Source organism: Lynx canadensis, chromosome D4 (assembly GCF_007474595.2).
Source record: "Lynx canadensis isolate LIC74 chromosome D4, mLynCan4.pri.v2, whole genome shotgun sequence".
Lineage (NCBI taxonomy): Eukaryota > Metazoa > Chordata > Mammalia > Carnivora > Felidae > Lynx > Lynx canadensis.
Genome location: NC_044315.2, coordinates 65,279,328 through 65,423,506, shown reverse-complemented (window position 1 = coordinate 65,423,506; position 144,179 = coordinate 65,279,328). Strand labels below are relative to the sequence as shown.

Here is a 144,179-nt window from a genome sequence, read left to right as displayed (position 1 = left end):
ATGGCAGGCATGAAGTCATTGGGGCACAGAGAAAATGGACAGAAGGTTATATTACTGGATACTGGCTGTAAAAGAAGACATAGCATGTCAAATGAGCAGTTTTAGAGTCAGAGTTCGGGGTTCATAGTCCAGCTCTGCACTTACTGAGAAAACTGTACCTCTATAAATGTTACATTTCTGCCACTATTATGGATGTTATGAAGCCATACAGAAGGTATATGATGAAAATGAAATAACATCATATAAAATACGTGGTTAATAGTCACTGTAACATAAGAGATGCTCACCATTTTTGAAACTTATCCCTTTCTCTTCACACGTAGGGAAGTAAGATGAGGTGGGAAACAGGTAACTAAGATCAGAGCAGAATCAACAGCAAGCAGTCTCAACTGAGACCTGCAAGCTTTAGGCCAACATCTCCATCTTCCCTTTTCATTTCCCTGAGGTCTACAGCTGATAATGCATTTAGTCAAGGAGAGGAGATGATTCTGGGATAATCTGGGAATTTAAAATTTCTTACTGTTTATGAAATTCATTGGATCACGTTTTGAGCTTGTAAGTATGAAGGTAAATTCCATATGTCTCACAGCCAGGAGGTTCCAGGTCATTATTCAGCACATGCTGTGCAATTCTATAATTCTTGTAATATCATCATCATATCATCACAGGTGGTGAGCTAGGTTCCTAACAACCTGACTAAAGGGCTCATTTCATTGATGAACACCATTTGGGTCATTTATGGGTTATCTGCAAGAGTTAATTCCTTGAACCTGTGCCCCAGCCTGGCCATATGGTTCCAGACTTTCTGAAAGGATGCTTTCAGGGCAAATGTACAGTGTCAGTTAAAAAAACAACAACAACAGTATCTTTAGCACCTGGAGATATAAAGTGTAGCTGATTCATTAGACCATTGGTGTCAGGTACAAAAAGAAAACTCCAGCAAATCAGTGATGATGAAGTGACTTTGACACTTTGATGGAGGCATTTTATAGACATTTAGGATATTTTCAAAAAACCAGATGGATAGGAAATGAAGGACTCTTTGTCTCCCCACCCCTCAAAATCTTAACCAATTCCCAAAAAGGACATGTAACTATTTTCACAAAAGAAGCCAATAGCCAATCAAAAAAGTCATAGGACAAGTAAAGTGTTACTGTACTATTGCAAATTAACAGAGGAAGCACAAGTATTGTGAAACGGTAAAGAAAAAGATTTTTTTGTAAATGAACTAACCTAGCAAGAATATAATTCACGAAACTGTGTGTGAAGACCTTGCTGCTTTTTTTTGCCAGACATACAAGAAGGTACTTTCTTCTTTGGTTTTAGGAGACGTTTTTTAAAATATTAGGGGGAAATGAACAATTATCCTCTCTCAATAATCTATTTGTCATGTTTTACCATCTAGTATTTGTCTTCATATATCATATTTTACAGTTGTAATCAGTGTAAATACCATTTTATACTGACAATGCAATTACTATGCTAACAGAAAATTTTCCATATGTCTAAATAGAGTTTAAAGTTATTATTTTTTCTCAGCACTTTTTTTTTCTTATTTTATAGCTCTCCAAAGAATAGGAGGTAAATACTGCAAATATTTATGGCTTGCCACATCTGTCAAATTTTTAGGGCAACTATTAGGGGCACAGTAGGGCCTCCCTTCAAAAAGTAAAATCAAATTGTGGCACAGTGCATCTTATGCCACAGAGGAGGAAGCCCAATGTGTGGCAAGCACTCTGGGTTCTGGAAGTAGCATATTTCACACTGTGAATACTACTCAGACCTCTCTACTATAATCGTAAAAACAAAAGCAAGCAAACAAACAAAACTTACCAGTTTGGGGACCAGAATAGGAAAGTCTACAACTGGCCCAGATTATGGTTCAAGAAGTCCTTCCATGAGTGCAATAAAATATGGCAGATTCTATGGCAGAATACATAGGTTATGAATTATATGAATGATGACTCCCCTTTTAGATAGCTTTTAATGTGAAATTTCATCATAAGATTTTGTAGTTCTCATAGTTGCCTTATTAGAATCCCAATCTGCATGTCTACCTATTCATTGGACTCCTACTTATTTCTCAGATCTAACCTGAAATGTCATTTTGTGATAGAAGAATTTGTGGACTCAGTTGAACTTATTCCATCCCCAACTCATCCAGAGTTATTCTGTCTTTCATAGACCCTGTTATTTTCCTTTGTAATAATGGTCACACTTGGTAATTATATTTGTGTGTCTATTTGTTTTATATATGTATCTTTCTATATCTATTTCAATGCATTATGAGAACTGTGATCAACAAGTCTCTTTTGTTCACCACCATATACTCAGTACCTAGCACAGTGCCTGGCAATAGATAAATGTTGAATGAATGAATGAATGAATGAATGTGTAAAGGTTTTTTTTCTATTCTCCTTTGTATGAAGCTTTCTTGTAAATAAATGTGATAAAATTTACCAGTTTAATAGAAATAGAAGATGAACTTGTTAGAATTCTGGCTTTCATGGGGCTTCTATTCTGGTCATGGAGCATCTTTAAGAATGTAACATCTGAGCTAACTCTAATTATTGATAGAGGCCTATCCTGAAAAGGGAAATGGGGGAGCCTGTTATATACAGAGATGGTAGCAAGTGAAGAGATTTCATGGTGGAATTAGGTTTGGCAAATATGATGAGCAGAGAGGTACTCAGTGGGTCTATTGAGCATGGTAAGAAGATAATTACAGAAGCTGAGGCTGGGAAGGTAGGCAGAAACAAAATCATATATGACCTTGTGAGCTTTGGTATGAATATTTACCTTATTGTAAGTGAAGTAGAAGATCATGGAAAGTTTTAAGCAGAGCAACAATATCTAATTCATACCCAAAAATGCCATTCCTTATGGAAAATAGATTGGAGATAAAAGTAGATGTAAAGAGTGGAAACAAAGTTACCAGTTAGGAGACAACTGCTTAAGTAATTGAGAAATGTGGTGGCTTAAACAAAAGTGATAATTTGGAGGCAGAGAAACAAGAAAGGACTTTGTACACATTTTCAATTCAAGCATGAGTTGAGGGTGGGTGGGTTGTGAGACCATGAAGGAAGGAAAGGAATCAAATATGAGGCCTATATTTTTGGCCCAAGACAGGGAGTGGAAGGTGAGATCATTTATTGGCAGTAAGGGCAGTTTTGATTGGAGGAAGAATCCAAAATCAAAATTTCTCTTTGGGGCATGTTAATTTTGAAATGCTTACTAGAAATCTAGCTGGAGATGTCCAGTAGACAGTTGGATAGCTGAGTTTAGGATACAGGGAAGAGATCAGCACTGTGAGGATATATAAGTGAGAAATCAGTATGTAATTGAGATCAAGGGGGTGTGAGAAGAGAATAAAGAAAAAAGGGAAAAGTGTTGGTTTCCAAGCCCATTAACATTTACAGATTAATTGGAAGAGGAGAAGCCAATAAAGGAGCCTGAGAGTGAACATGATAATGTTTTGTCGTAGAAGCAAAGAAAATAATTTCAGGAAAGAGCAATCTAGTCTACCAAAAACTGTAAAACAGAGTATAATAAGGACCACTGGATCTGGCAAGCTGGAGACCATTGGTGATCATGGCAAAAGTAGTGTTGGTGGGATAGAAAGAATGGAAACTTAATTAGAGTAGGTTGATGAAAGAACACCTTAATACTATTGGTAATATCGCTATTCCACTGTAATGCCTATTCAGCAGATTAGATATTTAATCAATAAATTCCCAATTTATTTATTCAGTCATTTAACAGTTCTGCCTAGGTAAAAGCTAAGATTTCAGAGTAATTAAGGGATGATTTCTCTCCTTAAAGGTATTTTTTAAATATCTCAAAAACCTTCAGAAATATATCATTCAGTTCTGGAAATTTTCCTAATGTAATTGTTCAATTTTGTATCTGCCAAAATATGACTTAAAATTATACACCTCCCTGGGTGGCTCGGTCGTTAAACATCAACTTCAGCTCAAGTCATGATGATTTGTGAGTTTGAGTCCCACATTGGGTGAGCTCGAGCCCCACTTTGGGTGAGCATGAGCCCCGCTCCTCTCTCTCTCTTTCTCCCTCCCTCCCTCTCTCTCTATCCTGAGATTCTCTTTCTCTCTCTCTCTCTGCCCCTCACTCACTTGCACCCTCTCTCTCTCAGAAAAATAATAAAATAAAATAAAATAAAGTAAAGTAAAATAAAATAAAATAAAATAAAATTATATACCTCCCTGATGCTTTACTCAGTAAGGAATGAAGCTAAGGCCTGATTTAGTCATACACCTTTTTAAATTCTTCACCCTGGCAGAGTGTTTTCATTCATTTCATAATGTCTTTTCCATGTTTTATATACTAAAAAATCTTTTTATGGGCTTAAATGAAGGAGAGGGTGGCTATTTGTACTTGTAACTTCTTTATTTGGCCTATATTCTTGTCCTAAATGACTTGGCAGTTTGGGGTCAATAACTGACTATGAATAGATACTCTTATTAAATTTCTAGTTCTTCAGTAACAGCAGAGAATTCATTACAATGAATGAGTTTCTTAGTGCAATAATTAGGGAGTTTGATATTGATTTCCCATGCTATGACAATTGCTGGCATTTCTGTGACAAAAATAACCATTATATTTAGAGAATCCTTTAAGTACTGGATAGAAATAGAAGTTTGAGGTATAAATACATCCATTATCATACCAGAAGTAGTTTAAAAAATGTTTTTCCCTTTACCACAATCCAAAGATACAGAACTGTTCTTTTACCTTATTGACTGGAAATACAGGTTAGAATGTCTCTTCACACTATTCTACTTTCAAACTGGAAGGTATTTACTATTATCCCTGATGCAGGGTTAGGGCTTAAAAAAATGATCATACAGAAATCTTAAAAGTAAAATAAGTCCATGATCCCAATATCCAAAAATAAGTATTGTTAATATTTTTATATATAATCCCTTGCAAATATTTTCAATGCTTATATGTTTAAAGTTAATGTGTAGCTGAGAGCAGATCTGGCTGGTGCAGCAGCACTTTCTTCATGCTTTTCAAGGACTATTTTCCTTGTTGTTGAATCTATCTGCTTTTGAAGAAAATACGTTTGTAGAAAATAAAAAGAACCCCCTTATCATCACTACCACCAGTCTCATTACCCAAATATGAAAAGAGCCACTATCAACATTGGGGTGGTCCTCCTTCTAGAAGGCATCTGTGATTAGTTTATATTAGTAGAGAATTTGCTGTGGATAATTTTATATAAGTTAAATCATGTCACCCGTACTTTTTCAGCTTGCTTTTTTAAGACATGTTATCTTTCAATGGCAATGAACACAGAATATGTACTTACATGGTTTTAATTTATTATTTAATCAACCACTAATTGATGAGTGCTTAAGTTCTCAATCATTTTTTCTCTTTCAAGTTGCAATGAACCTTCCGGAACCTTCACATTTGCACTCTTGTTGTTTTCTCTCCTTTCTACCCTTAATCTCAGAGTAGTATTCTCTTAGAATTGCATTCAGGTGTTTTTGCAGTTTAAATGATATGGCTGTAAATACCTATGATGTTAATGATCTCTCTCTCTCTCTCTCTCTCTCTCTCTCAGGGTGTTCTGGGCCCCTATTTCTGTCCTGGTTTTCTTTTATGAGGAAGTCAACAGGTTCATATGGGGCCATAAAACATCATTTAACAGGTGAGAAGGAAACTACGGCATTGCAACTCCATCCTATGAGACCAGTAACTACACACTGAATAATTTTTTTTGAGAGAGAGAGAAAGAGAGGGGTGGGAGGGGCAGAGAGAGAGAAAAAGAGAAAGAGAGAGAGAGATTGATTCCTAAGCAGGCTCCATGCTAGCATGGAGCCTGATGTGGCGCTCAGTCTCACAACCTGAGCCAAAATCAAGAGTTGGATGCTTAACCAACTGAGCCACCCAGGTACCCCTGAATAATTCCATTTATATAAAGTTCTAGAAAATGCAAATAAATCTATGAAACAGAAAGCCTATCATCATTTGCTGGTAATGGTAGTGGAGAAGGGGGGAACAGAGCAGAGAGATTATGAGGGCGATGAAGCTTTTGGAGGTTATTAGATATGCTCATCATCTTGATTTAATAATGATTTCATAGGAGTATACATATGCCAAAACTTACTAAATTGTACACATTAAACATGTTCAGTTATTATATGAAGATTGTATTGACAAATTATTGGTAAATCTGTTAAAAGCAAGACAAAAACAAGTATTAATAATGAACACTAGAGAGTTTTTGAATACACGTGGTTGCTGACCTATCACCTAATATTACATATTTGTGTTTTGCTTTTCCAATTTTTAAAGTATTTTAATTACATTTTCCCATTTGATTCTCATAGTAGTTTTGTGGTGCATTGGATAGGCATTTTTTAAGTTTATTTATTTATTTTGAGAATGTGTGAGAGTGCACAGGAAGGTCAGAGAGAGAAGGAGAAAGAGAGAATCCCAAGTAGGTTCTGCACTCAGTGCAGAGCCTGATGCAGGGCTTGAACTGATGAACTGTGAGATCACGACCTGAGCCAAAATCAAGAGTTGGACACTTAGCCAACTGAGCCACCCAGGCGCCTCTGGGTAGGCATTTTTATCCCATTTTACATGTGAAAAAAAGGAGACTCAGAAAAGTTAACTTGCCCTAGATCAAAAAGCTACAAAGAGTGAATTTAGACTTTCACCTATTTTATGCTGAATTTATATTCTATACAGTTTTCTGTGATGTCTCATTGTCTCTCAGATCCCTCATTTTCATGATCTCTAATTTGATACCATTCATTAGGCAGCACAAGAATTTGGAGCTCTTACTATGGAAAAATCAGTATCAAAACATATGAGGTTTTTACCCAAAAGAATTAAAAGCAGGAATTCAAAGAGATATTTTACACCCATGTTCATAGCAGCATTATTCACAATGGCCAAAAGATAGAAGCAACTCAAGTTGTCCATTGATGGATGAATGGATAAACAAATTACTGTATATATACACAATGGAATATTATTCAAACTTAAAATGGAAGGATATCCTGACACCTGCATATCATGGATGAACCTTGAGGACATTATGCTAAGTGAAATAAACCAGTGACAAAGGGAAAAGCATTGTGATTCCACTTATGTGAAGTACCTAGACTAGTCAAATTTATAAAGATAGAAAGTAAATGGTGTTTTCCAGGAACTTGGGGGAGAAGAGAATAGAGACATTATTTAACGGGTACAGATTTTCACCTCTACATGAGGAAGAGTTCTGGAGATGGATGTTGGTGATGGTTGCACAAAAATGTGAATATACTTGGGGCGCCTGGGTGGCGCAGTCGGTTAAGCGTCCGACTTCAGCCAGGTCACGATCTCGCGGTCCGTGAGTTCGAGCCCCGCGTCAGGCTCTGGGCTGATGGCTCAGAGCCTGGAGCCTGTTTCCGATTCTGTGTCTCCCTCTCTCTCTGCCCCTCCCCCGTTCATGCTCTGTCTCTCTTGTCCCAAAAATAAATAAAAACGTTGAAAAAAAAAATTTTAAAAATGTGAATATACTTAATGCCACCAAACTATATACTTAAAAATAGATAAGATTAATGTTATGTATATTTTACTACAATTTAAACAGAAGTTTAAAATGAGGTTTTTAATGTACTGTTTATATTTATTTGGAAACTTGGAAACCTAGGAAGCATGTGGGGGTTTATTACAAAAAAAACCCCAAAGTGTCAAGTATTTACTTTGTCACCATTCTCAAATGTGCTTCTGAGACACAATATAACCTCTAGCAAACTCAGGCTAAGTGAGCCTATATAAAAAGAGGTGGAATGAAATAAAGCACATGAGATGTTCTCTGCTGAGGCTTGCACTCTGACTGAGAATCTCATAATTTGGAGCCTTGCTGACTTGGAAAAGTCAACTACTGGATTTGGTCAATTCCACCATAATTTTTAACTGCAATCACCCTTCCTGGTTTTCTCTCTTGACTCTTAGTTCATTCTCTACATAGCAGCTAAATATCTTCTTTAAAAATATGTCATTCTTCACTCATATGAGGACTTTAAGAGACAAAACAGATGAACATAAGGAAAAGGAGACAAAAATAATATAAAAACAGGGAGGGGGACAAAACAGAAGAGACTCATAAATATGGAGAACAAACTGAGGGTTACTGGAGGGGTTGTGTGAGGGGGGATGGGCTAAATGGGTAAGGGGCACTAAGGAATCTACTCCTGAAATCATTGTTTCACTATATGCTAACTAATTTGGATGTAAATTTTAAAAAATAAAAAAATTTAAAATGTATATATATATATATATATATATATATATATATAATGTCATTGTGCTAAGTGAAATGAGGCAGAGAAAGACAAAATACAGTATGATCTCACTTATATGTGGAATCTAAAAAAGCTGACTTACAGAAGCAGTGAGCAGAATGATGGTTGCAAGGGGCTGAGGGTTGGGGGAAACGAAAGATGTTAATCAAATGGGAAAAAATTCCAGTTATGAGATGAATAAGTTTTGGGGATATAATGGATAACATAGTGACTACAGTTAACAGTACTATATTGTGTATCACTTGAAAGTTGCTAAGAGCGTAGATTTTAAATGTTCTCACCAAAAGCAAGAAAGGTAATTATGTAAGGTGATGGAGGTATGAACCTTATTGTGGTGACCATTTTGCAATAAGTTCATGTATCAAATTATCATGTTGTACACCTTAATTTACATAATATGACAGTTATATATCTGTAAAGCTAGAAAAAAAGACTTTATGTCAATCCACTACTTAATGGCTTCCCATTTCATTAAGGATAAGATCTAAACACCTTGTGTGGCATATGAGGTGCTGTGCCATCTGGTGCCTTTGTGATAGCTTGTAGCACTCTGCCTCTCTCAGCACTCCCTAGACCACTGGCATTCTTAAACTTTTTGAACATGCCAAGTTTCTGCCACAGGGCCTTTGTACAGGCTGCCCCTATGCTTGAAATGCTCTTTTCTCCACTTTTCAAATGGATGTTTCTTTGTCCTTAGGATGTCAAATATCCATTCTCCACAGAAACCTCTCATGAATACTTTATTTCACATAGGTCTTCCTCTTATTATTCTCTACCTCTTTTTCATCTTTGTTGACTTCGTGGCATTTGAACACAATTTGTACTTATATAATGTAATTGTTGGTTCACTTTTTGTTCCCCTCATTTGGATCTAGGTTCTTGAAGGGCTGGGACTGTATTTGATTTGTTCACTGTTAGCTGAGCACCTAATGGAAATATGGCATATAATATGAAATCCATAAAAATTTGTTTGAGTAAATAAAAACGAGGATTAAATATAACCTACATGTCCATCAATAGAAAAAATTATTTTCCTATAAAATACCATTCAATTGTTTAAAAGAGTGACAAAGATTTTTATGTAGTACTGTTAAATGAAAAAAACACGTTGCATGATGGCATTAATTATAGTCATATTTGTATAAAATGTGTATATTTATATGTGAGTATAAACACACCTACATGTATATACACAGGTGTCTGTGTCCAGTTCTGAGCACCTAGAGAGGAAACTATTAACAATGATTACAGCCAGGTAAGGAAATAATAAATACTATGAAAGTTGGGAATTGGATGATTGGAGGTTTTAGCTTTTATTTTATCAACTTCTGTTAGAGATCAGATTTTTACTTCTGTGGGCATATTCAGGTTTTTGGTGTAATTTAAAAATAAACATTTTGTTGTTTGCTGATGCCTTTATTTGCTATGTTGCAAATTAATTTAGAAAATTGAATGATCAAATAGGTGTGGTTTACCAGAATCAATAAATGGTCCAAATAGGGATGTTATATATAGAGATAAAGAAATTTACAGCCCTTAAACTGAAATTGTTAGACAAGAATAAATTTTTGATGTTGGAAGCACTAGGGGGAAAACACACATTTTTCACTCTTTTAAGAAAATAAGTGGTTTGCGGGGCACCTGGGTAGCTCAATTTGTTAAGTATCTGACTTCAGCTCAGGTCATGATCTCATGGTTCCTGGGTTCGAGCCCAGCATCAGGCTCTGTACTGACACATCAGAGCCTGAAGCCTGCTTTGGATTCTTTCTCCCTCTTTCTCTGCCCCTCCCCTGACCCTGCCCTGCTTGTTCTTTCTCTCTCTCTCTCTCTCTCTCTCTCTCTCTCTCTCTCTCTCTCTCTCTTTCAAAAACATTAAAAAAATTTTTAAAGATAAGAAAATAAGTGGTTTGCTATTGTCATGAGTTTTAAGGCCTGAAATATTGATTTTTTATCCTAATAAAGATATGTGAGGGTTTTACATTTTATTCAGCAGTGTTGCAGTTGATAATGAACAGAGACAAGACATCAGAAGATTTTACAACCAAGCACAGTTGTATACATTACATTTATACATTTCACCAGCTCTGTCATATTGTATCAATGTCCAAAAAACAAGCAAGCAAACAAAGAAGAGTTTTGTCTATTTACAGGCTGTTGGATCAGTGTGGTAAGGTATAGTGTCCTTTATGTAACTGCAAATTTGAATTGAAAAGACCATTACAGAAATGCAATTAAAGGTTTCCTGAAAGAATTATTATAAAATGTAGACCAAAGGACACCTCAAGAATTCTATCTGACAATTTGACAGCTTGCACTTTCTCACCTGGAGTAGGCACAGGTGCAAGACAGCTTTGGGTCCTCGAGGATGAGCATCTGATCAGACAGCCTTAAGGACTTTCACAGTGTTGAGCTTCAGGCCTCTTCTTCTTCTTCTTCTTCTTCTTCCAAGTTCTGCTTTGATCTTTTGCCTCAGGTGTTAGAGTCTCTTCCTGCATCACTATCATCTTGAACATTGTTGTTACCAACACACCTGCCTCTTTTCCCTGCCTCGCTGCAGAGTAGAACACAGTCTCCCAAGAACCTACTCTCCTTGGTATTCCGAAGAGAGTGTGTAGCCTTTGTGCCCTTGGGCATGAAGTAGCTCAGCAAAAATGCTTCAGAGTCTCAGGCAGAGCAGGAGTGATTGGGGAAAACATCCTAATGGTATAGAAGGATTGTGGTATAAAACCATGGTATAAAATTGTAAGTCTCTGTCAGTACCAAATGGGGAATTTCCAAGATAGTTTGGATGGCTGCCATTTCTCTGGTATATAGTTTCATGAACACTATTTCCAAAGCATTTTCTTCATTGAGACAGTATGCATTCTAAAAGTATTTTTTCTTGCAGTTTGTTTTTTAAACTTTTTGTTTATTTATTATTGAGAGAGAGAGAGAGAAAGAGTGCACGAGTGAGGGAGGGGGCAGAGAGAATCCTAAGCAGGCTTTATGCTGTCAGCATAAACTCATGAACCATGAGATCATGACCTGACCTGAAGTCAGATGCTTAACCATCTAAGCCACCCAGGTGCCCCTCTTGCAATTCTTGATTGTAGGGAGGACAATCTTCTCCCTCACCCCAAGGTCCCTGCATCTAATTGTAAAATAGGAACTACTATCTTCTTGAAAGTATTAGCAGAACATGTTCTGTCCTCTCCTTGCCACTCATGCTAGCCAGCGAAGGAAGACCTTAACTGAATGGAAGGGGATGACCAGGGGGAAGGCCACTGACTTTCTCTAAGGATCCACTTGCCCTACGGGTTACAGACATTCATTGCCATTTCCTCTCCTGGCTCCTCCCTGTAGTAAGCCTAGTAGCAGATTATTTACCAAAAATAATGCTGAAAAATTAAAAGCTTTGTTTCAAAGTTTATTTCTCAATTGTTTCAGAAATGTAAGGGAGAAAGTGCTCATAGAAGTGTTCACTGCCTTCTTGGGTTAAGTTTCAGATAGATGATTATATGTCTCTGATCGACAAATCACCAAGGAATGTGGATATTTGAGAAAGAAGGAGGTAACATTTTATAAATGTAAGTAACATTTATTGAACTTAGCACAGGAAAGAGACATTTACCAAACAAGCCTGACAAAAGAATGAATGAAGATAAAAATGGCTGATATTTGATGAGTAACAACTATGTGCCAGATGTACACCCATCTGGTATCATGCCCCATCAGTCAAGGTCCTGCAAGAAACAAAATTCCCCCAAGATAATTTCAATTCAGGGGCCTTTAAAGAAGGAACTCTTTACAGAGGACTGGGCAAAGAGAACCAACAACAGATGCTGAAGGGCCCAGGAGGTAGAAACAGGTGAAAGCCATTAATTATGACACTTAAGCCAGAAGGACAAGTAAGAGCCGGTGCTGTGGAAGAGGGACCATAGGACAGAAGGAGGGCCCAATCTCTCACCATAATATGCCAGAACCAGGACACCTAAGGAGTGTCCTGTCTCCTGTCTCTGTCCGTGCTTTGCATTAGCCATGGGACGCCTGGGTGGCTCAGTCGGTGAGCAGCCAACTCTCAATTTCAGCTCGGGTCACCATCCCAGGTGGGATGGAGCCCCACATCAGACTCTGTGCTGAGCATGGAGCCTGCTTGAGATGCTTTCTCTCTCAAATAAAAAGAAGAAGAAGATGATGAAGAGGATGAAGAAGCAGCAGCAGTAGCAGCAGCAGCAACCAGAAATCAGCCAGCCCAGGGGGTCTGGGCAATGCAGTGTGTAGGGATCAGCCTTGGGGCACAGAAGAAGGTGGAGAACAGCAGAGAAGATGTACAGAACAGGGAGGGAGAAAGCAACCAACATAAATGCATTATAAGAGTTTTCTTTTGGGACGCCCAGGTGGCTCATTCAGTCGAGCCTCCGACTCTTGATTTCAGCTAAGGTCATGGTCCCAGGGTCATAGGATCAAGCCCCGAGCTAGCCTCTGCACTGAGCGTGGAGCCTGCTTAAGATTCTCTCTCTCCCTCTGCCCCTCTCCCCACTTCATGCTTTCTCTCTCTAAAATAAAAAAATTGTCTTTTAATTTTCAAAACTATCTTATAAGATAGATATAGTAACTCTCATTTTAAAAGTAAAAAAAAAAAGATTGAGATTTAGAGATGGTAAAAATAAGTTACTCAATTCCTTGAGTTGAAGGGCTGAATGATGAAACTACTCTAGATGCAGAGTATGTGCCCCCAAACATTTGCTTCAATAATTAATTGGTTGAATGGGGGCTATATTTGATGTAATTAGGCATGCATTGTCTTTATAAATGTAAGCTAATTAACTATGGTAATTATTGGTCCGTAAAAAAGAGATGACTTTTCTCCCCTGAGTTACCAAATGCCACTTAATTAGGATTAGGAACAACTGAAGGAACATTCAGGATTAGAGTTAAAAGGCAGAGGGAGCAGAGATTCACTAGAAATGAAGACCTCTATAAGGCAGGTTTTTCTCAGACAGCCAACAGAGCATAAACTAGCTGAGTTCCCAAAAACATTTCTCCTCAAGCCTCCCATGTGGTTCAAGCAAACCGTGTCAATCTAGTGTCTGGGCATGTAGTCCATGCTCTGATTCTGAGCTGTTCCCGCGGCCTGAAGTAGCTTTCCTCCCTTTTCCGGATCTAATTATCCAACTTATTCTTCAGAGCCAAGTTCAAAGCCATTTCCTCTGTGAAACCCTCTTGAAGGCAAGCAAAGTGTCCTACACTTCTGTGTATTCCTCATACCTTACAAACAGCCCGAAACATAACATACTCAGTACATGTGTTTAAATTAATTAAACTGAGGAGAAATGCAAATTGGGTTCTAAAGACTGCAGACTTTAGGGGAAGCAATGAAGACGGACCTAGGATTGAAATAAAGTAGATGTTAGAGGGTAGATCAAAGAAATATAAAATAAAGAGCCAGAAATACCGTTTATGTACAGCTGGATCTGAACCCTATTCCCCTGCAATTGCCCACAACACCGTGTAGACGTCTGTACGGAGTCTACCACCTAAAGTCTCCCTGTGCCTCTCTTCCTTTCTCTTTGGAGAATTAAACACTTGTGTTTCATTACCTTTTTCACTTTTACATTTTATCCTCTCTTTTATGATATACAGTTAAAATGGACTTGAATCATTTTGCTCACAAGTAAACATACTCTCTTCCCTAACAGAAGGACTACATTTTAGTGTCACATTAGTCATTATTCATCTCAATCTGATTAGTCTTAACATCCATTATTAAAAGCTTCTCTTGCTCCAAAGTCCATCTGCCCTCCTCCCCTCCCAGATTTAGATTGAGTTGATTGCTGTGATGTTAGTTAAAGCATCATACAAGACATGGAAGAGGCTCTGAAGATGAATAAGATTATGGTTTCTGATGCTAGGAAGTTTAAAGTGTAGCAGAAAGGGTAAGAAAAATACAGAGTAACCTCAAGAGTTAAAAAATTTTGTGGTGCAAAAATAATTTCTAGGAGGTAAAGAAATGAGAGAACTCATTTCTTTTTTAAAAAAAATTTTTTTTAGCGTTTATTTATTTATTTTTGAGACAGAGAGAGACACAGCATGAATGGGGGAGGGGCAGAGAGAGAGAGAGAAACACAGAACCGGAAGCAGGCTCCAGGCTCTGAGCCATCAGCCCAGAGCCCGACGCGGGGCTCGAACTCACGGACCGCGAGATCGTGACCTGAGCCGAAGTCGGACGCTTAACCGACTGAGCCACCCAGGCGCCCCGAGAACTCATTTCTTATAAACAAAACAGGAAGGGCTTCATGAAAATGTATAAATATATAAAAAACATATTTTATTTTTATCCAGTTTTCAAAGTGCCATAGACCTTATGTTTATGAACCAAGGAATGGATGGGAGAATGATCAAGGTTTTTTCCTATGTCTTTTAAAGAGATAAGAAAGGGAATGGCACTCCGTAACAAGAGTGACATTGCAAGAAAGAGGGACAGCATGCATAAAATGGAGGAATGATTTATAAAATTATCCAATTCAAGGGAAGCAGAAGCTCAGAACCTTCCACGACTCGGGAGAGTCACAAATTCCTTCCCTTCCCACCCAGGACCACCATGCTGGACAATATGAGATGGCATGTATATCATAGTCAGTGTAAAACCGTAGGGAGTCTTAAGGAGTCTTTTTAGATATTTTTTTCCTTATTGCTTTCTCTTGAAATTTTAATACCACAGATATACTGTATGTCCATTTATGTACTGTATGTATATTTGTACTTCATACATTAAAGAGTAACAGTTTTTTTATTCCTTCCCTTCCCCACTCCCACCAATAAGAACAAACGCTCACCGTTTGGGAAGTGAAATCATCTGTGGTGAGAATGTATGGTGGGTAAGAGGTACCCATTTGTGTTGCAACGGACATCTTTACTACAGACCACACTGTGAATGTTCTCTAGTTTCCCCATGGCACTTGGAATCTCTTGAGAAAGTAGGCAGTAAGCAATCCTATGGCAGGCAGATTTCACTTTGAGTCATTTTAATTTCAGTCTCAAATATTAGGTTATCTCAGTTGACATCTATGTCACATCATGAATAACAACAAAAGCCATTGCCAGATACAAAGGAGAATTCCCACATTTTTACAAAGCTGATGGACTGTTTTTGAAAAGCTCCAAATTATCAGCCACACAGGCATGTGAGTGGGCAGCAGACTTTAATGAGAGATTAGGACTGCTCATCCTCAGACTTTCCCACTCAACCCAGTCCCCCAGACTTTATTACGTGGGCCGACTGGCCCTCCTGATTCTGCATCTCTAGCACCTTTGTATCATAATTAGCGTTATCTTCATTAGGGTTGTTACTCTGAACTGGCAGAGACTTTGAAATATCATTTGTTCATTCTCACTCCTCCCATTAAACTTTTCTGTAGAAGAGGATGGTGTAGAGACTTGTTTTCATTCTGATATGAATTATCTCCCCAGTACACAAAGATATTAAAAGGTTGAAGTGGTTATTGTTCATTATAGTTTTAAATAACTTCTTTTTTCCATTAAGATGAATCATGTATCATTATAGGGACTTTAGTTTAAAATTGAAAAAACTCTATTTGAGGTTGTTAGCCAAACTCATTTTTCTTCCCATTTTTCAAGTATTGTTCTTTGTAATGGCAAACAACAGCAAAACACTTTCACTGTTCTTTAATGGAATGATCTGTCTTGAGAATAAATTAGATCCTCAAGGGCCTATTCAAGCCTAAGACTCAATGGCTACTTTCAAGTTCATTAAATATAAGGAAAATTCTTAAATAGAAAACAAGTGTAGACCTTGAAACCACTTAAGGTCCCATCTAACTCTTAGGATTCCAAAAACAGTATTTTTTTTTTTAATATAGCAGGAACCTTGGAGGATGTCAGTGTACAAGATTCAGGTTATAAGCCAGAACCATGATAAGTATTTCACCAGCCATTTTCCTCCCCAATATTAGCCAGAGACCTGGTCTATACCATACCCATCAATCTCCATTCTTGTCTAAATTTTTGTGATATTTTATTACTCTAAGTTTAGGAGATTTTATTGTATAGTTTAAAGGATGTGTGTGTCCACGCTGAAAAGAAACACAAAAGTGGGGCGCCTGGGTGGCGCAGTCGGTTAAGCGTCCGACTTCAGCCAGGTCACGATCTCGCGGTCCGTGAGTTCGAGCCCCGCGTCAGGCTCCGGGCTGATGGCTCGGAGCCTGGAGCCTGCTTCCGATTCTGTGTCTCCCTCTCACTCTGCCCCTCCCCCGTTCATGCTCTGTCTCTCTCTGTCCCAAAAATAAATAAACATTGAAAAAAAAATTTAAAAAAAAAAAAAAAAAAAGAAACACAAAAGTACCTAAGAAACTCTTCTTTAAAACATCCAGTCTTCCTACAGTGTGATTCCTTCCTTATCCCCTAAAGACAGATCTGATCCCATCACACCAGGCCGTCAGTAACTTCAAATTGCCATCAGCAAAAAGTGGCAATTGCTTAGTATGACACACAAAATCATCTCTAGCCTGATCCCATCTATATTTATGACCTCGTTTCAAGCTAGCCTTTCTCTTGACTTTTTTTTTCTGTTACAGGGCTTTTCTAAACAAAACTCCCCCCACCTCATTTTTATGCTTCTTTGCATGTCATTCCTTTTGACTAGAAGTTACTTTCTCCTTGTAATGACCATCAACAATTAACAAGTGACACCTTCCTTAACAAGCTCTTAGATGACTAGTCATGCTTTCTTCCCTATTGCCATGACATTTTACATGTCTCTGGCACAGTTCTTCTCTGAATGAAATGCAGTTATTTGTATGCAGACATGCTCCTGCTGATAGGCAGTCTCTTTTTTGAGGGCAAGGACAGTGTTAACTCAGAAAAATGCTGTGACATTATGCATTCATTTATTAAGCTGAACTATATAAAACTGCTGATATTTAACCATTTTTGACCTACAAAAATGACAACACTTATATTATTTATAATCTACTTAATTCTAAAACTACTTCTCAAAACCTTGTCAAAAATACATTGAGACAGAGGCAGTCTGCTCACCAAGTGTTCTAATCGAACCATTACTTTTCTGGACCCCCCTGTCACTGGGTCGGGCCTTGCAGCCAAGTATGGTCAATAAAGCAACAAAAAGATGAACAGAAGTGAATTCTGTGAAAATAGCACATGCATCTTTCCAGACTCTTCTCTAGCTACAACAACCAGAGACTGCATATTCCAGATGGTGCAGCTACACTTGGTAAAACTTCAGCAGGGGCTGCTGAGTGACATATGGAGCAGACCCCTACACCAACCTATGATGTGCATAAACAAGAAATAAGCCACTGTTGTGGTAAGCCACTGCGGTTTCAGCTTTAAATGTGGCTAATCTTATGCATAACCAAGTTAAATAAAATAGGCAAGGAAATGAAGGAAAGGGACATAGAGAAATACGGCAGGATAAGCCTAAACCCGAATACAAGCCATTAATTATGTCTTCTATGTACTAAAGGTATGATACACACTTGATTTGAGCCTCCCTGTGATCAAGAAAATAGGAGAAAAACCATCTCTTACAAAGTTCAAAGTCTCCAAAAAATGAAAACTAACTTATAACAATGCTTTAAATTCTTTACATATTTTGAAGGAATAAACAATATCATTTTTATGTGTATACTATATATCAGGAAAATAGAGATAGCAACATTAGCTCTAGAAAGATTAAAGATTCTTCCTGAGAGTAGGTCAGAGAAACCTCACAACTATGTGGAATCTAGTCTAACATTAGGTCAATTATCTTTCTATCTCTAGAGGTATTAACCTCAAATTTCCAGTTAGCAAATGATTCTAAACAAAATAAGGCTGTTATGGAGGTAAACCACTCAATTTGTGCCTAAATGTTTAATAAGCTCTTTTTTAAAATATTATTTTAGGTAATGTTCAAATGCATATTAACAAATTCACAACAAAAGATTTTATATTAATAAACTCTTAGCTCAGAGGTGAGAATAACACCTCCAATAATTTTGTGAAAATCATAGGGCATAGAGACTGATAATAAGATATCAATAACTTTATCCTCTAAACTTCTTTTTTTTTTTTTTTTTTAATTTTTTTTTTCCAACGTTTATTTATTTTTGGGACAGAGAGATACAGAGCATGAACGGGGGAGGGGCAGAGAGAGAGGGAGACACAGCATCGGAAACAGGCTCCAGGCTCTGAGCCATCAGCCCAGAGCCCGACGCGGGGCTCGAACTCACGGACCGCGAGATCGTGACCTGACTGAAGTCGGACGCTTAACCGACTGCGCCACCCAGGCGGCCCCTATCCTCTAAACTTCTGGTGAAACTAAGACAGTAATTATTTGAGTTGTTTATCTCTTCTGTACATATTTCCAAATTAAGATATAAAGATAAACTTTTTATGCATATACAGTATATACGTATATAGCCATTTAAATCAAAAGGCTTGTGAGATTATGGGTAATCTCTATTATCTTCTTAATCCTTTGCTTTTTTTTCAAAATATTTAATAACAAATTGGATTATTTTTATAATCAGAGAAATGCATTTTTCAAAATATATGAATTCAAACATTTTGGTATTTTGATCCAGCTTTTTCTCAAGACTACCCACCCACCCACACTTCCTCATTCACATCCTTCAACTGAAGTTTCTTTAAAGATGGGGATCATATCATACTTACCATTTATTACCCTGTTACTACCTCTATCATTGAAAGCTTCTTTGAGGACAGAAATTCTTATTATAAATAAGCCTGATAGGTGTATGAACTACAAAAGCCTCTGCATTCCCGCTGGCAAAATTCATAGAGAAGCCCACTCCTAGTTTACTTTAGATACCCCTGCTTCAGCTAATGTGCACCAGGGTCTCATCCTCAATAATGCAATGTTCTTGTTTATTTAATATGATCTTGGGTTGTTATGTTGTCTCTTTTCTCAAAGCCAAAATCATTCAAACACTTTCTTTTTATGCACGTTTTATCCATTATTGTAAGCACACTACTCATTTCCAGAAATGCACATCCAGTTTTTATTATTCTATCCAAAGCAGATGTCATCTCTGCACAGCAGTTCACTTCTCATACAAAGCTTTAATAAAGTGGAAAGAAGGAAAAATAGGAGTGGGTTTTTTTTTTTTTTCACATTAATCTAAAATCTGGAACACCAATCTTTTCACTTGGTGTTCAATAAACAATTATAAAATCAGTCAATAAATTATACCATATTGCAATAATATCTTGCTTTATCTAAAATTTAGTAAAGGAAGGGGGGCCTGGGTGGCTCAGTCGGTTAAGCATCCGACTTTGGCTCAGGTCATGATCTCGCGTTTCTAGCTGGCGATGGCTGGGAGCCTGGAGCCTGCTTCAGATTCCGTGTCGCCCTCTCTCTCTGCTCCATCCCTGCTTTTGCTGTCTCTCTCTTTCAAAAACGAATAAACATTAAAACAAAATTTTAATTTATGAAAAGAAACTTAGGAAAATGAAAGGAATACTTCTCTGTTCAAACCATTGAACCCTCCATGTTTTGAGTACGCAGCATTTTGTGCACACACACACACACACACACACACACACACAAACACATACATGTTCACACAACTCTCCAGGTAGGGCTGAGTGGCTCACCAAAGTCCTCATTTTGTTCTCCCAAATCTTAAGATTCAGGTCCTCCTTAAGTATAGTTCTCACAAATAATCCAAAATAATGTCATTATATTCCCCAAATTCAGGTGCTTTTGTTTCTATTACTCCTGGGACCAAGTTTATCTCCACCACAAAGGAGCTACCTGGTTTTTTCCTGAAGAAATGCAAAAAAAATACATCATTAATACTTTGACAGACAGAGCTGGTAGGAATATTTAGTTCACACAGTCTTTTGGAGGGCAGTCTTGCAATATATCCAAAATGTTAAATGTCTACCTAAACTGTGACCCCAAATTTTTACTTCTAATCATTTATCCGAAGGAAATAATAATGGATGTATGCAAAGTTTAAAAGAATATTTATCATAGGGCGCCTCAGGGACTCAGTTGTTAAGCATCTGACTTCGGCTCAGGTAATGATCTCACAGTTGGTGAGTTTGAGTCCCACATTGGTGAGCAGAGCCTCGCTTTGTGTAAAAACATGAGCCCTGGGTGAGCCCTGCTTCTCTCTCTCTCTCTCTCTCTCTCTCTCTCTCTCTTTCTCTCTCTTTCTCTCTCTTTCTCTCTCTTTCTCCCTTCCTCCCTCCACCCCTTGCTCACTTGCATCCTCTCTCTAAAAAAAACAAAAAACAAAAACACCTTATGTTGTTCCTGGAAAAAAGATCAACAGCTTTTATTTCAAGATATTGTGACTATGTCTTTTGTTTTCTTCTGGATGATTTTTTTATGTATTTAAATTTTCCTGAAAAAATTAATCAGACATAAGAATTCCAGTTCCTGATCTGAGGACAGGCCTTGCCTACAGGCAATCAGCAAACTGAGATGACTGACATGAGTAATTTCACCTTTCATGGAAGACTCCTTCCTCCAGAATCAGGAGGGCCTTGTCAAAGCCAACATTCAAGAGTGTTCATCTAAAGTAAAATGAGGGCCACTTACCCACATTGCCAAACAGGTTTTCAAATTCCCATTTGAACTATCTGAAGCAATTTCTGCTAAAGTCCTTTTTTAGCTACTCAGTTTAATAATCCATATTTGCTTTCTTATACAGGTATAAGTCATCAGCCCCCTGGTTTAGTTTGAATTATTGAAAATGCCTCAGTAGCAGTGCAAATATAGAAATATTGCTTCCATGTATTAATGTTACAGGGAATAATCCTGGCCAAAGGCTGTAGCTGACACCCAATAGCTAGTTGATGCCAGACATTTGCTGACAAATGTCTGAAACACTTGCCTCAATTTATAAAAATCTCTGAATTGCTATTTCAACCTCAGAGTTCCCTATGAAACTGACTGGGGCAGCAGTATGCTGGAGCCAGGTCATAGCTACTCAAAAACCCAATTTTTAAATATTCAGGGAAAGCACCCTGGACTTGGTGACCAAAAAACATGGGGGCTGGAACCTGGCTGGGTCATTACCTTATCCTCTTGAGTAAAGTTATTTAACCTCTTAGAGCCTTAGTGTCATTATTCAAGAATTCAATAATTCCTGCCTCATAAGAATATAGCAAGGATTAAATATAAAAATGCCTGGATCATAGTAAATATTTGCTGAAATAAGAATATGCTAGCAAATTAAACCTGACCACAGGAAAATTCTCCAGCATGTCCAGTGAGATCCTGGCCATTTTCCTTTACAGTGTCCCCCACCCCTCTTTTTTTTAAATTTTCTAATTGTTTTTAAATTTTCTCTTTTTAAAATTTCTCTTTTTTAATTTTTTTTTTAAATTTTCTCTTGACTGGAAAAAAAATGTTGCAGTAGAAATGAAAAAGACTTGTGTTTCAGTCCAAGCTCTGAACCTGTGGTATGGAGTAAAACTTTCTGGGTTACAATGACTATAACTAATATGAGGCAGGATGGTTATTTAAGGTACCTTCAAGTTACAAAATTATATGTTCTCATTTTTTCAACTTTTCCATACAAACTTTCCTTGTGACTCGAGCTCAAACCCCTCTGGTTCTCCCATTTCTCATAAAACAGCATCCTTTTCCAAGTAGCTTTAAATATTGTAGTCCCAGCTCAGCTGTGATATAGGTTCAAAGAGAGACAAAGGGGAGCCTGGCTACCTCAGTTGGTAGAGCATATGACTCTTGATCTCAGGGTTGTGAGTTCAAGCCCCACATTGGGCATGGAGCTTCCTTAAAAAAAATTTTTTTTTAATTAAAAAAAAGATAAAGAGACCAAGAACATTGTGATGCAACTTAGCTTAACTTGCTTTCAAGGAAGTTGTTGCCAAATGGAACTTGCTCTTCTTAGTATTGCAGTTATGCATTGGGACTCACTGCATGTGATTACCACAGGTCTCCACTGACCTTCTAGCCCACTGGCTAAGCTCAGGTTTGCCTTGAAATTGGTAAACCTTGGGTTCCTCTTGTTTCCAGTCTAGACCTTGGGCATCACACAAACATCTATTCACTCACCTTGATTGCCTTAGTAACCTTTCCCTTTCGCTCACTGGAGCCTCCGGGATGTTTTCTTTTTATCCTCCACAGTAAAATATCTTTCACAATTGAGATCTCATGAGTCTCAGATAAGAAACCAATTAAGGTATGTTGGGTCATTTTCTCTGCACCTTGAAAAGATATTATTGCCATAATATGTTGTTTGCTAGTTTTTTCAACAGACTTTCCCTTCTGAGATCCCTGAGTGTTTCTTGGTGCCTCTAATTAATTACTCCTGACTTCGAATAGCAGCATTACAGATTTAATACAAAAGATAACACTGCCAAAAGTCCAAATTGCTTTAAAGACCATGTTTATAAATGTAACTGGCACCTCAAATGTATAAAATGTTATCTTTTAATTATGAGATCAATATTTTATTTTCAATATTTATTTCACAGCAGAATTTTTACAATTCACTTAAGAAGTAACTTGGTAAGGGGGAAATAACCAATTAGGCTTTTGAACTATAGCTTAGATCGGTTCCTATAGGTGCTAGAGAGTCTCCATAAGAGAAACCCCTATGTGAACCATGTAACAGTCCAAAACTTCTCATTTTGGGGGAAGCTTGCAAGGTATGTATTTGAAGAGAAAAAATCCAAGACAACTGTAGAACTTCCACCTGAGGAACAGGCACCTGAATGTATCATAAGATATAGTTTCTGCTCCATAGTATAAGCGCTCTCCAGCTATTCTTTGGGGGCAAAGCTCTTGCTAGCCAAGGAAGATTTTTACGGATATCAGAGCACTCAGTAAGCCTGGTGGCTCCCTGGAAGCAGCTGAGATTGTAGCAGTGACTGGGACAACATTGGTGCCCTGGGCTACAGCAACAGAGGTATTAAGTGCAGGCCTAAGTGGACTACATAACTATGTGGTTGGTGAGTGATGTCCAACAGACACTGAACAAAATTCAAGAGGATTGTAAAATCATGGAGATGGTCCTGACAACTATTGGTGTTTAGCTTGGAGCTCACCAGGTCCCTCACTCTGGGCCCTGCAATGCTTATCCAAAGGTTACACCTTTAGAAGACAATACAAAATGTATGAGAGGATCTTATGTTGTGTTGATGCAGCCCAAAGAAAAGCAAACTGAAAAAGAACAGTCACTGCTTCTTTTTTGGTCCTTGTTGGATAGAAGTGGGTTCCAATTCTAACGCCAACATTCACCAGCAATATGATTTGGGACAAGTTCCTTCAACTTTCTAAGCCTTGCTTTCCTTATCAATAAATTAGATAAAATAACATATACCTTATAAAGTCATTGTAGGAATTAAACTTAATGGCATATGTAAAGTACTTGCTATATAATAAGTCCTTAATTATGGCAGCTGTCATTACTGCCATCCTGATGATGAGATGGTGATGGTGATACTGATTTTTCAACAAATACTTATCACAGAGTTTGGCATACAGTAAAAAATCAATTATATTTTCCTTCCTTCTCATTTTGAGATTTCTTTATGTCAGATATTTATAGTGTAGTCTTCCTATAGCTTTTCTCCCTGGTGCCCTAAAGAAAAACGTACTGCATCTTTCTCTTAAAAGTTATCACTAACCTCTCCATAAGATAGTCTATTGTGGTTGTTGCTAAGATGTGGGAACAATGGCCTTTGGAGGCAGAATACTTGAATTTCTCCTCTTTATTCTCCAAGTATTAATGGACATTTGTGTTAGAGTCATTTTTCTCTTATTAATATAGAAAACAATTAATTAAGTTAGATCATAGAAGGCATTAATTGCACCAAAGCTCCTGAATCTTACTACATCCAAAATATAATGACCATTTGAGAGCATCTACAGTGTATAGGTATACCACCTCATTTAATGCTTATAATTCTATTAAGTGATTATTACTGCCATTCTGAAGAGAAAAAATTGACAGATAAAGGTAAAATAAAACTGGACCAAGGTCACATAACTAATAGGCAGTACAGTTGGGATTTAAAACTTCTGTCTGACTCTAAATTCCATGCTTATATCCGCTATGCCATTTATCTCCTTGTCAAAGATGAAAACTCTTAGAAAGCTTATTCTCTTAGTGAACTATGAAATAATAAAAATCGAGTGAACAAAATGTCAACTTGTTCATTAAGATAGGAAGTACACACAATATAAAAATGATAAATCAGTTGACTTTTTTTTATAACCTCAGTGTTCCGTGAAAAAACTAAACTCATCAATCTTCCTCCCAACTAATCTTTTCAACATTAATAATTTCCTAAAGTAAATTAGGAACCGGGAATTAATTTAATGAGTTTTTCTTCCTAATGACATAAGCCTCATATCATTGTAGTTTCCAAAGCAAATCACCATTTAAGTTATCAAAAGCTGTGGATTGCAGCCCTCTATGGAACTCAGAGTTAAAAACAGAATTTAATAATTAGAATTTCTCATTGAGGTGGACACTTTTCATTCTCAGAAAGAAATTATGTGTGTTAACTATGACAGCAGCCTGATTCCTGTAGCAACTTCAGGATGTTTGTTTCTTGTCATGTGTTACTGCTCGGCAAAACACATGCTGCTGATATAAAATACGGCTTGTATACATTTTTAAATACACAATTATAATTTTCAGTGCGCCACGTACAAGAGATATATTGGTTCATGTCACTTGCATAAAATGTCAGTCAAGTTGGCAGCTAGTTCATCCTTTCACTGTCCTTGAGGCAGAGCACAGAATGCTGAATCTCACACTGTCATTAGTGATGCCAACGTAATAAGAATCAGTCACTCACTTTTAACTAAGAGAATGAAAAACTGAATTACCTCTGATTTGTCAAATCATTTCATGGAATAACAATACTATTAATAAATCATATTAGTCCAACAAAAGGACCAGAATTCCCACCATAACATTCATGAGCCAATCATTATATTTGTGGATTAGGAGGATTAAATTGAAAGGTTTGGACATTTCTTTAAGTATATTAGTACTTGAAAAGGATTAATTAACTTGAAGTATTTATCTGTCCAGTCAATCTACATTGGTTTGTTTGTTTGTTTGTTTGTTTGTTTGAATGTCCACCCTGGACAAGATGCTTTTGATAAGGGGATGACAGAACAGTACAAAAAGTTGAGTTGGGTTTATACCAAAGAATGAGAAGTTTACAAAGTTTAGAGGAGAGGTGGATCTATGATGGTAAGGAGTCTTGAAACATATTAGGAGTGGTTGATGAAATTGGATTTATTTAACCTCAAGACAATTCAGCAGAGGACATGCGAGGTGTTTTCATTTATTTGAAACTGTCCTATGGAAGTTGATTAATAAACAAAAACAAAGGCAAATTGGTAGACACAAGAAGGCAGATTTCTACTCATCATGGCAGGAGACTTTGTAAACATCAGAGCTGTGCATTACTGTGTAATCCAGATACCATTGAAAATATTCAAACAGGTGGAGGTTGAGAACATTATGGGGAGGGATGTACACAAGAAAACTAATGTTTTCTTTCAGTAATGTTTCCTTCAAACCTAAACTTCTCTGGTCTGGAGAATAAGACACAGACAAGAAATTACCCAATAAATTTTTTAAAAAATGTTCCTTTATTTTGAGAGAGAAAGAGAGAAAAATGTGAGTAGGGGAGGGGCTCAGAGAGAGGGAGAATCTTAGGCAGGCTCCAATCTCAGCTCAGAGCCCAGTGTAGGACTCAATCCCACAACCCTGGGATCATGACCTGAGCTGAAATCAGGAATCAGATGCTTAACTGACTAAGCCACCCAGGTGCCCCTACCCAGTAATAATTTTAAGAGAAAATGACAGAAATTAACAAATACAAAACAGAAAAATTCAAATTGAGTGTGAAGTATTGTTACAGGTTGGGTTCTTCCAGAAGTTGACCCTAAGACTGGGTTTAGTTTGCTGAATGTTTATTAAGGGACCCCCTTGGAGACAATCACTGTGAAAGGGAGGAGAAGGAAGTAGGACTGAGCAGAGAGAGAGAAGTCCAGCGATGAGGCAGCCAGGGCGAATGGCATCCTCAACCTATTCCCAGAGTTGCTCTGGAGCTAGAATATCCCTTAGCAGTTGTCCTGAGTTGGGCCAAGATGGCCAGGCTTTATAGACTTATAGCAATCGTTCATTAGACGTAGACTCCCGCAGCAAGGGGTTCAACCTTGGGCAAGGTGACTCACTGCAGCTGAGGTAGACCCTGAGATAGCTGGCAGCTGAAGGCTGTCAATCTGCGTCACTCCCAACAATTGGGGCAATAAGTTCTTCACCGAAGGGAGATCTGGGTGATATATCATAGTGTCTACAAATCACCCCTTGTGCAAGTTGAATCTGCTTCATATACAATTTGGGAGCAACTTCTATAGGATTCTCGTAGACCTCTCTTTTTGAATGAACTTTGCAGGAGAGGAAAGTTGTTGGGACAACTGTAGCCACTTCAGCTGGTTTCAGAGCCACAACTGATACTCATTGTCTCCCTCCACCAATAGATCAGCACTCTCCATTCTAGATACCCCTCCCTAGCAATATTAGCTCAATCAGCAATGGTAACAGAAAATTTATACTACTGGGCATAAGCATGGAGCCCTCTGTACTATGTTCTATTGTGTCAAGTGGCAGGAACGAGACTTAAAGGAGGAGTCTGGGATGAGAGACATCTGGCATCTAGAGCAACCAAGTGTTTCTCATCCCAGAACTCCCTTGCCACCCTCTCCCAATTCCCTTATATTTCCCGAGATTCCACAAGAGCAGGCTTCCTCTGTGAAGAGTGGTCATGGCACTGATTCCACCATTCTCTGAGCTGACGCTCAGCACATCCCAGACCATCCTCTCCCTGTGCCTCCACTGGACCCACGCTTACTCCCCCACACACCCAATGCCACATAGTCCACATTTTGGGCTCCTGTTTGCCTTCCTGGGAAGCTTCACATTCCCCTCCTCTCCCTGGTTCTGGCTTTCCGGTGTCACTCTTGGTGTTCAAAGGAGAACCTTTCCTGATGGAAGCACTTGGGTGGAGGGGCCAGCTCCTCCATATCAGGCTGCTGGCAATTGGGCTGGGTAGAAAGAGGACTGTGCTGAGGCTGTTCTGGGGAAGGCCAGAGATAGCAGACAGCGACGATCTCCTGTGATGAATTCAAGACAACTTGCAGCTGTTGGGAGGAAAAACTGAAGCCAAGGATAGTATAACCGAGTGATCAGGTTGAAGCAGACTTTGACTTTGCCAGAGGTAAGTCTTTCATCCCTGGAGCATGTGCTGTATCCTCAGACCTGGGCATCCTGGAAGGTAATAGACTTTAGGTATTTGCATGTGTCTCTCACTCCTTGCCAGCCCCTGGGATGAGCCACCATCACAGTGTGACTCAGACCATTGGGCCGGGGTAGGTTTGGTGTAGGGAAATCGTTTTGACGTGGTCTCCTGAGATTGAACAGGTGTGGATAAGATTAACCAGATGTGTAGGAGGATGGCAGTATAACTGGTGAATTACATGGAGGTTGTGTGCTAGATGATAAGGGATTTGTGATTGATTTTTGATGTTGCAATTTTATCTTAAGATGGATTGTTGCTGGGCCCATCTGACTTAATGACTTGTTGAGTCTGACAGAATCTAGCTAATGATGGGTGATTAGGGCCAAATGGTCACTTGGTAACCCATGGTTTGATACTCCATTCTCTGTAAGGGGTCAGTAGCACACCAGAAGTTGTTTTTCTACAGATATTGGGGTCTCTGCTGCAGGTGACTTGGCCCTGCCCCATGGGTCTGCGTCATGAATATCTCATTGGGGCTTGTGGTGGGTTCCAACATGTCATTTTTCCCCCATAGCTGGTAATACCACATGTTCCAAATGGCAAAGCTGCTTCCACCATAGCCTGGGTTTGCTAAAGAGCTTTTACTGTTTTGGGGCCCACTCAGAGCTTCTATGTCATTTGGTATCTGGGTCAATACAGTATACCCAGTTGCTGAATACATTGCCTTTAGAATCTGAAGAGGCCTATTGGTCATCATTCTTCTTGCTTTGTATTGGAAGGTGAAGATGCATTAATTTATCTTTTACTTTGTACAGAATGTCCTGGAATACCTGTGATCACTAAATTACTAAAATTTTCCTAATGCAGCATACCACAGTCATCATAGGGTTTATCTTCCATCCTCTGGAGCACGTGTGTCTTAGCAAGGTCCCTAAGATACTAGCCCTTCTTGCTCCTCTAGCATAATTCACATGATGTCATTGATATAGTAGATCGATGTGGTATTTTGTGAGATGTTTAGTTTGTCCAGACCTCTTCGTAATATATTATGATAGCAGAAGGAAAACTTAACATAATCCTGAGCTAAATTGTAAATATATCCTGTTGCCTGTTATGTAAATTCAAACTATTTCTGATTCTCTAATTTGATAGTGATGGAAAAGAATACATTCGATAAATCAGTAGCTACATTTTCTGTACCTAGGGCTGTTTTAATCTTCTCAAGCAAAGATCTCCCACCTGGTGTGGTGGCTGTAATTAGGACTACTCTTTGGTTGAGTTTGCCATAGTCTAATGGTAGTTTCTAGAATCCATCTGGTTTTTGGCAGGAACTAGTGAAGTAATACTAGTGAAGTAAGTGGAGAAATGGCTAGACCACCAACCCTATACTCTGTAGATTACGACTGGCACTAATATCTACCAATCCCATGAGATATGGGATTTTTTATTTGCTGTATGGGAAGGGAGTTTTGTAGTGTCAGAAGCTTCCACTTAGAATTTCACATTAGAATGGTTTTTAGATGGTATGCCATTATCAAGGATGTCTATTCTGAATACATTTGGAACCAGGAAAAGGACTGCTAGGTGGGTCCATGTACCCAGTGTCCCCCTGTGAGCCAGTTTTCATTTATTATCTAGACTCCATATGTCTCCACTCTAACAGATCATGATGATACTTGAGGCCTCCTGGTATCACTTTAACTCAGATTATTTACTCATCGTTACACAAAATGTTTGGCTATTTACTTTTCCCAAGGGCACACTTATCCTAGAATATAATTAGGTCATCTTTGTTTACTTAATCTGAAAAATATGTCCTTTAATTGGTGTGTTTGCATTATTTTCATTTAATGTTGTTATTAGTAGACTTGGATTTTGGCTTACCACATTCTTACTAGTTTTCCCTTTGTCCTTCTGTTTTTCACTTTTCTGTTTCTTCTACCAAAAATTTGAGTATGTTTTAGTATTTCACTTTAATGTGGCTGTTTGGTTTTATGTCTTAGGTTTTGTTAGTGATTGCTGTAGGGATTACTATATATATGTATATAGTAGGATGAGAGAAGGGGGGGGTGGGGAAGAGGGAAGAGGACATGAACCAGAAAGTAATGAACTAAAGAAAAAAAACCCTGCAAAAAGGAGCAGCGAAAAAGTACCTAGCCTCTAAATATTTGTGTCCTATTAACAAAAAAGACACCTTCAACTATTAGGTTTTTTTTAGTAATTAAAAAAATTTTTTTATCCCAAGAAGGCTCCACACTCAGCAAGTAGGACTAGATCCCATGACCTTGGGATCATGACCTGAGCTGAGATCAAGAGTCAGACACTCAACTGACTGAACCACCAGGCTCAGTTATTTTTTTTTTTTAAACACCGAGATTTTAAGTGACATTTAAAATTCTTATTTTCATCCCTCCTATCAAATGTAACAATATCCCAACTATGCATGTTCCTTATTTCACTTATCTATATGCCTCTTTTATAATTTTGGCCATGGCTAAGAAAGGCTTAAAGGCTGACAAGGTGGGGTGCAGGGGTGATGCTTTGGAGAAAATCTGTATATTTAAGATCAAGAAGACCCAATGAAAACCCCTGAAAGGAATTTACAAGCTTTCATACATATTTTAGAGAATTAAAAAGTTTATCTATTTACTATTTCTCTGTTTCTTCATTCTTGAATTCCAAGTTTCTCTCTGGTGTCATTCTTCTGTCTACACAACTTTCTTCTTTTGGAAAAGATGAGCTAAAGACAAATTCTCTTCATTTTATTTCATCTTAGAATGTCCTTATTTTTTCCTCATTTCTGAAGGCTGTTTTCTCTGGATAAAAGTTTTCTCTCTTAGCCCTTCAAAAATACTTTTCCACTGTTTTCTGTCCCTCATGGTTTTATGATAAAAAACAAATGAGGTGATTTAAATTGGCATTTGCCTGTATGTTGTGTGTTTTACTCCTTGGGTTGATTTTCAAGATTTTTCCCCCTTCATTTTCAGGTTTTAGTAGTTTGTTACATATTGTGATGTAGTTTGTTTTTGTTTGTTTGCTTTTTGTTTTTGCATTTCTCCTGGTTGTATGTCACCAAATTTCTTCTATCTGCTCAATTAAGTCTTTCACCACTTTTAGCTCATTGTTTCTTTCTCTTTTTTTTTTAAGTTTATTTATTTATTTGGAGAGAGACCAAGACCATGAGAGCAGGGGAGGGCCAGAGAGAGAGGGAGATAGAGAATCCCAAACAGGCTCTGCACTGTCAGCACAGAGCGCTACATAGGGCTCTATCCCACAAACCATGAGATCATGACCTGAGCTGAAACCAAGAGTCAGATGTTTAACCAACTGAGCCACGTAGGTGCTCCTAAATCACTATTTCTTAAAACAAATTTTCTGCTTTGATTTCCTGCTTCTCTCTTGCTGGGACTCCAGTGACATGAATACTTACTTTTTAAATATTGTTCCACAAGATCCTTGAGGCTTTGTCCATTTTTTCCAGGCTTTTTCTTTTTTCAGACTGGAAAATTTCCATTGGTCTGTCTTCAAGTTAGTTGATTCTTTCCTCTATCATATCCAGTTTGCAAGTGAGCTATTTAAGCAATATTTTTAAATTCCATTATTGTATTTTTTAATTCTAAAATGTCCATATTTTTTTCTATAAAGCTTCTACTTCCTTATTGAGAAATTTTATCTTCTATTCATTTTAATAATATTTGTCCTTACTTCATAAAACATGGTTATTTCTCTTCTAAATTGTTTCATAACCCCAGCATGTGGGTCATTTCAGGGTTAGCATCTGTGAGTTTTATTGAGATTTTACTGGTACTTCTCATCAAGTACTTTTCAAGTGTATCCAAAATTTTTTAGATGTTATGTTGTGAGCTTGTTAAATTCTTCAGAGAATGTTGATATTTTATTTTAGTAGCAACCAACCCCATTAGGTTCAGATGCATATCTTAACCTGTCTTTTGTGGGCCTTGTTTAGATGTCAATTTAGTTTTCAAAGTTTACACAGTGCTGTTTGTGCCAGTCTGGGAACTGGTCAGTTCCTGAGGTGTGACAGCACACCTCAGGTCAGATTTTTGTTTGTGCAATTCAGAGGGTGAGTGTTGGACATGATATACAGACAAATATCTTACTATAAATTGCTCCTTTATGTGATCTCCACAACACCCAACTCAATCTTCAGGAGATCCTTTTTGCTGATTCTCTGGCCATGAAGCTAAAATATTAGTGTCCTATGATATCATATACTTCCTAGGATTGTGTCTACCTCAGCAGCAAAGTTGTGGGAGAAAAAAAAAAATAACCTGAATCCCACACTCTTTGGATAATAGAGACTTCTTTTCTGGGTTCTTCTGGTCAGAAAGAAAGATTTTATCTCACAGTTTTAGGTGCCTGAGTGGTCACCACTGCTATCCTTGCTAAGCAAGGGCAACTTCATGGCTGGGGCTTGCATAAGGCTAGTCCGGGAGATTCTTTTGTTTTTGTTTATTTGTTTTTAACTGAAATTTCCTTTACAGCTGTTGTACGGGGCTCCCTTTCCTCATCCTTTGGCCAGAAAAGGGAAGAGAGTTTCTTGGTGGCTTTTCTGTCTATACCCACACATTTGGGATGCCCTAAAACGTAAGGTAGGAGTCATGGGAGGAAAAAAAAAACAACAACAACAGGATACTCAAGGCTGTATTGGTTATTCTTTAAGTTCGTAATTCTCTCTCAACTCTGCTTGCTATTATTTACTTTTCAGACTTCTCAGTGTCTTTATGTATTTGGTGGAGAGTTCTTAATAAGTTTTAATAAGTGGGAGCAATAAGGTAGAGTGTGTTCACTCCATCCTAGTTGGAATTTGAACCCCAAAAACTGGTTTTAAAAACTAGGAAATAAATTGTTGTAAATCTCACAAAGATTGTTAAGCATTACTAAGTCATTACTATTTTGATTAAATTAGGGTCATGCCATTTAAGAAACCTAAAAAATATCAGGAACAGTCAGGTACTCTTTTCCTATTAGACCATTTTTACTTAGTTGGTTGGGTTTTGAATTATCTTATAGCTTCAGTTCTTCTCATGCATTAAATGATTTCACCACTCCTTGACATAATACTTTAAGTGTTTTGTTTGACAAATGGCTCATTTGACCTATTTATGAATAAATGCAGCTGTTTCACATTTCTACTACAAAGAGTAAAGATTTCTTAATTTTTCTTCCTAAGCGAAATGACTCCTTAAATGTTAAGGGTTATAGTCATTTTTGAGTATAAATTGCTTTGTAGCAAAAATGATTTTAACATCTGCATCACAATAAATTATATAATAGCATCTATATGCTCTGTGTGCAGCTAAATATTTTCTAAAGGTACCATCACAAGCAAGAACATTGACAGTAATACTATGCCTTGATGATGCACTAAATTAGTTTTCATAATAAAAAGGGACAACTTCGCTTCTAATAATTGTGATGCCTTCTATAAATTCCTACCTTTTCAAATTCCCATAAATATTTTAGTCTTGATCATGACATTTAAATTAAAAAATAAAAAACTTTCTCTATTCTGCCTCTTACTAACCATTTTGAGCAAGTTGCTTCATCTGTTTATGCTGTGGCTTCTCTAAATGGTGGTGTCAGTGCAATGTATTCTTTCTTCAGCGCCTCCCATTTTCTCTTTGGTAAAAAATCTTGCCAGAACAACACACTATCATTACACTGAGCAAAAATCACAAATCCTATTCTTTGTTACATTTTCATTAAAATAGTGAGAGTCAGAGGCCTGCCTTGTAACAAGAAAAGAATTAAGGATGCTATCTGCCCTGAAAGCAGATGGGGGCCTAGCAGCTCCTATGAAGTCTCATGGACCACAGGGAAGGATACACTTCCATGGCAGATTTGCTTAAGCCTCACTGCTTGCTTATGGTTTCTCTAAGTGTGTTTCAGTGAGATACTGTAAATCCCAGTCACATCTATTCTCTCTCCAATTATTCTTTTTAATCCATGTGGCTAAGAATTCTCCTCTCTAAGTGCTCGATGGGAACAAATACAAATATAGAGTGAGAGCAAGTTAAGCCTGTTTTCTAAGGGGATAGTGGGAAATAATTGAGTTTGAAATAATAAGAATGTTGATGGGAATATATTAAATGCTTAAGTGGGTTACAAACTGCTGAACATAGCCTCCAGCCCTAGCTGACCAGACAGCCTGGTCAGACACTCCAGGCAAAATCCATCAGTCCTACAGCCCTGCCACTGCACGAACCAGGGCAGAAGTCCTGCCCAACTGGAGTATAGACTCCAGCTCCACCTGACCACGGAGCCTGAAAAAGGACTCCAGGCAGCCAAGGGGCCCAGACTGTGGTACCAGTTCAATGTGTACTTTTTTTCCCCCACACCACTAAGAAACTCAATTCTCTATGGACACTGACCCCATGTTCCCCCAATTTAACCCCATTCTGACACTGTCTACCTGGGGGTGGTGTCTGATTCCACAGGTTAAGGACTCAGTTCCACAAGACTGCCCCCACTTTGGGTATCAATTGCAGGTCCAGACTGTTACCTAGGTTTTTGACCCTGGTTATAAAGGTCCCACAATCTTCTTGTATTTCATTAATTTGCTCGAGTGGCTCACCAGTTTACTTACTTACCAGTTTCCTTACTTATGGGTTCATTATGGAGGATTTTAAAGGGTATGAATGAACAGCCATACGGAGACATCATAGGACAAGGTGTGGGTAAGGGGCCTGGAGCTTCCATGCCCACCCCACTGCATCACTCATTCCCCCAGCACCTCCACAATTCCTCATGCTGGAAGCCTGCCCAAACCTAGCCTTTGGGGGTTTTATGGAGGCTTCATGATTAATTAAATCATTGGTCACTGGCAATTGAACTCACTCTCTAGCCCCTCTCCCTTCCTCTGAGGTTGGGGAAGGAGTGGGGTTTGCAGGCTGAAAAGTTCCCACCCTTCCCTGGAATGGAACAGTTGGCTCCCCAGGCAACCAGCCCCAACCCCTTAAGTTGCCAGAGGCAGTTCAAAAGGCATGTCGTTAACATAACAAAAGACACCTTTATCATTCTCAACATTGAGCAAATTTTAGAGTTTTAGGAGCTCAGTGCCAATAATGGGGACCTGGCCAAATACAGGTGTCCTATAATCACAACATGATAAAAACCCACTCTGTAGAGAGCCCAGCCTACAGCTCCCTCAGCAGCCAGTCCAGGATAAGCCTCTACCCAAATGCTAAGCCCAGCCACTGACCCCACCCAACCAGAAGAATAGCCTCCAGCCCCACTAAACTGCAGGTTGTAGCTAGAGGCCCCATCTGAATAGAGAGCCCAGGCAGAAACCTTCTCTAAATGCAGAGCCTAGATAGCCAGCTGCCTGCCCCTTCAGTAAACCCAGCCTGTGGCTCTGCCCAAGTGCTACAGGCTTCCTGTGGCCCTGTCTGATCTCAGAGCACAGCCTGTGTCCCTGTCCAATTGGGAAGCCCTGCCTCCTCAGTGATTGAGGAGTGCAGCAAGGGTCCCCGGCTGCCTCCCCACCTCAGAGCGTGGGCAGCAGCCTCACCTGACTAGAGACCCCAACAGCAAGCCCTGCCTGTTTGTGGATGCCCCCCAGGTGACCCAGCACCCCAAGCTGAGCTGACTGGAGGTCTTTCCCTAACAAAGCAAACCTGTGAAAACTGGTAGAGCAGATCCAGTGCAACAAGATGTTGTTCAAAGGGTACAAACTTCCAGCTACAAGAGGAGTAAGTTCTGGGGATCTAATATATAGCACGGTGTACTTGATAGCTGCTAACAGAGTAGATCTTAAATGTTCTCACCACACCCACACAAAGGGTAATTACGTGGTATGATGGATGTGTTAACTAACCTTATCATGATTAATGATTTTGCAATATATATCAAATCATCACGTTGTATACTTTAAACTTCTACAATGTTGTATGCCAATTATATCTCGATAAGTCAAAAAATAAAGTGTTTTAACTTTTTTATTCTCTCCATACGAGATTAGCAATAAGACCGGTGTAGAAATAGAGAAAACTTACTGTTTGCCTTTTGTAACTCATTTTAGCGTTTCCTTTTCTCTTTGCTCCTGTGTCTCTTCAATCCCCACTTCCCAGAACTTCCTTCTCCACTATTGTTTGCCCTCTACCCCCATCCCACCTCCCAACAACTCCTAGCATTAGTCTCTTAGGCTTCATTGGTAGCCAGAATACCTTAGCACATCAGTGATAAGCCCTGGGTCCCTCAGACTGAATCATAACGCTCTTTATTCACTCCCTCCTTGGCCCAGTTCTTAGGACTGAGTTTCTTTCTTATTTACTATTCATGTTCTACTTTCCTTCAAGTCATGGCCCCAGGACTACCTCCCTCTTCGATAATATTTTCAGTCCCAACTGCCCTTGTACAGGTATTCTGGAGCCAACATGTCCCCAGCCACTTCGGTAAATGCATTCATTCCAATTCATCAAGCTATACCCTTATAACTTGTGTACTTTTCTTTAGCATGTTATATTTAACAAGATGTTTATTAGAGTAAAAAATAGAAGCAAATAACAAGAGGGCTGAGTACAAAACACCAAGGTTGTGGAAAAGGTGATTTTATATCTTAAAGGAAATAAGATTTGGGAAGACAAAGTCTAGATGGTTGAGGGGACTAATAAAAGCTGCTCAGAGGGGTTGGATACACTGATCTCTCTTTGGCATAGAGAGGTGTGTGTGTGTGTGTGTGTGTGTGTGTGTGTGTGTGTACAAAGGCAAACGGATAGAAAAGCCCCCAGAGATGATGAATCTTGCCTTTTAGTTAACCCAGCAATGGTTTTTACAAAATGGCTACCTGATACTTTTCTAATGAGATGCTTCCATAGCCTTTTTGTGACCCCAGGTATTCCATCATGCCTAGATTTTCTTTACTATGTCCATAACTGCCTAATTGGCATCTCCAGGTGACAGAATAAGGATTCTTCAACCCTCGTGCCTTCTTAAGAATCAGCTTGCATCAGGGTCAGTTTTTGTAGGCCCTGCCCCACTTCCTGTGCCCTCTTGAACACCCAGTCTTGTATTGACCCCAATATGACTAAATCAGCAGCCTTTTATAGCCATGTCAAATGTTTTCTCACGTAATATAAATGTTTCCGTTCTCTACTGTTGAGGCAGGTCATAAAACATATTCACTACTGTTATTTAAAGTTCATCTTGACCTGACTCCCTTGTTGGCTGGGGTGAGCAAATGCTGAGTGTGAAAAGGTTACTAGTTCCCATGAATCAGGAAAGCTCATTTAAGGGATAAATCTGGAGGACAAGAGTAAAAATTGTCTATAGATATGTTATATCATAAGAAGACTGAATAACCCTAATCTACATAAACCACGCTATCCTAGATAAAACTTTAATTCTCTTTCCTTAAGGATGCTCTGAGGTTACTATGAACCATACTTTCTAAATATTGTAGAATGTTGGTTTTTGGTTTTTGGTTTTGGGGTGTGGGTGTGTGTGTGTGTGTGTGTGTGTGTGTGTATTCATCTCCTATTCACACAGAGGAATACAGAGCTCGATCAAAGAAAAAAAATGAAACCATATTACAGAGGCTACATTTTAAATTCATTTTGTTTGAAACTGGAGATAGGTGAACTATGGAAGTCAGTTGTAGTGTCCTATCTCTTTGCCCAAAAAATGGACTTTGTAAACGCCAAGTTCCTGAGACTACCAGTTCTGCTCTGTAAAATGTAATAGGGGTGCTAAAAATCATCAGAAGTGTGTGAAACATTGTAGTTACTGTTTATTCTGAATACACAGTGAAGAAAATGATTATTCACTGTCATGAAGGTGCTAGGGAAGCATAGGTGAATAGACTGTTCTTGAACTCAAGCAGTTGATAGTCTAGTTTAGGATATAGAAATATAAACAAATAGATACTGTTTAGAGTCATAAGGGCTATAATAGAAGAACTAGCTTCTTGGAAGCCTAGCTGTATGGAGAAATGCATGATGCAAAGAAAGGCATGCTTACATTAGGCTTTCAAGAATAAGTGATCGGCAGGAAGAAATGCTGCCTGGCGTGTGGGGCAAGAATGAGTGTGTGCATGACACTGAACCTGGAGCAAGGTTTGCAGGGGCACAGGAGCCTGTGATGGAGGCTGGCCTGGCAGTGCAGACCACAGCTTAAATATGATTGTCCTTGTATACTCAGTTTGTGGATAATAGGGAATGAATAGAGAGTTTTAAGGGAATAAGATAATCAGTTCTGCATCTTAGAAGGATACTGGAAGTAGAGTGAGCAATGGACTCAAGAAGAAATCAAAGATGAGACTGTTACAAGGCCATAGCAAAAATCTCAGAAATAGAATTACTATCATATTTAACATATTTTCAGTGTTGGAAAGATCTTATCAAAGGCAGAATGATGTTTGAAATTACATCTATAAAGGCTTTGAAAAATAATTCATTTAATAAACACCTGTTACATATGTATCATCTACCAAGCAGTGAAAAAAACAGATATATAGGATGTGTGCAAAGATTTAATTATAGCACTGTTCATTGCAAAGTTACTTATAACTAAAAAATCTGCAAGTAATCAAAGGACCCACAATTATTAGATTGCCTAAAAGAATCTATTTTTCTATTTTATACATACACACTATACATATAGTATGTATACATAGAATTTCTTTTTTAAAAGGCATAGGACTTTTATACATTCTTTTTTCTTTTCTTCTTTTTTTTTTTTTTACAAAATATGAACAATTTCTATAATTATTTGTCATTTAAATGTAAATGCATTCCATCATGTTACCAGATAGAGAACTATCTGGTTCCAAACTCAGGTTCAGCTGCTCACTGCTTAAAAGTCAATACTCAAGAGACAAGTGATAGTGGGAAAGAAAAGTGTTTTATTCAGGAAGTTAGCAATCTGGGAAGATGGTGGACTAATGTCTCAAAGTCCATCTTCTCTGTCCAGGCAAAGCCAGAGGGTTTTAAAGGGGAAAGCATGAGAAAAATGGAGGGGGCCGGTGCAGAAAAGCAGGTGCACAGGTAGTGACTCATATGTGGGCATGACCCTGAACAGACTTGCTGGCATCTTCGGCAGCTGTTTGAGAATGTAGTCAGACTTTATCTTCTGGGGAAGTCTGGTCCTTCACTCTTCAGAGGCCATTTGTCTGCAGATCTCAAAGTTCTGCTACAAACCAAGAGACTTAAGTCAACAAGCAAGGAGTGCATAAACTTGAAGCAAGTTAACCCTTAAGACCAGTTGGAGTGCTGTTATAATAGTTACAGCATGTATGTATACTGAAACATATATGTGTATATTAAAATGTTGCATATAAAAATAAAGGCTATAACTGATGTATATGTATAATTATACATATAATTCTAAATTGTATAGTAAAAGAACATTGAAAGATATCAAGTTTTTATTTACGTGTTGTTAAATAAAAAATAATGTAAAAATATGCACTAAAAAAAAAAGAATGTATATACCACACATAAAAGAGAAGTACGAAAACATGACCATATGGAGTGGTTATAACTGGGTAATGATATTGCAAGTGATTTTTATTGTCTTTAATATGTTTTCTATAGTGAACCACATATTTTTGTACAGAGAAAAATATTGTTGAAAAATATATAGTCAAAAGTTTTCCCTCTTTTTATGAAGTTGCAAAGGCCAATAAAAATTTGTATCATCTATTTTATGACCTATGTATGGAAGATGAAGTGTGAATGTTTGCCTGTGTTTGAATTGGTGACTATTTGTGATGGTTACTTATAAATCTTTTCAACTTTATAGTATCAATATCTGAATCTTGGTTCCATCCATGCTTTTCCTGAATTTCTGAATGTTACTTTAGCTTTAGACCAGAGTGATTTATGCCAGACAATGACTGTCTCCAAGTTCATACCATTGAAGTATTCATTCTAAATCCAGATCCACAGGCACCAGTCTAAACCACATGCACTTAATTAATACTTAAATGCACACATGGAGTTAATTTGGCCTGCGAAGTCCACTTTTTCTTTGAACATTATGTCAGTATATTGGGAGCTAAATTGTTTCTAATTTCACTTTAATGCTTCTAATAAAATTTAAAGCCCCAATATATTTAAGGTAGCATAATTATGATTACGATATTAACAAATTTTTATTTTGCATGAAACAGAGATTTGTGACCACTTAATAATTAGAATGTAGACTTCTAATGGAAATGTAGTAAACATTACTATGCTATATAGGTTCTCTGTTTTATGAAACTCAGTTGCGCATTGTAAATCTAGCCTGTTTGAATTCTTTTCAGGTAGTATGTCAAATTTAAAAATCAGAAGGAAAAGCATTTAAATTGGGCACCACTTGCATATAATAAGGACTACATACAATTAAAATTTTTTTAATTCCAATATAGTTGACATACTGTGCTATATTGGTTTCAGGTGTACAATACAGTGATTCAACAACTCTATATATTACTCCGTACTCATCATGTTAAGTGTACTCTTAATCCCTTTCACCTATTTCACCCATCCCCCCCACCTACCTCCCCTCTGGTAACCATCACTTTGTTTCCTAAAGTTGAAAATCTGTTTTTCAGTTTGTCCTTTTTCCTTTGTTCATCTGTTTCTTAAATTCCATATATGAGTGAAACCATGTGTTATTTGTCTTTCTCTGACTAATTTCACTTAGCATTATACTCTCTAGATCCATCCATGTTGTTGCGAATAGCAAGATCTCATTTTTTTTTTTATGGCTGAGTAATATTCTGTTGTGTATCTATACAACATCTTTATCCATTCATCTATTGATGGACACTTGGGTTGCTTCCATAATTTGATTACTGTAAATAATGCTGCAATAAAGACAAGAGTGCATGTCTTTCCAAATTAGTGCTTTCATATTCTTTGGGTAAATACCCAGTAATGGAATTACTGGATCATGTGATAGTTGTATTTTTAAATTTTTTGAGGAATCTCCATACTGTTTTTCCTTAGTGGCTACACCAGCTTGCATTCCTACCAACAGTGTACAAAGTTCATTTTCCATCCTCGCCAATACTTGTTGTCTCTTGTGTTTTGATTTTAGGTATTCTGACTGCTGTGAGGTGACCTCTCATTGTGGCTTTGATTTGCATTTCAAATGCAGTGATGAGTGATGTTGAGCATCTCTTCATGTGTCTGTTGGCCATCTGGATGTCTTCTTTGGAGAAATGTCTGTTCATTTCTTCCCATTTTTTTCAAGTTTATTTTGGAGAGAGAGCACATACAAGTGGGTGAGGGGCAGGGGGGTGGAGATAATCCCAAGCAGGCTCTGTACTCACAGTGCAGAGCCCAGTGTGGGGCTCGAACTCATGAACCATGAGATAATGACCTGAGCTGAAGTTGGACGTTTAACCAACTGAGCCCCATTTTTAATTGGATTATTTGTGGGGTTTTTTTTTTCTTGGTGTTGACTTGTATAAATTCTTTATATTTTGGACACTTTTTATCAAATATGTTGTTTGCAAATATCTTCTCTCATTCCATAGGTTAGCTTTTAGTTTTGTTGATTGTTTCCTTCACTCTGCACAAGCTTTTTATTTTGATGTAGTCCCAGTAGTTTATTTTTGCTTTTGTTTAATTTGCCTTGGGAGACATGTCTAGAAAATGTTGCTACAACCAATGTCAGAGAAATTACTGCCTGTGCTCTTTTTTTTTTTAATTTTTAATTTTAATTTTTATTATTATTTTTGTGTGTGTGTCAGATCTCACATCTAGGTCTTTAATCTCTTTTGAGTTTATTTTTGTGTATGATGTAAGAAAGTGTGCCAGTTTCATTCTTTTGCATGTAACTAGCTGTCCAGTCTTCCCAACAGTGTTGAACAGACTATCTTTTTCCCATTGTATGTTCTTACCTCCTTAACTGAAGATGAATTTGCGACATAATCTATCTCTTGGCTCTCCATTTTGTTCTATTGATCTATTTTTGTGCCAGTACCATACTGTTTTGATTACTACAGCTTTATAGTATATGTTGAATCTGGCATTGTGATGCCTTCAGTTTTGTTCTTCTTTTTCAAGTTTGCTTTATTTGGGATCTTTTGTGGTTCCATACAAATTTTAGGATTCTTTGTTCTAGTTCTGTGAAAAATGCAATTTTGATAGGGATTGCATTAAGTCTATAGATTGCAGACTATATGCAATTTTAATGGCAACTTTGCTTTGGAATTATTTTGCTGTGTGGAATCACAAATAGGACTATCTGTTTTAAAGGTGATATATATAGTGTATGGTTCTCTGTGATGATTTTTGGTAACAATCATCATGGATTTTAAAACTGGTCAAACAGGTATAACCTTGGAATGACTTACAAATTACACACTGTATATGGGGAAAAACTGAGTCCTCTCAATGTTAAACTGCTAAGCTTAGCCTAGGATGAGCTGAAGATAAAAAGTTTCCATCTTGAGTGATTGGTGAAATTATTTACTTGGACTTTGATGGGAATGGTATAATGTGGACAGGGAGTACCCAGGTTTTGGAATGACATGAACGGTATTCAAATCTCAGTTCTATCATTTATTATCCATACAACCTTGGGTACATTATTTAAACAACCTGATTCTTTAAAAAAAAAAAAAGGTTTTTTTTAATGTTTATTTTTCAGAGAGAGACAGAGTGTGAGTGGGGGGTGGGGGCATAGAGAAAAACAGAGACACAGAATCCAAAGTAGGCTCCAGACTCTGAGCTGGTGTCTACTTCTGTATAACAGACCTGATGATGCTATCTTTCAAGGATGTTGTCAGACTTAAGCACGCAAAAATAGCACCCAGTAGAGAGTAAAGTGCCTAGTAGAAATATTACACAAATATGAACTAAAAAATTTTTCTATCCACTTTATCCCATTTCCTGTGGACAAATAGGACATCAGTACTTGTTAGCATACATATATGGAAGCAGAATTAAAGCCCTTCCCTGCAACATCCAATTAACATTCCTGATAAATAATTCTTTAATAAAATTATGTGATATTTTGGCACACATCAAAGATTGATTCTGCCTACAGTGCTCGCTTTGTTGGCCAGGTACACCTCATGGTCAATTGATTGCCTTCTTTCAGTAATTATTTTTACATTTGTATTGTAATTTTATTTTAGAATAATTTCAATGATGATTTCAGTGGTCACCATTAAAATCTTAAACTGCATCTTCCCTATTTGATACTGTATTTTGGCTTCTGTTTTCATTTTTTTTAATGTTTATTTACTTTGGAGAAAGGCAGAGAGAGACAGAGTGTGAGTGGGAGAGGGGCAGAGGGGGACACAGAATCCAAAGCAGGATCCAGCTTCTGACAGTATAGAACCGATATAGGGCTCAAACTCAGGAACCGTGAGATCATGACCTGAGATTAAGTCTGACACTTAACCTACTGAGCCACTCCGGTACCCCTGATTCTGTATTGTAGCTAGACTATTTATTGGAGGTGTTTCATTGTTGGTTTGTTTTACTTTCCCAGGAAGACTAAGTAGGTGCCGTGTGTGTGTGTGTGTGTGTATACACACACGTATGTATGCGTGTATATATATACATAAATATATAATTTTATAGGTGCAATATAATTTTGTAGGTGCCATATGTGTGTGTATATATGTGTATATATATATACATATATGTACATGTGTGTGTGTGTGTGTGTATATATATATGTATATATATATATATATATATATATATATATAATTTTTAACTTTGCACACCTCAGGTACTATTCTATTGCTTTCTCACCTGATTAACAAATTGGCTGAATATACAATTCATCTGTTACAACTTTGTCCCATGTAGATTCTAAATATATTCTGATATATACTATTGTGAAGGGGATATCAAGGCCAGTCAAGAGTTTTCCCCTTTGTACAACATCTTTGCCAAAATGCATATAAATTCTTTATTTATATTTTAAATAAGGTAATATTTCTATATTATCTATTTACATTTAAATTTTATATATTTATATATTTAAAGGATTTATCCATGTGTTTTTATTAAGCATTAAACATTCAGTTAGACCTTTTCAGCTCAAACCTTTCTTCACCTCAGGAAAATATTCTTTTATATCTTCATTTTTTTGGTCCATGTGTTCTGGACTCTTCTTCAGGAACTAATTATTTTGTATTAAGTCTCTTTTGGCTAAACTCTACGTTATTATTTTAATTTTCTTTTTCTCTGTTCTTTTTCTGTGAGTAAAAGAGTACCTTACATTTTCTTTTTGTCATATTGATTTGATTTTTCAGACTGACCTTAACTGCTTGTAATGGAAATTTTAATTCTATTTGCTTTTTAGTGTCACTATAACTTTTCTCATCTTATGCAGTTTCTTTTAATTTGTCTGCCTCTCAGCACTATTTTATTTCAGTTTCTTGTTTCATTTAATCAAATTTTGTTTTAAAATTTTTTTTCTTGTTTCATATATATTGGGAAAAGGAATTACCTAATTCCTCAATTTAGTACTGTTTTAAAATTTTTGAAGCATTTTTCTCTGTATTATAAGTACTTTACTATTTTTATATTACATATTATGTTTATATTGTATATCATGTCATATACAATATTCTAAGTGATTTTTTGTTGTTAATTTTTTTACTAGAAGCTTCTGACAGCCTAGTGCTACTCATATGTAGGTGATTATTTCTTAGACATTCTATCCACTTTCATTGCTGTTAGAATCTTCCTTCAGATGATTGCTAATAAATTGCTAAAACTATGTATGATCAGCTCAGACTAGGCTGAGAAAGAGTTAAGGATAGTTCAAGCAGAGAAATTTCATATTAGTCACTAGGCAGCTTCTATACTTAAATCAGTTTTCTTTAACTTGTTCTGTGTCCCAGCATCCAATTCAGATATAAACTATCATTGTTCCTAGACTTCTTAACAATGTTATCCTCAGTACCATAATTTTTGGGGCATCTGGGTGGCTCAGTTGGTTAAGTGTATGACTTTGGCTCAGGTCATGATCTCCCCGTTTGTGAATTTGAGCCCTGTGTCAGGCTCTGTGGTGAGAGCCTGCTTCAGATTCTGTGTCTCCCTCTCTCTCAAAAATAAACAAACATTAAAAAAACATTATTTTGGGGGGTTCCTGGGTGGTTAGGTCAGTTAAGTGTCCGACTTCAGCTCAGGTCATGATCTCACAGTTCGTGAGTTGGAGCCCTGCATTGAGCTCTGTGCTCATAGCTCAGAGCCTGGAGCCTGCTTTGGATTCTGTCTTCCTCTCTCTCTAACCCTCCCCTGCTCACACTCTGTCTCTCTCAAAAACACATTAAAAAAATGGTTTTAAACCAAAAAAAATTAATAAAAAAGAGAAACTTGCTCAAATAAAACCTTGGAACGTTGTGATACTGACACATAATACTAACACAGTAAAGGAATATTAATTAGGAAAGAAAGACTAAAACAGAAATGATCTCAAGTGGTTAGTATGGAAATAGGAATGTGGGTGGAGAGGGGGAGAAAGAATTTTCTTTTCAATTTATAGATATAAATTTTACATTTCTTTTGCTATGCACATACATTTTTCTTATAACTTAGAATAAATTTTTAAAATTGTAATGATTTTAATGATGCAATTTAAAATTAAAAAAAAAATAGGAATACTCCAGAATAATTCTAAAATCCTAGCACTACTATTAGTACTTTTTTCATTTCATATATAAATGGAATGGAAAAACTATGTTTGGGCTATTTTGCTTTTTTATGACATGGCAGATAGCATAAGTATTCAGCATATAGCTTGCCTCCATATTTCTAACAGAATCGATCCACAAAGTGATGCCACTCCCTCTCAAAATAATTGCTGCCTACTTATTTTGTATCCTTTATCATGACGATCAAAATGAAGGTGTAGGTTTTAATAAAAACTCATTTTGAAACCTTTTAACATTGAGTAATATATACATGCTATGAGAAAATACAAATTGAAATGGGGTGTTTTCTGCAAATAGGAATTTGGATTAAGAAGGGTAATTTGGGGGGACCTGGGTGGCTCAGCCCGTTGAGCAAGTGACTCTTGGTTTTGGCTCTGGTCATGATCTTGGGGTTCATGAGACTGAGCCCTGCATTGGGTTCCATGTTGTCAGTGCTTGGGATTCTCTCCCTCTCTCTCTTTATCTCTCACCCCTCTCACACCCCCTCCCACACCTCCTCCCTGCCCTCTCCATGCACACACACACGTGGTCTCTCTCTCAAAATAAACATAAAAAAAGAGAAAGAAATGGCAATTTGGGTGAGAAGTCAAAAATTAGGACTGCAAAACTATGATGAGCATGTGTTCTCAGGAAAGATGTACATGAAGACTGCTAATTGCGTTTCAGTGGAATCTGTAAAAACTGCACATGAATAAACAGGCTTTTGTACCAACACATTAATCTGATATTTTTCACCCTGAATGATTCTGTGCTAAAAATTGCTCCATTTGTGGCAGTTGCTAAATAATATAAACGTAATGTGCAACAAGCCTTTGTATCTGGATTATTTGCTAATGTTCCCAGTGATAGTTAGAGGGCATGATTTATTTAAGGGATTCTGTAATAACTATGTTTGCTTAGATTAGTTGGCACTACTCTTTCAAACTTTGGATGTTCTTTCAGAGAAAGAAAAAACTTTATGACTCAAATTGCTCTTTAGATAACTGTTGCTAAAAATATTTACAAGGGTCCAAATTTCTTTCCCAGACAAGCGGGGGATCCAAGGCTTAGCCTAGCCGGTATTTTTGTTCTAGAAGCTAAGGTTGGACCTGGGAGTCTGGTAGGAGCAGAGCTTTGGGGAAAAAACTGGTTGTGGAAAAAAAAAAAAAATGACCTGCAGAAATAGTGGCATGGGACCTACAAGAGCTTGGCAGTGTTGAAAGACCAAAAGGAGGCCCGGTGAAAATGTGAGATCAGGTTTGTCAGCAAGACTTGCCTGGACAGGCTCAGGAGGAAGGAAAAGAGGAGGGTAACTGAACCGGATGAAACAGAGAGGCAACTTAAAGCCACTTGTTGATTCTGATAGTGTGTCACCATCTCCAGGGGTTAAGCACCTAATTTCGGCCAAACTTTATTCCCATCGTGGGTAACTGAGATGGTCTGTTGTCATGTCTGTAGTGTAGACAAAGCAGGAGGCATCCAAAAAAGTGTAGTAGATTTTCAGTGTGTTTGGAGTTGAAGAGTTAGTGAGTTGACAATTGACATACATGAATTCGAGTTTGAATATATCAAACTTCAATTTACTTGTGGATGATGCCTTTATGACAAAAAGAAAATTGGAAGTAGAAAAAGTGTGTTTTCTTTTCCACCCATTTTGCCCAAAATCCATGAATTATCTTTTACCTGCCTTTGCAGTATTTTTCTCCCCACTCAGGAAGATTTTAACCATGTCCCTAGTTACTATTTTTGTTAGAATTGTGTAAATTTTCAAGGTTGGATCTTGGGTCCATATCCACATATTAATGATTTTTTTCACATTGTTTTTCTCCTGTTTGACTATTTTCCTTTTGTATTTTAGGAGGGCGTTTCAATTTTATTTTCCTGATTTCTGATGAGGTTTTCTAGCATCAATTTTCCATTCAAACCAGAATTTGGTTAATAGGACAGTTTAAAGTCAAATAGACTTCTGAGTCCAGTCCTTGACTGCTTTTCCAGCTTCATTTTCTCTTATTGACATTTAACATTGTATTAGCTTCTGGTATACAACATAATGATTCAATATTTGTATATATTGCACAATGATCACCACAATAAGCCTAGTTAGTGATTCAATATTTTTATATAATGCAAAATGATCACCACAATAAGTCTTGTTAACATTGTCACTATACGTAGTTACAAATTGTGATGGGAACTTTTAAGATACCTCATAAGAACTTTCAAATATAGAATACAGTATTATTAACTATAGTCACCATGCTATACAACCCCATGACTAGAGTTTGTACCTTTTGACCCATTTCACATGCACACGCACACCCTGACAACCACCAATCTCACACACACACACACACACACACACACACACACAAACAAACAAACACCTCCCCCCCCCCCCCCCCCCCCCCCACCGCCGCCAACCACCAATCTGCTCTATCTATGAGCTCGGGATTTTGTGTTGGTTTATTTTACATTCTACATATGAGATCATACAGTATTTCTCTTTCCTTGACTTATTTCTCTTTGCAAAATGCAAAGTCTATCCATATTGTCATAAATAGCAAGATTTCCTTTTTTATTGGCTGGGTAATATTCCACTGTATATACACACACCACATTTTCTTTATCCATTCATCCATCGATGGACACATAGGTTGTTCTATTTTGGATATTGTAAATGCTGCAATGAACATGGGGATGCATGTATCTTTTTAAGTTGGTGTTTTGTTTTCTTCAGCTAAAAACCCAGAAGTAGAATCTATGCTGGGTCATATGGCAGTTTTAATTTTTTAGAGACCTCCAAACTATGTTTTCCTTAGTTCCTGCACCAATTTATATTTCCACTAACAGAGCCCAAGGTTCATTTTTCCTCCTTACTCTTCAGCTTCATTTCTTGATTCTATTTATACAATCTAAATATAACCCAGGCGTATAGAAACATTTTCATTTCTCCAACATTCAGTGTCCTGTTTTCATGCCTTATGCATGCTCTTCCCTTTTGCCTGGAATGGCATTGCCTTGTGATTTCAGTCTGGTTTTGCTCATGCTCTTCTCAATGTGAAGAAATCACCCTGGGTATGCTGTTGGAAAGAATGGTATATTCAAGGTTCTATTCAACAGACACCTCTGATTCCTCTCTATTCCCATCCCCCCCTTTTTAAAAAAATTTTTTTTAATGTTTATTTCTGAGACAGAAACAGAGCATGAATGGGGGAGGGGCAGAGAGAGAGGGGGACACAGAATCCGAAGCAGGCTCCAGGCTCTGAGCTGTCAGCACAGAGCCCGATGCGGGGCTCTAACTCACAGACTGCGAGATCATGACCTGAGCCGAAGCCGGACGCTCAACCGACTGAGCCACCCAGGCGCCCCTCCCATCCCCCTTTTGTAAGGCATCAAAAAAATTCCATAATCGTAACTGAATACATCTATCTTCTTGCATTAGTGTTTTTGTTTTCTTTGGGTAAATACCTAGCAGTGGGATGTTGGATCATATAATAATCCTATTTTTAATTCTGTGAGGAACCTCCGTGATATTTTCCACAGTGGCTGCACCAATCTACATTCCCACCAGAGTGCATGAGGGTTCCCTTTTCTCCACATCCTCACCAACACTGTCTTTTTGACTTTAGCCATTCTGACAGGAGTAAGGTGAACTCATTGTTTTGATTTGCATTTCCTTGATGATTAGTGATGTTGAACATCTTTTCATCGTCTGTTTGCCATCTATATTGCCTTCTTGGGGAAAAAATATCTATTCAGGTCTTCTGCCCATTTTTCATAGGATTATTTGTTATTTTTTGTTTGTTTTTGGTGTTGAGTTGCCTAGGTTCTTTACATATTTTGGATATTAACCCCTTACTGGATATGTCATTTGCAAACATCTCTTCCCATTCAGGAGGTTGCCTTTTTGTTTCACTGATGGTTTCATTCACTGTGCCAAATCTTCTTATTTTGGTGTTGTCTCAATAGTTTATTTTTGCTTTTGTTTCCCTTGCTCAAGAGAACACAGTTGTTAATATATACATGAGTAGGTGATGACTAAATGCCTTTATGATAGACTGTACAAGGTTTTATTGTGGTGCATAGTGAGGGAAGTGTTGGGGAAAATTAGTTGTGGTTCACATTAATGTGCTAAAATTAAAAGAATTTGCTCTTTAGAAGGTAGCATCATAGTCTCATGCAAAGCAACACCTTTATTTCACCCTTCATCTGCATAAGTAGATAAATGTTGAGCTAAATTTTGGTTTTGTGGTTTCTTATATTTTGTATTTTCCATTTATTTTGGTTTTATAAGAATATAAGTGAAAGGAATTCACTGTAAAGTTTATGCTCACACATGTCTAAATTTTGTATGAAAAGTTTCTCCCTTTAAATGGTTTTTACATTATTGAATAATGTATTGGAAACAACTGTGTAGTTGAAAGACCAGGATCCTTGGAATTAGATACATAATCAAATTATGACCAGCTGCACCTTAACTGAGCAAGTAACTTCTCTGAGCCAGTGTTTTCTCATTCTGTGAAAATAACAGCAACTTTGTTGAGCTGTTAAAATCAGGTCATAGATGAAACTAGGTGCAGTAACTGTAGGCTTGTTTTCTTTTCTCCTTATCCTGAATCTAAAATTTTCAGCAGCAACCAGGGAATAACACAGGCTATGGATTAGCATCACAGTGCATTTCTGGTTCATTTAGCCCTGATAAAAATGATGGGAGAGGGAGTGGAAAATAAAGCTTAAAGTATTGGAATTAATAAATTACTCATGTTTTTCCTGGTCCCCAAAAGCCGTGGTACTCAGGATGTTTAATACCTGCTTCCTTTACCCCCGAAACCAAGAACACCCTGTATACACTGTATGTTAGCTAACTGGAAAATAAATTATATTAAAAAAAATAATACCTTATTCCTTTTACTGAGCTGGAAGCAATCTCAGGTAATAATTTTCAGATTTTTTTTCTCTCTTCTTCAAACATGCCTTGAAATTTTGATCCCAAGTAATTAGCACAAAAGCAAACTTCTGTACCTAAATTACAAAGGGATTTAAAGTTCTGTATATTCTTGCCTCCCTTGTGTCAGATGAATTGACCAGATAAGTATGAGTTTTATTTCTAGGCGCTCTTTATCGTTGCATTGATCTATGGGTCTACTTTTGTGCCAATAACACACTGTTTTGATTACTACAGCTTTGTAATGTATCTTGACGCTGGGGATTGTGATACTCCCAGCTTTGTAAAGATTGCTCTGGCTATTTTGTAGTGCCATACAAGTTTCAGTATCATTTGTTCTAGTTCTGTGAAAAATGCTGTATTGGTAATTTGATAGAAATTGCATTGAATCTGTGGATTGTTTTGTGTAGTATGGACATTTTAACAACATGCATTCTTCTGATCCAGGGGCATGAAACATATTTCTATTTGTGTCATACTCAATTTTTATTAAAGTTGACAAATGTGAAATAAAAACCTTTCAACTTTAGGGCACAATAGTTTAGACTTTCCACACCTACAAAAATAGAGTAGGACACAACATATAAAAGGGCTGTTATAGATTCTATTAATTCTTTGGAGGAAAAGTCTCTGTTGCTTATAAAATTTTACTGGGAGACTTCCTTACAAGTATGATAGTATGACAAAACCTTAATAGGAACTTCTCAGAGTGAATATGGGTCTGATGATCTCATTCTAGTTAGTTTGCTAATCCATAGTGTGGTACATGAGCTAAATACCATGGTCTATTTCATCTTGAACTTTTATGAGTTCTTACACTCTCATTAAGAAAATCATCTAGGGGCGCCTGGGTGGCGCAGTCGGTTAAGCGTCCGACTTCAACCAGGTCACGATCTCGCGGTCCGGGAGTTCGAGCCCCGCGTCGGGCTCTGGGCTGATGGCTCAGAGCCTGGAGCCTGTTTCCGATTCTGTGTCTCCCTCTCTCTCTGCCCCTCTCCCGTTCATGCTCTGTCTCTCTCTGTCCCAAAAATAAATAAACGTTGAAAAAAAAAAGAAAAAAAAAAAGAAAATCATCTTTGGGGCACCTGGGTGGCTCAGTCGGTTAAGTGTCCGACTTCAGCTCAGGTCATGATCTCGCAGTCTGTGAGTTTGAGCCCCGTGTGGGGCTCTGTGCTGACAGCTCAGAGCCTGGAGCCTGCTTCAGATTCTGTCTCTCTCTCTCTCTCTGACCTTCCCCCATTCATACTCTGTCTCTCTCTGTCTCAAAAATAAATGTTAAAAAAAAATTAAAATCATCTTTGAGCTCAAGCCATTAATAGGTTACGGGCTCTAAAGAGTTGCACTCAGGTGTTCACAATCTACTAGAACTAAGATGTGTTCATTTACTACTATTATCCAATACTCTTCGATGCCTTATGAAAGGGGGATGGGAATAGAGAATGATCTGTAGAGATGGTGGTTTCTAAGTACAACTTGGGAGGATGGGTATGCTGTTGACACAGCATTAAGAACATGAGCAAACACAAGAAGCTGTATTCAGGAGTGGCAACTGTTGCAGATTGGGTGGCATGTAGGGTTTGTAGAGGCAGTTAGTTTAGGATAAGCTGAAACTCCATAAAGTGGGCTGTTAGAGGCTTAGAATGCCAAACTGTTAAATGTGTAGTAATGTACGTGAGGAGCAAGATGCAGAAAGGAGTAATGAGCCTTACACTAAACTCGAGAAGATGCTTATGACCATCAATAAGAGCCCATCCTACAAACCACATCAGAAAAGTTGTGTAAAGGATAATGTGTAAAGCTTCAACCTATCAAAGAAAACTCTGGCCCTTAACTGATGGCAAGAAAAGGGGCAGCTTATGCCTACTGTTCTGTCATACAATTAAGGGATTATTAGCCACATTTCACTAGATTGGTATAAAATGACCAGCGGCATGAGCTTTAGGGTTAAATCACAATCTTTGTTCTCTATGATGGATGTAAGTGTATCTCTCCTTGCTCCCACCCATGCATGACAAGTATCTTGTCTATTAAAGGCAGAATGTGAACGTTAGCTGAGCTCCAGGCACAAACACAGGAGTATACCTAACACAGTTTGTTATAAGGACTGAGTATGGGCTTTTTATCTGGACAGTCTTGAGCTTAAATCCTGGCTCCCTTCTCCCACCCCTTATTTTGTAGCTGTGGAAGTTTAGACAAGTTATTCAAGTTTCATACCTAGAGTTATATATACTAGGAAACCCCCCAAAATTTTTTTTGCTTTGTTTTACTTGCTTTATTGTGGTAGTATCAGACTGAACCCAAAATGTCCCCAGGGTATGCCTGGTTTACAGGATTCTGTTTGCTACAGTTGAGAATAAATATGTAGTTGGAGTATTACATAATGTAGATAATCCTTTCTTGATACAAATAACACAATGCAACAAGGGATCGCTTCTTAGTTGCCATGTGGAATCTGAAACTCCATTAATAAAAATATTGCCCCTTATAACATTAAAATTAACTGGTGATTCCTGTACTTAGAACAGCTATTTTACTTACCCATGCAGGATTTTGTAGCATCACACATTAGTCAAGGGAAACCACCATTGATTGCGTTATGCAGATCTTCAAAATGTTAACACATTTCACAATACAATATAAAAAAATCCTGTTAATATGACCACCAGTATTATCAGAACAGTCTTTATTGAGATGTCCAGCTCACAATGACAAATACAAGTTTGCCAGAATTCTAATTTTCATTTGAAAGCTACAATTTTAGTATTTGCAACAAATGTCAGGTTAATATGACAGGTTCATACTGTTCATTTTTAAGAAATGTCTAACCAAATGCCATAGACTTAATAACCATAGTTTGTCTTAGTCACCTGTCCAAGTAAAAATGCTTTTCCATGAAAAGTTATTTCAGACTACAACAGAAATAAGAGCATTTCTGCAAAAGAACCATGTTTTGGTATGCAGAAATGCTTTATAATATAACTCCCATTTTATCAGATTATTAAAGACGTACTCAGGAGGAGGGGATAAAAAAATTTTTTTAGCTTCATTAAAGACACTTTTAAGTGAGACCACCATTAAAAAACAAAACAAAACAAAAACATTCAAATGCATGGAGGTGAAAATGCTATCAGTATTGCTAGCACAGAGTGCTGCCCCACCCTGGTTTATGCCTAGGTGACAGTTCTGCCCACCATTCATGCCAATGTCAACATGTGAGTTGACACATTCTGCACCCAACTCTGTCAGCTCCGAACATTCCAAATTTCTCCTATTCTGTGCTTTGACTTTTCATTTTCTTAAGACTGTCTTTTGAAAATATTCTTAAAATTTTAATGTTCCTTGATACTTTTTTTCTTCTTCTTTTGAGGTTTGTGTTTTTTTGGTGTGTCCTAGGAAATCTTTGCCTAATCTAAGGTCACAAAAATTTTGTTTTCTTCTAGAAGTGTTATAACTACTACTTTTAGGCCTATGTCTCATCTTTAGTTATTTTTTTGTGTATGTTGTGAAGGGCAATGTTTTTTTTTGTTTGTTTTGTTTTTGTATAAATACCTAGCTGTTGGTACCATTTATTGAAAAAAACTGAAAATGGCTTATTATCGCCTGTAAATGTTATCAGATTCAGTTTGCTAATATTTTCAGGGTTTTTGCTCTTCAGACCATGAGGGCTACCAGGCTGTAATTTTCTTGTTTTATAATGTCTTTGTCAAGTTTTAGTATTAGAACCCTGGACTTATAACAGGTTGGAAGTGTTCCCCTGCCCCCTCCCCACCCCCCACTTGTCTTTGAATAGTAATATTTACAAATAAAACCACATGGAACTAAAGTTTTCCTTGTGAGAGGATATTTAATCATTTCAATTGCATGAACAGATGTGAAGCTATTCAAGTTCTGTCTACTCTTGTCAATTTTAGTGAGTTTTATTTTTCCAATTTTCCATTTTGTCTAAGTTATTGAATTTACTGGCATGAAAAGCATCATAATTTTGCATCCTTTTAATTTAGGTAAAAGCCACGGTGGCAACTCTTCTTTCATTCCTGATATTAGTGACTTGTAATTTCTCTGGTTTGCCTGAATGGTCTAATTACAGATACCTGGTTCTCAAAACAAAATCAATATGTCAGCTTAATTTTCTCCATTGTTTTTCTGTCCTGTATATGTTGACTTCTACCTTTTATTATTTCCACCTTTCTATTTAATTTGGGTTTACTTTTTATTTATCTAAAATATACATTAAGGTAGAACCTTAGACCACTGAATTTGTACCTATTTTGTTTTCTAAATCTATCCTTTTTTAACAATTAAAAAAAAACTGATTCCTGACATAACAGAACAAACTAGAAATCAGTAAGAGAATGCTACCTGGAAAATCCCCAACTATCTGGAAACTTAAGAAATAGATTCCAAAAGAATTCAATAGTCAGAAGAAATGTCAAAGCAAATTAGAATATATTTTGAAGTTAAAGTTGAAAATGCAGCATAGCAAAATCTGTGAGATGAAGCTAAAAGATTACTACCTAAGAGGGCCAATGATAGCATTAATTGCTTGCTACAAAAAGAGATCTCAAATCAACAATCTAAACCTCTACCATAAAACTAGAAAAGAGCAAAATAAGCCCAAAGCAGAAAAAAGGAAATGAGACAAAATCAGTAAATGAAAACAGAAAGACAATAAAGTAAATGAAATAAAAAACTGGTTCTTCGAAAGACAATAAAATTGACAAACTTCCATCACGACTGAGAGAAAAAAACAAAAATTACCAATATCTGGAATGAAACAAGTGATAACTTCAGAGCTTGAAGACATCAAAAGGATAATGAGGAAATACCATGACTGCTGCACACAAATTTGACAGTTTAGATGAAATGGAACAATTCAGCAAAAAACACAAACTATCACAAATCACTTGTTGTAAAACAGATAATTTAAACATCCCCATAACTATTAAAGAAATTGTATTTCTATTCCCCCCATCCCGCCCCCTAATCTCCAGGCCTAGAGAGTTTCATAGGAGGATTCTAATATTTGAAGAATTATTAACACAAATTCTATATAATTATACAGAAAATAGAAGAGGGAACATTTCCCAATTAATTTTATGAAGTTAGTATTACCCCAAAACCAAAGAAAGCCAGAAAAACAAAACAAAACAAAAAAACCCATACAGACCAAAGCCCTTAATGAACACACACAAAAATCACAACCAAGCTATTAGCAAACAGAATCCTATAAAACAGGCATAACCTGGAAACATTTTGGGTTCAGTTTGATACTACAATACAGCAAGCAAAACAAGGCAAAAAATTTTTTTTGGCTTTCCCAGTGCATATAAAAGTTCTATTTATACCCCCCTTTACCATATATTCATCTGTTTTGATTTCTTAAAATCAGATGGTATTTGTCTTTCTCTGATGGACTTATTTCACTTAGCATAATACATTCTAGCTCCATCCACATTGTTGCAAGTAGCAACATTTAATTTTTGATGGCTGAGTAATATTCAAAAAGAGATCAAACCACAAGAGACTTACCGATAGAGAACAAACTGAGGGTTGATGGAGGGCCATGGGTTGGGGGATGGGTTATGGGTACTAAGGCAGACACCTGTGATGAGAACTGGATGTTGTATGTAAATGATGAATCACTGAGTTCTACTCCTGAAACCAATATTTAAATTTAAAAGTTATATTTACGCTGTAATCCATTAAGTGGGCAACAGCATTAGATCTAAAAAAAGTATGTATCTTAAAAATAGCTTATTGCTAAAAAATGCTAACCATCATCAGATTTCAGTGAGTCATAATCACTGATCACCATAACAAATATAACAAGGAGAAAGTGTGAAAGTATGTGAGAATTATCAAACTGTGACAGACTCAAAGGGAACCAATGCTGTGGGGAAAAAGGGTGCTGGCAGACTTGCTGGGTGCAGGGTGGCCCCAAACCTTCAATCTGTAAAAAAAAAAACGCAGTTACCCGTGAAGCATAATAAAACAAGGTATGCCTCTACATAAAGAGAATTATAGACCATGACCAAGCAGGGTTTAATTCAGGAATACCAGGCTGGTTTAATATTCACAAATTAAGCAATGTAATTCATTCTTAACAGGCTAAAGCACGTACATGATCATATCAATCAATGCAGAAAAAGCAATGAACAGAATTCAATAACCCATCCATGATAAAAGTGACCAAACTAGGAACAGAAGGAAACTTCTTTAACTTGATAAAGAATATAAACCAAAAAAGCCTATGGCTAACATTATACTTAGGTGGTGAGAGACTGAATGCTTTCCTCAGAATTTTGGGGAAAAGGAAGATATGCCAGCTCTCATTATTTATACCACACAGTGCTGGAACTTGAAGCCAGTACAGCAAGAAAGGGGAATAAAGGCCCACAGATCAAAAAGGAAGAAAACCTGTCCTGATTTGCAGACAACATGATGGCGGGAGTGGTTGGCCCATTTGATTACCTCACTGTATCAGAAGAGAATGGATTCTCAAGTTTTTGCTTTTGCATTTGTTAGGGTACATGAAATGCCCAAACAACCCCCCCCCCCCCAAAAAAAAAACCCAGAAGGAATCCTTTTCAAATGTTTGACATTCTTCCTAGAAATAATTTTCTCATGTTGTGCATACTGCTCACCCAGGTGTGTCTTAAATTTATTATGTACAATGAACACAAATGTTCAAACTGTCAGAAAGGTAATATTCTGGAGCCCAACTACCAAGACTGGTATCTTGGCTCTGCCCCTAACTACTATCATCACAGACAAGTCTGGTAACTTTTGTGCTCAATTCAATTTCCTCAGTTATGTAATGCTGATCAACAGTACTTACTCAAATGTGAAAACAGATGCAAATACGAATAGCATCTGATGTCTAGAAAGAGCTCAGTAAAGGTTACTTATGTTATTGCAGAACTTTAAAGGTCCCTGACTCTCCCCTTCATGTCATCTTCTAATCACAATATACTGACATTACTCATAAAAATTTAATATGTTTGAGGATTATCATCAAAAAGCATGATATATATGAGACAAAAATTAAGGAAGCAAATAGAAAATCTGAGATAAAGAAAATTAGTTCAGATGTCAAAATATAACCTCACAAGTTATTTATCAAATGTTAGTTAAAACAGCAATGAACTACCATTTTATAACTAGTAAATCAGAAATAATAAAACTAACAGCCAGTGCTGACTGGGTTGTGGTCAACAGATATGTGATCTTACTGCAAGTATGAACCGACAGAACTGTTTTGGCAAATAATCTTCAATACATTTGAAAGGAAATAAAAAACTGTCTGTTATAGGTGAAATTAGACTTCCTGTAACTCGGCATTTATAACTTTGTCTCCCTCTCCTCCCATAGTGGACAGAATGAATTCCAGATTCAGTCCTTTCCAGTGTGTCCCATTGTATCAGTTACCTGGATGTTATCTGACATCCTCAGTTGTGTATGGAAGGATGAGGAATGTTAAAGCCAAAGCCAAGAACCATAAGCATATATTAGGGAAAGGGTAACATAAAGGAACTGAGTATCAAGAAGGGATACAGGGCCAAAATAATATACTCAAGATCAGATTAGATCATGTGAGCGCTTTCAAAATTCAGAGTTTGGAGACAATCGGGTGATGCAGAACTACACACAGTAACCAAATGGTGTTTGTTAGCGCTTCTTTTGAGTTCTTAAAGGAACTTCAACCTTTTGACCTGGAAAGCAGAAGACACTAAGATATATAATAATCATCAAATTTTGAGTTCTTTCGGTAGAATGGATGGATCTATTTATATATTCATCAGACTCAAGGAAAAAGATAAATTTGGTTTAGTCTGCTGGCTCCTACATTCTCATTCACCAACAGACTGTTATTAATTGGATTATGAAAAGGCTAATAACAAAAATCTTTGAAAACACGAGGAGACTTAATGCAACATACTTTCTCCCAGGCTTCTATTAAAATACTAGTGAAGATTTTTTAAAAACTTAAGATTGCACAGACCAATTACTAAGCATATAGAAACATGATCTCCAAACATCATTAAAGTGAGAATCTTTCCAAAGGTTTCCCATCTGGGTCTCAATCAGGGCTCTGCCATTGTATCTTCACAGAACTAACAACAAATAGCTTGGTGCATGCCTAACAGCTTCCTGTGTGTTCCCTTTGTTGGTCCAGACACTTGCTTTATAATTCTTACCTAAATGACTTTCTTAACAACAGAAAACACATTAATATTACCTTAGGAATTAAACTAATTAAAAGCTGACTATCAGCTATATTTATATTATAACTTAATTCCATCTGTTTCTTTTTATTTTTAGCTTTTACAAACAATGCACCACCAACCAGGTATCTCAGGCTCCCTAGTATAAAGAATTGTGTAAGAAAAAACATTTGAGGACATGCATAAAATCACAATCACAGTAATTGGACCATAGTTACACTGATTAAGAAAAGAGGCATCTATGTTCATTTATAAGTGATTACATAAAGGAAGAGAAAATACAGGTTAAGTAACAAAACAACATTGCATTTTACATAAATAAGTAAATCCCAAGGTCTTTATGTTTAAAAAACAGGTCAAGGTAAAGGAGTAAATCTGTACTTTTAGCTTCAAAGGTGGTCATTTGGGTCCTTTTGCCTTGGATGTAGTTTCCTTAGGAATCTTTCCATTTTGACACTGAGTAAATCTGGCTACTGTAGACACACCATCCACAAACTTGGTTTTGAATAGGACATTTGCATTGTTGAACATACCCTCCTTTAGGGACACCACAATGAACTTGAGGGAAAAAGAAAAAAAGCATAAAAGGTATTTTGTAATTTGAAGAAAAGCACTCCTGTTTTTATTCTGGGACTAAGAATTGTCTAGACATATTTTGATTTTATTTCTTTCAATGCGTGGCTCAAAGCAAATGCAAGTAACAAATAGTTATAATATTAGGCACCTAAATGAATTCTAGCTTTCTATATTTGGGTTTTAGGAGTCTTAATTTTACCTTGAGTGCTTCATTACCCAAGTTTACTATTTCCTGCTGGTTGACTGCTTGTTGCTATCCTCTGCAGCTGGCATCACTGTTTTGTTGCTAGCTCTAAATGCTCTGGTGAAATATTTTTCTTTGTGATATTGCAAAAATATCAAAGGCTACAAGTTCCCACAGCACTACCACTAGTCAAATGGAACACTTATAGAATTCAAAATAGGCACCACTTCACCGTTACCTGGTAAAAATGGACCATAATAAATAAGTCTACGCTAACTACGATTAAGTGAAACCCCGAGTTGTACACTGCATTATCTATATAACCATACTTGGCAGCCCCAGCTCCTGCAGCAACAGTTCAATAAAAACTAACTGTTCTTAAAGGGGCTTTTCTCTACTTCCCACCCAGGAAACATGACGAGTACCCCATCAAGCACCACATGATTTTCTGATGCCTAGGTATGTTCCTAAGCCAGTCTTCCTTTGATTGTGTATCCTTTGGCAGCAAGCTAGAGAAAATAATGACGTTAACCATATTTAATTTCTAATTATGAAAAACTTAGACTCTCCCTCATGATACAACCAACAATTGTCATGCCTGGCTCCTTCTGTAACAGTAAACCAAACCTTCTTTCCTTACTCGAATGTGCATATATGTAAATAATCACTGTATATTTAAAGAGATACAATGCTTTCATGTTCTTCAATCCTAAATATCTTCGTATTGGCCATTACTAAAGAATAGTTTTTGAATAAACACATACTATACGAAAACTATCACGGAGACATTGTCTTCCTGGTTCTCACCTGAGAATGCGTGAAATGAGTCCGCAGCATTTGTCCGATGTTTTGGGTGTGAGAAAGGTCCAAGGCTGCATCTACCTCATCCAGGATATAAATTGGAGCAGGTTTGAAGAGGAGCATGGACAATATTAATGACAAAGCCACTAAAGACCTAAGAAAAGACCAGAAGAAAAGTTATCAAAATTTGATTTTATCATTTTTTACCAAAATACTGAAGCAAATCTGCTGTCCTTTGATGGATAGTGCAGATTTAGCTGAAAGACTGCCATGGAAATAATTTAAAGTTTCAAAGTTCAACACTTCTGTTGGTATTAAAATGTTTATTTCAGCTTTTCAGTTTTTCTCTTCAAGTTTTATTTTGAAACTTATTTATCTTGAAACAGGTTTACATTCTTTCCCGTCAAATAATCAGGATTTTATAATTGGCACTTATCCTTAAGGAAAGAGTATGTTAATTGTTTTCTTTCCTTCCCCAGTTGCTATTAGATGCCTTGGTAGCAGGCGAGTGAAGTCTTAACAAGTAAGTATATAGTCAACAGCTACTATCTTTGTAATACTAGAACTGGTTTAGGTACCTTCTTTCAAACTTTTACTATGTCTGCATATGTGTGCACGTGTGTGTGTGTGTGTGCGCGCACACACACACTCTTTATTGGCACCATTTAAGAGTAAATTGTATAGATTATGACCCAGTAATCCCATAATACTGGGATTACTGGGAAGTAATTCCCAGTGTCAGAAATTCAAACAAACAATTGTATGATGGTTAATCTTGTGTGTCAACTTAACTGGATCACAGAGCACTCAGATATTAGGCTAAACTTTATTTCTGGGTCTGAGAATGTTTCTGGGTGAAATTAGCATTTGAATTGGAAGACTCTGTATAGCAGTTTGCTCTCTCCAATGTGGTTGGACATCACATAATCTGCTGAAGTCCTGAATCATAAGAAAGGTAGAGAAAGAATTTGTTCTTTCCTGCCTCATTACTCGAGTTGGGACATGGATATTCAGACTCAGTGTTCCTGGTTCTTAGGACTTCAGACTCGGACTGAATTAGACCACTGGCCTGCCTAGGTTTCCAGCTTGCAGACAACAAACTGTGGGCCTTCTCAGCCTCCACGATAAGATGAAAATTCCTTTTATACACACAAACATACCCTACTAGTTCTGTTTCTCTGGAGAATCCCAATACACCTTATTTAAAATTTGCAGTTACACATCTGAGTTTCTATAGCTCTTTTTCAGTTCTCTTCTAGCTAGCCATCCCCATTACTGTAGCTGTTTTTTTTCTAATCAGGTATCATAATTCTTAGATTTTTTTCTTTACCATAAAAAACAACAGTGAGATTGACATCTACCTCTATAAAGGGCAGCTGACGTCTCTCAAGCAACCTAAAGTTATTTTTTATTGGCTTTCTCTGTACCAAATGTTTAAGGCATTGCGCTTTCTTTCAACTTAATTTTGCAGGGGGGAAAAAAACCTCACCAAGAAAAAAAAAATTCTCATCAAGAGTTAAACTAGTATGCTGGGTATATATCTAAAATAATGGTATTTATGTGAAAATTGTATCATCTTAATTATAGAAATAATTTTCAGGTCTCAAAAAGAAAGTAAGCATATATTTTCTGTTCTCCTCAAAACATTATCTAGGACTGTGGCAAAAAAGTTAGATGTTGGGATTTGAACTGTAGAATTCAACTTTGGTTAACAGGCACCAGAAGGTGTCTTAGACTGTTAAAATATTTAGGAATTTTATCATAATGAAATATAATCAGGGGAGTACTATTCTCATAAAAATGGCAAAGGCCTTCATTAGGGAAATTAACAGGTCTTAGTATTTTCTACATACATAAAAGTTACATGATGGCATCATAGGGCACATGAGAACAATTTAAGAACTACAGATTGCACATCCTACAGGGGACAAAATATAAAATTAACAACGGTCTTTAATTATGTGAATATTCACAATTTTCTCTCAGTAGGCTTTAATTATTTGGTTCTCTGCAGGTAAGGAGCTAGTCCACATGACCTCTTAAGTTTTTCCTTAGTATGCCGATTGTCTGAATCACCATGTAAGGCTGGGGAAAAACTTCCCTGAAGTCTACAGCATGCTATTTCCAACACTATTCATTCCTTTATGCAGATCTGAGTTTTTTCATCTGGTATCATTTGCCCCTTATCCAAAAACTTCCTTTAACTTGTACGGTTCTGCTGACAGCAAATTCCTCCAGCTGTTGTTTTTCTGAAAAAATATTTACGTTGACTTCCATTTGAAGAATATTTTGATTAGACATAGAATTCTAGGTTGCCACGTTTTTCTTTTAGCACTTTCTAGATGTTGTTCCAGATACCTGGCTTGCATAGTTTTTGACAATAATCCTAAAGTCATTTTTATATTTGTTCCTTGGTATGTAATACTATGCCTCTGGCTGCCTGAAGACAAATCACAATTTCATATAACATGGCTTGCTGTGTTACTGTATGTATGTCACGGGAGAGGTTGTGTGGTGTTTATCCTACCTACATTAAGTCTGTGGGTTTATAGAACTCATCAAAACGGGAAAATTTGGGGACATTATTTCAAATATTTTTCTTTACCTCTTCCTCTCTTTTTGGAACTCCAATCACATATATGTTAGATGGCTTAATATTGCCCCACAGGTCACTGTTTACAGTTCTGTGCTTCTCACTTTAGCTTTAACTTTCTATTGCTGTGTCTTCAAATTCACTCATGTTTCTACACTGTTTAATCTGCTAATGTCATGTGAGCTTTTCCTTTTGGGCATATTTTTTTATCTCTAGCAATTCTACTAGATTCTTTAAAAAAATTTTTTTTAAATATTTATTTTGGGAGAGAGAGTACACGTGAGCAGGGGCGCAGGGGAGGCAGAGAGGATAGAGAATTCCAAGCAAGCTCTGCGCTGTCAGTGCAGAGTCCAACACTGGGCTCAAACCTGCAACCCGTGAGATCATGACCTAAGATGAAATCAAGAGTTGGACACTTAACTGACCAAGCCACCCAGGTGCCCCCTAAATTCTTTTTTTTTTTTTTTTTATAGCTTACATTTCTCATCACATTCTTTTCTCCTTGTAATTCTTAGAACTAATTAATGTAATACTATAACTTCCTTGTCTGCTATTTTCATCACCTGTCATTTCTGGGTCTGTTTCCATTGAATAATTTTTCTCTAAGTTACACGTCATTTTCTTGATTTCTGTCCAGTACTTTTTATCAGATACCAGACACTGTGTTCCATTACAGTCTCAAATTTTGTTGTCTTTCTTTAAAAGCATTAGGCTTTGTTCTGAGAAACACTTTAGTTACATGAGGATCAGCTTGATTTCTTCAAGGCTTACAATGAACTTTGCTGTGTGTAAAGACTATCCTTCACTTCAGGGACATTACAGACTGAATGCTAGGGTGCAGCTTACTGGGGCCTCCCAAAATTCTGTTTCTTTAATTCAGTGAAACTACTATGATTTGTGTTGATTCCCCCTCCCTGCATCTGCAATCCAGAAATTCTATGGAGAAAGCAGACATGAACCCTGAGCTTAGCACTTTTGTTTTATTGCTCACAGGATTCAGACTCTTGGGCTACTAATTTCCCAATGTCTGAAATCAATTGTTTTTCATAATTTCATCTCATTTTCTAGCTGCTTACCCTTATTTCCTTTGTTGCCTACTATTTTAATCACAAGTTCTAACCACAATCTGCAGTCTTACATATTAACCTCCTTAAATTGTACATTTAAGATAGCTAAGCAAAACAAAACAGCAAATAGGTCGGCAATGAGATGATGGATTGTAATAAGAGGATTGAGGAATTCTAAATCTGTAAAGGGATTACTCACCTCTGACCACCACTAAGTTCAGTTAGGTTTTCTTTCCAAGTATTTCCTAAAGCAACCTTGAACTCCAGACCATCCAATACAGTTTGCCCCTCTGGTGGTGCAAGCATAGCATTAGCACCAGGCAAAAGAGTAGAAAAAATAGACCCAAAGTCCTTGTTAACCTGGATTAAATAAATAAATAAAATATTATAGAAGGCTTTCAAAGAATCAAATTTTGATATGTGTATATTCAATCCAGCAGATGCATTTTGTTGTCTGTTACTAACTCAGGTGTTGGCAAATTATGGCCTATGTGACAAATCTGGCCACGCCCATTCTTTTATGTTTTGTCTATGGCTGCTAGCACTAAAACAACAATCTAGTAATTGCAGCAGAGACTATATGGCTCACAAAGCCAGAAATGTTTATTACCTGTTCCTTTGCAGAAATAATTTACTGAGCTCTGCTCTAACTTTTGATACCTTTGTAAGCCATACTGTAGGAATCTTGACAGACCTACAACTGTATAAGACACTGAGCTTGGAGTTGGAGAAGCAGAAACAAACTTTTTGGCATAACATATTCTCTTCTAAATCTTGTTCTCATTTGACTGCTTTGATAGGCCAGTGGTTATCAGCTAACCTTAAAAAGCCTAAGATGAGGGTAAAGTCTAGGAAAAAAAGAGTCATGAAATCAAACAACCAGATCTGTTCAAGGTGTTGACTGGTACTTTTATATAGGCTTTGTCTCAGCCAAAGAAGTTGTCAAAAGACAGGAAAAGGATTGGACCCCAACAGAAAAAGACTAAAGAATCTGTTTGGCTTATCCCATCAAGCCCCAGTAGATTACTGAGAGACTTAGGGTCAATATTTTAGTTTGAAACTGGGTAATTTTTGTGCATACACACTTGATTTGAGAATTTGGCCACCTGTCTTCAAATACGTGACTAATAACCTTAGTTCAGGAAATCTGAGAGTGTATACATACACATGCACAACCATGAGGATCTGACGGTCATGTTCTCTAGAGAAATCTCTAAATTCAAGTGCAAATAAAAAGTTCATGAATATTTGTAGTAATAAGGATCTCTACATACCAAAAATCAGTGCTACTGAATACAGATTTATCAAGGAATACAGTTTTAAGAGCAACTGAATACATGCTGGACAGTACCCTACACAGAGGAAACAGGTTTTAGTTTTATCTGGGATACATTTCTACAGCTAAGTGAGGTTCACCACAATGGGAGAGGACCGCTGTCTTTTTTTGAGAATGATGAAGATAGCAGAGTATTCATAAACAGTTTTGGTTCTTTTGCTTTTCTTTAATTTTTTGGGCAGGCAGGAGAAAGACACTAAAGAGAGGATTAAAACAGTGGAATGCTACTCAACCCTGAACCCAAGTGAAAACTCCTCCAAAGAAGAAAAGAGAAACTTATTTATAGGCAAAATATAGCCCTATTCAAGATAGAAAATGCATTATATTCACGGATAGATAAAAGATGAAATGCAATCAAATTCTGGAAATCTAATATGGTTAAGAAGGAAATAGAAAAATAAGACACAGCCAGTGCTGAAAATACTCTGGCTTTGTGAATTGAGTATGCTAGAAGCCAGAAGGAAGTATATAATACTGCTAACACTATTACCTCAATAGGTTATTATGAGGATTAAGTGAGAAAATTACTATGAGAATAGTCCCTGACATATAATAAGTACTCAATAAATTTACCTGCTTTGAGACAACTCTGGAAATTGGGGGAACATCAATTTAAAGGATAGATTTGTACTTGCATTAATCCAGGAATCACATGGAAAACAAGAGACAAAACCTCTCAGACCTAGTGTTATATCCACACTTATACAAGAATAATGGGGCCAACTTTATGCATCCATTTAAAAAGACACAAACACCACAGGGAGATGGAACACTGAAAATAAGTCCTAGGGTACTAAAAACCAGGTGACTGAAAGGGATAATTGTACTACCATTACTAAAAATGAAGTTTTCAGAATTCAGAATAATTACAGAATTAAAAAGCAAAAAAGAGGCAAGGTGCCCAATTAAATCCCAGAGGCATGGGACTGTTAAAGTACCAAACAGCATAGTAACTATGTTTGGAATCTTCTGAATGAGAGTCTTTTGCTAGGATGGATACAGGAAAACTTCCACATAAGTGGATAGGGAATTATCCTAAAGGAGACAAACATATGCAACTAGGGAAGCAGAAATAAAAGTAAAGAACTGTGAAATCTGTCAAAGTTGTCCTAAAACAAAACAAACGTACTTGGGATTTTGTTGAATGAGAATCCAGTGAAAAACAATTCTAAACCTCTTTGCTTACTGCCCCAAATTTAGAGCAACAAGGGTGACAGGAGTTAGCAACTAAAGGCAATTTTAACTGGTCTTAATTTAGGAAAAGAGAATCCCAGTTTTTCCACCTCTGGCTATCTGATCTTAGGCTAGATCATCTATGTATGTATGCATTTAGCTATCCATTCATCTATCTGCCTTCCTACCTACCTACCTATTCATTTTTAAATTTACATCCAAATTAGCATATAGTACAATGATATCAGGAGTAGATTCCAGTGATTTACCCCCTATGTATAACACCCAGTGCTCATCCCAACAAGTGTCCTCCTTAATGCCCCTTACCCATTTAGCCCATTCCCCCACCCCCAACTCCTCCAGCAACCCTGTTTGTTCTCTATATTTAAGAGTTTCTTATGGTTTGTCTCCCTCCCTGTTTTTATATTTTTGCTTCCCTTATGTTAATCTGTTTTGTATCTTAAATTCCTCACAAGTCATATATTTGTCTTTCTCTAATTTCACTTAGCATAATAACCTCCAGTTCTATCCACGTAGTCGCAAATGGCAAGATTTCATTCTTTTTGATTTTCAAGTAATACTCCAGTGTGTGTGTGTGTATACCAAATCTTCTTTATCCATTCATGGACACTGGGGCTCTTTCCATACTTGGGCTATTGTTGAAAGTGCTGCTATAAACATGGGGTGCAGGTGTCCCTTTGAAACAACACACCTGTATCCCCTGGATAAATGCCTAGTAGTGCAATCGCTGGGTTGTAGGGTAGTCCTATTTTTAATTTTCTGAGGAAACTCCATACTGTTCTCTGGAGTGGCTGTACCAGTTTGCATTCCCACCAGCAGTGCAAGAGATCCTCTTTCTCTGCATCTTCTCCAACATCTGTTGTTGTGTGAGTTGCTAATTTTAGCCATTCTGACAGGTGTGAGGTGGTATCTCATTGTGGTTTTAATTTGTATTTCCCTGATGATGAGTGATATTAAGCATTTTTTCATGTGTCAGTTGGCCATCTGGATGTCTTCTGTGGAGAAGTGTCTATTCATGTGTTTTGCCCATTTCTTCACTGGATTATTTTTCAGGTGTGGAGTTTGATAAATTCCTTGTAGATTTTGGATACTAACCCTTTATCTGATATATCATTTGCAAGTATCTTCTCCCATTCTGCTGGTGCCTTTTTTGGAAAAAAAAAAAAAATTTTTTTTTACATTCATTTATTTTTGAGAGACAGAGCACAAGTGGGGGAGAGGCAGAGAAAGAAGGAGACACAGAATCCGAAGCAGCCTCCAGGCTCTGAGCGGTCAGCACAGAGCCCAATGCGGGGCTCGAACTCACAAACTGTGAAATCATGACCTGAGCTGAAGTTGGACGCTTGACCAACTGAGCCCCCCAGGCGCCCCAGTGTTGGTTGCCTTTTATCTTATTTTTTACTGTTTACTCACCTTAGAGAGAGAGAGAGAGAGAGAGAGAGAGAGCGCAAGCTGGGGAGGGGCAGAGAGAGAGAGAGGGAGACACAGAATCCAAAGCAGGCTCCAGGCTCTGAGCTGTTAGCACAGAGCCCGACACAGAGTTGGAAATCACAAACTGTGAGATCATGACTTGAGTCAAAGTCTGAAGCTTAACCGACTGAGCTGCCCAGGAGCACCCCCACTGTTGGCTGCCCTTTAGTTTTACTGACTGTTTCCTTTGCTGTGCAGAAGCTTTTTATTTCGATGAGGTCTCAGTTTTCTTTTTGTCTCCCTTATCTCCGGAGATGTGTTGACTAAGCAGTTGCTGCGGCTGAGGTCAAATAGGTTTTTGCCTGCTTTCTCCCCTAGGGCTTTGATGGTTTCCTGTTTTACATTTAGGTCTTTCATCCATTTTGAGTTTAGTTGTGTGTATGCTGTAATAAAGTGGTCCAGGTTCATTCTTCTGCATGTCGCTGTCCAATTTTCCCACCACCACTTGCTGAAGAGACTGTCTTTATTCCATTGGACATTCTCTCCTGCTTTGTCAAAGATTAGTTGGCCATACATTTGAGGGTCCATTTCTGGATTATCTATTATGTTCTATTAATCTGAGTGTCTGTTTTTGTGCCAGTACTATACCATCTTGATGATTACAGCTTTGTAATACAGCTTGAAGTCCGGGATTGTGATGCCTCCTGCTTTGGTTTTCTTTTTCAAGATTGCTTTGGCTATTCAGGCTCTTTTCTGGTTCCATACAAATTTCAGGATTGTTTGTTTTAGCTCTGTGAAGAATGTTGGTGCTGTTTTGATAGGGATTGTATTGAATATGTACTGATTTGGGTAATACCAGCATTTTAACAGTATTTGTTCTTCCACTCCATGGGCATGGAATCTTTTTCCATTTTTTTGTATCTTCTTCAATTTCTTTCATAGGCTTTCTATAGTTTCCAGTGCACAGATTTTTCACCTCTTTGGTTAAGTTTTTTTCCTCAGTAGTTTATGGTTTTTTGTGCAACTGTAAATGAGATCGATTCCTTGACTTCTCTTTCTGTTGCTTCATTACTGGTGTACAGGAATGCAACCTATACCGATTTCTTTGCACTGATTTTATATCGTGTGACTTTGCTGAACTCATGGATCAGTTATAGCAGTTTTTTGTGGAATCTTTTGGGTTTTCCATGTAGAGTATCATGTTTCCATATAGAGTATCAAAGAGTGAAAGCTAGACTTCCTCCTTACTGATATGGATGCCTTTTATTTCTTTGTTATCTGATTGTTGAGGCAAGGACTTCCAATGCTAGGTTGGATAACAGTGGCGAGAGTGGACATCCCTGTCATGTGCCTGACCTTAGGGGTAAAGCTCTCAGTTTTTCCCCATTGAGGATGGGGTGGGGTGGGTCTTTCATATATGACTTTCATGATCTTGAAATATGATCCTTCTATCCCTACTTTCTTGAGGGTTTTTATCAAGAAAGGATGCTGTGTTATGACAAATGTTTTTTTCTGCATCTATTGAGAGGATCATGTGGTTCTTGTCCTTTCTTTAATTGATGTGATGTATCATTCTGATTGTTTTGTGGATATTGAACCAGTCCTGCATCCCAGGTATAAATCCCACTTGGTCGTGGTGGATAATTCTTTTAATGTATTGTTGGATCTGGTTGGCTAGTATCCTGTTAAGGATCGATTTAACCTTTCTAAGCTTTGATTTCTTCATCTATAAAATATGGATGGTTAACTATCAGTTATGGAATTGTTTTAAGAGAAAACAGAGTATCTGCTTCATATGTGTTAACTAATAACATGTACAAAATGATCTGCCAGAAATCTACACAATTCTTAATAATGAATTCTGAAATGCCATGAATAACTTGTAAGTGGTAAGGAATATGCCAATCTTGTTAGAAAAATGTCCTGATAATAAATATTTGAACTCTGTTGAGTCTGGGTAAGAAAAACCAAGGAAGTTAGAACAAAACGGATCATTGGGAAGTTTCCAACAATCAGAGCTTTCCCAGTGCAAAACCGAGCTTGCTTCCAGCTTCAAGCAGAGGGAGTGGGGTATGGCACATATTGGACAGACTCCAAGGTTTCAGACAAATAGCATCTCCCTTAAAGGTAACACAGACCTGGAAACAAGGTAAGAATGAAAAATAAAGAAATCTAGAAAGTCAGAAATTTAATACAACTTAAGGACCAGAGAAGTAGACTGTGAGACTATGATGTAGTGACACAAACTTAGCTTTGCATTATCAGTAGTACTCAAGTCCAAAAGTACAAAATGCATTTAAAAGTCAGGAGGTTTTAATTAAGGCGTGTGCCTCATTCAAACACAAATCAGCCATTTCAAATTCATCTCAGAGTATAAATCTATTGACAGTATTCTTCATCTTTGCCTCACAAAGAATAAATGATAATATTTTGGGTTCAAATACCTTTTGCCACGCAATATTTAGGGCTTGGTTTTTCTTCTGGTCAAGGTCTTCTATAGTTGCAAGGATTTTGGATTTATCATTTTCTACAATTCTCTTCTTCTTCATCAAGTCATTATACTGGTAAGATAAAAAGCATGCTTAATTGAAAAAATGTAAAATTTTCTATTCTAGAATTCAGTCAGGAATAGAGGTTTAGTTTGTATGTAGAATATATACACTTCTGTTTACCAGAAAGATACACTGCATTAAGAGTCATAACGTGAACCAAATTATGATAAAGGTAAATATATCGCCTATATGTAAAATTTAGCTGCTGTAATTAAGAATTTATAGGACAAGCTCCTGGGGTACTTTGATACTGATATTCTCATATCCTTCTAGTAGTCAAGGCAAAAAGGAAAATGTATGTAAACTCAAAAGTAGCCCTGCATGCTTTCTTCTTGAGGTCAGTCTTAGCAGTAACACAAAGTTTCAGTTCTTCACCATGATGTCCAAGTCCTACATAATTGGGCCCTTATTTATCTCTGACTTTTTGACATCCCAATCCTCCCCAGGGGCCAGCCATGTGGTCTTTTTTCAGTTCCTTGAACATAAGAAGCTCATTATATAGCCTTATAGCCCTTGCATTGTTCTCTCTTCCCTGAATGCTCTTTTTCTGTATACGACATAATTGGTGCTTCAAGTTTCAGCTCAAACATCACATCTTCAGAATGGGCTTTTCCTGGTTAATGTAGAAACTCACTGAAAAAAATTTAAAGGAGGCTGCAAAGGGAGAATTACACCGTAAGTAGCAACAGAACTTTATGAAAATCTTAACTCATTTCTCCTCAAAGCCTCACATTTCAAGGAGTCTTCAAATTCTCCCTTAAATTGTAACCAGTCCTGTTAGCTTCCTTGCTGTCTCTCTCCTTTATAGCAAAGCTCCTAAAACCTGCTCTACATTTTTCTCTTATTCCTTGCATAATTCAATTTCTTATGTGTACAGACACAAAATACAACAAAACAAAACAAGGGTCACCTGGGTGGCTCAGACGATTAAGCATCGAACTCTTGATTTCAGCTCAGGTCATGATCTCACAGTTTTTGAGTTCGAGCCCCATATCAGGCTCTGCGCTGACAGTGAGGAGCCTGCTTACAATTCTGTCTCCTGCTCTCTGCCCCTTCCCCATGCTCTCTCACTCTCTCAAATAAATAAACATTAAAAAAAAAAAAAAGGCCATCTTGCTTATCAACAATAGACCCTTCCCTTTGGGTAAGAAAGCGAGTTGGTGAATTTTTTTAAAAAAAAGACCCAATTATTATTATCTAATAAAAGCAAACAAGTGAACAAGTTTCACAATACACAGTTCAAATTCAGACCAAAGATTTTCTTCCACAAAACATATATTGCAAAGCTTTAATGGAGAAATAAAAACCAGCGGGAACATTTATAGAGAGATCACAACACGGGCATTATTAGCCTGTTTGGTATCTAACATAATACAGGTTCTTTGTAGATAGTAATGTCAATAACAATTTAAAAAAACCCAGTACAGCAAAACTTTTTAGAAGTAATGGAGCTCATAAGTATTGCCACTTTTAGAGAGTTCTCATAACTCTCCTGATACAAATTCAAACAGAATCTTAGAAAAAATAAAGTATAGGGCATTATATAAAATTAGACTGCTATCTCCTCCGGAGCTGTTGAGAATATGGATTGCTTTTCCCTGTGGATTTTTCTAGTGACACAGCGGATTCAAAGTTCTGTCAGGGTTGGGGAGATGATAACATTATTGCATAAGTGAACATTAACACAGAAGGTGGTGCTGGATTTACAGATTAGGAAAGGAGTGGTTATGCATATAACAATTTTAGTCATTACTTATGTAATGGTTCTAGTATACCCTAGAATCAAAAGGAACACCGTATTTATGGAACGACTGGTAAGGAGGCAGACAGCAGAGTAGCCTTATTTTTCAAGGCCTTTTCAAGGCAACTGAAAGAAATTATAGAAATGGGAGGAGTAATCATGAAAAAATGTTCTTATTTATACCAAGAATAAGAGAAGGATAGATGGTATTCTGGGCAAAGCCAGTAGAAAAGCTTTTCAAGGGACAATAGACTATATAAATATTGATGCAAAAACAAGTAAGAGAGAACTGAAAAGGGAGAACAAGAAAACAAATCCAGTATCAAGAGTATCAAGCCAAAGATTGACTCTAGTAATTGCCACAAGGGTCACAGAGAGCTATTAGTGCTACTCCCTAAGGAGGCCAGAGAGTCCAAGGAAAAGGACTTACCCGCTCTTCAGCTTCTGTCAGTACATTCATAGCTCTCATGTTGACATTTCTTCCTAGTTTCTCCTTCATTTCTTGCAACTTCTGAAGTCTCTGACCAGCTTCTTTTGGGTTGTTGGTTTTGAAATCATAGGCACTATTAGGTTGCCCAAAGAGGTGTTTCTCTGCATTAATCCAGTCATAGTCCTTCAACATTTTGGAGACCTAGCCACGGAGGATAATGGAGGGATCTATCATTGTTTACAAACCGACATTTAAAAACTAGTTTCTGGGGCACCTGGGTGGCTCGGTCAGTTAAGTGTCTGACTTCGGCTCAGGTCATGATCTCACGGTCTGTGAGTTCGAGCCCCACGTCGGGCTCTGTGCTGACCGCTCGGAGCCTGGAGCCTGTTTCAGATTCTGTGTCTCCCTCTCTCTCTGCCCCTCCCCTATTCATGCTCTGTCTCTCTCTGTCTCAAAAATAAATAAACATTAAAAAAAAAATTAAAAAACAAAAACAAAAACTAGTTTCTTAAATGTTTACTAATTTTAAGTATTTAGGAGAAAACCCCACAATGACTCATCTGCAAAAATGAGGTTCACTGTTACTGTTAAGTATGAATATTTTTACCTAGAGAATAGGTTAAAAAAATTGTATAGGAAAAAGATTACTTAAGCATTAAAAGAAAAGCTAGCTCAGAGAAATTTATACATGTAAATCATTTCCATTAGAATGAATATAAGATAAGCCTCCTTCAGATTTTACCAAACTCAATCTATTGCTTCAAAAATAATTTGTGAAAATTAAAATTCTCATAAGAATACTTAAGTCATAGATTTGGTAAATTTGTGGAAGCCTAATTCCGACTGATTATAATTCTCTCTTTAAAATTTTTAATGTTTTATTTTATTTTTGAGACAGAGACAGAGCATGAACGGGGGAGGGTCAGAGAGAGAGGGAGACACAGAATCTGAAGCAGGCTCCAGGCTCTGAGCTGTCAGCACAGAGCCTGACGCGGGGCTCGAACTCACAGACTGTGAGATCATGACCTGAGCCGAAGTCGGAAGCTCAACTGACTGAGCCACCCAGGTGCCCCTGACTGATTATAATTCTAAAATATACTAGGTAAATAAAAAGCTGCTCTAAACTTTGACTCCATTGCCTAGTCACCCTCTTTTGACAAGGCACAGTAATGTATTTCTTTATATGGTAAAAAGAGTTAAAAAAAAATTTTAGATTATAGTGCTTAAAGAAGACTTTCTTCTACTAAAATTGTTCAAGGTTGGTTCTGACTGATAGAGTCTAATCCTTGCCAGTCTGTTTATCCTCATTAATTCCAGGGGAACGGTCTCACCTCCAGGCTCCAAAGATGATCATTTCCAATCTACCTTCCCTGCTGATCCATAGGGTCAATGAAAGCATTCTGGGTACATGTTGCTCATCCTTATCATTAGTGCCTGGCCTACTACTATCTGATACTAGTTGGTATGTAATTAATATTTGACAAACTATAGACTTCAAAGAATCCTGGACTTTTTAGCAGTTCCACTTTTAACTCTCCTTTTCACCTTAACCGTAAATAAAATCCCCTAGCAATCACCACTACTAGCACTTTCAATTACCAAAAACCTATTAACAGTAATATTAACATTGGTAACATTTCAGTGAATCCACTAATACTAGGCTACCAGGCTAATGGAAAATCAATACAAAAATATATTAGGAAATTAGTGATGTGGCTATGAAAAAATATTTTCTTTAAGTGTGAGCCTGAACAGGCACACAGGGCTCTTTCAGAGGGTGGGGTGACTATTTTGTATGTTCTGACTTTTTTGAAGTTAAATCTCTTATACTTTTAAGATGCTAAACAAGATTTAAAAGGCATCAAACGGTTACACACTCGTAAGAAAACATGATGGGCAAATTACTAAGATTTCATGAGTGCAGCCTCTTAACCAAGCAGCGAATTTCTGCAAAAGCATGTATTCTCTTTAATGTTTACTTATTTTTGAGGGGGATGGGAGGGATAGAGAGAGGTGGTGAAAGAGAATCCTAAGCAGACTCCCCATTGTCAGCAGAGAGCCCGATGTGGGGCTCGAACTCATGAACTGTGAGATCATGACCTGAGAGGAAACCAAGAGTCAGATGCTTAACCGACCGAGTCACCCAGGTGCCCCAGAAAGAAACTTTCAGGAGTGAACAAAAAACTGAGATAACTTCAAAAAAGACAGCTGCTAGCAAAACATCAGATTTCAGATGAGGCTGCAAAATTGACTATACTGATCCTCTTAAGGACATCTGGAAGCCAATTAAGTCCTGGTTTTGGAAGTTGCCTATAAATATATATCGTTTACCTTATTTCAAAATAAATTGAAAACTCACAGGCAACAAAATATATAATCACAACTAATATATTAATCTGAATATCTGGGGATTAAAAAATGGTTAGTTCTATGGGAGACCACTGAAACATCTTATACATAGGAATAAATACCTGAAATTTAGAAAGATTTATGCCAGGTGGTAAAAATAAGCATTGCTGAGAAGCCATTAAAATAGCAGTAAGCCTCAACATTCTGTTATACCGCATTTCTGCCATTTATACTGAATTCTCCATTGAGCAGTTTACCAGAATATCTCAACAACTCAGAAGCAAAAATCTGATTACGGGTAGAAATAAACAACACAAACGTGCCTTTGCAGCAGCATCTTCAGCTTCCCGTTTATGTTTGCTGATGTTGTGGTCCAGTTCCTTAATTTTAAGCTGAGAATCATTGTTTTGTTCCTTGTGTGTTGCAACTTCAGCATATTTAGCTTTAATTACATTGTCTTGGGCTGTTATCACTTCTTTTTGCTTGGTCACCTCTTCTTGAGCTTTATTTACGGACTCCTGGAACAAACAGAAGATGATATATAGCAAAGTAATGTGGGCATATTTTTAGTTTATTAAAAGATCATCTAAAAAGCGTCTGGGCAAGATGGCAATGTGATTACAGGCAGATGGTCACCTAACCCTCTACATTGTATATCCCCATTAAAATGACTAATTAATTTGCATACAGGAGAAAACTTGTTCTATCACTAGAAAAAAGATGGGATACAGTGTTCGTGCTGGAAGCAACAAAGTTTCTGGGGATACAGTGAACTACAGGAAACTGACTTGTGAGGTCTCAGTAAAGTGGCATTTCTGGGTAGTTAACAAGAAGATACTATGCCAGATCCCCACATGTCATTTATCAGGAAGGGAAGGATGTAGGCCGCGTTTTCTGCTCTTCCCTTTGTAGATATAAGCCATATTTACCGGTGCAACAGAAGGTCATAATGTTTGGTTCTAGCACAAGGGTCAAAACAGAAAAATACAAGAAACTTTTTTCAATAAATAGATTTGTGGCACAAAGAAAAACTTTCTTGCTTGACTTTGAATATCCCCCTACCTCCCAAGGTTGGAGCTACTCAATGTCAGAAGTGGTAATTGTAACTGCAATTCAGTCTATCACCAACCTGCCCTGCAAATCCCATTGCTTCACCCAAATCTTGAAAGAACTCACACAAATATCTAAACCAAAAAAACCTAGTTCAACCCATATTTAGGTAGGGGGAAAACCAAAGTAGGACAACCTGCTTTAAGTTTCTGAGGAAGAATGGATCTTCATGATGCAAACCACAAGGAAAAATTTAGGAATGTTTTTAGCATGCTCATTAGGAAACAAGATGAGCAACAAAGAATAACCTGATGTTATGGTTAGGGTACTCAAAGTGCCTTAATTTCCCTATAATGTTTAATCTGTGTCATCAGAGGTCTCTTGAGGAAAGAAAATAAAACATGACATTCATATAAAAACCTGAAGATATTTTAGCTTTTTGAAACCTGTGAAGAGAAACTGAAAAATACTCTGCTTAAGATATTAACCAAAGGGAAATAGAAGTTTATTAACTAACACTGTATCTTTAAAAAAAAAAAAAAAGTGTTTATGAAGAAGATTCTCTCATGCCTACAGGTTAAAAACTGCAATGCAATTTTCACTGTTTTAACCTTTTTTTTACAATGATAGGAAATCTGTTACTTAAGATTGAACAGAAATGAAATTTTAGTTTTGTTTGTCTAATTAGTAGGTAGTTTCTTTTCTTAGTTCCCTGGGAGTTTCCTTTGATATTCTTATCTGCAAAGGAAACAATTTAGAATGCAGAGCCCAAAAAAACAACCTTTAACAACCAAGTGATCTATTTTATACTTCTCCATAAAGAGAAATGGAAGTATGTACATGTTCGGACTTTATTTAGATCAGGAAAGGAGTAGCTTATTTATTTTCACAATTATCTTTAAAAACATATCTAACTTTTAAAATTCTACAACATGATGTCCATGAAAGACAGCAAAAATATGCACGGGAAAAATGAGATTAAGACAACAAATCAGAAGGGAACTAAAAATATTTTTAAAAACTAAAATTTACTTTGGAGGCAAAATAAAAACTGAACAGAAACTAAAAAATTTAATCAGTAACACAGAACACAAAGCTGAAAAGCATTTTGATCTTAACTTCAAAAAAAAGTAGTTAAAAACTGTTCTATTGATTTGATAAATAATGGGTTAAAAACAAAAAACTTTAATTTATCCATGAAGAGAATCAAGAGGAAAGACCTACTTTCCAAAAACACCATAGGCTACAACAATTACAACAATCATATCAAAGGAAAACATAAAAGCATGTAGAGGACACAAACAAGACAAAAATACCACACTGAAAACTGAATGGAACTACCCTGTTGAAAGCTATTACATTCAGTTAACATAAAAATCAATGTTAGTTACAAACGGTATCAATTAGCAACACGAAACAAAACTTAAAAAACATGATGAGTGTAGTCAGTGGTACTGTATATTTAAAAGTTGCTGAGACAGTAGATCTTTAAAGTTCACATCACAAAAAATATTTGTAACTGTGTGGTGAGGGATTAACTAGATTTATGGCTTGGTCTTTTTGCAACATATACAAATAACAAATCCTTATGTTGTATACTTGAAATTAATATAGATCAATTATACCTCAATATGAAACAAAGCAATTCAAAGACAAAATCAAAGAAAGGGGCAAGAGAATTTCCAATATTCATTAGGGACAATCTCTAATAAAGATATACCACAGTATGAATTTGCAGGTGACAGAATGTCTTCATAACATTTGAAATACCCTCAGTCCTAAATCCATCCTTCACTCCCTGCTTCTGATAGAACATTTCTCCCCAACCAGCTGCAACTATAGTCAGCCTCAACAGTAAAGGATGCTGTAAGGAAACTGTAGAAAGAAGAGGCTTTACTTCCCAGTTCTGGTGTGCTTTTCTCAAAGGCAAGTTTGTCATGTGCAAGGGCCAGCAACCTACATGGCTTCCCTGGCATCCAGCAGATGGGGAGAGGGGAACAGGGCTTTGCAACATGTTCACATGGGCTAATTTCCCCTACATCCCATGTGGCACTTCCCTATGGATGACTATCCATGGCACTCCAGCAAACTTCACAACCAGGGGGCCACAGTTACATCTTCAACTAGATCTGGTTTTCAGCCTATAGTTGCTATGGCTCTTTTCCAATTTGTTCCTTCCATGGGTGCACTCCCTCAGCCCTAAGGGTGGTAGTGGCTATTCCCTGTAAGGGCTGTTCCTATATAATTTAGAATTCTCTTTATTCTTTAGTGATCATCCCTTATCATTCCAAACTCCTACTGTAGTTAAATTTTTTATTTAAACTCTGCCTGTTCAAATTACTGTGTAGTTTTCGTCTTCTGAGTAGACCCAGATTAAAACAATTAGTAATATTATTTCAGGACTCTTTCTGGATCAGGAATCATCATTTTTGCCTCTCATCAAGACAAGAATGAAGAGGGGCACCTGGGTGGTTCAGCCGGTTAAGCGTCCGACTCTTCATTTCGGCTCAGGTCATGATCTCGGTTTGTGAGTTTGAGCCCCACATCGGACTCTGCTTGAGATTCTCACTCTCTGCCCCTCCCCCACTCATGCTCTTTCTCTCTCTCAATAAGTAAACAATGAAGAGATCAAGACTTCTAAAGTCAAACATCTTCAAGCCAACATTTCATAAGTGGATTAACATTTGTAATTTCTCCAGCACGGTAAGTACCTTATTTTTAGCCACCTCAGCTGCCATTACTTCAATCTGACCTTCATAGGATTTGATAGCTTCATTTACAGCTTCAAGCTGTTGTTTATAGGATGCATGCTCTCTCTTGAGCTCTTCCAGCTCCAGAGTGATAGCTTCAACTTCCTAAAAGAATGTTATTCAGACATTCAACAGACTATTAACTACTGAAAAACAGATACATGTCAACAAAATTATTAAGATTCCAATGCAAGTAACACCCACAGCTTATTCAACTACCAAAACACATGTAAGCTGCTTCTCCAGAAGAAGGGAGGAGAAAGGAAATTTATTTTCCTTCAGTTAAACATTACAAATGTATGTACAGTTTTTACAGGTTCAAAGAACTGGGCATAAACTGTTTATTTTGTTATTCCTACAGGGAAAAACAATCTAGAATTCTATGTAACAGATAAATTAGCAAAGGAAAAGCCTTTTTTAAATGTCAAAAAAACCCAGCTGCTCAATTTTCTTCTTTCCCTCTATAGCCTTTAGTTTGTTAGAAAATACTTTGTGCAGCTATTTAGTGACAGAATATGAAGAAAAGCAGATTTAAATAGAATCATATAGAAAAGTGATGTAGAACAAAGCCTTTGGAGGCAGAAAAGGCTAGGTTCAAGTTCCATCTGTGGCACTATCAAAAGATAAAATCAGGTATCACCAGTCTACAACTGAATGGTACTTTGTAAATATAACATGCTTTGTCATATATCAATCTTTCACAGGATCCATTCATAGATGATCACCTAATAGAAATGTCAACACTTGGAGCTGATAGGACATACCTCCACCGCATGACATAAGCTTTGGTCTACTCTTAAGTGCAGCATTTACCAAAAGGCAATTTTGCTCTTTCTCTAAAATTAGAAAGACAATGCAACCTATCCTTACCATTATGACACTCCATTACAGGGTTTTCAGAGAGGAATGTTTTAATTTGACTCATACGACGCATAATTATTTCCTAAAGAAGCATACTGTACTTTTAGATTTTGTGATGAACACTGATGAGTGAGGCTAACCCAAGATGCTCTACCACCTTCAGCTCTATACTGATGTTAAAGATTGGTTCCATTTCAAGAAAGGTATTACCTGTTGTTTTTCTTTCATTTTCTTGCTAGAAGCATCTGCTTTTGTTTTGGCAAAATCCAGTTTTTTCTGAGCATCCTTCAGTTCTCTCTCTCTTTCAGCTTCTGCATTTTTCATTTTATTCTCCAATACTTCATATTTTTCTTCTGCTTTTTTCTGAATTTCTTTGGTGTTTTTTAAAGTCTCCTCACTTTCCTCTGCATCATAAAGCAGGTAAATGTAGCTAAATGAGGTCCTTGAACTATTAGCAGTTATAGGCAATGGTTTATGAGTGCCTTATGAATTCACCTTTTAAAAGAAGATATGATCTAAAGAATTTAGGCTAAAATTAAAAAAAAACTGTTCCAACCTTATTCCAGAAATGCTACGTTGAAACATAAACCCTGCCTAAGAACCACACTTGAATTATCTAAAGACTATGAGGAAATTATTTCCCAGCCTATGAAACTAACAAATTTTATCCTTAACTTACTAAAAAGATCACAGACCACCTTTTAATATACTTGTAATATGCTTCCTAAGCCAGAACAAGAGTATAACTATGGTATTTCTCCTTTACTTAGTGGACAAAAAGCTTAATTTCATAAACAAACTTACATTGTATTCTTTGCCTATTTAGCTCTAATTTGTACAGGAAAAAAAGCAAGATAAAATGAGTAGATTAGTGTCACAATTGCCATACACTGTGTTAGAATGCAGATACAAATACAACCCTGGAGACCATTAACTACATAATATTCTATGCTACTTTTCAGTGCACAATATCACTGCAAATAAAAATCAAAGAAAAAATTTAAAAAGTACCTTAAAACAAATTAACATGGAAATACAACATACCAAAACTTAATGGGATGCAGCAAATGCAGTTCTAAGAGTGAAGTTTATAGTGCTGCCTCCATCAAGGAAGGAGAAAAATCTCAAAAAACCTGACACATAAAGGAACTAAAAAGCAAAAAACAAAGCTCAAGGTTAGTAGAAGGAAGGAAATAAAGATCAGAGCAAAAGTAAAATGAAAGAGACTAAAAGATAATAGAAAAGATTAATGAAAGTGAAAGCTACTTCTCAGAAAGAATTGATACACCTCATGCCAGCCTAAGAACAAGAGAGGAATCAAGTAAAATCAGAAAAACGAGGGAGACACGACAACTGCTACCACAGAAACAGAGGATTCCAAGAGAGTATTATAAACAATTATATGCCAACAAATTGGACAACCTAGAAGAAACAATAATTCCCAGAAATATACAACCTATGAAGACAATCATGAGAAACAGAAAATCTGAACAGACCAATTATTAACAAGGAGACGGAATCAGTAATCAAAAATCTCTGTTTAACAAACAAAAGTCCAGGACCAGATGGCTTCACTGGTGAATTCAGTCTCTCAAAGCACAGAAGAGGAGGGCACACTTCTAAACTCATTCTATTAAGGCCAGCATTACCCTGATACCAAAACCAGAGGACACCAGAGGAAAAAAGTTACTGCCTAATATCCCTGATGAACACAAACACAAAAATCTTCAACAGGTATCAGCAAGCTGAATTAAAGAATACATTAAAAGGATGACACACCATGATCACATTTCAAAGATTTATTTCAAAGATGCAAGGCTGGTTTAACATCTGCAACCAATGGGCTACACCACATTAACCAAATGAAGGATAAAAAGCATGTTCTCAATAGGTGCAGAAAGAGCTTAGACCAATTTCAACATCCATTTATGATAAAACTGAAGCCCACAGCTAACATCATACCCTATCTACAGTGAGAAGCTGAAAATTTTTCCTCTAAGATCAGAAACAAGTCAAGACTGACTCCATTTTTATTCAACATAGTCCTTAAGTCCTACTTAGAGCAATGTGGCAAAAAGAGAAAAAAAAAAAAAAAAAAAAAAAAGAAATAGAGAAAGGCATCCAAATTCGAAAGGAGTAAAACTTTCTCTAGATGATCTATTATATATAGAAAACCCTAAAGATTCCACTAAAAAACTGTTAGAATAGACAAATTCTGTAAAGTTGCAGGATATGAAATTAATGTAAAAAAATCTGTTGCATTTCTATACAATAATAACTATCAGAGAAAGTAAGAAAATAATCCTACTTATAATTACATCAAAAAGAATAAAATACCTAGGAATAAATTTAACCAAGAAGGTAGAAAGAACCGTACACATAAAGCTATAATGCACTTATTGATAAAACAAACTGAAAAAGACACAAATAAATGGAAAGATATTCAGTGCTCATGGACTGGAAGAATACTGTTAACATGTCCATACCATCCAAAGCAATCTACAGATCTGTTAAAAATCCCTATCAAAATTCTAATGGCATTTTTTCAGAAACAAACGAATCCTAAAATCTGTATGGAATAGCCAAAGCCATCTTAAGAATAACAAAGGCAGAGGCATCACACTCCTTATTTTAAATTATATTACAAAGCTATAGTAATCAAAACAGTATGGAATTGGCATTAAAAATAGACACACCAGGAGGGGTTGTGGGAGGGGGGATGGGCTAGATGGGTAGGGGCATTAAGGAATCTACTCCTGAAATCATTGTTGCACTATATGCTAACTAATTTGGATGTAAATTAAAAAAAAATAAAATTATAAAAAAAAAGACACACCAATCAATGGAACAAAACAGAGCCCAGAAATAAATTGTCATAAACCCATGCATGAATGGTCAAAGGAGCCAAGAACATACAATGAAGAAGGAACAGTTTCTTAAATTAATGGTGCTTAGAAAACTGGACAGCCACATGCCAAAGAATGCAACTGCACCATTATCTTATACTACATATCAAAATTAACTCAATAGGTTAAAGACCTGAATGTAAGTCCTGAAACCATAAAACTCCTAGAAGAAAACATAAGTGATAAACTCCTTGACACTGGTCTTAACAGTGATTTTTTTTGGACTTCACACCAAAAGCAAACACAACAAAAGCAAAAATAACTGGGACAATTATCAAACTAAAAAGTTTCTGTAGAGCAACAAATTGAAAAGACAACATAATTAATGGGAGAAAATATTTGCAAATCATATCGATGAGAGGTTAACACCCAAAATATGTACAAAACTCCTACAACTCAAAAGAAAAAGCCAAACAGTCTGATTAAAAAACGGGTAGAGTATCTGAATAGACCCTTTTCTACAGAAGATACATAGTCACCCAGTACTTGAAAAGATGCTCAACATCACTAAGCATCAGGGAAATGCAAATCAAAATCAAAATAAGATAGATACAAGTTAGAAGGGCTATTATCAAAAAAAACAAGAAATAACAAGTGTCAGAGATGATGTGGAGAAAAGGGAATCCCTCATGCACTGTTGGGAGGAATGCAAATTACTGCAGCAACTATGTTAAACAGTATGGAGGTTCCACAAAAAAATAAAAATAGATATGATGTAAAAGTTCTACTCCTGGGTATTTGAAGAAAACAAAAACAGTAACTCAAAAATATATACACACCGCAATGTTCACTGCAGCATTATTTACAATAGCCAAGATATGGAAACAACTTAGGTAAGCATCTACTCATGGATAATGGGTAAAGAAAATGTGTGTGTATATATAATGGAATATTACTCAGCTATAAAAAAAGAATGAGATCTTGCCATTTGCAAAAACATGGATGGAACTCAAAGCCATTATACTAAATGAAAAAAAGAGAAAGATAAATACCATATGATATCACTTACATGTGGAATCTTAACCAATTAAAAATATCTTAGTACAGAGAACAGACTGGTGGTTGCCAGAGGTAGGGGGTAAACAAAATGGGTAAATTTTTTAAATTTTATAAAAAGGAAAGAAAATATTAGTGGGTAATAGGTAGGTGGATATTGTCCTATGGAATGAGAAAAACTAAAACTACCATATACAATTAAATTCTAATTAAAAGTGTAAGACAAGTTCTTAAAATGAGGGTTCTGTAGAAGCAGCTATAAATTGAATTAAACATTAAAAGTTTCTGTTTAACAAAAATACTATGAACAAAATTAAAAGACAAGCACATAAACCAAAAGATATTCATAATGCAGATAATCTATAAGAAATCGTAACTCTTAAGTATGAGAACAATAGAAACAAACCATAAGCAAGTCAATAGGAAAAATGGTTGAAAGAAGAATATTCACAGAAGTAGAAACCAAAAGGTCTGAGGAACAGATCAAATAGATTCTAGGCTTCCCCTGCAATATCTGCAGGTGAAAACAGTAATGTGCTACCTCTTTCTAACAATCACATTGGAGATATTTTAAAGACTTTCTAGAAAAGAAAGGATTTAGAGAACTGACAACTTTCATATGCCACTGGTGGAAATGTATACTGCTCCAAATGGGCAGAACTTGGCAATATAATAATAGTATCTAATAATTAAAATATTTAAGGTAACTAATTCAAATAAATATATAATAAAGATCTAAATATCTAAAGTAAGGTTATCAGTATAAACAGAGGAAGCACAGAATGTTTTTATCTTACCAATGGTTTTTTTAAGGGCATCTAATTCTTCTTGTTGCTTGTGATAGGAGCTTTGCTGGAGCTTGGTTTGTAATAAATCTGCCTCCTCAGTTTTCATCTCCCACTGCTGTTTTAGTTGGCGATACCTTAGAAAAAGAGAAGTTTACAATAAATGATCACAACTTTTCTGATATTTGAGACATGCATTCAAACAATAGGCTCTTACCTAAAATAAACTCACATACAATATAAACAATTTTTTTTATGTGTATTTATTTCTGAGACAGAGAAAGACAGAGCATGAGTGGGGAGGGGCAGAGAGAGAGGGAGACACTGAATCCGAAGCAGGCTCCAGACTCTGAGCTGTCAGCAGAGCCCGACGTGGGGCTCGAACTCACAAACCATGCGATCATGACCTGAGCTGAAGTCGGTTGCTCAACCGACTGAGCCACCCAGGTGCCCCTCAATATAAACAATGTTAAGATGCCACTGATTACAAGAATAGTTTTGAAGACTCAGTTTTTGAGGAATCAAATTCAAGTCTGATTTGATCACCGAAGGTAAACGACTCTAAACGGCCAAGGCTGACAACTATTTACAGAAATATTCTTAATTTTAGAAAGCACTAAATATAACCTTTAAATAAATAGGTTTCCTTAAAAATGGTCTCTTCTACTGAGCCTTACCAAGAAGAAAAACTCCAAACTCCACAACAGCTTCCCACAAGAATACATTAATATGCAACAATCACACAAAATTTCAAAAATCTGGTTATCAATTCCCATTTTCAAATACTAATAAAAAGTTCCCCCCAACATTCTGTAATGAGACTGATAGTTTTAAAAGACCTAGTACTGAACTAAACATTACATTGTGCTCTTCTTGCAAACCCTGTAATCTAGCCCATTTCTAGCTGCTTAATATTTTCTTTGGAAGGTATTTAGCTAATTCAGCTGCAGTGAAATATCAAGTTGTAATAAATTCACAAGGCAGCTTGACACTAGAAATTCATGAGGTCTGAGGAAAAAGGAAGCAACTTATAAAACATAAATACTCCCTTGAGTATTCTTGGCTGAGAATGCTTGACAGCAATTAAAACTGTAATTTTAAAGCCATTTTTCAATTCATTTAAAAATGGGGAGTATAGAAACTTGAAAAAAAAAAAGATAAAAGCTATTTTCCTGTTATGGTCTGTGAAAGAATGGCTTTAGTTGATACTTCCACTCTCATATTTTTAAAAATCTATTTCCTTTCCTTGACCTCAATGCCACTATCAGTCCACAAGACAACTCTGCAAAATAAATGATCCAATACTACTGAATAAAGGTAACAGCACCAAGCCAAATGCCAGCTGCAAACTCATTGCCTTGCCAAAGTTTCCACAGATATTCACTTTTTGGTAATTTATGTTAAAGAAGGTAAAAGCAGGCTTTGTATGTATATGTTTGAGAGTGGACATTTTGATATAATATCTATGTTGGAATGACCACTTTGACTAATTATGAGCATCTCTTCTATACATATAATATTCCAAAAAAGTCTTGGCAACATTCTAAGTTTTGATAATTTAAGATGAATGTTTAAAATTTACAAAACCATATATATTTTGAAGTTTATTTATATATGATTTTTAACCTTTGTTCAGTATTGTGAATTCTGAATAAAATGTCTGATTTTAATTTTAACTCAGTTCCCATTTGTCATCTTTGGAGACTGTAGGTTTGTGGCATTTTTCCTCTTAGAACTCAGTGTTACCTAACATGTTTTACCAATTTAACTTTGAAAGCAAGAAGAAGGAAGAGATTTATGTTTGGTTCGCTGCTGTATTCCCAGCTCCTACAAGAGTACTTGGCACTGACGTTAAGTGATGAAAAGATACATGAGGTAGCATGATGCCAATTAAAAAAAAAAAAATGTACCTGTATCATACACAAACAGAAGTAATACTGAAAGGTACACATACATATGCATACCCATACCCCTACAAAAGAAACACAGTAAGGAAACACTTTAATAGTGACTTTCTTACATGCCTCAGTAGGCAGCTCAGTGATCTTTAATAATCTATAGGATAGCCACGATGCTACTAAACTTAATGTTGGTATCTGATCAATGCTACATTGTGTATCATTTCAAATCAAAGACTCCAGTACCCTCTGGTATCAACATCCAGAGTATGGATTTCCCCACCAATCCCAGTAGAATGTTAACAGTGTATCTCAACAGGGAAAGAAAAATATTTGGCTGATGTTTTTTCTTCCTTTTAATTAGCTTTCCCTAATTTCTTATAACAATGACATTCTTATCAGAAAAAGCTAACTGATAAAAGTCAGAAGTTGTATTTCTTTAGCTAAAATTCTTTCATCTTCTACCATGCAAATCTTTGACCAAAAAGAAACTTAAAAATACAACTTAATTCAACAAAGTCTTACTTTTCAGCTGTGTTTTTAAGACCTGCTAATTCCTCATCTAGAGCCTGTAGCTCATTCTCCTTAATTCTCAGCTCATCTTGAACACCTTTGAGTTCTTGAAACTTGGTTAAAATAGAAGCTGCCTGGGATCGAGCACCTGATTGAAGCAAATTGAAACAGACCTTAGTCATTAAGTTACCACATATTTAGTAAACAATAAAAAAATTTCTGAGAATTATACTTGAAAAGATTCAACAGCAAATCTTTTATAGTGAGCTTATGAAGATACAGATTTCAATGCATCACTGGAATCTCAGGACATACATACCTGATAAGAAATACTTCTAAGAAGATGTGATGGATTATTCATTCAAATAATCACTGCCCCTGCCTTCTAGGCCCACCCCTCCCAGGGCCACTAATCTCTCCGATAGTATCAGCTTAGCCACGTGATTGGCTCTGGCCAATGAAATGAAAAATGTGCCTTTTTTGAAAGTAAGCTTAAAAGGCAGCACATAATTCATCATTTGTCTCCTCTCTCCCATGAGAAAAGCATGTTCAAAGTAAGGGCTATTTTTCCCTCAGTCTGGGTCCCACAATGAGAATAACACTGAACAGAAATAACTGATCTACAGGTAAAGAAGCATAATTATTGGATGAACTTGTAAACCATTGGGATTTGGGGGCTATTTACTACCACATCATAACCTGGCCTGAACTTTGATATAGCAGAGGAAGCAGCTAAATTGGTTTCACTTTACAAACAACTGTGAACGTCTGACAATACTAAGTTACATTGGCAAGAATACTCTAGGTTTGATGGGAGAATACAAAAGTCAATTAGCAATGCTATTATGAGCACTTTGTTATTTGTTAATATGATAAAGAGTTGCATATTTGCCATTCCTAAGTAGGAACTTCAAGAACATCCAAATCAATGAAATCTAAAGTTTCTCCTATTTTAGATACTTAATATTTGATCTCTCTTTATCCTCCAATTGCAGATACTAATCCTCTTATTGTATTCTTTGTTGGCTATTGTTTTCTTGGCCTAGAAAGAAATTATGTCACTTAGTATCTTAACAGGCATTATTCAGTCTCTTGGTTTGGTTAAACGCACAAACTGTAAAAACAGACTACTTGAATTCAAATCCTGGGCTTTGCCACTTACCAGCAAGTTATTTCACTGCATACTGGAGATGACAGTAATATACTCCCCATATAGTTGCTATAAGGATGAAAAAGCACTGAGAACAGATCTTCATTAAAGAATAAAAATGTCCTCTATCTGCATTGCCCAGTTACCCATTAACTATTAATGGTCACTGGGTCCTTGAATGTGACTAGTACAATCGAGGTTATTATTTTTATTTATCTTATTTAAATGTAAACAGCCACGTATGGCTACTGTACTGGACAGCACAGTCTTACACTGTTGCCTGGTACTAAGTACTATTCAGTCTGTTATTACTTGACCACTCAACATAGATCTGCAAATTCAATGTGACAAACATAAGAAGAATATGATCATTATCTTATTCTCAAGGGTAGATTTAATTTTTTCTTTTACTTTTGAAAGGAGAAGTGACATACAAAAATTAGAAGTTAGTGTTTCCTGATGAAGTGGGCAAAGTAAAAATGTACTGAATAAAAAAATTTCCCAGTGGCTAGAATATCCTAATAGGGCAAAATGCAAGAAAAACAAAATAAAAACAAAACAGGAACAGACTACATGAGAAGAACAGAAGAAAGCAATACTATTGATTACTAAGCTGTGAGCTCCTTGAGGGCTATGACACTTTATAATTTCTCAGTATTAAGTAGCTGTGACACAGTAGGTATTCAAAAGAAAACCCAATCCTTAAATTAGGAACAGAACTCTGGATTAAGTCATTCCAAACCCACACTTTCCTATTTTAAAAACAAAACAACAAAAACCCCCATCCTATTTACCACACAGAATTTTGAGGACAAAATGATATAAAACCTACCTTCAAGATTTGTGGGGAAGATGGAAGCAGAGTAAGAAGACCCTAGGCTCACCTCGGCCCCTGAATCAAATCAAATCACCTGAAATACCCCAGAAATTGACCTGAACTGCAGAAGAAACTCCACAAGGAAAGGCAGAGAAGAGACCACATCAAAGAAGGCAGGAAGTGTAGAGACACACTTTGGGAGAGAAACAGATTGTGGCCACTGTGGTGGGGTGGGAGCTGCAGTCACAGAGACACACGAGCACATAGGGGAGGCCATGCAGAGAATACAAATCCCTGTAGCAATTGGCTTCAAAAGAAAGAAGGACCAAATTTTGTGAGTTGTGGCAACCAGTGGGGATTAAAACCTGGAGTTCTAAAGGTCAGCATGCTTGGCTATGGGAAAGCCCCAAGGGTACTGGAGCCCCTCTTTGGAGACACAGTGGGGCAAACAGCCTGCTACGAACAGTATGGTAACTGCTTTCTGAAGAGCATCTGGGGCACATGGTGGGGAGGCTGTGAGCTCATCTGGAAGCTTGTCCCAGAGAGATCCCTTTAGGACAAAGAACTAGCAGGCGCCATTTCCCTCCCTGCTCCTCAGCATAAACACAGGGCCATCTGTGGAAACCAATACAGCACAGACACTTGCTACCTAACATGCTTATACCAAGTTCCATCTCCCATGCTAGGTAGATGCACCCTTCCCAGTCATGCTTGCCTCAAGTCCCATCACTGTAGGCTCCTAACCCCAAAAGACCAGTCCAACCCTTGCCAACACATATCTCCAGACATAGGAGTTTAAAAAATTTTTTTAATGTTTATTTATTATTGAGAGACAGACACAGAGCTTCAGCAGGGGAGGGGTAGAGAGAGGGAAGACACAATCTGAAGTAGGCTCCAAGCTCTGAGCTGTCAGCACAGAGCCCGACGCGGGGCTCAAACTCAAGAACTGAGATCATGACCTGAGCCGAAGTCGGTCGCCCAACCGAGCCACCCAGGTGCCCCTCCAAACCTATGAGTTTTATGCAGCCTCGACTCCACTGGTAATAGGTCTCATTTCACAAGGAGACTAGAGCATACCTAGTTAATAAAATGCTTCACATTCAGGCCAGAGACCAAACACTGCCCATGACAGGCAAAAAGAGCTGCTGTAGACCACTGGCCTGAAGGATAAAGAGGCCAGTACACAACAGCAGAATGTACACAGGACACACTGTAGATACTCCCAGAAACTCCAAACCTGGAGAACAGGGGATGCTATACTACAGGGAACTCTTCTCCATCAGGCCATTACCATTAAGAACAGAAGATGTAACTGACTTTCCTAACACATGGAAACAGGTAGAGACTTAGACAAAATGAGAAGACATAGGAATTTATCCTAAATGAAAGAACATGACAATGCCACAGCCAGAGACCCAAACAAAACACATACAAGTAACATGACTGATAGAAAACTTAAAGTAATAATCATAAAGATACTGTACTTGAGAAAAAAGTGGAAGACATCAGTGAGACCCTTAATACAGAGATAAAAAGAACCAATCAGTGATGAAGAGTGCAATAAATGAAATTACAAACACCCATGATGCAATGGAAGAGAAACAAATTAATTACCTAGAAGACAGAGGGGTGGAAAATAATCAAACTGAACAGAAGTGAGATAAAAGAATTATTCAAAAAGTGAGTATACTAAGGGAACTCAGTGACCCCATCAAATGTAATATTATTTGAATGGTAGGGATCCCAAAAGAATAAGACAGAGAAAAGGGGGCAGAAATTTTGAAGAAATAATACCTGAAGACTTCACTAATCTGGGGAAGGAAACATGTCTACTTCCAAGAGACACGGAGAACCCCCAACAGAATCCACAAAAGCAGATTCACACAAAGATATATTGTAATTAAAATGTCAACATGTAGTGATAAACAATTTTAAAAAGGAGCAAGACAAAAAATGACAGTAACATACAAGGGAAACCCCATAAGGCTATCAGCAGCTTTCTTAGCAGAAACTTTGCAGGCCAGAAGGGAGTGGCCTAACACACTAAAAGTGCTGAATGGGAAAAATAGGCAGCCAAGATTACTTTATGAAGCAAGGCTATCATTCAGAATAGAAGGAAAAATAGTTTCCCAGAGAAACAAAAATGAAAGGAGTTCATGACCACTAAACCAGACCTGCAGGAAACTGACTGGAAAGGAAAGACCAAAAGTGACCATATGTAAGCGGGAGACACAGAAGTTACAAAAATAAGTATTTCTGTAGAAAATCAGTCAAAGAATTCACAAAATACAAAGATGTAAAATGTGACACTAAATACCTAAAAGGTGGGGAGGAGAGCAGTAAAGAATGGGTTCAAACTTAAGCAAATCACATAACAGAGACTGCTATATGCAAAAGACGTTATATACAAATCTAATGGTATCCAAATAGAAAAGTAGAAATAGACATGCAAAGGATAAAGAACAAGGAATGCAAATATAGCACTAAAGTAAACCAGCACACCATGAAAGAGGAGAAAGCATGAGGGAAAAACTTCAGAAACAAAATGACAATAAGTACCTACGTGTCAATATTTACTTTGAATGTAAATGGACTAAACGCTCCAATCAAAAGACATAGGGGGACAGAATGCAAAAAAGACCCAACTATATGCTGCCTACAAGAGACACATTTCAGGGGCACCTGGGTGGCTCAGTCAGTTAAGCATCTGACTTGGGCTCAGGTCATGATCTCACGGTTCTTGAGTTCAAGCCCCATGTTGGACTCTGTGCTGACAGCATGGGGCCTGGAGCCTGCTTCAGATTCTTGTCTCCCTCTCTCTCGCGCTCTCTCTCTCTCTCTCTCTGCCCCTCCCCCACTCAGCCTCTGTCTCTCTCTCTCAAAAATAAACATTTAAAAAAAAAAGAGAGAGACACATTTCAGACCTAAAGACACCTGAAGGTTGAAAATGAAAGAATGGAGAGACATTTATCATGTAAATGGATGTCAAAAGAAAGCCTAAGTAGACATATTTACATCAGACAAAATAGATTTCAAAACAAAGACTGTAACGAGAGACAAAGAGGGACACTATATAATAAGAAAAGCAACTATCCAACAAGGAGACATAACAATTTTAAATATTTATGCACTCAACATGAGAATACCCAAATATAAAAAATAGTTAATAACAACATAAAGGAATTAATCAATAGTCATACGATAATAGTAGGGGATTTTAACACCCCACTAATGTCAATGGAAAGATCAAAAAATCCACAAGGAAACAGTGGCTTTGAATGACACACTGGATCAGATGGATTTAACAAATATATTTAGAACATTCCATCCTAAATAGCAGAATACACATTCATTTCAGGTACAAATGGAAAATTCTCCAGAACAGATCACATATTAGGCCACAAAAGAAGTCTCAACAAATTCAAAAAGACTTAAGTCATTATCATGCATCTTTTCTGACCACAATGCTATGAAACTAGAAATCAACCACAAGAAAAAGTCTAGAAAGAACAATAAATATATGGAAGATTAAAACATGCTACTAAATTATGAATGGGTCAGCCGAGAAATCAAGGAAGAAATCCTAAGATACATGGAAACAAATGAAAATGAAAACAGTCCAAAACCTTTGGGATGCAGCAAAAGCAGCTCTAAGAGGAAGTTTAGGGCAATACAGGCCAACTTCAAGAAGCAAAAAAAAAAAAAAAAAAAAAAAAAAAAAAAAAATCTCAAACAACTATATCCAAAGGAGCTAAAGAAAGAAAAAACAAAACCCCAAAACAGCAGAAGGGAGAAAATAAATATTAGAGCAAAAATAAATGCTCTATAAAATAAATAAAAGAACAAAACAGATAAATGGTTCCTTAAAAAGATGAACAAAATTGATAAATCTTCAGTAAGAACCATGAAATAACAGAGAAAAAGGACTCAAATAAAATTACAAATGAAAGATGAGAAATAATAACCAACCTCACAGAAACACAAACAACTGTAAGAGAATATTATGACTATATGCCAACAAATTGGACAATGCAGAAGAAACAGATAAATTCCTAGGAACATATAACTTATCAAAACTGAAACTGGAAGAAATAAAAAATTTGAACAGACTGATTACAAGCAAGGAGACTGAATCAGTAATATAAAAATTCCCAAAGAGCAAAGGTCTAGGACAAAGTGGCTTATTCTACCAAACATTTAAAGACGAGTTAATACCTACATTTCTCAAGCTATTCTGAAAGTAGAAAAGGAAGGAAAACTTCCAAATTCATTTTACAAGGCCAGCATTAACCTGATACAAAAACCAGATAAAGGTACTAGAAAAAAAAAAAAAAAAAGACATCTACAGGCCACTATCTCTGATGAACATAGATATAAAAATCCCCAACAAAATACTGGCAAATCGAATCCAACAATACATGAAAAAAGTCATTCACCATAATCAAATTAATCAATGTGATCCATCATCAAGAGAAAGGATAAAAATCATATGATCACTTCAACAGATGCAGAAAAAGCATTTGACAAAGTACAACATCCATTCATGATAAAAGCCCTCAACAAAGTAGGTTTAGAGGGAACATACTTCAACATAATAAAGGCCATATATAAAATACCCACAGCTGATATAATATCCAATGGGAAAACAGATTTTACTGCAAGATCTAGAACAAGATAAGAATGCCTACTCTCACTACTTTTATTCAACATAGCACTGGCAGTCCTAGCTCAGGCAATTAGGCAACAAAAAGAAATAAAAGGTATCCAAATTGGTAAGGAGGTGGTAAAACTTTCACTATTTACAGATAACATGATACTATATATAGAAAACCCTAAAACTCCACCAAAAAACTATTAGAACCGATCAGGGAATTGAGTGAAGACGCAGGATACGAAATCAATGTGCAGAAATATGCTGCACTTTCTATATACTAATAATGAAGCAGCAGAAAGAGAAATGAACAATCCTACCAAAAACAGAAAATACCTAGAAATAAACTTAGCCAAGGGGGTGAAACATCTGTACTCTGAACACTATAACACTGATGAAAGAAACTGAAGATGATACAAAGAAAGATATTCCATGCTCATGGACTAGAAAAAATATTATTAAAATGTCTATACTACCCAAAGTAATCTACACTTTTAATGCAATCCATTTTCCACAGTACTAAAACAAACAATCCTAAAATTTATATGGAACCACAAAAGACCCCAAATAACCAAAGCAATCTTGAAAAAGAAAAGCAAAGCTGGAGGTATCAGCTTCAAGTTAGATTACAAAGCTGTAGGAATGGAAATAGTATGGTACCAGCACAAAAACAGATACCTAGATCAATGGAAAACAGAAAGCCCAGAAATAAACCCACAACTATATGGTCAATTAATCTTTGACAAAGAAGGTAAGAATATCTAATGGGAAAAAGACAGTCTCTTCAGCAAATGGCATTGGGCAAACTGGTCAGCTACATGCAAAACAACAACAACAACAAAAACAACAAAAAAAACTAGACCACTTTCTTATATCATGCACAAAAATAAACTCAAAATGAACTAAAGACAGAGCTGAGACCTGAAACCATAAAAACCTAGGAAGAGAGGACAGGCAGTGATGTCAATGACATAAGTCATAGCAACATTTTTCTACATACGTCTCCTGAGGCAAAGGAAAGGACTACATGAAAATAAAAAGCTTCTGCACAGTGAACAAAACAATAAGCAAAACTGAAAGAGAATCTACAGAATAGAAGATATTTGTACCTGATATATCTGATGAAGGATTAGTATCCAAAATATAAAGAATTGACAAAACTTGACTCAAAAAACAAAAAAATCCAACTAAAAAGTGGGCAGAAGACATGAAGAGACATTTCTCCAAAGAAATACAAATGGCCAAAAGACACATGAAAAGAGGCTCATCAAAATCACTCATCATCAGGGAAATGCAAATCAAAACTACAATGAGGTATCACCTCACATCTGTCAAAATGGCTAAAATGAAAACACAGGAGACAAGTGTGGTAGAGGATGTGGAGAAATAGGAACTCTCTTGCACTGTTGGTGGGAATGTACACTGGTGCAGTCACTGTGGAAAACAGTACAGAGGTTCCTCAAAAGGTTAAAAATGGAACCACCCTATCATCCGTCCATTGCACTACTGGTGCGATTTTGGTGTTTACCAAAAATACACAAAAACACTAACTCAAAGGGATACATGCACCCATACGTTTATTGCAGCTTTATTTACAATATCCAAATTATGTAACCAGCCCTACGTGTCTGTCAACTGATGAATGGATAAAGAAGAGGTGGTGTGTATGTACATGTACATATGTATATATATACATATATATATATATATATAGACATAATATTCAATCATAAAATAGGAAATCTTGCCATTTTCAAGGACATGGATGGACTGAGAAAGTATAATGCTAAGTGAAATAAGTCAGTCAGAGAAAGAAATATACCATACAATTTCACTCATATATGCAATTTAAGGAACAAACGAAAAAAGAGAGAGAAGCCAAGAAACAGACTCGTAACTATAGAGAACTGATGGCTACCAGATGGAAGGTTGGTAGGGTGATAGGTGAAATAGGTGACAGGGATTATTAAGGAGTGTACTTGTTGGGATGAGCACTGGGTGATGTATGAAATTGTTGGATCACTAAATTGTACACTTGAAATTAATATAACACACTATGTTAACTACGCTAAAATTAAATTTAATAAAAAAAACCATATAATCAATAGAGCATGATCATTTTTCTTTTAATACATTTAGTACTGAGTATTTTTTTGGTATTACTCTTGTCTTCTAGGCTTTCTTTTTGTTGCTGTTTATCTCATACCTTGTGTATCTTGTTAATATTTTACTTTTACCTTTTTGTTCATCATTTAGTTTTAAGCCCAAAAGTAAATAAAGCCAAAAAAACCACAATCAACCTTAAAAGTAAATAAACAGAAAGTCAAATCCATAGATCTTTGCACTTCAATAAAAGATTTTCAAGTCACTAGAAAACAAGTATGCTTAATAACTGTTTTCTACTTCTACTTTTTATAATCGTACCTATCTCATAGATAAGCTATTGAAACGTTAAATGAATTAATGGCATGGTTCCTGGAGTATCATAAGTTATCAATAAACATAGAGAGGAAACCATAGTAGTGGTTCAACATTAGCTCTGTAATCCAACTGAGTTAAAATACTAGCTCTAACACTATTTGCCACTGGGTGAATTACTAAACTTTTCTCATTTAATTCCCTAAAAAAAAATGGGGAAAAAAACTACTTTAAAAAATAGTTGTAAGGAATGAGAAAAAAGAGCAAATATGTATATCAGGGTGCCTGGGTGGCTCAGTCAGTTGAGTGTCTGACTTTGGCTCAAGTCATCATACTGTGGTTTGTGAGTTCGAACCCCACATTGGGCTCTGTGTAGACAGCTCGGAGCCTGGAGCCTGCTTTAGATTCTATGTCTCCCTCTCTGTTGCTCACCAACTCATGCCCTGTCTCAATTTCTCTTTCTCTCTCTCAAAAATGAAGAAACGTTAAAAAAAATTTTTTTAGAAAAAAAAAAGCAAATTGTAAAGCACCTGGCATAATATGAATTAAATAAATGTTAACTATTTTTATTTTTTGCAAAAAAACAAACACATAACGTACCTCCACTCAATGTTCCATGAGGATCAAATACATCACCTCCTAGAGTAACAGTTCTGGTCATTATCCTTTTATCAAAGGCCACTTTTTTTGCATTATCCATATTATTACAAACAAATGTTGTTCCAAAGACAAATTCCATTGCTTTCTGAAGTTCTGGTTTGTATTCAACAAGGGAAAGAGCTACATGAACATTGTTAGGGCCAACCTATGGAAAAACAACAGATCTATCACAGTAAATACTACTCCTTTCTTTTCAAATATTATTTTATAAAACAGAAGTGCTATACTAGAAATTTAAGTAATACTTAACCGAACACTATAATTCCTGTTGAACTTTCTAAAATGCTATGGAAGGGGCGCCTGGGTGGCGCAGTCGGTTAAGTGTCCGACTTCAGCCAGGTCACGATCTCGTGGTCCGTGAGTTCGAGCCCCGCGTCAGGCTCTGGGCTGATGGCTCAGAGCCTGGAGCCTGTTTCCGATTCTGTGTCTCCCTCTCTCTCTGCCCCTCCCCTGTTCATGCTCTGTCTCTCTCTGTCCCAAAAATAAATAAACGTTGAAAAAAAAAATTTTTAAATGCTATGGAAAACTCAAGAGTTTTAGAACAAATTTCAAGTTTAAACACTAAAAGCTCTACAGCTACATAAAATATTTAGCTAAGGCACCAGGCATTATGACAGTGTCTATTAAGCAAGAGCCAGTACCAAGTTTCTAAATTCAAAATGGACTATGGACACATTCTCTTAATTAAAATACAACAGTTGCTTGGGGCGTCTGGGTGGCTCAGTCAGTTAAGCGTCCGATTTTGGCTCAGGTCATGATCTCGTGGCTTGTGAGCTTGAGCCCTGCATCAGGCTCTGTGCTGACAGCTCAGAGCCTGAAGCCTGCTTCCAATTCTGTCTCCCTCTCTCTGCTCCTCCCCTGTTCATACTGTCTCTCTCTCTCTCTCTCTTTCTCTCTCTCTCTAAATAAATAAATAAATAAAAAATAAATAAATATTAAAAAAAATTTAAATACAGCTGTTGCTGGATCAACCCAATTTTATAAAATGTTTTATTTCAACTATTAGTAATTTGGTTGTTCCACAGTGAATACTTTTTCATTCAAATTAAACATGCTAGGGCAAACAAACAGACCAACAAAAACACATGCTAGGGCAGCCACCTACCAACTACCAAAGTAAAAACACAACTAACAATTGCAAGAGTCAAAAAAAATTTTTTTTAATTCTTCATTTTTTTTTTTTAAATCCAACTGCCTCTTCTCAACCTTTGTTTACAATATTTTCTTCTGCTCATCTTTTTAAAATAACTAAGCATTCTTTAAGGAGCTTAGTAGTAGCAAGAGAAATCAAAATGAAGGCAGCTGTTTAACAAATGTTCAGCATTGTTCTCTGACACAGCAGCTACCGTTAAAAAGGTCTAAGAGATCTGAATATAAGTATTTTTGCCGTTACCTGAAATCCCAATTTACTACTTACACTCGGACTTGTCCGAAAGCTGAAATAACTTCCAAAACCTTCCAGACCCATTGGTAATTTTTTAAAGTAAATGAAGTACTAACTAGAACACCACCTTTTAATTACTATGCACTCATTTTCCTTCTCCTAATAGTATACGTATCAATACAACTGTATTTTGAAATAATTTTCATTGAAGGCTTCTCAACATCAGCAAGAACACTGAGTATACATTTAGTATCTTAAATACAAATGCATTTCTAGGTTTCCTAACTGCCATTTCAACTGACGCTCAATAAAAAAATGGTATCACTGCTGAACATTAGGATTGGCTTCATGTTATTACCTACAGTCACACAACCATAACCAAATGTATGGTCTTGTACTCCTTTGGGGGGAGGGGGGGTTGTGTGTGTTTTTGTTTTTTAACTAATAGCAATACCACTTTAGGTCCACCTTAGCACCTGACTGGGTATCCCAGTTCCTGCCTTTGTATGCCCAGAGGTTGGAAGGCAATGTAGAGATACTTTAATAGAGAAGCATCTCTGCAAGACTGATGGACACCTTCCAAAACCATTGTCACTGTGGGCACTTTGTGCCTGACAGGAAAAAAAAAAAAAAAAAACTGAAGAATTCTGGTATTTATAAGCTTTGTATATCTAACAACTCAGAGATCAGAAATTTAATGTTATCATGTGATAGTCATGTGACCTCACTTAAGGTTTAAAGACATTTTAACATTACAACTCTGAAATATCAAAGGGAGTTTGTCTTCCCCCATTTCTATTCTCTTTCTATCTAATTTCACATAAGCCAACTCTTACTTTTTTTTGTAGCTTAACTATTTGAAGTATGGTAACAATACAACTTTCTGGTTCCATATATGATTATGTCCCCCAAGTTAATGTCCCCTAACTAAATAAACCAAGTAAGATGTACATAAAACATATAAATAAGACTTACAAGATTCTGTGCGACCCTCAGAGTTTCTGGAGCAATACATCTGGCTGAAATCTTATTCAGTGGAATTATAGTGTATCGACGCTTCAATTCCCCCTTTTCTAGTAGCTTTTTTCCAGTCACCTAAAACATTGTGCATTTGAAATAAAGAAAATATTAATGACAGAAAATATTCAGATGGAAAGAGTACAAGTTTAGGAATCCACAATTAAATATTTAGTGCCTACCATCCTAAACAATCAAAAGTCTAAGACTGATAATAAGCATTCTGGGCTCCTGAATAAGCATGTGACTTCTTTGGGAATACAGTTAATCAAATACGATATAATCAGTAATAAAATAAAAGTCATTAAATGAATTACTGTACTTATAAACCTTAGGAACAGCTTAAAACATAAAGAAAGTACTCCATTGTAGAAACTCATGATTTTTCCAGCTAAAGAGCAATTGTAAATTTTCTTTCATTATAATTAATTTACCTCTGTGTCTACTACAACATTGTAGAGCCTTTCCCCAGCCACCAATTCTAAAGCTGTCGTTGCAGAAGTATCTTTTACACTAATCAGAGAAGCTACAAGTCCTTTCACACAATTTCTATTCCAGTTCTTCTCTGGATCCCTAAAATACAACAGATGACAAAAAATTAATGTGAAACAATAAAACAGATTAAGTTATATTTTACTAGTCAAGAGCTCTTTCTGACAACACATTCAATCGAAAAAGAAGCATATACAGTTTTAAGAAAAAGAAAAATTTTTAAATGTTCCGGATGACTAGTCAGCTATTGCTTTAAGTCAATCAAAAACTCTTTCAGTATATACTGTTTTCAACGTAGCAAAAATAATGTTGATGTTCTTTTTAACACATTACTTTGAGTATTCCATAAAAAAAACCCATGTAGCAAAACAAATTGTAAAATACTAATGTAGATATTTACAGAAACTGTGGACTAAATTTCCCTCATTTTGATCTTAAGAATTCCCCTGCCAACATCTGAAACGTTTCAATAAACATCTAAGAAAAAAATACCAATTAAGGAAAAGCAACTTACAATATTTTTCATACAAAAATCGTAATGTTAACAAAATTTTCGGACTGCCTTCCAGCTTAAATGAAAATATATCTTGGTTAACATTTCAATAAATGTTTAGGGAAAAAAATCCCAATTAAGGAAAAGCAGCTTACAATACTTTCATACAAAAAACTTGATGTAAATGAAATTTTCACTGTCTTCCAAGCTTAAATAAAAATATATCTTGGCTATTGCTACATTAAAATTTTAGGTTTAAATCTCTTACCTGTAGGCAAACTGAATATTGGGAAATCTGGCTAAGAGAGCTTCATATGTTTCTTTCAATCTACTGATATCACGAGATAACTGCCTGCGCTTTTCCAGAAGTCCTTCCTCTTTGTTTTCTGAATAGTAAATTACAAGTAAATTGAAACAAAATTTTAAAAATACAAATATTCTGTTTTAAAGAAACTATCAGTTTTGGAAACCTCTGTTTCCAAAGCATTCCTAGAAGCAAAATACAAATTTCTGGCATCAAATAAAAAGCATGCTTAACATGAAGAGTCAAGTAGACAATACTACCAACAAATAACAGTAATTTTCACTCTAAGAAACAATATATCAATTGAATAACCACTAATGTGGAAATAAATAACATTTTGGGAATTCTCTAGTGGCACTTCAGTAACTGAAGCAGGAAACAGTAGTAAGTTTTCACAACTTCAAAGAGCTAGAAAGATGATGGAATAGGAGAATCCCAACTTCACCAAGTCCCACAGATGCTACCAGATAACACCTACATAAGTGTAAACAACCCAAAATGGCCCAAACACTGGCAGAACAGACTTTCCACAGCTAAATGTAGAGAAGAGGCCACAAGGAAGAAGGTAGGAAGGACAGAGATAGAGTCAGGAGCCAAACAGAACTGCAGGAATGCCAATGGGAGGAAAGGACACCAAGGGCACAAACAGAAGAAATGGACCTTCAGTCACACCAGGCACCCCAAGCACAAGGAACCCATAAGGGGAAGACAAATCCCCATAACATTTGCCTCTGAAAACCAGAGGGGCATAACTTCACAAGTTCTTATCATTAGCAGGGCTTAACTCCTGGCACTTTAAAAATCAGTAGGGTCAGCTCTAAGAGAGCCAAGAAATTGAGAGGAAACTAACTCCTCACCCTTAAAAAGACAGCACAACAAACAGCCCCGCAAATGTATAGCATTTAACAGTAGCAGTTCGAAAAACGCCTGGAATATACTGGTGGGAGATTTGTTTATTAATCTCAAAGAATGTGCTGGAGGGGCAGGAATCCTTGAGAGACTTCTCCACAAAAGAACTGGCAGGCACCATTTCCTTCTTTAGTCCCTCGGCCTAGACACACAGACACTTGCAGGAAACAGCACAGCTCTCTATCTAGCTTTGCTAACAGTGTGCCTCAACCCCACGTTATAAAACTGTCCCCTCTAGTCAGACCTCTGTTCCAGGTCCCCTCCCACAACAGACCTGTGCAAACCTTGATAATTCTGCTGCCCCACCCCACTTTAGGCTGTGGACCTACCACTTCCAATATGCCCTGGGTTGGAATTCATCCAAACCAGTGCTATAAGCCAGGCAGGGTACAAGTAGCCCTGACAGGGGACCTGTACCACTCCAAAATAACAGCTACACTGTGGAGAAGAGAGGATAATTACACATATCAGTCCTACTGCAGCCCTAGCAGTGGGCTACAATCAGATATCTGGTTTGACTGTAGGCCTCACCCACCAAAGAAAGTTTCTCAGGGTACAACATAGGGAAAGCAAGAAACACTTCCATGCTACCGCATCTCTGGCAAACACTTGATCTGACTCAACTCAAGCCCACAATGGCTCCAGACTGGCCCTCTTAACAACACAGGGACCAAATCCTGTCCAAGACAGGCAAACAGAAACATTCCAGATGACTGGACTAAAAGCAAAAACAGCTTAGTCACAATACTAAGGTACATGCATTACACATAGGAGATACAGCTAAAGCATCAAGTTCTAGTGCACAACAGACACTGCATTGCAGGGCACTACAGGAACTCTTCTTCATAAGGTCATTACTTTCAAGAGCAGGAGACATAACTAGTATTCCTAACATGTAGAAATAGACACACAGAGTTAGACAAAATGGACAAGAGAGTATATCCCAAAGGAAAGAGAAGGTAAAACCACAGCAAAAGAGCTGAATGAAATGGAGATGAGTAATATGTCTGATAGAGAATTTAAAGAAATGGTCAAAAAGATACTCACTGGACTTAAGAGTGAACAAAGAGAGAAAACATAGAAAAGAACCAATCAGAGATGAAGACCTCAATAAGTGAAATTAAAAATACACTAGAGGGGCGCCTGGGTGGCGCAGTCGGTTAAGCGTCCGACTTCAGCCAGGTCACGATCTCGCGGTCCGTGAGTTCGAGCCCCGCATCAGGCTCTGGGCTGATGGCTCGGAGCCTGGAGCCTGTTTCCGATTCTGTGTCTCCCTCTCTCTCTCTGCCCCTCCCCCGTTCATGCTCTGTCTCTCTCTGTCCCAAAAATAAATAAACGTTGAAAAAAAAAAATTAAAAAAAAAAAATACACTAGATAGCACAAATAGCACACAAGAGGAATCTGACAAATGAATGGATCAGCAACCTAGAGGACAGGGTAACAGAAAACAATCAGGCTGAACAGGTGGTAGAAAAACATAATAAAAAATGAAAACAGATTTGGGGAGCTCTGCAATACCAACAAGTGTAATAACTTTCCCTTTATAAAGATCCTGGAAGAAAAAGAGGGGCTGAAAATTTGAAGAAATAATAGCTGAAAACTTCCCAAATCTAGGTAAGAAGAAAGAAATCCAGATCCAACAGGCACAGAGACCCTCAAACAAAATCAACCCAAGGAAGCCCACAGTGAGACACACGGTAATTAAAATGGCAAAAAACAGTGATGTATGGAACATTTTAAAAGCAATTAAGAGAAGATAGTTACAAACAAAGAAAACCTCATAAGGCTATCAGCTGATTTTTCAGTGGAAACTTTGCAAGCCAGAAGGGAGTAGCAGGATACATTCAAATGCTGAAAGAAAAAAAAAACCTGTAGCCAAGATTATTCTAGGCTATCACTCAGAAGAAAGAGACAAGGAGTTTTCTAGATGAACAACAGTTTAAAGAATTCATGACCACTAAACCAGTCCTATGAGAAATGTTAAAGGAGACTCTGAGTGGAAAAGACCATAAGCAGAAATATGAAAAATAAGAAGTACAGAAGCAGTAAAACGAAGTATACCTATAATGTGGGGGTTGGGGTAAGAGGAGTAAACAACAGGTTCAAATTTAAGCGACTATCAACATAGACTGCTATGTGACTAAGATGTTATATACAAACCCAATGGTAACCACGAATCAAAAGCCAGTAATAGATATGCAAAGAATATAGACATGGAATCCAAGTATATTCCAAAAAAAAAAAAAAGCCAGCAAGCCATGAGAGAAGAGCAAGAGAAGAAAGGAACAGAGAACTATAAAAACAAGTAACAAATTGGCAATAAGTATAGACCTATCAATAATTACATTGAAAGTAAATGGACTGAATTCTCTAGTCAAAATATACAGGGTAATAAAATGGATAAAAAAACAAGAGTGCTGCCTACAGAGACTAATTTCAGACCTAAAGACACATGCAGCTTGAAAGTGAAGGGATAGAAAAGCATTTATCATCCAAAAAGTGAACAGATACAAAGAAGGGTGCTATATAAGCGATCAAACAAGAAGATATATCAGTTATAAATATTTATACATCCAACATGGAAGCATCCAAAAACATAAAGCAGCTAATAGCAAACATAAAGGAAACTAACTGATTGTAATACAGTAATGGTAGGGGATGTTAACACCCCACTTACATCAATGGATAGATCATCCAAACAAAAAGTCAACAAGGAAACAGTGGCTCTGAATGACACACTGGAGCAGATAGATCCAATAGATATTATTCAGAACATTCTATCCTAAAATAGCAGTATATACATTCTTTTCAAATAAGTGCACATGGAATATATTCAGAAGAGATCACAAATTAGGCCACAAAAGAAGTCTCGATTCAAACAGATGAAAGTCCTACCATGCAACTTTTCCAACCACAGCACTTAAGAAACTAGAAATCAACCACAAGAATAAGTCTGAAAAAAAAAAAAAAAAAGAGTAAGTCTGGACAAATATATGAAGGATAAAAACATGCCACTAAATAATGAATGGGTCAACCAAGAAAATGCATAAATGAAAACATAATGGTCCAAAATCTTTGGAATGCAGCAAAAGCATTTCTAAGAGGGAAGTTTACAGCAATACAGGCCTACCTCAAGAAGCAAAAAACATTTCAAAGGATCTAACCTTATACCTAAAGGAGCTTTGAACAACAAACAAAACCCAATACCAGCAGAAGAAAGGAAATAATAAAGATTACAGCAGAAACAAATGAAAAAGAAACTAAAAGAACAGTAGAACAGATAAAAGGAACCAGGAGTTAGTTTTCTGAAAAGATCAACAAAATTGACAAACCTTTAGAAAGATTCAGCAAGAAAAACGATTCATGAGTTTGAGCCTGTATCGGGCTCTGTGCTGATAGCTCAGTGCCTGGAGCCTGCTTTGGATTCTGTGTCTGCCTCTCTCTGCCCCTCCCCCACTCATGCTCTGTCTCTCTCTGTCTCCCTCTCTCTCTCTCTCTCTCTCTCTCTCTCTATCTCAAAAATTTTAAAAAATTAAAAAAAAAAAAAATGGGGCGCCTAGGTGGCTCAGTCAGTTAAGCGTCCGACTTCAGCTCAGGTCATGATCTCACAGTCTGTGAGCCTCGCGTCAGGGTCTATGCTGACAGCTCAGAGCCTGGAGCCTGCTTCGGATTCTGTGTCTCTCTCTCTCTCTCTCTGCCCCTCCCCTGCTCATGCTCTGTCTCTGCCTCAAAAATAAATAAAAACATTAAAAAAAAAAATTTTTTTTTAAAGAAAATTTGAACAGGCTGACTACCATCAATGAAATTGAATCAGTAATCAAAAAAACTCCCAACAAACAAAAGTCCAGGACCAGATGGCTTCACAGGCAAATTCTACCTTCTCTTAAAGAAAAGTTAATACCTATTCTTCTCAAACTATTCCAAAAATAGAAAAGAAAAACTTGCAAATCTCCTCCTAAGAGGCCGGCATTGCTTTGTTACAAAACGAGATAAAGACACTAAAAAAAAACAAAACCAAAAAAACCCACTACAGGCCAGTATCTCTAATGAATACAGATGCAAATATTCTCAACAAAATTTTAGCAAACTGAACCCAACAATATGTTAAAAAAAATCACTCACATTAAGTGGGATTTTTTCCTGAGTTGCAAAGAACATTAAATATTCACAAATCAGTGAACTTAGCACATTACATCAACACGATAAAGGATAAAAACCATATAATCATTTCAGTAGATGCAGAAAAAGCATTTCACAAAGTACAACATCCATTCATGATAAAAGCCCTCATCAAAGTAGGTTTATAGAGTATATACCTCAACATAAAAAGACCTTATATGAACAACCCATAGCTATCATATTAAATGGGGAAAAACAGCTTCTCCTCTAAGATCAGGAACTAGACAAGGATGCCCACTCTCATCACTTTTATGCAACATAGTACTGGAAGTCCTAGTCACAGCAATCAGGTAACAAAAAGAAATAAAGGCATCCAAATTGGTAAGAAAGAAGTAAAAGTTTCACTATTTGCAGATGACATGATACCATACATAGAAAACATTAAACACTCCCTCAAAAATCTTCTAGAACTGATCAAAGAATTCACTAAGGTTGCAGAATACAAAAATCAATACGCAGAAATCCGTTGCATTTCCATATACTAGTAACAAAGTAACAGAGAAATTAAGAAAACAATCCCATTTACAGGTGCACCGAAAGTAATAAAATACCTAGGTATAAATTTAACCAAGGTGGTGAAACACCTGTACTCTTAAAACTATAAAACACTGATTAAAGAAAACTGAAGATGAATGGAAAGATATTCCATGCTCATAGACAAGAATAAAAATAACATTAAAATCTCCATACTACCCAAAAGCAATCTACAGTTTTAATGCAATACCTATTAGAATACCAACAGAACTACAACAAACAATCCTAAAATTTGCATGGAACCACAAAAGACCCTGAATAGTGAAAGCAATCTTGAAAAAGAACAAAACAGGGAATATCATAATCCCAAATTTCAAGACACACTTCAAAGGCACAGTAATCCAAACAGTATGTACAGGCACAAAAATAGACACACAGATCAACAGAAGACAGAGCCCAGAGACCCATGGTTATATGGTCAACTAATCTTCAACAAAGGAGGAAAGCATATGCAATATAAAAGACAGTCTCTTCAAAAAATGGTGTAGGGAAAACCGGACAGCTATACGAAAAGAACGAAACTGGACACTTTCTTAGACCCTATACAAAAATAAACTCAAAATAGATTAAGGACCTAAATGTGAGACCTGAAACCATAGAAGTTCTGGAAGAGAGCACAGGCAGTAATTTCTCCAACACAGGCAATGGCAACATTTTTCTAGTCTCCCGAGGCATGGGAAACAAGTAAAAATAAACTTGGGAGTACATCAAAATAAAAAGCTTCTGCACAGCACAGGAAACAAATGATAAAACTGAAAGACAACCTATGGAATGGGAGAAGATATCTGCAAATGACATATCCGGTACAGGGTTAGTATCCAAAATATACAAAGAACTTATACAACTCAACACCAAAAAAACAAATAATCCAATTAAAAATGGGCAGAAGACATGAAAAGAGATATCTCTAATGAGGACATACAGATGTTCAATAAACACATGAAAAGATGCTCAACATCACTAATCACCAGGGAAATGCAAATCAAAACCACAATGAGTTATCACCTCATACCTGTGAAAATAGCTAAAATCAAAACCAGAAGAAACAAGTGCTGACAAGGATATGTAGAAAGAGGAACCTTCATGCACTGTTTATGGGCATACAGAGTGGTGCTGTCACTGTGGAAAGGAGTATGGAGGTTCCTCAAAAAATTACAAATAGAATTACCATACAATCCAGTAATTCCACTACTGGGTTTTTACCCAAAGAAAATTAAAACATCAATTTGAAAAAATATAAACATCCTGTGTTTATTGCAGCATTATTTGCAATAGCCAAATTATGGAAGCAGCCCACATGTCTATCAATAGGTGAATGGATAAAGATGTGCTATACATATACAATGGAATATTACTCAGCCACAAAGAATGAAATCGTATCATTTGCAATGTGGATGGATCTAGAGATTACAATCCTAAATTAAATAAATCAGTCAGAAAAAGACAATTACGATACGATTTTACTCACATGTAGAATTCAAGAAACAATAAAAAAAGAGACAAACTAAAAAACAGACTCTTAACTATAGTTAACAAACTGATGAGGAGGTGGGTGGGAGGATGGGTGAAATGAAATAAGTGATAGGGATTAAGAGTACACTTATGATGAGCACTGAGTAATGAACAGAACTGTTGAATCACTAGGTTTTATACCTGACACTAATATAGCACTGCAAAAAAAAAAAAAAAAAAAAAAAAAAAAAAAAATCAAAGACCTGTTTTATACTTAGTTGACCCTTGAACAACCGGGTTGTTCTGCAGGAGATCAGGGGCACTGACAGACACTTCCTCCCTACACAGTTCCAAATTCATGTTTCACTTTTTTTTTTTTAAGTAGGCTCTACACTCACTGTGGAGCTTGAACTCACAACTCTGAAACCAAGAGTTGCATGCTCTACCAGTTGAGTCAACCAGATGCCCCTAAATCTGTGTTTAACTTCTGATCCCCCAACTTAACTACTAATAGCCAAATGCTGACAAGAAGCCTTACTGGTAGCATAAACATTACACACACATTGTATATGTAGTGTATATTGTATTCTTACAATTAAGTAAGCTAGAGAAAGAAAATGTTAAGAAAATCATAAGGAAAATACACTTACAGTACTCAACTGTATTTATCAAAAAAAAAAAAAAAAAAAAAAAAAGCCTCAAGTAAGTGGGCCCATGCAAGTTCAAACGTGTTGTTCAGGTATCAGTTGTATTTACGAGTATGTCTTATACTAACACCCATTAATACGGTAAAAAAAACAAACTCCTACTTGCTATTTCCTTTATTTAGTTTTTATCAACAATCACTACCTCCTAATGATTTAATATCATGTGTTTCAATGCAAACCTTCATAATTTAGCTTTTTCATTTCAGCTTCAAGTTTTTCTTTAAGTTTCTTCACAGCTTCTAAAGCTTCTTGATCCTTCCTATAGCCACTATCCATCTTCTTAACTTCAGCTTGTTTAGTCTTTAATTCTTGTTGGGCATGTTTCAACTTCATCTGAGCCTGTTATTGAAAATTTAATAGACTATGTGAGGCAGATAGTGCTAGTGATTAAATGGCCACAGATGCAGATTAGTTTAAGAAACGTCAGCTTGGAAAATGTAACTGTTTGGTCACTTGCATTAATATCTTAAAGAAATCAATCATTTCCCAATACTTTCTGCTCATAAAACTACTCAGAGTATAAAACATATGCTTAACATAAATCATTACGTTATTTACTCCATATTTTTAACACTTACAAAGGATGACATTAATGAGTCCAAAAATTATATGAAAGAGTAATTGTCATTAGCTGATTAAATTAAAAACACATCAGAAAGCTACTAATCAGAACACTAGTTCCCTTCCTTTCCACTTAGGTATGCATATTTGTACTTGTGTACTATTTGTGAGTGTTGTTCAATTAACAGTGGAGAGACTGTATTGAGCAGTAAGAAAATTATACAGGAAAGTGAACTTAAGCTGACAAGAGAAATTTCAATGCTTGGAGTCTGATATGCGAATGCTAGTTTATATAAATGAGTACCGTTCCTTAAAAGCATGAACTAGTACTTTGAGATCTGGCTGGATGTCTCCTTCCCCTAAAACTGAGTAATGGTGGCTTTTTCCCAACATATAATAAGTTAACAGAAAAACTGAGGGGATTTAAAAGTTTTTCTGTTATTGATTTCTTACAATTTTTTTTGTGACCTTCAGCGTTGAGTGGAAAAGTTGCAAACATTTAACAGAAAATGCTGAATATGATTAATACAAACACACACAGGAACATGTATATTTGTAAAGATGAGCCCTCTGTTAAAAAAATAAAGACTGTGTATATATATATATTTTTTTTTTCTGCAATCAAAACTGTTGCACTCATAGGACTTTAAAAGATGCACAACTATCTAAACAAATTTGAAAGTCTTTACTGACAAGCTTCAAAGGTTATGAAATCCGTATAGGGAAACCAAAGACGAGAAGGGGGTAAGTGGGAGGGAGAGATACTCCCAAGGATGAAAGGTAAGAACTAAGTGTGGTGACCACAGAAATGGAAAGGATGTTTGTTTTCCCGTTAAAGCTTAAGACTTCGACTTTATGTTGTCAATAAAAAAGTAAAAAGAGCACACACACAAAAAAATTAACCTCAAATATTCCATACAATACTACAAAATAGAATAAAGCATTTATTGCATTTATAATTTCAACTAACCTATAAGGGTATTTAATATTTTATAGCATCTTAAACTATCATCAATATTTAGCAGTTAGCATATTTGAATTTCACTGTATTGAGCGCTACTGAGTAGCAGAGTAACAAATTCCTTGACATTGGCAATGGTTATAAAACGTTGAAAATAATCAGATCACCATAATGTGGAGCTTCTAAAAAAATGCAATCACACAGCGCTGAATGTCTGTATTTACCTGTTTGGCTTCTGTCTGAGCTTTACTTATGTCGTTTTTACAGGCCATCATTTGACCAGCAAGAGTTGCTTCTGCTCCATCTTCATTACTAGACAGTCCAGCGGAAACAGCGTTGAAGTGCTGCTGTGCCACAGCCAAAGCTTCAGCATCTTTATTACTTGCTTCCTGAAGGGCATTCAGCCCATCTGTTATCTTCTTAACCTCTTTTTCCTTTGCTGCTAAAGTTTTAGAATCCTTCAGGAAGATTTTAATATTGAAGAGTATTATATTTTAGGAAACACATCCATTTTTTCTTATCTACCCATACCCTTATGCCATCAAATTTCATAGCAATTTGAAGTGGGCATGGTTAAAAGGAAAATAATTTAACCATCCCAACTTTAAATACTTAATCCTCATTTTAAAATTCACCCTGTTTTTAGGATAAATGTGTCCTTAGTATTCCAAATACTACTGGAAATACTTTCATTCTGTGTGTTACGGTCTAATCTAGAAATTAGCTAAAACAGCATAAACAAACGATTTGAAGCAACTAAAAATCACTTTCTAAAGCTCTAAAATTGAACTAATAACTATCCTACTCCAAGCTTCAAAGCAGAGATTGTAGGATGAAGAGCATGTACATGAAAACATATTTATAAACTATTAAGGACCATAAAATTTAAATATTAAATACTAGTGGAAACAGCATTATTAATAATTAACCCCTCTTAAGTTATATACACGAACACCATGAACACTAAGATAACAACACTGGAAAAAAAAAAAATCCAGCTATATTATTTACATGAGAGTGACCAGAAATTTTGGCTCACAAGTTTAATTCATGATTCATTAAATATTTATTAGAGGTTTACCATGTATCAGTCATTGTTCTAGACATTAAAGACACAGATTCCTCAGGGACCCTATATTCTAGAGAAGCATAGTAAAAAAATAAAGCAATGTAAAGGGATAGAAACTGATGGGAACTATTTTAAGAACAATGAAGGAAGGCCTTTTTGTGATGACATTTTGAGCAGAAACCTAAATGAAATAAAAGGAGTGATCGATCATGCTAATACTACGGGGACCCACACTTGGCAAGCTCTGCGAAATATGCTTGGGTGTTTGAGGAACTATTTGGTGTTGGACCACCGTGAGCAAGCGGAAAGGAGCTAGGGTTTCATAGGCCATGGTGAAGACTAAATTTAATTATACATGTGACTTTGAAACCATTAATGAATTTTAAGAACAAGAGTGATGTGATCCAGTTTATATTTTAGCTTTTGTAAGGAACAGATTGTAGAATGGCAAGAGTAAAAAGCAAGGCAACTAACAGGGACATCATTACAGCATCCCTCCTAAGACATGATGGCCTGCATGCAGTAAAGCAGCGATAGACATGAAAAGTGGCTATATTCAGGAAGTACTTTTAAAGTCAAGAGAATTTGCTGATGGATTAGATACAGAGTTTGAGAAAAAGGGGGGAATGCAAGAAGACTCTAGGATTTCTGGACTGAACAATTAAGTTAATAGTGGCGCCATTTTCTGACATAGGGAAAAATTCAATAACTCAAGGAGGTTTGGGTAGGTAGACTTTTATTTTGGATATGTAAAGTTTTAGACTTTTTGTTAGTCATCTATGTAAAAATATCAATTAAATAACTGGACAATTAAGTTTTAGACATTTTGTTAGTCATCTATGTAACAATGTCAATTAAATAGCTGGACAAAAAAATCTAGAATTCAGGGAAGGAGTCAAGGCTAATTATAGATCTGAAAGGCATCAACATATAAATATTATAGGGCTACAGGCCTGGATGGGATTAGCTAAGAAAGGAGTGTATATAAAAGAAGTCTGCACTAGCCCAGTGGGATGCCAACATCTGTTATTCTGATTTCTATTTCTAGACTGGCTTCAATATTCCTATATTCAACTACCTAATCAACAGATCTACTTAGACGTCTAACAGGCACCTCAAGCCTATTATGTTCACACTGTACTTCCTCCTATTCTCTACTAAGCTAATGATATTTCCAATTGTCAAGGACAGAAATCTGTAGTATCCTTCAGTCCTTTTAACAACCAACTCAACAACCAATCTGCCAGGTCTAACTCGTTGGACGTACCTTTACAATACTCATAAAATCCCAAAACTTCTCTCAATACACCCACTTATACTGCATTCATCCAAGGGCTATCCTCTAGACTGGTACCTACTACCTGGATTTCCTCCCTGCTTCTTCCCTTTAGGTTATTCTCTAAACATCAAGAAAAGTACTATTAAAATATAAAAAATGTTGTTCCTCTGCTCAGCCAACTCCAGTGGCTTCCCATGTCACTCAGAATAAAGGTCAAAGTCCTTCACGTGTCTTATAAAATCACATGTGATCCTACACCTTTTACCTTTCTGCATTCCTACTACTTAGTGCTGAAGAGCCACACTGATCAATCTCCTTATATTTCCAATATCTTTGGCACCTGGGGCAATTGCTCTTCTGCCTCGTACATCTTCTCCCACAACCAATTTATTTACATGGTTCTCTGACTTCCTTCAGGTCTTATTAATGAAATAGCACCCTTCTCAATGAGACCGTCAGTGGTTACCCAATTTAAAAACCCACAGCTTACCCACCTCCCTTATATTCCTAAAACTCTACCCTTTTTCTCCAAATCTGTTATCACTATATAACACACTGTAGATTTCATTTATTTTATCATCATTCTCCTCATTGGAATGAATACCCAAAAGGCATTTTGTCCATATTTGTCATTTTGTCCACTGCTATATCCTCAGCCCAAACAACTATACTGTCCGTAGCATACACTCAATAAATATTAATAAAATGGATAAGTGTAACCGAGAGAAATTAAATCAAGCTTCTTATTTACTTACCTCAACCATATTTTTTTCCAGCTCTTTGCGTTTGTTCTCTTCACTTGCCAGATTTTTCTTCTTGAGATCAAAGGCACTTTGAGATTTAGTATTAACTCGCTGAGCTTCTGCAAGAGCATCTTCTAAAGATCGGAGTATACCTCCAATTTCCTATAATCAAATGCAGCCAATCCAATCAGCATACTTGTAATTTGTTCATGTCATCATGTTCTTGTATAACTTCTGTAAGATTTACTTTTTATAAGCTATGTTATTATCACATGTTAAGATGATCAATACAGAAGACAATGCCAGTGGACCTCACTTATTACAATTTTTTTTCCACAGTATATTATCTGTTCTTACATATTATGTCTGACCTTATCTTTTCTTCTTTCCAACTCTTCTATTTCATGGCTAAGTGCTTTTATTTTTTTATCATTCTCAGACAATTTTTCTTGAAGCTTTACAACTTTATCTTGCATTTCTTTTAACTCCTCAGCTGAGCGTTCTTTTGTATCTTCAGCCAGCAAAAACTGATAAGCAATATATAAACGACTCAAATGTTCTATTTCCCTCATTACTTTTTGGTACTCCAAGTAGGAAGATCTTTCCTGGAAGAGAAATCACCAATAAAGTATAACTCAAACTTCAAAATTTTCAACAAACTTAGAAAGACTCAAACTACAGCAACATGTATAAAATTTCCCATCACATAATAGACTTTGTCTTAGATTAGTGATCATGGATTATAGAAATTTTAACATTAGATCTCTAGCTTTTCAGATACCATTATACCATCTCCAGTGAATCCTGTGTGGTTGTTTCTTTTAATATATAATCAGGCAGTTGGGATTAACAAAGAAATGTGGACACAAGGTTCACAGACTGGGGGGTAGTAAGTAGTCTACAAACTACACAACCACCAATGATACATTATTACATGTATTCTGAAATAGTATTTACCAAGATGCCTACCCAACATTCAATCATGTAACTATTTACAAACATTTGTTCACACATTATTAAACTTGATTCTGATAAGGACCCCCTAGGGTGGACAGAGTAATTAAAATCCCTAACCACACCTGTTCAGATTTGCCAATAACATCCACATTACTTTATGGATTCAGAATACAACTCTGAGAAGTATCAAATTTTAATGAGCATTTAATGAAATCCTAAATGTGAAAGTTCAAAACCAATGTGCTATAAATGCATTTTTTCACTGAAATATTATGTCACAAGCTACAAAGATGATAGAAAAGACCTGGACATTTGTTTTAGTACCTTTCACTTATCAATGGTCTTGACAGCCAATAATTGCAGTGGTAGCCCCTTTATCCTAGAAATTATTCACTCTACCAACAGGATTACTAGGAGTGTCATGTCCTCAAGAAATGTTGTTCTGCTCAATTCTACCTCTCCATCTGGGAGATCATTTTCTGAGATTATGAAGAGCAATCTCCAAAATCACTATGATTGATAGGTATGAATGAAGTACATGTCCTCTATAAGCAGAAGTCTGATTAACAAGTACCAATTCTAACTCCTTATCTTATCCCATAGAAAAATTCCTGAGAAGTGGTGTACATTTCATCTCTATGTGTATGATCTTGAATACAATGAAAAATTGTCACCAATTTTGAGAGACATTCTAGATGGCTGTCCTCACATACACAGTGTATACCTCTTTTAATTTTTGAATGGTTGGAGTAATCTCTTCTTCAAGTATCTGGAAAATAAAGGAAAATCAAAATTTTCAGTATGTAAAGTACCATTAAAAAATCTGAAAGGAAAAGTAGCATGGAAGTTTAAGGAAAACTGGGGGAGGGGAAATTTCCTCTTCACAGCAGGGAAACTCTAAATGCAAAATTACTCTCTTTACAAACATTTTATATAAATTTAATTACCGTCTTAATTTCTTTCAGCTTAGCCTCTTTTTTTTCTATAGTTTTCTGGGCAGCTATTTTTTTGTATTCATACATCCTGGTTCCAGCTGCTTCTTCTATCATGGATAAAATCTGGAAAGACAATTATATTAATGTTTCAAGAATACAAGATAAATCTCATTGGAGTTTACATTAAGTATATCATTTAAGGTCTTAACCTCACTAAGCATGCTTACCAAAATAAAGGCCCAAATGGACCAGAGACATTAAGTACATAAAAATGCACGTATTGCCCATAGCCCTAACATTCAAGAAACATTTCTGGCCTTTACTCCAACTCTAAAATTGAACTTCATGCAACACTGAGGCAGAGTAAATCTCTTTTAAAATTGAAGCCAGGGGCATCCGGCTGGTTCAGCAAGGAGAGCATGCAACTCTTGATTCTGGAGTTGTTGAGTTTGAGCCCCATGTTGGGTATTTAGATTACTTAAAAATAAAAATTTTTAAATAAAAAAATAAAATTGAAGCCAATAATTCCTCCTCTTTTCCTGCAAACATAAGTTTAAAAAAAATAAAGGCTACCAACATTCAGTTTTCATTTTAGAAGCTTCTACTTAAAATTGTTCCAAGAGACTTCAGCCATTTTGTGCCAACAGGATGAAGCATGACATAACATGTGCATCCCAACTGTGGCATGTGCTTTAAGAACTTGGGCAAATAACTTAATCTTCTCTGTGCTGCGGTTTCTTCATCCATAGCGTATGGATAATATCTCACAACACTGTTGAGAATTACACAAAATAATTCATGTAAAAAGCACTCTAAAAAAGGCAAGTACTTATCAATTATAATTTCCTAAGTAAAACAATTTTACCAGCACTCCTTTTTCAGAAGCTTCTACACACCATCAATCCTTATCTCAAAAGGATTATTTCTCTCAAAACTATTCTCATTTCTATGTATTTGGCAGGTTTCAAATTAGAAGTTTCCCTTAAGACGTTATCTAAAGAAAATATGCATGACCTACATTCAAATCAGACTGCTATTACCAATTATCAGTTTTCCCCTTAGTTCTCAATAAAAAATAGTAACTAAAGAGCCTTTGTTCTTGTTGAAAACATTCGTTCCTTTACACCAACTCTTTTCAAGGGGGCGCCAAGAAAAAAAAACTTTAAGTCTTAATACCCTAAGCAATCCACTGAATGCAATGAATTAATTTCACTCAAATCTTTTTCTGTAGGGTTTAAGTCTGATATGGAACACTGGTTGAGAAAGGCTGCTTGATACAGTCAAAATTTCTTTTAATACTGGGCAATACAACTCTTAGAAGAAAACACAGAAGTTAAGCTCCTTGACACTGGTCATAGTGAAAAATTTTTTGGATTTGACACCAAAAGCAAAGGCAATGAAAGCAAAAATTAACAAGTGGGACTCTATCTGACTGAACTACCTTCTGACTGAAAACCTTCTGCATAGCAAAGGAAACCATAAACAAAATGAAAAGGCATCCTAGGGAAGAGGAAAAAGTAGTTGTAAATCATGAATCTGCTAAGGGGTTAATATCAAAATACATAAAGAACTTGCATATACAACACAATAGGAAAAAAACAATCTAATTAAAACCTGGGCAGAGGATGTGAACATTTTTTTCACAAAAGACAGAGAGATGAAAGGTATATGAAAGGTATTCAACATCATTACATCAGGGAAATGCAAATTAAAACCATGAGATAACTACCTCTGTTAGAATAGCAATTATCACAAAGACAAGAAATAACAAGTGCAGGTGATAATGTGGAGAAAAGGGAAACCTTTTCTATACTGTTGATAAGAATGTAAATTGGTGCAGCCATTATGGAAAACTATGAAGATTCCTTAAAAGATTAAAAATAGAACTACCATATGATATAGCAATTATATTTCTGGGTATTTAGCCAAAGAAAACAAAGACACTAACTTGAAAAGATACCTGCATCCCCATGTTCACTGCAGCATTATAATACCAAGACATGGAAACAACCTAAGTGTTGGTGATGAACAGATAAAGAAAATGTGGTATATATACACAATGGACTATTATTCAGCTATTTAAAACAAATGCAATCTTAAATTTTTTAATGTTTATTTATTTTTGAGACAGAGAGAGACAGAGCGCGAGTGGGGGAGGGGCAGAGAGAGAGGGAGACACAGAATCCGAAGCAGGCTCCAGGCTCTAAGCTGTCAGCACAGAGCCCGACGCGGGGCTCGAACTCACAGACCGTGAGATCATGACCTGAGCTGAAGTCGGACGCTTAACCAACTGAGCCACCCAGATGCCCCTAAAACAAATGCAATCTTGCCATTTGTGACAACGTGGATGGAACTGGAGGGCTTTATGCTAAGTGAAATAAGTCAGGCAGAGATAGAGAAATACTGTATAATCTTATTTGTATGTAGAATCTAAAAAGAAAAAAATGAGATCCTGGAGAACATATTAGGGGTTGCCAGAAATAAGGGTTAAAGGGTGGACAAAATGGGTACAGGTGATCAAAGGTACAACCTTCCAGTTACAAACATTCTGGGGATATAATGTATAGGATGGTGACTACAGTTAATAAAACTGTAAAAATACAGTTAATAATACTATATTTGAAAGTTGCTAAGAGCTAAGAAGGTAAACCTTAAAAGTTATAAGAAAAAGAAAATTGAAACTATGTGGTAATGGATGTTAACTAGACTTATAAGGATCATTTTGCAATGTCTACATATATTAATCACTATATTGCACACCTGAAACTAATAGGTCACTTATACCTTCATTAAAAAAAAAAATGTTAAAAAAAATCTGCTCGACAATGTTCTGCCCATGCCTTTTCTTATACATTCTCATTTAATCCTCAGAAAATACCTGAGGTAAGGACTCTTGACTCTAATTTACGGATGAGGAAACTAAAGCTCAGAAAGGTAATGTCATATAGCTTTAAAAAGGTAGGGGGCCAGAGTGCCAAATAATAAAAAAAACCAAAAAACTTTCTTTACTAATTATTCTTAATAATGTTCCTAAGAATTTTAAGAATAGAAGAAATTATGTTTAAAAATTGACTTAGAAGATTAAAACAGTATCTACAATTATTACTTTTATTGTCTACAAATAGTATCTTTACCTCTGGAGGTTTCATGTTCAATACTTTTGTAATTCGGCCCTGAAAAATAAAACGGCAATTACTGTAATGATAACAAATTAGAGTCAACTAAAGGCATACACATTTACCTGCACTGAAGTTGTTATATCCTAATATACTAACCTTTTGGGAATTCTTTCTCTTACCTACATGAAAAGATGTTTCTTCTAGAATTCTGCTATTCACACTTTCACTTACCAGTAATATAGTTTTTAAATAACACAAAGTCAACTCAGATCATATTTCTGAAACAATATTAATGATACAGAAGTCTCCAATAAGTATATAAATACATAAGTATATACAATTTAGCATAATTGTTGGACATCTTTTGATTTGTTTCTTTACTTGCTGCACTCCAAGGTAATTTCTAGAAACAGAAATTCTGGGCCTCAAATAGAATAGTTACATGTTTTATTTCAATGCCAGATTATCAGTACCAAAAAAAACCAAAACAAAATTCCACTACCCAATTCTCAGACCATCATATTACTTATGATTTCGATTCATTTAAAGTAAATTTTCAGACTTGAGGCTGTGATATACTGAAAATAACGTTATTTTGGTCCCATCAGGATCCTGCCATTGACCTTGCTGTAACTTTCTAAGAAGACAGCTGGATGAGGCAAGTAAGGACAAGATAATATTAGCACTTAATTTTCATTTGAATAAGTCTCCATGTAAGAAAATTTTTTTTTAATTTTTTTTTTTTTAGTGTTTAATTTTGAGACAGAGACAGAGCATGAGCGGGGGAGGGGCAAAAAGAGAAGGAGACACAGAATCTGAAGCAGGCTCCAGGTTCTGAGCTGTCAGCACAGAGCCCGATGTGGGGCATGAACTCATGAACCCGTGAGATCAGGACTTGAGAGAAGTCCAACACTTAACCGACTGAGCCACCCAGGTGCCCCTAAGTAAAAACATTTCTTAAAATTTAATATATATTTGAAATAACAAAATGCTTGAGTCCAACATTCAAAGGAATTCCTTTAAAAGGAATATATTATGACAATATCTTTTTAAAAAATTTTATAGTGTATTCTTGTAAGTCAAGGAAAATTATTTCTAGACATTCTTCAAACTTCAAATGTGTATGTTAGAACACATCAGTACATATTAACTAAATCAACCTCTTAACAGGTGCCCAAACACCAGTGTAATGGTATATAAAAAATGAAAAACCCAAAAAGAATCAATTCCCATATTATAGTATCATAAAAAATGAACAATGTCAAAGCATATATAAAGGCCACAAACAAAATACCTGCATGATGAGAAAGTGAGGGTTGTTAACATTAAGGCCAACAGAACAGAAGAGATCTTGTACTCTGGTATTGTTTGCATTTACTCCATTGATTAAATATTTATTTCTACCACCAATAACCACCTAAAAGGGAAATATTTTAAAAGATATAAATGAATATATAAAACTTGAAGATGATACATTTCCAAATATATTTCACTTGTTTGTTCTGTCCTACTAATGATAAATAAAACCAATCCTGAATAAATAATGGAGGAAGTGTGACATGGTCAAAAAGAATACAGAGTCAGGTCAATTGGTTTCTAATCCAAGGACATTCCACACACAAGCCTCCTAATCTCTCATGCGTTGGACTAAATCTCTAAGGTCACTTTTGACTTTATGTTTCCTAGTATGTATAAAACATATTCTATACCTAATCATTCTTTAGAATTTTCCCACCCTCAGAGGTTAACCCCTCCTTCCTCCACTTTTTAATTTCCAAAAAACAGAAGTCAGATACTAAAAACTAAAGACAAGGAGTTTGATAGCAGTGTGATAGTTTGATCCTTGACAAGATTCTAAAATGGGTCAATAAAGACATGACTTGTGAATACTTGAAAGAAAAAGAGTAATTATGGAGCTTCAAAGAACAACTTATACCAGACATCAGCGTGTTCACACTCTGCTATAGCACTTACATTGTCACTTATTGGGTATAATCATCTCACCCATCCTATTTTGAGGTCCTTCTTGTATCTGTATTTCCCAGGGCCTTCAAGATTGCCCAGCACATACCAAACACTTAATAAAATACTGAATGAGTGTTAATTCAGTTCTTTTCTTGACAGAAGCATTAAGCTGATAGATCACATACTACTATATTTGGAACAATAAACCTAGTATACACATAAGTATTTTAACAAAGTCTTTCTAACAAAAATTTGGTGAAAATATAGGCATATAGATTATATGAGGACAGGAATTTTAGGTAGATTAGTAGGAGACTTACTAAAAATTCCTAAAAGGTGAGTATTTGATGGATGCTTAATGACAAAGAACAGGATTTTGTCTCAAACTAGTCAATGTCTTACTTTTTTTTTAACTAGAGGTTTTTATTAAACTACAAAAGGGAATCGAAAATTACATAATGCTAAGATGGAGAGTCAAAAGGACTTAACAGAATTTTTAAACATAAAACTGACAAAGTAAAAACACTGTAGGACTATAGTAAGAAAAAAGGACAATGTATGGTCCCTGCTTTGGTTTCAAAAACCTGCTTACATACAGAAATGGCAGTAACACAGCTAATAACACACATTTAAAAAATCAGAGTTTAAGTGAAGTGGATATGAACTCATAACATATTATGAACTCTCCAAAGACATACTGGGGAAAATAGAAGAGTACATAAAATGAAAGAAGTGACAATTCTGCTTAATCCTGTCCTAAGGAGACCAATTCTGAGACATGCAATTTGATGGACCATGCATTAAAAATAATTAAAAAAAAGCATAAAGAACCTAGAGCAAATTTGTATTCAGTGTGATCAGACAAGTTAAGGAAACAGAAACAATTATCAATTGAAATACCTAGAGATTTAGCTTAAATATTAAATATTTAAACACCTAAATATTAAAACATGGAATACATTAGATTTGTTTTTTGATGCTCTCAAAGAATCAGATTTAATGTGTAAAATTTGATGACAGTACTTCAGCTCATTTTATAGGAATAACTTTCTAATTAGACTCATCCAGTAACAATAGGTTACCTCAGAAGATGGCAAGATCCCAACTATTAGAGGTACTCCAGTACAGAGAAAATTCAAGTATAGTTCAAGATTTAAAGCATAGTTATTAGTGCTCATCCTGATTGATGGCTTTTTAGATCCCTTTCAATCCTCTTGGTAAATGGTGGAATTTGCACGATCAAATTTTTAACATAAGAAGATATTCTTAAGAAACCTAGTCAGTTTTTGATCAATTTTGCTCATAAACTTTCTCTCTCCAGCAGTCTCATTGCCAAAAAACATGTCAGACAAAAGTTGTTAGATATCCAAATATTTAGTAGTCACTCACCTGCCTCGTTACTGTAATTTCATCATGAACCTCAAATCCTAAAGGACTTTGCTTTTTGTCAGAATTATCAAATGTGATTGACACGGAGGCTTTGGTAATACCAGCCTGCCCATTTTTGTAAACTAAATCTTGTAGATTAGAAGCCCGAACCTAAAACAAAAGAAAAGTTTGTCAATTACAAAATCCCATATTGCATAAAATGGCACTAAAAATGGGTTTCTTACTGTTGGAAAACCACCCATGCAGTATCCACTAAGTAGCCAGCCAGGCAAGGAAAGCAAGGAAAATGGGAAACCACATAAAATGAGTGCCTTTCCCCACAAAACTGTTCCAACCCTGCACTGGATTGTTTTCTATTCGTTTCATAGCTGAAGTTCATTTGAAAGATTTAGGAAGACAGCATCTAAGAATTTCACTATTCATCCAATCCCATTAGATCCTGAAAAGGCATTATAACGCAGTGAGCGGGTAGGAATACAGCTTCTGGAATAAGATTCCCAAATGCCTGAGTTTGAGGGCTGCTCCAAACATCTTAAGGGGATGAGCCTTAGGCAACACCAAATTTCTATTTTCTCATCTATAAATAGAGTAGAAAAAAAAGTAGAGTAATAACATCTACCTCTAAAGGACTGCAGTGAAGTATATGCACTGTATTTAAACTCCGTATAAAAACATATTGAATAATTCTGTATGGTTATTTCAGAATTTGGTAAAGTACTAAAGTACTTGTGAGTTGTTTGACATTATAAGACAAGTTATTTGATTCTTACAAAAAACTTTACTGACCCCCCTCCTATGGTGAATGCAGTCAAGGCTTTTAAAAGTGCCCTAGATTATGACAACTATACTTCATTCAAAAAACAAACAAAAAAAGTGTCCTGGATTATAGAAAACTCAAGCTTTATTCTAATCTTAAACAAAGAATGGTAGGTTAAGTTCAGTAAAAACCCAATAGAAATGAAAAAAAAAAAAGATAATTCACATAAACTTAAAAATGCAAATGAAGAGAAAACTGGCAATAGTGTTCAAGTTCAATGAGGATTCTCTTGAGGTTCCCCAAACTTGTAATTCACATATATCAGAAAGTTTACCTGAGACAGGTTGGAGATGCCCAGCAAAAAGCAGATGGAGTCCAATATGTTGGATTTCCCACTACCATTTAAACCGGTGATAGCATTGAAGAGGGGGTCAAAACCATTGACTTCAGTCCTCTGAGCATAGGACTTAAATCCCTCAAGAATGATTGACTTAACATGCATCTTCACTACTGACTTGGACAGGGAAACTGCTAGGAATCAAACAGGACACAAAGCAGTTCTGTACAAAACAGAAATACAATAAGTGGAACAGAAATCTGGAATCATGACGTATGTAGAAAGACTAAAACATAAAAACGACTTAATGGCTTAATAGAAATAAAAGAGCCACTTGCTGAGCTACTTCCTCTGAAGTAAGGACACTTTTTCCAACTTAATTAGAAGTTAATTAAACCATTAATTCAACCTGGAAGTCAACGACTTAATTTTCCAGCCTTCCCTTCCATCTTTATCATACTCTTAACAGAAACTACCGATTATTTCATATCCCACTCCCTCTGCCCCCAATGTCCTTCTCCCTGGTAGACATGACTCACTCTCCTTTACTACACTCACGACTTTGCTTAAATGTCACCATACTGAGGTCCTGACTTCTCTATATAAAAACGCACCTGTCCCATCCCCTCTGCCTTTTCCTTCACTGTACTTAAAGATGACGCTAAACTGGGGTGCCTGGGTAGCTCAGTCGGTGAAGCCTCTTGATCTCAGGTTCGTGGGCTCCAGCCCCCCATGGGGCTCTGTGCTGACAGCTCAGAGCCTGGAGCCTGCTTGGATTCTGTCTCCCTCTCGCTCTGCCCCTCCCCAACTCGCACTCTGTTTCTCTCAAAAATAAACATTTAAGAAATTAAAAAGATGACGCTAAACAGTATTTTTGTATTTGTCTACCCAAACTATCATAATGAAAGTTTCTGTAAAATCTTGGCATGTTCCACCGCTGTAGGCCCTAATAGTGCCTGACTCGAGGGCGCGGGGAGTCAGTCAACATTTACTTAAATAGATGAATCCCATATATTCTCGAGATTCTGTTTTCACTCAGCCTGTTCCCTCGCCCCACCAGGCCTTTCTATCAACAATTGTTTGCACCACTCCAAGGCTGGAGAGAAAGTAGACATTCTTCCAGGAACCCTTTAGGACTAATTTTAGTTTGAGGTCCAGTCTTGCTAATCCCTCCTTCCACGCACACACACACACAAAACCCTATCCTCCTCTCCAGCCAGGAATGCCTGACTAGGCCCAACCGGCCCCGCTCACCCACCTGCCTCACCACTGCGCCAGGCCCTCCGGGCTTGAGGCTCCCCAGAAGCTACTCCTGGTCACAAGAACAGAGACTGGGTTCACCCTTGCCTGGCCTTGGGCGCTACTAAGCGAATTGCAACATAGTGGCTAAGACACCCGCTCCGCGATCTACACCCTGGCCGGAAATATTTATGCCTTTGAATTTCGGCGCGAGCAAAGGACCCCACCTCCACTGCCGATTTCATTGCCAGGTGCCTACGAGATGCCTAACTTAGAGGTTCTAATTTTCCCTCCCATCGAACAATCAAAGTGACAGAGGGATAGGAAAGAGCGTCACGACAATGGTAACTCCAGGGATGCAAGAGCTGGGACCTGAAGACTAAAGGAGAAAGCGGCATTTGCTGAGCTCGGCGTCCGGCACCCCACGGGCAGCCCCATACTGCAGCCAAGGGCCTCGCGTTTCGCCAACCCCACCCCACTTCAGGTCCCATCTGGCCTCGGGCTGTCCTGGTGGCCCCGCCCCGTCCAGAGTCTCGCGGGTATTGCGGGGGTGGGGGGAGAGAAACTAGCTGGTGCGGACGGCAGCTTTCTCAGAGTCCTGAAGGCAGGGAGGCGGGAAGGCTTCTAAGTAGTGTTACCAGTGTATTTCAGAAGACTCAGAATTTATCCGATTTGGCTCAGATTTGTCAAAAATAGAAGCTGTGCTTTGTCGGTGCTGGAAGGCGCGGAACTTCGGGGCACTGTTGGGGGGGGGGGGTGGCGTTCTGGCTCCGCCCCTCGCGGCTCCGGTCTCTGGCGGGCTTTTTCATCTCAAATTTCGCGTCGGGGCGGGACGTTAGTACTCGCTGTCGAGAGGTGCTGATCCCATAGGAAATTGTGTGGGGCTGGCAGGTGGTGGGCAGATAGGTGTTTCCTTCCCTGCGCTTCCGTTAAAGCAGTGGCAGAACTAACATTTCACAGAATTTCTTTGGAAACCGGATTGTTAATATTTATGCCAGGCTGGGTTCCAAGGGCTTTCAAATCCTGTCGCAACTCTGTGAAACCCGTGACATTGTTTTCATTTCACAGGTGAGCGAACACAGGTCAAGCAACTTACTCCAAGTAATAAGTGGAGAAGCTGGGATTTGCTCCCAAGCAGTGTAGCTTCATATCGCGAATTGTTAAATGGTTATATACTATTCCTCTTCGTGTTCAGAATCCAGTACCATTAATAGGATTCTGTATTTATCAGTGTGTGCTGTTATCAACAAACAAAACTGACCAGTTTACTCACAGTTGAGCATTCTGATACTACTAAGGAGGGACAGCGGCAGATTGCACTGTCGTGCTGTCCCTATGTGAGGTATAAAAAGATGGTGTAGCTGGTATGCTATTTTAAGCCATGTTTAAAATTTCTTCACCCAGGAATGGCTTTGCAGCATTGGACACCAGCAGAACTATCAAGAACCGCCAATAATGGGCCTATGTTTTGAAATTCATTCTCTTCCTAAGAGGATAAAATAAGTGTTTTTTTTGGGGGGGGGGTTAGTTTTGTTTACTTAAGAACTATGTATTGTCATATCCCACCCCCTTCTGTAATGTCAGTGGTTACTGGCCTAACATCTTTTTAGTTAAGCATTTATCTCTCTGCCTTGGTTTCTGCATTCCCTACATTCTACAGCTCACATATGTTGGTTCTATTCAATTTTTTTTAAGTTTTTAATTCCAGTATAGTTAACATATAGAGTGTTATATTAGTTTCAGGTATTCAATATAGTGATTCATCACATCTATACATCATTCGGTGCTCATTACAAGTGCACTCCTTAATCCCGATCACCTATCTCACCCATTCCCCCCACCCCCTTCCCTTCTGGTAACCATCAGTTTGTTCTCTAGTTGAGAGTCTGTTTCTTGGTTTGTCTCTTTCTCTCTCTTTGCTCGTTTGTTTCTTAAATTCCACGTGAGTGTAATCATACGGTATGTCTCTCTCTGACTTACTTCGCTTAGCATTCTACTGTCTGGCTCCATCCTGGTTACAAATGGTGTATTCAATTTTAATATACATTTATTTTCAACTATGTCTCCATCACTTTGTGAGTAAAGACTTTTAATTTGCCAACAAACCCTAAAATGGGTTTTACCAAGTTGTGAAATAAACATTTCTTTGGGGTGAAAATGGACACAATTAGCCTTTGCACTTATTTAATAGATTAATAATTCACGTATATTTAAGTCAAATGGATGAAAACATATGCAAATGCACTTCTGGATGAGCACTTATGAGTAGTTATAAGACTATACATACCTACTCCCACTGAAAGTATTTACTTAAATGAAAATTGCTTATAAAGGGAGAGATATGTATCTGTTTTAGTTTTCCAGCAGGCCAGGAACAGTAAGGAATTTCTGTTCGTATGGAATGATGACGAAATAACTAATGGCTTACTTACAACTGCCTCCTAAGATCACAGGGAAGTGAAGAAGACCAAGGCACAAAGCCACTAACACTCCCCTAATTTGGAAAGGGAAAGTCTGGAAGTAAAGATAGGCTGTAGAGTAAATGTAGTAAAAATAGAGCACTGTTGTTTCATTATCATGGATCAAAATCTTTTGAAACCTTGAAGATGGGCAGGCTGGTAGAGTTTTAGTCCTTATGTACAAGGCAGCAGTACCAACAGGGGCACTGATCAAGCCATAAGAGGGACCTAGGAAAAAGATTTGGTCTTTTCTTCCAGAGCACTGGGAAGGACCCTCTTTCCCTGGATGCACATTTCTAATTTTAGAGTCCTAAAGTAGCTCTTCTTGGGACGTTGATGAATCCTCTCTCCCTGCAATTTAGGACAGAAGAAAAAAATAAAAGGACTTTACCTTGACTGCAGATGTAAGGAAAGGTTGATTCATTTTGTTGAGAGATAAACTGGGGTTCAAGGGCATGAACTGATAATGATGGGAAGTTCATATTGTAAAATTGTACTGCATAGCAGCACATTTTGAATACACCACATATAGCCTATATGACAAGAAATATGGCTGAGCATAATTTAAAATAAGGAACAGAAAAAGAGGTGACTATATTGATTCACCTATGGGATCTGGTTAGACCCATTCATTTTCATTTCAGTGACAATATTGGTTCTTTGTGAAATCTGCCTATATTCTTTCATCATGATTTCCATTAGTTGGCCTCTTTAATCAAGTGTCTTTATCTTCTCTTTCAGGTACTTCTATTATTTCCAGCTTTTGAGTTCCTAACTCTACTGTTTACAACATTTGCTGAGTTTTACTCATAGTGATTTATATCCTCCCGTGGTGCTGTTCTGGGATGGGGTTGTTTTGTTTTATGGAAGTCTCTTATGCCCTGAGTTGTGAAAGAGTCCCTTCAGAACAGTTATGTATTTGTTTCTGCCAGGGTTCTTTGGCTCTTAAATATCCTGGGGCATTTGTAAATGATTATTTCTCAGTTTGTAGTTCCTGAATTATGCAGATACTGTAAATTTATATCTTGCAGGCCGAGGTGTTTTATTTCTCACAGGTACCTTTTGTTTTTAACCCCTATTCAAAGCCCCAAGCAAAGAACAAACTTCTTTGCTTCTTCCAGACTAGGAGGTGGAATTTTTCCAGTCCCAGTGACTGGCAGTTGTTTAAGGCTCCAGGATTTTCCTGCTTCTCTGCCTCACTGAGGCTCAAGGCCTTGTGCTTGTGCACTGGAACCCGGCAGCTGGCTCCTGGGCCGTATAACTAAGGATAAAATGTTGGGAGGGCTGCCATGGCATCAATTTCTGCTCTTCTGTTTTTCAGTTTATTTCTGGCACTGTGAGTTCCCTATATTTTTTTGTTTTTTTGCTATTGAGTTTGGCATATGGCTTATATAACAATAATTACATTTTATCCAGTATTAGTTTATAAAGGGAAGTTCAACCATATTAGAGGAGGTCTCATTTTTGAAAACGTAAGTCAGATCTTTGTTTTGCTCCTTCAAGCCTTGCTTTCACATTCTTACATTCCATATAGAAAGTAGCTTTTCCTAAGAAAACAGAGAAGTCTCGTGCCAACCAGTTCTTTAAGAAAATATTTTCACACAATATTCATAAAATGCAATATCTTCTTATTTCATATATGTATATTTTTAAGTTTGTTTATTTTTTTTTTCTTTTATGAAATTTATTGACAAATTGGTTTCCATACAACACCCAGTGCTCATCCCAAAAGGTGCCCTCCTCAATACCCATCACCCACCCTCCCCTCCCTCCCACCGCCCATCAACCCTCAGTTTGTTCTCAGTTTTTAACAGTCTCTTATGCTTTGGCTCTCTCCCACTCTAACCTCTTTTTTTTTTTTTTCCTTCCCCTCCCCCATGGGTTCCTGTTAAGTTTCTCAGGATCCACATAAGAGTGAAACCATATGGTATCTGTCTTTCTCTGTATGGCTTATTTCACTTAGCATTACACTCTCCAGTTCCATCCACGTTGCTACAAAGGGCCATATTTCATTTTTTCTCATTGCCACATAGTATTCCATTGTGTATATAAACCACAATTTCTTTATCCATTCATCAGTTGATGGACATTTAGGCTCTTTCCATAATTTGGCTATTGTTGAGAGTGCTGCTATGAACATTGGGGTACAAGTGCCCCTATGCATCAGTACTCCTGTATCCCTTGGATAAATTCCTAGCAGTGCTATTGCTGGGTCATAGGGTAGGTCTATTTTTAATTTTCTGAGGAACCTCCACACTGCTTTCCAGAGCGGCTGCACCAATTTGCATTCCCACCAACAGTGCAAGAGGGTTCCCGTTTCTCCACATCCTCTCCAGCATCTATAGTCTCCTGATTTGTTCATTTTGGCCACTCTGACTGGCGTGAGGTGATACCTGAGTGTGGTTTTGATTTGTATTTCCCTGATAAGGAGCGACGCTGAACATCTTTTCATGTGCCTGTTGGCCATCTGGATGTCTTCTTTAGAGAAGTGTCTATTCATGTTTTCTGCCCATTTCTTCACTGGGTTATTTGTTTTTCGGGTGTGGAGTTTGGTGAGCTCTTTATAGATTTTAGATACTAGCCCTTTGTCCGATATGTCATTTGCAAATATCTTTTCCCATTCCGTTGGTTGCCTTTTAGTTTTGTTGGTTGTTTCCTTTGCTGTGCAGAAGCTTTTTATCTTCATAAGGTCCCAGTAATTCACTTTTGCTTTTAATTCCCTTGCCTTTGGGGATGTGTCGAGTAAGAGATTGCTACGGCTGAGGTCAGAGAGGTCTTTTCCTGCTTTCTCCTCTAAGGTTTTGATGGTTTCCTGTCTCACATTTAGGTCCTTTATCCATTTTGAGTTTATTTTTGTAAATGGTGTGAGAAAGTGGTCTAGTTTCAACCTTCTGCATGTTGCTGTCCAGTTCTCCCAGCACCATTTGTTAAAGAGGCTGTCTTTTTTCCATTGGATGTTCTTTCCTGCTTTGTCAAAGATGAGTTGGCCATACGTTTGTGGGTCTAGTTCTGGGGTTTCTATTCTATTCCATTGGCCTGTGTGTCTGTTTTTGTGCCAATACCATGCTGTCTTGATGATTACAGCTTTGTAGTAGAGGCTAAAGTCTGGGATTGTGATGTCTCCTGCTTTGGTCTTCTTCTTCAAAATTCCTTTGGCTATTCGGGGCCTTCTGTGGTTCCATATGAATTTTAGGATTGCTTGTTCTAATTTCGAGAAGAATGCTGGTGCAATTTTGATTGGGATTGCATTGAATGTGTAGATAGCTTTGGGTAGTATTGACATTTTGACAATATTTATTTTTCCAATCCATGAGCAGGGAATGTCTTTCCATTTCTTTAAGTCTTCTTCAATTACCTTCATAAGCTTTCTATAGTTTTCAGCATACAGATCCTTTACATCTTTGGTTAGATTTATTCCTAGGTATTTTATGCTTCTTGGTGCAATTGTGAATGGGATCATTTTCTTTATTTGTCTTTCTGTTGCTTCATTGTTAGTGTATAAGAATGCAACTGATTTCTGGACATTGATTTTGTATCCTGCAACTTTGCTGAATTCATGTATCAGTTCTAGCAGACTTCTGGTGGAGTCTATCGGATTTTCCATGTATAATATCATGTCAGCTGCAAAAAGCGAAAGCTTGACTTCATCTTTGCCAATTTTGATGCCTTTGATTTCCTTTTGTTGTCTGATTGCTGATGCTAGAACTTCCAGCACTATGTTAAACAACAGCGGTGAGAGTGGGCATCCCTGTCGTGTTCCTGATCTCAGGGAAAAAGCTCTCAGTTTTTCCCCGTTGAGGATGATGTTAGCTGTGGGCTTTTCATAAATGGCTTTTATGATCTTTAAGTATGTTCCTTCTATCCCGACTTTCTCAAGGGTTTTTATTAAGAAAGGGTGCTGGATTTTGTCAAAGGCCTTTTCTGCATCGATTGACAGGATCATATGGTTCTTCTCTTTTTTTTTGTTAATGTGATGTATCACGTTGATTGATTTGCGAATGTTGAACCAGCCCTGCATCCCAGGAATGAATCCCACTTGATCATGGTGAATAATTCTTTTTATATGCTGTTGAATTCGATTTGCTAGTATCTTATTGAGAATTTTTGCATCCATATTCACCAGGGATATTGGCCTGTAGTTCTCTTTTTTTACTGGGTCTCTGTCTGGTTTAGGAATCAAAGTAATACTGGCTTCATAGAATGAGTCTGGAAGTTTTCCTTCCCTTTCTATTTCTTGGAATAGCTTGAGAAGGATAGGTATTATCTCTGCTTTAAATGTCTGGTAGAACTCCCCTGGGAAGCCATCTGGTCCTGGACTCTTATTTGTTGGGAGATTTTTGATAACCGATTCAATTTCTTCACTGCTTATGGGTCTGTTCAAGCTTTCTATTTCCTCCTGATTGAGTTTTGGAAGAGTGTGGGTGTTCAGGAATGTGTCCATTTCTTCCAGGTTGTCCAGTTTGTTGGCATATAATTTTTCATAGTATTCCCTGATAATTGTTTGTATCTCTGAGGGATTGGTTGTAATAATTCCATTTTCATTCATGATTTTATCTATTTGAGTCATCTCCCTTTTCTTTTTGAGAAGCCTGGCTAGCGGTTTGTCAATTTTGTTTATTTTTTCAAAAAACCAACTCTTGGTTTCGTTGATCTGCTCTACAGTTTTTTTAGATTCTATATTGTTTATTTCTGCTCTGATCTTTATTATTTCTCTTCTTCTGCTGGGTTTAGGCTGCCTTTGCTGTTCTGCTTCTATTTCCTTTAGGTGTGCTGTTAGATTTTGTATTTGGGATTTTTCTTGTTTCTTGAGATAGGCCTGGATTGCAATGTATTTTCCTCTCAGGACTGCCTTCGCTGCGTCCCAAAGCGTTTGGATTGTTGTATTTTCATTTTCGTTTGTTTCCATATATTTTTTGATTTCTTCTCTAATTGCCTGGTTGACCCACTCATTCGTTAGTAGGGTGTTCTTTAACCTCCACGCTTTTGGAGGTTTTCCAGACTTTTTCCTGTGGTTGATTTCAAGCTTCATAGCATTGTGGTCTGAAAGTATGCATGGTATAATTTCAATTCTTGTAAACTTATGAAGGGCTGTTTTGTGACCCAGTATATGATCTATCTTGGAGAATGTTCCATGTGCACTCGAGAAGAAAGTATATTCTGTTGCTTTGGGATGCAGAGTTCTAAATATATCTGTCAAGTCCATCTGATCCAATGTCTCATTCAGGGCCCTTGTTTCTTTATTGACTGTGTGTCTAGATGATCTATCCATTTCTGTAAGTGGGGTGTTAAAGTCCCCTGCAATTACCACATTCTTATCAATAAGGTTGCTTCTGTTTATGAGTAATTGTTTTATATACTTGGGGGCTCCGGTATTCGGCGCATAGACATTTATAATTGTTAGCTCTTCCTGATGGATAGACCCTGTAACTATTATATAATGTCCTTCTTCATCTCTTGTTACAGCCTTTAATTTAAAGTCTAGTTTGTCTGATATAAGTATGGCTACTCCAGCTTTCTTTTGGCTTCCAGTAGCATGATAAATAGTTCTCCATCCCCTCACTCTGAATCTAAAGGTGTCCTCAGGTCTAAAATGAGTCTCTTGTAGACAGCAAATAGATGGGTCTTGTTTTTTTATCCATTCTGATACCCTATGTCTTTTGGTTGGCGCATTTAATCCGTTTACATTCAGTGTTATTATAGAAAGATACGGGTTTAGAGTCATTGTGATGTCTGTATGTTTTATGCTTGTAGTGATGTCTCTGGTACTTTGTCTCACAGGGTCCCCCTTAGGATCTCTTGTAGGGCTGGTTTAGTGGTGACAAATTCCTTCAGTTTTTGTTTGTTTGGGAAGACCTTTATCTCTCCTTCTATTCTAAATGACAGACTTGCTGGATAAAGGATTCTCGGCTGCATGTTTTTGCTGTCTAGCACCCTGAAAATCTCGTGCCAATTCTTTCTGGCCTGCCAGGTTTCAAAAGAGAGATCAGTCACGAGTCTTATAGGTCTCCCTTTATATGTGAGGGCACGTTTACCCCTTGCTGCTTTCAGAATTTTCTCTTTATCCTTGTATTTTGCCAGTTTCACTATGATATGTCGTGCAGAAGATCGATTCAAGTTACGTCTGAAGGGAGTTCTCTGTGCCTCTTGGATTTCAATGCCTTTTTCCTTCCCCAGTTCAGGGAAGTTCTCAGCTATTATTTCTTCAAGTACCCCTTCAGCACCTTTCCCTCTCTCTTCCTCCTCTGGGATACCAATTATGCGTATATTATTTCTTTTTAGTGTATCACTTAGTTCTCTAATTTTCCCCTCATACTCCTGGATTTTTTTATCTCTCTTTTTCTCAGCTTCCTCTTTTTCCATAACTTTATCTTCTAGTTCACCTATTCTCTCCTCTGCCTCTTCCATCCGAGCTGTGGTGGTTTGCATTTTGTTTTGCATTTCCTTTAAAGCGTTTTTCAGCTCCTCGTGACTGTTCCTTAGTCCCTTGATCTCTGTAGCAAGAGATTCTCTGCTGTCCTGTATACTGTTTTCCAGCCCAGCGATTAATTTTATGACTATTATTCTAAATTCACTTTCTGTTATATTATTTAAATCCTTTTTGATCAGCTCATTAGCTGTTGTTATTTCCTGGAGATTCTTCTGAGGGGAATTCTTCCGCTTGGTCATTTTGGATAGTCCCTGGTGTGGTGAGGACCTGCAGGGCACTTCCCCTGTGCTGTGGTGTATAACTGGAGTTGGTGGGCGGGGCCGCAGTCAGTCCTGATGTCTGCCCCCAGCCCACCGCTGGGGCCACAGTCAGATTGGTGTGTGCCTTCTCTTCCCCTCTCCTAGGGGCTGGATTCACTGTGGGGTGGCATGGCCCGTCTGGGCTACTTGCACACTGCCAGGCTTGTGATGCTGGGGATCTGGCGTATTAGCTGGGGTGGGAAGGCAAGGTGCACGGCGGGAGGGGGGGCAGGCTTAGCTTGCTTCTCCTTAGGTGATCCACTTCAGGAGGGGCCCTGTGGCAGCCGGAGGGAGTCAGATCCGCTGCCGGAGGTTTGGCTCCGCAGAAGCACAGAGTTGGGTGTTTGCGCGGAGCGAGCAATTTCCCTGGCCGGAACCGGTTCCCTTTGGGATTTTGGCTGGGGGATGGGCGGGGGAGATGGCGCTGGCGAGCGCCTTTGTTCCCCGCCAAACTGAGCTCTGTCGTCCGGGGGCTCCGCAGCTCACCCTCCCTTTGTCCTCCAGCCTTCCCGCTTTCCGAGCAGAGCTGTTAACTTATGACCTCCCAGACGCTAAGTCGCGCTTGCTGTCGGAACACAGTCCGTCAGGCCCCTCCGCTTTTGCAAGCCGGACTCGAGGGCTCTGCTTGGCTGGCGAGCCGCCCCTCCGCCCCGGCTCCCTCCTGCCAGTCCGTGGAGCGCCCACCGTCTCGCCGCCCTTCCTACCCTCTTCCGTGGGCCTCTCGTCTGCGCTTGGGTCTGGCGACTCCGTTCTGCTAATCCTCTGGCTGTTTTCTGGGTTATTTAGGCAGGTGTAGGTGGAATCTAAGTGATCAGCAGGACGCGCGGTGAGCCCAGCGTCCTCCTACGCCGCCATCTTCCTCACATTTCTAAGTTTGTTTATTTTAAGAGAGAGAGAGGAGAGAGAGAGAATCCCAAGCAGGCTCCTCACTGACAGCACGGGGCTCAATCTCACAAATCTTGAGATCATGACCTGAGCTGAAATCACGAGTTGGATATGATGATACTGGAGCCTGGATGGCTCAGGTGGTTAAGCACCTGACTTCAGCTCAGGTCATAATGAGTCTCGCATCGGGTGAGCTCACCCACTTCGGGTGACCCCTGCTTCTCTCTCTCAGCCTCTCCCTCTCTCTGTCCCTGGCTCACTTGCGCCCTCTCTCTCTCAAAAAATAAAAATAAAAAAAAAAGAGAGAGAGAGAGAGAGATGGACGCTTAACTGACTGAGTCACCTTGGCACCCCTTCTTATTTCATATTTGTAATTTTAGTTTTTCAGCTCTCCAGGCTTTTATCACTTCCATGGTTTATGGCCAAAGCTACTCAGCTTACCTCTTCTGTTCTGCCACACCCCTTCCTTTATAGAGATAATTACTGGCTCCTTTGTCTCAAATACAATTCTCATTTTATTCATTGTTCTCTATGTCATGATGGTATCTTACGTTTTATTTCAAATCCATACACATCTGCTTTATCTTCTTCCAATTGGTTCCCTTTTATTACTATTATTTCTTATGAGATCCAAACACATCTTCACCCTTAGATTTTTATTTCACAAATTCTGCCTCTTCTGTAATTAACATTTTCTCTGTAGTCATCTACATCGTTTTTCAATTCTCTAGAGTCACAAGTATTTCTTATTCTTTGAATTCTGACTTAAATTCCTACCTCTGTAGTACTTATTAGTGCCAATCTCTGCCCTCTCTAAAGTTCTACAAAATACTTATGTTGCTCTATCAGAAATATGATATCTCTTCATTCTGTGTAAACCCTTGGTGAAAATTGCCTACAGAATTAATTCTAATCTCTTTAAGGTGGCATGCCAGGCTTTCCATAATTTATTCTCAACCTACTTTCCCAGTCTCCTGTTTCTTCCTTAGATCACCTTGTCTTTTTTTGTGTGTTCCTTCCTGTAAACCAAGCACCAACCAATGACAAAAGATAATGTGATAACTTTGTTAATGGATGGATGAATGAATGAATTCAAAAGGCATTTATAGAATGCCTACCTTATGCCAAGAAGTATGTTAAGTGTTGGGATACAAAGATGAATAAGATGTGAGTCTGTCCCTAAGGAGTCCATAGTTGAGTAGAGATGACCTGTATAAAGACATAACCAGAGAAAAAGAGTAGAATGCATTATAAATAAAGTAGACTGCACAGTCAAGGGCATAGAAGAGACATAATGTTTGATGCAAGAAGTATCAAGATTTAGTGTAGGAGATCACAGAAGCCTCAGATAATGGAGCATTGTATGTGCCATTTTATTTTTTAAGTTTCTTTACTTATTTTGAGAGACAGCACGAATGGGAGAGGGACAGAGAGACAGGAAGAGAGACTCCCAAACAGGCTCTTCGCTGTCAGCGCAGAGCCCACTGTGAGGCTTGATTTCACCAACCAGGAGACACCTCACCTGAGTCAAAATCAAGAGTCAGAAGCTTAACCGACTGAGCTACCCAGGTGTCCCTGTATGTGCCATTTTAAAAAACTTTGTGTCATTTCTGAAATGTTGATGTTCTCCATCTCTGTGTCTTTGCACATGCTGAACTTGAAATACCCATCCTCTCTACATCTCACCCCATGTGCATTTCTATTTCTATTTCAGTCCCCAGATCTGATCCATTTCTGGAGGAATTACTTGCACCTTATTTTTTAAATTTTTTTTTTTCCAACGTTTATTTATTTTTGGGACAGAGAGAGACAGAGCATGAACGGGGGAGGGTCAGAGAGAGAGGGAGACACAGAATCGGAAACAGGCTCCAGGCTCTGAGCCATCAGCCCAGAGCCTGACGCGGGGCTCGAACTCCCGGACCGCGAGATCGTGACCTGGCTGAAGTCGGACGCTCAACCGACTGAGCCACCCAGGCGCCCCACTTGCACCCTATTTAATCTCTTAATCCTTCATTCAGATTTTTCTTCTGACCTTTATTCCTATTGTGACATATCTTTGTGACATACCTCAATGCTTAGCACATGGTAGACAATAAATATTGGTTGTATATGAATAAGTTTAGAGGGTTCATTTGCTGCTTTCTGATTAAGGTAAAGGGAAGGAACAGTTTTCAAAAAAGACTTGAAAATGCAGAATATTGCAATATTTAATATATTCCACAAATTATTCAATATTTTAAAGTTCAGCAAATTAATGGTAGTGATTATTTCTCACTGATATAACATTGAAGCAATTTTTTTTTATGCCAGCTAGCAGTGTTCTATTTGTGTAATACCATCAGTGACCACTGTGATAATCACAAAACTGAGTAATCTGCCATGGAATACACATTCCAGTGTTTCGCTTCAGAGGGCTGTCAGTACCATATAGTTTCCCCATCCTACTTTTTTGACCTGTAAAGTAAAAACAGGCATCTATTATGCAGAGGAACAGCTGCAGTTTCAGACTGAAAGAATATGATTCAAATATCACCACCTCCTGGTTGTTGCCCAGTATAATTACTCCTCCTCCTTTGTGCTCCTTTATTACACACACAGACTCCTGTTAACATGTTATTGTATTTAATCATTTATATGCTGTTTCTCCCCACTGTGAGCACCTTGATATCAGTGGTCTTGCCTTATTAGTCTGTAAACTTAGCATCCAGCCCAGTTGTTGACACAGTTGTGCTCCATAAATATTTACTGAACTGTTGAACAGCTACAAGGACATATAAAGATTATAAAGGTGGTCATTCTTTCTAAACCAGAGAATACTCATTCTGTTTTCTAGATTTTTCAAATGAACATTGGTTGTTGTTTTGTTGTACTTTTGCCCTTTTAAAAATTCCTAGAGTTACCTGTATACTCCATCAAACATTAACATGCACAGAACCTCAGGAATTACCTTGATCACTCTCCTCCCTTTCCCATTCTGACCCTATCTCTAAACATTGACTTCCATTCTACCTCCTCCCCACTCTGGGTGGGTGGCAGATAGAGAATCCACAGCCCTCTGGCTTTTCCCTTTCAGTCTCCATTCTCTGAATACTCCATTCTCCCCAAATCCCACTCCCATCCATAAGGGTGGGGTCTTGCCCTTTGCTTCCCAAGGGACTTCAGGCCAGGATAATGTAACATTAATACATTTCTAAGAGTTTGAGGTTGTTGTTGTTGTTGTTGTTTTACTTCAAAATACAGCATTTGTGGGATATTCATGTGGGGCTTCAGCAATCCAAATTAAATTCTCTTTATGTCCTTTGTGACAATGTGTTCCTATGGCAATGAAAATCATGTCTTCCACTCTTTTCTGCCATTTCTAGGTCTCCTCTCCCAATCTCTATGGGTCACTGCTTGGAAAAACAAAATGCTTATCGACTTCTATAAGGACAAGCAATAATGTACAGACATTGAATAATTGAGATCGATACATAGTAGGGAAACATGTTTTTAAGACAGATTCTGCCTAAATTAATAAAAATGTTACAATATTAAGCATGCTGTTTATTTTCTTTATGCTGTATATCTGAAATCTTTCTATTTCAGCAGAGAGTCATTGTTCTACATTTGTATAAACTTGAATATCCATTCAGAGGATTCTCCAAAAACAGAGGCTTTTCAGGCCTAAAAGTTTAACTAATCCTTCACATTTTAGGGGAAAAAACAGTGCTTGCAAGTTTCAAACAACAGTTTTGCCCATCATTGTCCTTCAAGGGATTTAAAATAATCTTATTTCAGACTTAGCTCGAGTCATCTTATTAAGTTATTAAAAATTTTATTGTTTAAAATATTGATGTATTTATACTTGTGCTACACAAGTTCCCAACACTTCTCCAAAGTTACTTTATGTAACTCAACAATTCTTTTATTTTTATCTCCATTTTATAGATGAAGAAGCAGGATCACAGAACTAGACTTTGATCATAGAAAAAAGCCAGGACTAAAGTCCATCCATTTATTCAACAAATGCTTGAGTGCTTACAATGTCAGTGAACAGTACAACAAAAAATTTCTGCCTTATGGAGCTTATACTGTAGTGGCTATCAGTTGTTATTTTATTGATTACAAAGCATGACTTTTTGCAATAATCTTATACTGCCCTAGAAGTAGCTAGCAGTCTTAATGCCTCCGGTCATTTTCCTTTCTCTGTGATTACTGAAGCCCTCAAGTCATTGAAACCTCAGCTGACCTATTTTACCAGATGCTGGACATTCTCAAGTCAAGTCTGGATTTATAGTGGGTACCCAGGTTTAGGTCAAAACATAAAATCTGAACAACTTTAACCACTGTTCACAGGGAGTAGATTCTCAGTGAAGGAGCAATGTCCCACCAAGAATAAATGACAGGCTAAAAGGCAGATTTGTAAATGTATATAAAAAGTAGGTTGTATTTAACATAGGTCAAAGTGCTGAGCAAGGGCAACAGGAGGAAATATCCTTCATAGTGATGGTCAGTGGCATCTTCTTTTTATATAAAGAAATGTTGCCAGCAATCTTGCTTGAGCTAATTTGAAGTCATTTTTATTTTGTATATTTTTTATTAGTTAATGGGATCTAGGAGTGTAATAACCTGGTGAGAATTTCTCTACAAATGGCAATCAAATTAGTCTTATTCATGAAACTCATAAATAAGCTATAATTCAACTTTTTATGTCTAGGGAAAATAAACCTGGGGTCATGCTGTTTAAGGGTAAGGGAATTTAAGGGAACACTGGGGGATTTATAGCAGATTTATGATGATACATTCTAACTGGAAGCTTAATTGTGATTTAAATTATAGGACAAGCTGTGCAATGTGTTTTCTTTTTAGGGGAAAATCTTTGGGGAGATAGACTGTGCTTATTTAAAGAAGAAACCGGAAGCAAAAGAGAAAACAGATTGCATTTTCTGTTTTTCCTTTAAAATTTCAAGCTGCTTTAAGTCAAATTGCCCCTGAGTTCCTGATGATGGCTGTTGTGCAATTTCTTTGTTTTACTTTCTTTGTGTTATTCTCGCCCTCTGTTCCAGAGCAGTTATTTCGCTTGACAGTAACAAAAAAATGTAGGCAGCATATCTGCCAGCAAACTAATATGGAAACCAGAGATAAGGTATTCTCAACCTTTCTAGAATTGTGACATCCTATCATTTTAGGCTGACTCACATAAAATTAGTAACTTCTGCAGATAGAAGAGCCCTTGAAGAATTATAGCCACTCATTTTGCCAATGGGAAAATTAAGTCTTCTAGTGATTTCCCCAAATTTACTGTTTATCTCAAGTAAATTAAGGTCTAATGAAGAAATAAAACATGCATATGAATAATGTTAATTTAAAGTATAGAGAAATTACTTCCCTGCAAAATAAAAATTAAAACAGATAAGCAGAGGTTGACTCTCTAGGGAGGAGTTCTACTTAGAAAAGAACAGTTAGACCTGACAGCTCAGATTCTTATTCTCTGACATTTCCCTCACCCTAAGCAAAATTTTCAATATTTAACACCACAACCATCATGGGATGGAGTCAGGGGTGGGAATGGGGGCAGAAGGCCTGGAAACTACGTGTTCTCCCTCTAAGTCTCTGAAACAAGGCCAAGCTCTCCCTCTAAGTCTCTGAAACAAGGACAAGTCAAGAATGGGACATGTAAACAATCTTCTACTGAAGCTTTAGGATAATAATAAGGAAAGTCCACAGAATATGGAGAAAGAGAGAAGAACCTAGCTTACAGGACATAACATGGAACAGCAGATACTCTGGGTCTCCCAGGCTTAGTGTCATCTGTGTGGGACCCCAGAGAAACAAATGGCACTAGAATGTCCTATCTGAATTTCTCATGTTATCCCCCCCAACCCTACCATCTTCCATCTTCAATTCTCTACGCCTCAGATTTGATGAGCAGCTTCATAGTCATTCACTTAGAGGACCTTTTCCCCATTCAAAGCAAACTGATAACACAGGACTGGCGTAGAGTGTCAAGAGAGTCCAAAAGAGGAAAAACAATCATAGCTGAAAACAACATCAAGAGGTATTTCCTGGTAGGGTTTTCCTAGATGGTGTCTGAGCTGAATCCTTAAGGGTAAATATGCTTCTGACAGTTGGAGTTGGGAAACAACAGTTTAAGTGCACAGATCATTGTGGACAAAAACTAAGAGGTAGCAGTTTCCATAGGAGATAACCTAGTACAGGCTCCAGTGATCTTATTAGGAATTTCTATTACTCTTGTACTAGATGCTGGGTCGCACCACAGACTCCCTTTCAGGACAGAGGCAGAAGTTCCTTCGGCTGCCAGGAGTGGTGGCCGCTGATAGCTCACAACTGAGCCCCTTCCCAGTTTGCTCTCCTCTGAAGCCAGCTGCCCAGCTGAAATGACACCTCTCTGTGATCAGTTACCGCCAGTGAATGGTTGGTGCATGGACACAAAAGCTCCTTTGCTTCAACTAGGGCAAATAGAAAGGGCCATCTAAATAGCTGTCCATACAGTCAGCTGAGGCCTCGTGATTGCATCGTAGTTCGGCATCTCCCTGGGGCCACTTCTGTTTTCTGCACTTGGTCACAGGTGTTGTTCTGGACAGCACTCTCGCATTAACTTTCTGCATACCAATCTCTAGTCTCACTGTATTCTCTGTGGAACCCACCTCAGGAAACTCCAGATATAATTTGAGACACTATAGCTAGCCTATTTTAGCAACGTTTAACATAGAATTTGGAAAGCCTAAAGAGTACATATGATTAGAAGTGCTGGCTTGTGCTCACTGTGGTAATAAGTTGGCATCTCAAATTAAGTGCTGAATTACTAAACCGATTTATATTCCACTGACAAAGAACTGGAAAGGAGAGAAATTGTACTTGAGCTGTGATTCAGCTGTCCTCAAGCTTTGCCAAGCCCATCAATCAGTTCTGGTCACTAAGTATTAGGGGCTCTATCAGTAAGATTGTATCAGGAAGTTATGTTATGGGAAAAGAAAACAGAACAAAAACAAAAAAAATCAAAGGTTTAAAAAGCAACGACTGTTTATTTCTTGCTCATGTTATAGATCCACTGTAGGTCAGCAGGGGGAAGAGGGATCTCTTCCAGAGGGAACATGAGCTCTGGGATGGTCTAAAACCAGAATTAAATTGCCCCACCCAACTTGGGCACCTGGGTGGCTCAGTCAGTTGGGTGTCTGACTCTTGATTCTGGCTCAGGTCATGGTCTCATGGTTTGTGGGATTGAGCCCCGCATCGGACTCCGAGCTGACAGCACGAATCCTGCTTGGGATTGGGGTTCTCTCTCTCTCTCTGCCCCTCCCCAACTCGTGTGTGTGTGTGTGTGTGTGTGTGTGTCTCAAAATAAACAAAATTTAAAAATAAAAAATAAAATAAAATGTTCCACCCAAAGTAAAATAATTTACACTCACAATTTACCACAACTGTTACCATAAGGGGCTCAGGAAGTGCAATCCCAGAGGTGCCCAGAAAGCCAAGGAAGGAGCAGGAACTGGAATAATTGGCAGGCTGCATTAATGAAGATTTGGGGAAAATCTTGGAATCTAGAAAATCAATAAAATTTTTTAAAAATCTGGTCACATTGGTAGTTGAATTCCCAATTTTCAATGAAATTTTTTTTTTCAACATTTATTTATTTTTGGGACAGAGAGAGACAGAGCATGAACGGGGGAGGGGCAGAGAGAGAGGGAGACACAGAATCGGAAACAGGCTCCAGGCTCTGAGCCATCAGCCCAGAGCCTGACACGGGGCTCGAACTCACGGACCGCGAGATCCTGACCTGGCTGAAGTCGGACGCTTAACCGACTGCGCCACCCAGGCGCCCCTTCAATGAAATTTTTAAAAAGCTTGGTAGTAAGTAATCATCGATCCTTTATTATCTTTCAAATCACATTTGCACTGTTTAGATTTTATATTTATTTTATAAGCATGTGTTATGTAACTCCTATGATTGTTACTCTATGAAAAATCTCTGGAATGTTTCTTTACATACATTTATACCAAGTTGGAGATACAGGCATTTGAAGTATATAGGGGAAGAGAACAAAGACAGGATAGGGGCAATGTTAAGTGAGTGCAAAAGAGCAAATTGTTAAGTGCCAAGTTTCTATGTTTGAAGCTGGACAGGCCAAAATTGTACCCTCTATAAGTATACTTGAAAATACTGTTCTGATCTGAGATATATGGAAGAGCTAGATAAAGAAAAGTGAATGTTACATTACTGTTTTTAAACCTACTTCTTGACTTCCATTCGCCTTCCCATTTAAGACCCTTCTATTTACATTTAATTTTTCCCAATATGTAGACCATGAATCTTTATGTGCTTAGGATAAATTATAATTAACTGAAAGCTGATATCATTGCCCCTTGAAATCAGAAGCCATGCTCTTCTGGTATTCTGTACACTCTCTTCCCAGTTAATGATGATTTATGGTGATAATTATAATAAATTGTACCTCTAATGCATCTTACAGCTTATAAAGCAAGTTTACATACACTATTAAGGTTATTTCCACAACATTCTCATGAGATAGGTTCAGAAGTTTTAATAAAAAGTTTCCCATATCATAGATAGAGAGATTGAGGCAGAAAGAAGTAAAATAATTCAATTATACTTGCAGTTATTCATAGCTGTGAACAAACCACCTTGAAATGGTGGCTTAAAATAATGACACTCATTTAGTTTGCTCATCTGAGGGTTGACTAGGCTTAGCTAGTCAATCCTCACTTGGGGTCATGCAGTGGTAGTTAGGTGATCACTAGGGCTGAGGTCACCTTAAAACTTTTACTCACATATTTGATGCCTGGGCTGGGAAGACTCAAACATCCAGCATGAGAACTGTTGGGGCTGCTGAGGCCTAGCTCTCTCTGTGGTCTGTAAACAGTCTCTCCACTTTGGATGTGGGCCACCCCAGGAACGGTTGTGAGCTTAGCAAACATGCTTGTCTGCAGTGGAAGCAATCCCTGAAGGTGGTGACAGCTGAAGACTGTCTGCCAATAGGACATCCAGCAGCTGAGGCAACATGTTCTTCATTCAAGGAGAATTACCTCACTTTGGCTCCAAATCCAGTACTCTCCTATTATACCACACTGTCTCCACTAATATAACATCACTAACCTGGAGACAGTAATAAATGTTGTGAATTACTCATACAGTGAAAACACACAATCGCACTGGGACACTTCGTTACATAATTACACGCAACACTTCGCATGTGCATCTATTACCAGAACACACCATACCTTACTAATTTGTAGGTATCAATGAGATCACATGAGAGTTAGCACTCAAATCTTGCTCCCTTCGAGTTCCCACGTGCTCCTCAAACAATTCCAGCTCCTTTCCTTTCAGAGCAAACATCCTTGAACATATGTGGGAATACCCCTAGACGGGATATAAGGACTACAAGTCAGTCCAGGGAGCCGCTGGCTGTCAGCCTTTACTTACTGCTCCAGGCTGCACTACCAATGTTCTTAGCCCTAATTTCAGGCTTTCTGCAGTGGAGATTCATTGCTGTGATCCAACTGGTTAATCCTTTATCCAACTGGTTAATCAATGTTTCCATGCAAGTCAACGTCTCAAAATTTACTTATCCAAAATCAAACATTGATTTTGCCCACTGAAACCCCAGCACTCTGTGTTTCAGTAAACAGCATAATCGTTCTCCAAAACCTAGAAGTCATCCTGGATTCCGTTCTTTTGCATCCTGGGTGTAAACACCTGAAATTACATTATTTATTTACTCATCTATTTATTTTCTGTTTCTTCCTCCTAAAATTATAGCTCCATAAGAAAAGAAAATTCATTTCATTCCTATGTGTCCAGCACCTGCAAAAACTTAGGACTATGATAAATAAATTGGTCAAGAAGTTAACTTCTAATTAAATTCTTTTAACTAATTCAGGATTCCACAGCCACCACCAGCCTTAGCAATTCTATGGAGATGCTGCCCCAAGAAGATGGATCTGCCCTAAGAAGAGATAGCTCTTGGTGGCCTTAGAATCAGGCCATCTCTATCATCACTATTTATTGAATACCAGCTACTCTTAAGATTTGCTGATGTCACAGCCAGGATCACTAACATGATGGAGATTTCCCAGCTTCTGGCCTCCAAAACTGTTTTGTCTTTATTTTAATGGCACCATGTCCAGTGGCCTATGGTGGCAAAAGCCAGCATTACTACCGCCACTACGCTAATGCCTCTGCACTGGTGAAGTATGTTATGTTCAGTTGTAAAATGAAGCATTCCACAGCAGAGATGTTGGAGTCCCAAATCATTACTGAGTCTAGTGAAACAGACCTTTCAACTGACACACAGCCCCTTTTATTCTCCCTGGACCTATACACAATCATAGCTGGGTTAGGATGGATACAGATAAAAACTTAACACTGAAAGCAGCCAGATTCCTTTCAGACTAATTCCTGCCATTCTTAAAGAGAATTCTCTTGACTGAAGCCCTATTGTCCATTACAATAGCCTATTTCCAATTTAACACAGTCCATCCTTCATTCCCTCTCCCTCTTTCTCCTTTCTACTTTAACAAATATTCACAGAGCACCTATTCTGTTAAATACTGGGGAAACAAAGATGAATTACAGTCTGTAATCCCAAGGTACAGGTATCTCCTTGGAAAAGTGCAAAAAAAATGGTTTCAGCTTCATGATAAATATATTTATGTTCAAGCCACAGTGGGTCACAAAGATAGGAGAGGTCAATTCTTGGTAATTAATAAGATCTCAAATCAGGAGGAGAAACAAGTTGTACCTGGAGATACGGTTAAATTTTCTTCTTTAAGGTGATACTGGAATGTTGGAGGCAAAAGGAGAAAAGGGGATACAGGCAGTTGCAGCAGCACAGTCAAAGCCATGAAGAGGCAGCCTAACTCATGACAAAGTATTCCGTCAGTCATGTATTGAAGTAGTATATCAGTTTGGACACCTGCAGACTTGTCTTTGTCTTCCATTAAAAAATGTATTGGGGTGCCTGGGTTGACGCAGTCAGTTAAGTGTCTGACTCTTGATTTCAGCTCAGGTCATGATCTCACAGCTGGTGAGACTAAGCCCCACATGAAACTGCTGGAGATTCTCTCTCTCTCTCTCTCTCTGCCACTCCTCTGCTCCTGCTCACTCTCTCTGTCAAATAAATAAACATTAAAAAAGTATTATGTTTCAGATATAAACAATTAACAGAGGGGAGAAGACATCCCTTTACTTTTCTTTTATGAATTTTCTTATTATAAAAGTACCATAATTCA

General features: G+C 37.2%; 1 protein-coding gene across 10 annotated transcripts; it reads right to left on the bottom strand.

The window, feature by feature from the left end:
- Positions 1–55,714: 55,714 nt before the first annotated feature.
- SMC2 (structural maintenance of chromosomes 2) lies at positions 55,715–123,055 on the bottom strand. Of its 10 annotated transcripts, none has more exons than XM_030293243.2 (26): positions 122,876–123,055; positions 121,615–121,840; positions 120,524–120,673; positions 118,464–118,586; positions 117,185–117,223; positions 114,063–114,173; positions 113,840–113,884; positions 112,530–112,763; positions 112,171–112,320; positions 109,292–109,525; positions 107,725–107,884; positions 99,729–99,846; positions 98,910–99,048; positions 98,434–98,553; positions 96,015–96,219; positions 86,391–86,526; positions 83,980–84,104; positions 79,491–79,684; positions 78,381–78,524; positions 74,943–75,137; positions 72,271–72,471; positions 69,992–70,108; positions 63,807–63,967; positions 59,954–60,101; positions 58,768–58,944; positions 55,742–55,816 (listed from the first exon to the last, which is right to left on the bottom strand). In XM_030293243.2, the coding sequence occupies exons 2-25, from the start codon at positions 121,780–121,782 to the stop codon at positions 58,786–58,788; spliced, it is 3,576 nt and encodes a 1,191-aa protein (XP_030149103.1). In that variant the 5' UTR covers positions 121,783–121,840; positions 122,876–123,055; the 3' UTR covers positions 55,742–55,816; positions 58,768–58,785. The 10 variants fall into 10 exon arrangements, with proteins under 10 accessions (XP_030149109.1, XP_030149105.1, XP_030149103.1 ...); XM_030293242.2 differs by lacking the exon at positions 55,742–55,816 and adding an exon at positions 56,022–56,111; XM_030293244.2 differs by lacking the exon at positions 55,742–55,816 and adding an exon at positions 56,055–56,111 and having other exon boundaries at positions 58,920–58,944.
- Between the last annotated feature and the right edge of the window lie 21,124 nt (positions 123,056–144,179).

Excerpts from the sequence above, each read along its gene's own strand:
- SMC2 (XM_030293239.2), bottom strand. The coding sequence starts at position 121,782 with ATGCATGTTAAGTCAATCATTCTTGAGGGATTTAAGTCCTATGCTCAG. Across the intron at positions 99,847-107,724 it reads GAAAAAGCTAAATTATGAAG|AAAACAAAGAGGAAGGACTT; the intron begins GTTTGCATTGAA and ends TTTACTATTCAG. Across the intron at positions 70,109-72,270 it reads TGACAGAAGCTGAAGAGCGG|TATAATGACTTGATGAAGAA; the intron begins GTAAGTCCTTTT and ends TTATCTTACCAG.